We start from the raw sequence: 132,724 nt of genomic DNA on the forward strand, positions 1-132,724 counted from the left end.
AATTTTCGGTGGCCAGGAACGAAAATGAAATTTTGGCCATCGCATTGATGGTTGGCCAAAAGGCCGGCCTCAAACCAATTTATCACGAACGCAATTAACTAACATTCAACATGAGCTTTGACCGCATATTATGCGGCTTCGATTTCATTTGTGGCCCGGACAGGAAAATTAATTGTGTTACAGGAACGGTTGTTGGCCAACCGAATTCCAATAGTGCAGCTTCATTCCCATTTTAAAGCACCGACATTTGGCAGAGTAAACAAACGTCTTTTGTATTCATTTTACTTCTACTATTCAGAAAGGTATTCGAGGTATAATGCTCTCTGTTTAGCTATGCCTATCTTGTATTCTACTATTAAATTCTATCATTTAGCTTATATGTGCTATACAACTTATTATAGGTCTACTGCCTTCTTTTGGACACCAATGCATTCCCACACTTATATATATGTTTACCCATTTGCATTAGGCATTCCAAGTCAGTTTGCTTTTATGTTAACCATTTTTACGATGTTTTCCTTTGATAGATTTCACCCATCGGATTGGCACTTGAAAGGCGGCCAACATAAACACGTAGACGGTAAACGATCCTGGCCGTGTATTATATGGCCCAGCAAGGACATCCATATCATCCGCGTGTGTGTGTGTGCGTGTGTGGGTGCGTGTGCATGGCAAACAAATAAAGTGGTGGGGCAAGGAGTCCTGGGTTCAAGGACAACTGTGCAATTGTTTGGGCCTCTCTGTTCGTGTTTGCCACGTGCATAATTTGCGGTCAACACATGATGCAAAGACAAAATGGGTATGGATAGGATATCGCCAAGGATTCCTGCCAGTAAAGTGAGCTTCAAGGAGCCTGCGGCTCACAGTACAAAACCCGTAACAACTGCCATGGTCATTATTCAAGCACTGACCCAAGTGGTTAAAAGTGGGAAATTGGAGTCTACACAATGCCAACGTCACGTAGAAAGTAGAAACAAAGAATGAAACTATGGGGTTTGTCCTTTGCGGCGGACTAAGATTGCCCCACTTTCACTGATACTTTTGCATTTCCATAAATATGCTGACCTAATTCACGGAAATCGTGGCTAAACTCAAGCCATATTTCACCATTTGGGCAAAGGCAATGCCAAGCACAGAATCTGAGAACATTCAAAGTTATTAGGGAATGCGTCTTGCATGCTTAAGTAGTGGATAATATTTTAAAATCATAATCAATTTACAGCAATTTATAATTTTATTTTACAAAAGTAAACGAACATTTCAATGCCAAATTAATAAGCCAGATATGCAATTAAAGTCAATTTATTGGATACTACAAAATTGGGCTGACAGCTTTAGCCGACTACAATGTAATCGAATGCCGAACCAATTTAATAATATTATTTATTTTCGTTATTGCCATGGCTACTTCACGTCCGTCTGTGACACAAATCGCACTTTGTCTGGGCATAAGTAAGGCAATAAATCAGAGCAATACAATACATCACCTGCGAACCAACGAACCAACGAGCCACACCCACATTCTCAACCTGCCCACATTCTTGTGAGCATTTGAGAAAAGGAGCAAGAATATTCTCATAAATTATGCCAGCTTTGTGTTCGCCATAGGAATATGACATATTTTGGACTTGGACTTTGACACTGAAACTGAAACTGAAACTGACCAGGGATTTAATTTTGCGTCGAATTTATTAGCAGCGCATTTCTCTTTTGTTAGCCAAATAAATTAATTAAAGTTCAATTTGGCTTGTCAGAAAAACGAATTTGATACCATATTTTATAAGCATTCCCTTTCTAACTAACATTCTGCTTTGTGGCCCCATTTTCATAGTTGACTGGAAATCAAAAGGAAGCCAATCTACTTAGTACTAAAGTTGCTAAAAGGAATAGTGCTTCAATGGCCACAAAAAATGGTGAATAAATCAGAATGAACATGTTTTCAAGTTAATTTGTATTTAATTAAGTAATAAGAAAAAATCCTAAGTTAGGGCAAGAAATTTGCTGCAATGTTGGCAGCACCTCCAGCAAAGACTCATATCTTCCACGTCCTTTTAAGCCATAAAACTATTTTTAAGTTCAACGCAATCGCAAAACGTATGTTAAAGGACCCCTAAAAAAAATAATTCAAAATTGGGCTTTATGGTCCTCACACGCTGCACTTCTTCAAAGCTTTCAGCTACTTAAGCCGTAGGGGGGAAATTTTTATATACATTTTTAGAGCGCCTTTCCAGCGAAATAAGGATAAATAGCCACTTGAGCGGGCGTGAGGATCCTTCGGCTCGCTCTCGAGCATCCTTTGGCTACTTTCTGTATGCGAAATGATTTGCTACGCTTAAATTTCTGCTTAGAATGCAAGGGGAAAACAATAAATCCTGCATACACCCATACACACACACACACACACACATGTGAAAACTCCGCGTGTACGTGATAACCGTGAAAGTAATGCACTAAAAATGCGGCTAAACGAAGCCGGAGATGAAAAGCCGGGTGGCTGGGGGGAAAGGAGTAGAAGGGGGGGATTCCCCAGCCAAACGCTATCTCAAGCGCAAACAAAAGTTGGCGGAACAAAATGCAAACATTTTCGCTCGCTTTTCGCTTTTCTTTGGCATTTTGTTGGCGCCCGAAAGAAAATCGCGGGTGGGTGGGGATTTTGGGAAAATGGGGTTTATTTGCACTGCCCGCTGGCATTCGCTTGCGGTCTGCTTCACACATTTACCTATCGCATGTTTTTCCATTCCTTTTCCCAACAGCAAAGTTGCTGGGTTTTCATTCAAAATCGCTGCATTTTTATGACGGCAAATAAGTGAAGCGGAATGGAATTGTTTACAGGCAAAAAAACAGAACTCCAGTGATAAGAAAGTGTTGCATTAATTATGGCCATAAATATTCAGAATCTTTTACCATTTGTTTCTGTTCACATTTTTTTACGGGCCATCCTTTCATAATAGTTAGCTATTGTATATATCATTAATTATGGCCATAAAGATTGCAAGCAGTTTGCTACTGTTTTCAGTATGGTTAGATATTATAAATATTTTAAAGAATTTAATTTCATTTAATATAACTAGAATGCTTAGCAAGTTCATTTGAAATTAAATCCAAACACATGCCTCACACGCAAAAGAACTGCAATTGACCCAGCTGAAAATGAAGTTTCGGTTCTGAAATTTCAGCCAGTTGACCCAAAACAAGCGCATAGGTGAATTTACTTATCACACTTAAAACGCATTGCCTTTGAATGAGAAACGGTGCCTGGGAGTTGGGAAATTGCGAAAATTCTGGCAATTCACTTATCCACAGAGCAGGGAACACCTACCCGGCACCCGATCCTCGCCAGCATTCCCCATTCCTCATCCGGCACACATTTGGCTGTCCTGCTGTATCCAATTGCAAGCAATTTCTATTGCCCCTTCATGATTCCCCCCCTCCAGCCCTCCTTTAACTCGTCCTGCTGCGCCACGCCTCCCCACTTTCTGCGCCCCTTCTCCAGTGACCCAATTTCTCACGTTTGGCTTTCATGTTTTGTGCAACCTCCAGCCCATTACCACTGAAGGGTGTGTGCGTGTGCACTGCGAAAAATAACAGGTTGATAAGGATGTCAGTAGGTGCTTGAAATAGGAGCGTCAAATGAACAACACATTGTACAGTACAAACTTTAAGATATAATTTAATATTTTTGAGACGACTTCAAGTACTTGTAATTCCAAAAACTTGAAACTTGCTGGTCATTTGTAGTATTCAAAGTATTTTAAAATCACCTATTATATGCTATATTTTCTCTCAGTGCACCACTAGAAACCAGCTGCCTGCCCTGCCCCCTCCGCGCCCCTCCATTCAAGCCTTGCTTGTGGCCTGTGTTACATTTAACGACTTTCGAGTTCAAATTGTACAAAATTTACGACGAGCGGCTATCTTCACACTCACTCCCGAAAATTGCTTTTCCCCTTTTTCCCTGACCATTTCCCGCCGCTGTTGTTGTTTCTCCATTCGCTTTTCTCCCCTACGTTGTTGTTGCTTTTTGCTGCTGTTAATTGAGGCGCAAAGTGAACGTGGAAAAGGGGGCGTGGCGGTGGGCGGAAGGTGGCATTTTGGGGGGCAATAGGCATGAGCAATCATTGCGCGGCAGGCATTTAATTCAATTGGCAACAGCAACAGCAGGGCCATAATTAATTTCGGCTTTTGCTAAATCATATCAACGACCATCACAATAATCAGCATTATAACAATAATCAAAACGATAATGGCGGCTCTAATTATGTGAAAAGCGTTGCTGATGCTTATGTGCACTCAAAACACTTGGCGTTAATGGCATTGATGGGATAGTAATTTGGCTTTATATTGAATGAAAAACTTAGAAAACGTGCCCTTAAATTGAATATTGATTATTGATTTAAGCTTAAATTTTATATAAATAAATATATATTTATTATATGTAAATATATTTTTTTTGCAAGCTCAGAAAGCATCTGTCAATGTTTCATTTTACTAAAAAGCATATTAATGCACCCACACTTTTAATAGCCATTGCTATTTCTACACAGTTTAAAATTCAATTTGCTGTTTATTATTTGGCCCAAAAACCCGTGTCGATTGATGGCATTCCGCACTTTAATTTAAATTGTCGCCCTCACCTTTCCAGTCGACCACGTTTAGTAATAACAATCCCAGTGAACTCAAAAAACATTCAATGTCATGCAGTCTGAATGCTCCACTGCATTTGGTTGCCCGATAACAATTTGCCTCGGTTACCTGGCTTTATTTGTGATTTGTGTTTGCACTGGTAATTGCAGCACGTTGTTGCAACCAATTTGCCGGACAAAAGGCTTATGAAAAGCCGCTGTCTGAGCCGCCGTCTTCAACTTCGGCCAACAAAAGAGGCCCATAAAGTTGCCGGCTTCATTCATTTGGCGGCCTTTGGGCCCTCAAGTTCATTGCGGCCATCTGTCCATCCAGCGACTGCATATTGACCCAAAGTGCTCGAAAGTTTGAAAAAGTAATTGAAATTTAAAAAAATATGTAATTATCAATGCCAACTATTATGCCACATTCATCCAAGCAACAAGTAACAAGTTTATAAGCTTGGTAGTTTAATGCTTAAGTTTAAGAGTTATTTATATGACTTGGAATAAAAATACTTCATAGCAGCTACCTGATTCTGTAAATTCCTAATCCACTGTGCAAAGTTTAAATGAGGTCCCAGCTGAGCGTGGACTTTGCTATTTCTTTCTTTGGGTCCACTTTTCCAACAGTTTTTCCGCAACTTTATCTCTGGCTTTTAGTTTTTTCGCTTTTGCTTGCTGTTGGCATAGTTAGAAGGCGGTTGGCGTTTGGTTCGTTTGCGCAATCTGGTGTCGCTCGTCAAGGTCGTCAAAGATGCATTGGCCAAAATGGCAGAGGCCAAAAAAAAACCAAGCACCAAGCAAATCTCCACGTAAATCAAAAGCGTCACCAGCATCGGGCGACCAACCAAGTTGGGCGAGTTGGCCAAGACTCACTTGAGCTGGGCCAATTGCATAAGGCGCGCGTGCAAACACGATTTGGCGTTTGGGGCCACCTTTTTGTCTCACCAGCCGGCAAACATCTTCTTCATCTGCTTCAAGCCAACTCAAATGCACCACGTTTATGCGTTGCCAAAGTCGTGAACATTTGGAATGACTTCTTACTAGCTGAGTTACTAAGTTATTAAAAGGAATAAAAGCTCAGAGACTAGAATTCAAGACATTTTGATTTTAAATTGTAAAAAGAACTCTTCTTTCTAATGATTTTGTTTTGTTCTTAAAATCTACACCGCATAAACATTACCCATGCCCACTTTAATATTCATATCGCAGGCCAAAAACATTCGTGCGAGCATAAATCATCAACGACTATGCTTGTCGCCTGCAGATATATTTCAACCTTTTTTGTATTGAATATAAAGTGCAATGGCTCAAACAAAAGCAGAAATAAGACAATGCCTAAACTGCAAAGCAGTAACATGACTCAGCAAATGCAAAATTTAACAAAAGTTGGGAAAGGAACATTGCGAAGGACAACTTTATTCTATCAACTGAATTCGTTTACATGTGTACAAGAGTTTTTTGCCCAACTTGCTGGAAATTACGTAATGAAAAATCTTAAAAAAAAGGATATGGAACTTAATTAACTTTTCAGGTAAAACATTTTAAAAAGGACAATATGGCATTTTGAAATTCTGTCCATCCGTTATAACCGAGATTCAGGCAGAAGTTTTTGTTTGCAATTTTCAGTTAAAGGGCGCAAACAAAAGGGAAAAGGTATTTTTGCCTCTCTTTTTTAGCAAATCCAATAAGCACTTTAATCAAAGCCAAACAAAAAAGTCTCTAGTCTTTATTCCACCTTTTTGCAGCGAAACAGAGAAACCACCATGGGGCTTAGGAAAACAAAAACAGCGCAATAATAAAGCGAAAAAATGGCAATAAAAAATTGTCAACTTCTGGCCAGCTGAACACGGTCTATTCCCCCGAGGGCTTTCAACGCCACAGAATTTAATTTGAGTGCACTGCGTAGAGCTTCAGCTTTTTTTGTTTGTGTACCTGCGGCTTGGCGAGTAAAAGAATAAACCTAAATGGATTATGACTGGACACCGGGCCAAAGGCATTGAACCCGGGCAAAAATTGCATTGACAATGGGTTTTAACAAAGGTAAGTTACTTAAGCTACTGAATAATAAAAAAAGAAAATTTGGTAACTTAATCTACCGAATATTAAATAAAGGAAAACTCGGCCTAAAAGTGCAATCATATATATAGAGGAAATCTCAGCCTGTTATGTAAATTACTAGTCAGTCAAGTAATGATTAAACCCCTTTCCAAAAATGTATGCCACTTTGATGCAACTCAAGTGTCATTAGCAGCTTAGTGGGCGATACTCGCCCATCAATTAAATTGCAGTTTGCGCCATCGGTAATCAACAATTAAAATTCACTCAATGGGGCGATGCCATTGAAGTTCAAAATCAAAAGACAGAAATCGCATGATTTACCGCCATTGTGGCAACTGCGCCGATTGTAATGATAATAATGTTGTCATTATGAATTTAATGACTTACAAGCGAAAGTGTTTGGTGTCTGCTGTCTGCAGCCCAAGGCCTTTGGAAAAGGTCTCACTCGCGATTTTATCACTCTATTATTATTTTCCAGCTTTGGCATCTTTATCTGCTGACAACTCGGTTTTGCGATTTCCTGACCCATTATGCATATTTTTAATGCCAGAGTTCGCAGTGGGTTTCTTTGTTGTCATTTCTTTCAGCCAAAATGAAAGAAAACCAAAAGGGAACTAATAAATAATAACAGAGTGTCAATGCTACAAACAATATTTATTTCCATGCAAACATTGCATAATTAACACATCTAATTGAATATTTAGGCATTTCGCATTGGCAAATTTATCGCAGGAATTATTTATTTTGTGCCAGCTCATTAATACACACTAAAAGCGACTGTTAGCTCATTAGTTTGCGGCAGGCCAGAAGCCAAATGTATTGTTAAATATTTAATGTTATAAAACAATTTTCTAATACGGCTTATTCATAGATATTTGAGTATACAAAAGCAAAATGAGTTTATTAACCCACTGCAATTTGTACTTTCGAAAGGTCGTCTAACTTTGGGCCAAGTTAACCTAGCCCTAGAATAAGATTTTTTTTATATCAGTGACATGGATCCGAATAATTATGACGCAGCTTTAACCTGCCGGCTATCTTAATTTCGATCATTATTAGACTGGAGTTTCTCGAGCCCAACTTTTCCCTCGTTACCTTTTTCTTATGATTTTCTTGACCTCTGTCCGCCTTTTTTATAACATTTTCCCGCATTTTCCCTCTACGCCTCGCTAATTTCAAATTAAAATCAATAACCTCTCGGCAACGAAAGAACAGAGTGTGATTCCAATCCGAAAACATCTAAAATGCAGCAAACTGGTTGGCTTTTCTTTCGACACTTCAGAGCCAAGTTCACAGCCAGTGAGCCATTTTAATATTCGACTCCTATGGAAATGCTCGTTCTGGGCTGTGCTGTGCACTCTGCTCCTCATTCAGTATTCATTAAATATTTCCATCGACTGCATACTACGTTTTGTGCCCTCACCGAAGGCAGTTTCACTAAGAAAGCCGGTTTGACTCACCTACTTTGAAGTTCTTTCAGAAATTAATAACTAAAATACTTAGTAAAAGTAAATGTGCTCAAATTGCTTAGTTTTGTTGTGTGTTTTGTAACTAGCGCAATTTCTTACAACTTTGAGTTTGATAATATACATATATTTAATATTTATATTAGGGTATTTAAAGTAAGCCTACTGCCTCTCCACTTTGATTTCTATTTATTTTGTTGTACATTTAGTTTTTTCTTTCCATTTCCACACGCTCTCTTGTGTGTGTGTGGTGCTTGGTCATTTAGTTTGCTTATTTTATTGTCTTTTCCAACGGTGGGTACAATCAACTTTCGGGTTTCTTCTGGTTCTTCTGACCACCAGTCGATACCCATCCACGTTTTCATACCTCCAGGGGTTCTACACACACACACACACCTTGCTGAGCTGAAAATGCATATTGAATTTGAATTTGATTAGGAATGTCGGTCGACACACATTTTGGCATTGTTAATTTATGCAGTTGGCATCAGCGGTCGCCAGCTGATTGGCTTCCAGTTGGTCAGTTGGGTGGGGCTGTTGGCCAGCGAAAGGGGTACAGCTTTCAATGGAGTAATTACCGCTGAAAGGTAGCTAAGGGCATGCCTTCCCTATGCCCCAACAACGTATCTCATAGATACTCGTGCCTCATAGATACACGTACCTCATAGATACTCGTACCTCACTCGCAATTCGCACAAGAAATGGGTGAATGGCTCAAATGGCTTAAATGGGCAGTGGCCGGGAGTGAGTGGCGATTGAAGTGCGGGTGTCGCTTGTGTCTGCTTGCGTGCACTGAAAGAAAAATCATTGACTCTTATATAGATTTATTGCTGGAACATTGAAGACTAAGTAAAACTATGCAAGAAGTACAAATAAACTGCTTAGATACTTCCAAGTACATCCAACATAATATATAGATATTTCTGCGAGTGTATTGTAGACGAAACGTGTTTGGCATGAGCCAAAGCCGCGCGACCGAAGCATCGCAAGTGCCAAAGTAAGCGCACTGCCCAGTTGGCAGCCCCTCCGCACCGCCCCCCTCCAGTCACACTTACCCCTTATGAATGGAGCCCCCCATTCGCAACGCTCGAGTTAAGTCGGTCGTTAGATTACAATGCGAAACTCTTTTGCCCAGCCGGGCATATCAACAGTTGGCTCCCCCACCAACTAACTCATCAGAGAATAACTCAACCGATCCAAACCAAAAGCGACTTTATAACACCGTTTTATAACACCCTGCGTATCTACGACCAAAAACTAACTAACTTGGTAACTATGTATGTATATAACCTGGCTATTATGTTTCCATTGACAACTCAACTCGATCCAGGGATAATCACTGCATTGTACAGATTGCTTTCGCCGGCCGCTGTAAATTACTCAATTCGAATCAATTGCGCAGCCAGACGGCTGTTTATTTATAATTTTCGATTGTTTACTTAATACTGTCACTTAATACTTAATACTTTCACTGTCATCCCATTTTTAAGCATCCGTTTCGAGTTGAGTTGTAGCATTATTTTTGTTTTTTAACTGATTGGTTCAATGTCACTTTTAATTAAGCAATGTGGCGCAACAGCTGAAAGTTGTTCAACGGCGATATCCTTGTCACTCTGCGCCGGTTATCCTTTTAATGCTGTAATTTCTGCCGGCATTTATCCTTAATGGATATGGATTGTGCATGTGCAGCAGACATAATTAACTTAACCATCAGAAACTTAATAAGCAGTACAAATATTTAAGGTATACAATACTATATTAGCAACATATCTGATAGTTTATTGTTATTTGAATTCCAATGCATGTTTGATTCATATAATCTTCTAGTTCATAGAAGGAATACCTTGTAAAATGATACTATTAATTCCTAATGCTTAATTTTTCAATAAAAACTTAGTTTCCCTGGCTTGTTTAGCTCCTCATCTCAGGAATAATGGCACTTATTCCGCTTCCGCCATTGCGGCCATAAAACTCAGAAGCACTCGACCAACAATTAGTGAGTGTTTGCAAATTGCTCAACGCTGGCCAAACATCTTGAGGTGCCAAGAAGTTTGAGTTTTGCGAAAAGTCATCCATGCTGAAGCAACCATCATCTGCACTGAAAGAAATCAGTGGCAATTCCTGATTTTAAGATGCTAAATAGTTTTCATTTGTGTATGGAAGTTTGTAAATAACAAACCTTTATTATTACCCACTTTTTCAAATATCTGTAGGGTTTTTAAACTATCAACTTAATTTTTTGAGTGCATATACCTCCATCTGCCACTCCAAATGCAATGCATGAGCAGCGCTACCCGTTAATGAGCAGATGAGATGGGAGTTGGCCAAGAAGCGGATTCGAGATTGCGGATTATTAAAAATCAGCAGCAAAAACCGAATGAAAAACCAACACGAAAGTGATACATTTCCCAGCTGCATTTTCCGCTCAAACCATTTACGGAGCACACTGCAGACGCCAGCGTATATACGTTGCAATAATTAAAAGTTGGTTAAAATATAATGGCCAGGGGGGGGGGGAGAGGTTGGCTGGCTGTTGGGTACAATGCATCATCGTGTTGATGTTGCGATGCGAAACAACCGCACCTAATTGGTTTTGCATGAGTTAGTTGCTGCTGCTGTTTATGCAGCGGTGGGCGTAAGGGCGCCGGGGGCGTGGTCCGGGGGCGAGTTACCAACACACACACGCTGTTGGCATAAGTGGCATAAACCAACGAAACACACAGCATCGACCACTTCGAGCGGTGCCAATTGTTTCCAAACTGGGCATACACGCTAAACGAAATCATCAAACACGAATTAGATATGAACGAAAAGGATGCTGGAAAACGAGATGTGGAAAAGCTCTGTTTGAATACCGATGATAGATTTTCAATCTGAGTTATCGTCGGTAATCGGAAAACACAATTCAGGCAAATGCAAGTAGAGCACGGTTTTCTTAAACCAACAATGCCATATCATGTCCGCACCTCCCGCGCTAATGTTGTGACATAATTAAGGCCCGACACCTGTTTGACTTGCCTTTCCGCGTTGTGGTCACCTGGCCATCCATCACCCTGTTCACCTGTCCAGTTGTCCACCTGTCCCGCTGTTCACCTATCCACTTGTCCACCTGTGGACAGGTCACGACACCTCGTGGGCTGCTGATGGTGATGGACAATCGGGTTTGGTTGCGTATGCACATTTAAAATGCACTTTAATGCATGCAAACACTTACCGTGCATATATGGAAAATCAATCTCTAAACTGGAAATGGATAAACCCAAAATAAATACATAAATAGTTTCCACTGGCAATTTATTCTTTCAACGCGTGCCAAAGTGCTGAAAGTTTCCTTCCTGTCTGCTGCTCTATTGGTAACAGGCAGAAGGAAGCGTTTCCGACCATATAAAGTATATATATTTTTGATCAGGATCAATAGCCGAGTCGATCTGGCCATGTCCGTCTGTCCGTCCGTCTGTCCGTCTGTCCGTCTGTCCGTCTGTCCGTCTGTCCGTCCGTATGAACGTCGAGATCTCAGGAACTACAAAAGCTAGAAAGTTGAGATTAAGCATACAGACTCCAGAGACATAGAAGCAGCGCAAGTTTGTCGATTCATGTTGCCACGCCCACTCTAACGCTCACAAACCGCCCAAAACTGCCACGCCCACACTTTTGAAAAATGTTTTGAAATTTTTTCATTTTTGTATTAGTCTTGTAAATTTCTATCGATTTGCCAAAAAACTTTTTGCCACGCCCACTCTAACGCCCTCAAACCGCCCAAAGCTGCTACGCCCACACTTTTGAAAAATGTTTTGATATTTTTTCATTTTTATATTGGTCTTGTAAATTTCTACTGATTTGTCAAAAAACTTTCTGTGCTCGATTGTTTGACTTCTTCTTTATGTGATCTATTGTATTTTTTTTTTTTTTGGAATTTACGTGTCCAACCAACTTTACTCTGCCAAAATAGCACTTTCATGTTGCTGATTCTACGAAATAATCTGATTTAATATCTTCAAAAAGATTGTGTTTGAGTATTGTTTAGATAAGTGCTCAAAAGTTGCTCGCAATTGTTTCGAATTTTGTATCAAGATTTATTTAAGTGAATATTCGAAAGTTCTGTATTTTATTTGCAATTTTCATATTTTAAATTTGTTGGGTCCAGTTTCATTTGGAAGAGCATATCCTTTCTAGACTTTCTATCCATTTTATTGCACATATTTATTTTTCATTCACACGCTCGTCTATATATATACATTTTAATATTTTCCTTCGACGAGTTTCCAGGACGAGGATGTGGATGAGCCGGCAAGGCAACGGCAACGGCCATATTTCACAATTTATTGTGCTTGTCAATTGCAAGCAGGCAACACAAAAACTGCACCATGCCATATGCATACTCACTTTCGTTGCGAAATAGCAGAAGTTTAGGGGAAGTCGATGGATTTATTCTAGTGGAAATATTGCATTTTGATAGCTCGCATGCAACTAGATGCAATCATCATCATTGCAGCTGCAAGTGGCTTGCTTTGTGACTGCATTCCTTTGGCCACTGGGATGATGTTCAAAACTATGCAATTCAATGAAATTTTAGTTGAATTAACGTATTTATTTGAAATGGTGGCTTCAATTAGTGCTCTTTTCATATGCATCTAAAATAATCCATAAAAATCCATCAAGTATCGCTTAAATCATTTTTCAGTTTCAGTGAATTGCCAATGTCAATATCTATTACCAACTACTTATACATTGTTTATATTCGCAGACAAATGCTTGTAAATCCATGTGCACACTTGACATTCAACTCTGCCCTGAACTCTGAAGACACAAAAAAAGCACATTAAAATACAAGAAAAAAAATGTAAAATGTTAAGGGCAGATTGCTTTGGCTTGGCAGATGTCTCGCAAGTGGCCTTTTGACTTGGCCATTAACGCAAACTTGACACATCGATGACAACGTGGTTATTGCCAACGTTATTGTTTTCGCCATACACGTTGTCTGTCACCTAATACTTGGCCAAATCGGTGGATATATATATATATCTGTGGGTGGATGAACGTGGCGCAGCGTAACTTTAGATTTAAGATAAGTCACGATGTTGCAGAGGATGAGAAATGGTGATGGTTTCGGCAGAGAGACGAAATGTTTTATGCAATCGAAATGCATTTTGGCAGACAGTAGTTGCTCATCAGGCGGCCAATTAAGTTGTTTAATTGAATTGCAAGTGGAAAGTGCCGAGCAAACCAAAACCAAACGCCAACTGAGATGCAGAGGAGACCACAAAACCAATTGGCAAACGAGCTGCAAAAGGCAACGAATAATTGTGCTGCACTACTTCTATGCAGCAATTATCTACAAAAAATATATAGACTTTTTCTGCGAGTGTGGCACAGCTTAAATTGAGTCCTTTGCTCTGGAAATCGAACTTAAAGTGAGTTTTAGCCACAGATCTCAAGTAAATTTGGATGATTTCTACATCACAGAGCTATTGAGTAATAGAATATGGTCTAGTTTTTAAATTTTTTGTTATATTCTTAAATTGTTTATTGGTGCTACATGTGTGGGTACTGTACTTTTTCGTACTTTTGGTTCTGCTAAAGGGGCTTAAAGGAAAAACCCCTTGCACTTCACGTAATTTCAATGAACCGCATTTACGTTTGGCTCCGTTTGTCGCTCCTTCCCCAGAATTTCCGACGGCGCCAACATTGCCGTGACAATGCCGAACTCGTATACACACATATCACCCGTAGACGGGCGAGGCAAGCTGCACTGAAAGAAATTTATGCAAACTTAGGGGTTCTTAAACGAACATTTTTGAAGTATTATTACCAGCAGTGCATTGCAAAACCTTATTATTTAGCTTCTGTGGCAGATTGATTTTAGTTTCTGATACTAATGCCAACCCCTCTCTTTCTGACCCCACAATTTCGTTCAGTGTAAATAGACTTTGAGCAGGGAACTCGTGCAGAACGACCGTCATCGATGCTCGCAATTTGTGGCTTTCGCCACGCTTAATGCCAATCTCGGTAGCTTCACCCCCAACGCCCCACCACCCCGTCGGCTCCCCATCGAAAGCGCCACCCACTGGACCGCCCAGTCGAGTCACCACGCACTCCCCACCAGCCCCCCTTTAGCCATTCAGCTATCGGCCGCATTACAATTCACTGGCATAATGCAAAAATCGCAGCAAGTCAGGCGCAACTCGCTGATAGGCGTGCTCTGCAATTTCTGTCTGATTGGGAAAGGATCTGCCGCAAGGAGTGGGGCATTGTATTGTGGCATAAAAGGATGCAAGCAATTCTTCGAGTGGTAAAGTAGCTAATTAATGTTTGCGTGCATACTCCTTAAAACTATGCTTACTTTTCAGGACGAGTTTAAGTTAGTTTAAATGTAGTTCAAATTTATGACCAGTAATAGTCAAGCTTTTTATGGCTAAGAGATTTAGTGAATTTATTAGGTGTTTGCAAATTGCCGCTTAAGTCTATAACTAAGTAAATTAAATGAGCAATTTATATAAAGAGCCTCATAAATATATGAATATATTATTTGATACCACCTGGGCAGCTTCGGTGCTTTGATTTTTGTTTAAAATTTACTCCAGTCTTACCTACCTTCGAGTACCCAGTAATAGCATTAGGTTTATTGCTTTTAAGAGCTATAAAATAATTAAACCCCCTTGGGGCGAACGTATCAATTTGCGATAATCGCCTTGAACAAGCCAAATGGACAGCGAAAAGTATATAAATCTAGGAATCTTGGATTTACGCGGCGCTTTTCTGGTATCAAGGAAACACTAATAAATAGCCCCACTCCACGTTCAATCGCAGATTAGATTCAACTAAAGTTGATTAATAGGTATTTGCGAACACACTTAGTCGTACGACCGCCCTTGCAGCCAGAAGTTCAGCCAGAAATGCTGGCAAAAGTGCTAACTATTTTGGCCGTTGTGGCTACAGCAGTGGCTACTGACGACTTTGATCCTTTCATCGATATACCCTTTAAGCGGATCAAGACTTCGGTGCGTTAAAGTTAGTTAGTTGATTAGTTAGTTGGATATCTAGCTTAAATGCTCTGAAATTTAAGCGCAGTTACGTAACTTGATATTGACATAAGTCACTAACCATTTGAAGTGAAACTCGTGCAAAATGGAGAAGTGCAAGCTGAAATTTAAATCAGATTCATTCGCATACGTATCCTTAACCAATGCTCAAATGCCATTGGAGCCATTTGGAGCCCCCATTTCAAGTTTGATGTTCGTTGCAGGCGGAGCGCATTGAGGAGCACGGCTATCCGGCCGAATCGCATTTTGTGGAAACCCCGGACGGCTATGTGCTAAATGTGTTCCGCATACCCCACTCCCCGAAGCTGGGCAGTGGTAGTGGTGTCCGCCCGGTGGTGCTCATCATGCACGGGCTGTTCAGCTGCTCGGATTGCTTCCTGCTCAATGGACCGGAGGATGCGCTGCCGTACAACTACGCAGATGCAGGCTACGATGTCTGGCTGGGCAACGCCCGTGGCAACATCTATTCGAGAAACAACACGCGGCTGGATGTGAAGCATCCGTACTTCTGGAAGTTCAGCTGGCACGAGATTGGCTCCATCGATCTGCCCACCACGATTGACTACATCCTGAACCAGACGGGTCAGCAGGCGCTGCACTACGTCGGCCACTCCCAGGGCTGCACATCCTTCTTCGTAATGGGCGCCCATCGGTCGGAATATAATGCCAAGATCAAGACGGCGCACATGCTGGCACCGCCCGTCTACATGGGCAACACGACGGAGGAACTCATCGTGGGCACCGCTCCACTATTTGGTCACCATGGCATTGGCTCCACACTGCTGGAAAACCAGGTACTGCTGCCGCAGAATGCGTTCATCCAGCGAATACTGGACACCACCTGCAGCAATCGGCCACTGATGCTCAGCTACTGCAAGACCTTGGCCATCCTGTGGGGAGGTCCTGAAATTGGCAACCTTAACCAGGTGAGTGATGGAACTCCTGATATGAACATCATTTTAATGCCGTCTATTCAACCAATTCAAGACTCTATTACCGCAAATTGCCGAAACGCATCCCGCTGGCGTGTCCTCGAACCAGGCCATTCACTACATTCAGTCCTACGCCTCCAACGATTTCCGTTTGTACGACTGGGGAACCAAGCGGAACTTGGAGTACTACGGTGTGCCGGAGCCTCCGGCATATGATCTCACCAAAATCACCGCCGAGCTGTATTTGTACTACGGCTTGTCTGATGGATCGGCAAATAAGCAGGACATCTCCCGGCTGCCCGATCTACTGCCCAATTTGGCAGTGCTTCACGAGGTGCCCGATCCCACGTGGGGTCACTTGGACTTTATCTTCGCCACGGAGGTGAAAAAGGTGATCAACGACTTGGTTTTGGACTACAGTAAAGCATACGATGCGGGGGTAACTAAAAATGAGATTTGAAAACGATATCATTTATGGCCAATGATTATGAAAGATTATGATTAAAATACATGATTTGTTTCCAGCTTAGCGAATATTTCTGAGAAATGCACTGTAAGCTGGTGAACTTGTGGGCCAGAATGACAAACGTGCAGGGCTAATTACCAGCTAACAAGTGGCTGCTGGTGGCTTTTTTTCCCAGTCTGTCTGCTCCTCTTAACTTGGCCGTGGTCACGCCTCTCTGATGTACAACTTTTTTCCCTCCGGTTTGTTGACAAACATTATCGCTGGCTGGGACTGGATATCGTGGCTAGCTGGTTTCATCTTCACTTACGTAACCTTTTCCCACTCCTCCCCAGATGGCCGTAATTAGCAGTGGGGTATCCGCGAGTTGGTCTGTTTGGCGGTTTGGTTGGAGGCCACTTGCAAATATGCTTATAATGATGATTTATGTGGTTAAGGGCGACGAGGGCGTTTATCACTCGGTCGGAAAAATGCATTGAAAGGGAATAAAATGCAGCTCGAACTTGTGGCAAGGGAAGGGCAATTGTTGGGAATTTAAAACAAGTCTTATATAAGAAATAGTAAATACTTGGATAAAAAATCAGTTTGATAGCGTATACCTATGACTATTTGAACAATGGTCTAAATTTAACCTTTATTATTCGTTTAAGAGATTTTTATCAATTATTCAGCTCTAATCCCTAATCGTGTGCAACTATTTACTGATTCACATACACATTTCTTTTCAAATGGCAGGAATTTCTTATCGCAGTTGTTATCAGTTTGTTGGCTTGTTAGATCTACTTAAGTCCAAAAGCGCTTAGCTGGTGAACCACCTAGATAATTAATTGACTCTAAGTAATTCCCGTTCAGTGCTCACTCATCTTCGCACTTCGCCAGGCTTCACTTTACCCCCTCGCCCACTTCGCCCATTAACCATTACAGCCATTAAAGTCCGCTGGCAATTAAACCGCATGCCTTTATTAATCGCAGACCGCTGATGTGGAAGAGGATAATGCTGGTGACGAGGCTCAAGTGCGTCGATGGAGGCAAACAAAAAAGTGAATTCGCGAAAAAGTTTACAGCGAAAGAAAATGGCAGATCATCAAGGGCAACAGGGGAGTGAAATTAATAAAGTGTAAAAGATTTTTTTGTCGCCAGGAGGGGGTTGCGGGAAAAAGATAAAGCCAGACATCTGGGTGGGTTATAAATCTGGCGATTTGGGCCGCTTAAAACCTGACCCTATAATCCTTTATTTTCGTTTTCAATTTGTTGGAAAAGGCAAACAGAAAGTGTTAAAAGTATTTCTCATGCGGAAAATCCACAGTGACTGGCCAAGCGCTGACAAACTTTTCCCACTTTTCCCCCACTCTTCCACCCTTTTCCGCCCCTTTCCTCTCCTGTCTTTTCCTAAGTGGCAGCGACACTTCTGTATGCATAATTTAAACAAAAGTCGCCAAAAAACCAAGGGGGAGGGGTAGACCAAGAGCTGGAAAAACAAGCAGCGGCAACAGAAACTTGCAATTGCAAAAATTGAAAATTTTCCGCATAAAAATATGCCCCGACAAGGAAACAAAGCAAAAATAACAGAAAATCGCAAGAAATCTTACTCCCAGCCAAGACGTCGACAAAGTGTCGTACATGTAGTTGGCCAAATGTTTATTGTCGAAAAGTTAAGCAGAATGCAGATTGCTCCTGAAAAAGAAAAGGTCGCAGGAGAAGCAGAACCTCTTTTTTATAGTTATTAAGGCTCTAATAAACTAGGTATGTTGTGCAATTTTATAATTAATAGTGCCAAAACTTGAAGCTAAATCATACATTTTTATCACTTGATCCCTTATGCAAACAAAACACTTTTACTGGAACATACGTCTTCTTAATTTATTAGTCTAATGGAATTTCCGTTTCTCTGCCGAAAAGAGTGTCTTGTTTGTGCCAAAAAGTTTCGGGGTTGAAAGTAATTAAATACGCATTTACTTAATCAAAAACAAGGCACAAATTATGAGCAACCTTTTTTAATTTATCAAAGGCAATGCTTACAAGAATTTTAAGAGAAGGCTGTCTCCCAAAACAAGTTGGAATTATTAAAGTATGTAATAGCTTGAGAAAAATACAGTAATCGAAACTAAAACTTATTATTTAACATTATATATTTCCTTTTTCATATTGTGTTCATGAAAAGTTTGTAACGGTTTTTTCAAGTTTAACCGTGAACACCGTTCCACTTGCAGTATTTTTAACGTACTGTTAAATACTGAAAGCTTTCGGACAGCTTTTCCGCATCTAATTGATCCAGCTGTCTGGTCACACTGCTGGGCGACCGAAACGAAACGAGTAAAAAAATTCCGATAATTACAATTAATTTAAAATAAAATCGCAGAGTAATACCAGCAAACATGGAGGTGGAAAGCCCGGAACACACGCGCGACTTCGCCGAGGTGGACATCAACAACGGTGCGGCCTCGGGATCAGAGGACGAAGAGGAGGAGGTGCCAGCGCCGGGCAGCGTAACTCTGGATCGGAACGAGAGTGATCTTTTCGTGTCGGCCCTAAGTCCCAGCAGCATCGGGGATATACACGTAAGTGGGGGCAAAAAACGCTGATGCAGCCCGCATCGGTGGCCCCAGTAATTGAGCTCCTATTTCGGGGCGTCGTCAGTCGCTTTATCAGCGCTCGCTTTGTTTGGTTTAGTGGCTACGTCACGAGTGCCGCCCACCAGCAAAGCTTGTTGCTCCATAGGGACACATAGAATTTGCGTCTTATTGCACTCCCAATCCGCTTTAGCCGCTGCAGGAGGTGCTCACCGAGGATGGCGACTTCTTTATCAGCATCGTGGTCTCGGATCCGCAGAAAATCGGCGATGGCATGGGCTCCTACTTGGCCTACAAGTGAGTCACACAGTTCCTTATCATAGAAAACATGATGCACTAGCATGAAACTCTAATCGCCTCCACCAGGGTAACGACCAAAACGAACATTCCCAAATTCAAGCGCAGCGAGTTCAGCACCCTTCGGCGCTTCAGCGATTTCCTGGGCATCCATGATTTGCTGGTGGGCAAGTACATGCGGCTGGGCCGCATCATACCGCCGGCGCCCTCCAAGAACATCATCGGCAGCACCAAGGTGAAGATTAGCCCGCAGCAGAGCGAGCCGGGCACGCCCATGACCCAGGAGTGGGTGGAGATCCGTCGGGCGGCTCTGGAGCGATTCGTACACCGTACCGCCCAGCATCCGGTGCTGCGCGTGGATCTGGACTTTATGAACTTTCTGGAGAGCGACCAGGAGTTGCCGCGTTCTGTGAATACCTCTGCCCTCAGTGGAGCCGGCGTGATCCGCCTGTTTAACAAAGTGGGCGAGACTGTGAACAAGATTACCTACAAAATGGACGAGAACGATCCGTGGTTCGACGACAAGATCACCGAGGTGGAGAGCCTGGACGCCAATCTGCAGAAGCTGCACAATGCCATGAAATCGCTGGTCACGTCGCGTCGTGAGCTGTCGCTGCTCACTGGTTTGGTGGCCAAGTCGGCGGCCATGCTAAGCACTTGCGAGGAGCACACTGGGCTCTCCAGAGCGCTGTCCAACCTGGCGGATGTGGAGGAGAAGATAGAGCTACTGCGCTCCGAGCAGGCCAACTCGGACTTCTTCATTCTGGCCGAGTTTATCAAGGACTACTTGGGCCTGTTCGGCGCCATCAAGTGCATTTTCCATGAGCGCGTCAAAGCATTCCAGAACTGGCAGTACGCACAAATGCAGTTGTCCAAGAGGCGGGAGAACCGTGGACGCTTCGAGCTCGCCAACAGGGCGGATAAGCTTGACCAGGCCCAGCAAGAAGTGGACGAGGTGAGTGTGGCAAGGTCTTTATATTTTCCCAATGAATCATTGTTTGAATTTTACAGTGGCAGGGCAAGGTGCAGCGCTGTCAGCAACAGTTCGACGACATTTCCGCGGAAATTAAGCGCGAGATGGAGCGTTTCGAATTGACCAGAGTTAAAGACTTTAAAGTAAACATTATCAAGTATATAGAAGACCAAATGGCGCATCAGCAACAGGTAGATATCCAAATTTCTTCACCGAGAACACGCTGTTTGTTAACGATTCTCTTTGCTTTGCAGATCGTCAGCTATTGGGAGGCCTTTGCTCCGTTTGCCCGTGAAATCGTTTAACTTTTATTCCGATGATCGTTGCATTTCCAGAAACTTTTTACATAACCAACAGCAGTGCGCGCTATGAACTTATTCTGCGGGACCAAATTCGATCTTAATCTTGCGATTTGGAGCTACAATTTCGCCTTCAGCACTTATCTAGCAATTTGCCGCCGAAGCTCGTATTTTTTGGGAAACTGCTTTCGATTCCTCTCAAGCATGGAAAGGTTCAACCTTCTCTTTGCATTCACAAAGCCTCTATCTCTTTATTCGAACACAGTAATTATTATCAGAAAGCTGAAAGTTTGCTGCAGAGCCAAGACTCTGCGTATTCTCATTCAAAACATGTATTCGGTATTATCTAAAAAACAGCCATGGATCTATAGTTAGTTAGTTGAAAGTGAAGAAGACTCATTGGCGATTTCCAAATTGAAGTTTATACCATTATTATTGGGAAATGGGTTTCCCTGTTTACTGTTGGTATACTTATGTATTTATATATATATATTCCAATTAAACATTTTGTATCATGACAAACAGAGCATTTCAACAATAAATTTGTAAATATGTATAGATGTAAATATTTTCGTGTTGTGTTGTATATATATGAATATTAGAATTTTTACTTTTTCATTTTGCATATTTTTGAAATATTTTCAAAGAGGCAAAATTCTGAGTAAATTTCAATATCAATCTGTAACTTCTGTGCAGGCAAAAATGCGGTGAAGCTAAACTAAATTTTCAACGTAAATGTTATGATTTTTTAATTTGTTGATATTCATTAATATATATGCATTTTACAGGTACATAATAGCATTGAAATTGCTTTTGTTTTTGCTAAAAACTGAATATTTTAAATGAATTATTTGTTTATTGCCAGCGACGGTGTTCTGGTATTTTTCAAATACTGCACTTTCTGTGGGGCGTATTCTTCATAACTGACTCAACGGTCACACTGAACACAACAAAAAAATAAGTGTTTAGTCATTTACAAACCCATTTGTTTCTCGAAGTTTTCCAAATAACAGCCATATATAGGATCTGCCCCAACACATCTGCTTAGTGTAAAGGAAAACAGTAACCGGAGAAGTACAATCATGGAATTTCCACACCTAGGACAGCACTGCAGCGAGGCAACCTGCAACAGATTGGGTAAGATCAGATACCATACGCCAACCAGGAAGCAGAAGCTAATTGAATTAAGTTTTATCCACGTCCAGATTTTCTGCCCGTTAAGTGCGACTCCTGCGACAAGGTCTTCTGCGCCTCACACTACAGCTACGACCGTCACAGCTGTCCAGGAGCCTACAAGAAGAACGTGCAGGTGCCCGTCTGCCCACTGTGTCGGGAGCCCGTGCCCACGCCACCTGGAGTGGAGCCCGATGTCACTGTCGGCCAGCACATTGACCAGCAGTGCAAGTCGGAGAGCAAGAAGATCTACACCAACCGCTGCAATGCCAAGGGCTGCAAGCGCAAGGAGCTCATCCCAGTGACCTGTTCGCAGTGCCGCCTGAACTTTTGCCTGCGTCATCGCCACACCAGCGACCACGACTGCAAGCCAATGCCAGCACCTTCGACATCGTCGGGCAGTGGGGGATGGCAGTCCATATTCAAGACCTCCTCAGACTCCCGATCCATGGCTGCCCAGGCGGCCGAGAGACGCAGGCAGAGCAAGCCCACCAGCAGCAGCACCAGACCTCGACCTGTGCAGGCCACACAAGTACAAAACATTCAGGGCAATATGGTGAGTTGGCAAGCTGGTCTTAGCTTGATGGGAAGAGTAGCTGAATGATTCATAAGTCTATTAATAGAAGCATGTTAAACATATCTAGACCGTTCTAGACTTTTATTAAACTTTACTCTACATGATTTAAATACTTGCAGAGCGAGGACGAGGCGCTGGCACGAGCCCTAGCCTTATCAATCATGGAGCAGGATGACGCGGCGGAAGGCAACCGCCAACCTCCGGCAACAAACAACGCCCAGCAGGTGACTGTGGGCGGGGGTAACAATCAGCAGGGAAATGCCAAGGACAAGTGCCTGCTGTCCTAGTTCTCCGAAGGCAGCGCAGCCAGCTCTCAACATATCCATCACTTGACCAGCAGCTAGAAATCTGCCCAACTACTAGATGTTAATGAAACTCCGTTATCGTAATTATATGTTGGTAATTTACTTCGACTTCGTCACATTCTTCGTGCTTTAGCAAAAATAAATCAATGTTAATTCTAAATTTGGAAAGCATAGATAGTTATTAACACGGATCGTTAAAGGGAAATAAGGGAATCGACCCTATTGCGAACAGATCTTACTCAGATAAATATGATACAAGGCTTAGCTACATAAATAGATACACGTTTATAGTTATACAGATACATTGCAAATTATTCGGTGCTGGCCTGCGTTTGCGTTTCCGCCACTTGCTCCTCCACGATCTTGGCCGGTGCCGTAACTTCCGCGGGAGCCACTTCTTTTTGACCAGCCGCTTCTTCAACCTTCGGCTCCTCCACCAGCTCAGATTTATTGGACAGCGTGCTTAACTTTCTGCCCACCGTGGAACCTTCCACCGATGACGACGTGCTGATTTTGCGCGCTGCTGCTGCAAAACTGGCGACACCCTCGGCGGCCAAAATACTGGCACTGGATAAGAGTATGGACACTTGCTCCGCCGACGGACAACTCGTGATGATCATATCATCTGTGGAGTAACCATTAGTGGTCAGCAGTTGTTCTAGCTTCACAAACGATTGAATGATGTTGTTCTGCATGGAAATATAGAGATGGATTAATCATACTTCGTGAGCAAACGCAATAAAACCTTACTCGGATCGGTCTAAAGATGATGAACTCTGTATCACGATTGCTTAGGTAGAGCTGCATGGAACGCTGCAGCACCGCCAACTTGGCCTTGATCAGGCGCTGAGTCTCCTGGATTATACTGCTGATCTGCTGCGGACTGGCCCACGGACTTTGCCTTAGAACGTAACTGGCTTTCGTCGACTCCGGCGATTGAGGCGTGGCTGGATTGGATTGCGCCAACAGAGCCTGCGCTTTCTCCAGGAATGTGACGAGAGGGCCCACCAGCATGTGAACCGCATCCTTGATGTACTTCTCGCACACTGACTTTAGCTGACGGTCCACTTCCTTGCGAGAGTCGAGCAAATGCTCCTTGATCTGGGGCGTGCCCTCCAGAAGGAATTCCAACAGAGCATTATTGCTGCCCATCGAAAAGAGCTGTTTGCGCTTCTGCAGCAGACCAAAGGCAGCCGTCTTCACCTTGCTGAAGTCCAACGACGTTTCCTTCACCGTAAAGTCCACACGAAACGGTGCAATCTGTTCCCGCAGAATAAGGAGATGCTTGATTTCGAAGAGTTCGCCGTCAATCGGCGTCTTGTTGCCTGAAATCTTGCCCGCCGCATGAGAAACACTCTGGATGCACAGCTTGAGCGCTTCCTGAGAGAGTCCTTGGAAAATGGGTCGATCCACGCAGCGGTAAAGCCTTGAGAGGCACACCAGTGTCCGGCGCACGGTGGGATACCACATGCCATGCAGATCAGCCGGGGAATCTATATACATAGTTAAAAAGTTTATTTTCCTTCTGACTGAAAGGCTTCATCATCTTACTCATTTGCTTCACCGTGTAGGCAGTGGCCACGCTTTCCGTCTCCACAGCACTCGAGACACTGGATATCATGGAGTTGCGAGAATCGGAGCGACGCAAAGGGGCGGGTTCTTGCAGGGACAAGGCAATACTCTGAAATAAATACTTGATTTTAGTTTTCAATCAGTTTAAATCTCCCCAAGCCACTCACCTCCATCATTTCCAACTTTTCCGGATAGGCCAAATCTCCGGATGAGGGATTAAAGTTCTGAATGTCCGACTGCAGGTATAGATGCGCTCGAAAGACCAAACGCTCCTGCACATCCTGCAGCAATTGGTGAGCGATGGTGGCAAAGGCCTCCAGTGCAACAGCTGATAGATACAGGCACAATAAAATGAGGTTTGATTACTACCGGATTAGGTACACTTACGGTTCTGCTGGACATGCTCCTCCAGCATTTCAATCCGTAGAATGGAGCAAATCTCCGCCAGCGTTTCCAAGTGATTAATGTGTATAATAAAGGGTCGCATGGTATCGTACAGAATGGTGCACAAGCCTTCCAGATAAACCCTGCGTTGAAAAGTGAGATCAATCCTAGTTTGCATGTACGCATATGTCTTACGTCAGGTGTGGCGCTCCTGTGCTGAAGAACTGGTAGAACAAACGCTGTTCGTCTTGGCAAACGTGCACTAAAAAGGCGCAGGCGCTTCTGGTGAGAGAGCAGTGATCCCCTTTGTGGGCCACCTTAACGTTTTGTATGGACTGATTCACCGCCGGCGACATAACGCTGGCCCGCTGAGACAAGTAGTGCTGCTGTAGGTCCGCCATCAACTGGGCGTAGTCCTGGCTGTGCTCCGACCGAGCCTCAATCAATTGGGCAACCCGCTTCACCCTCGCCGCGGCCGTTTGATATTTCCCGTAGTAGAGAGCAAACGCGGCATCTGGTGCCTTGAGGGCAGTGGAGGCATCCGGCACATTGTTCTTGGGATGGAGCGTGGCCTCGGTGGCCTGGTTTATCACGCTCGTTACGTAGTTGCGCACCAGACCCGAGGCTTTGGCCAGGCACTGCCTGTACTTCACATTGTAGGCGGCCGCGTCCTTGAATTTGGGCTATCAATAAAGGCAATTAGTACACGGATGACCGAAGACTAACAACAAAGCTCACATTCTCCTCGATGTAGTTTAGGCATTCGTCGATCTTGTTGAGGCACTCACGGAACGCTTCGCTAGCCACCGAAAGCGTGGGGCTCTGAAGTCGCTGGTTAAGCAACTCCACTTGGCTGAAGTAGTGCAGACGGCGTTGAATCTCGTGACTCAGCTCCTGCAGCCTCTCCTGCTCCTCGATCAACTGCTCGCTGGCCGTGTTCAGAGCGCTTGTCTTCTGCGACACAAAGTCGTACTCGTCGCACAGGGCGCCCAGGCGCTCCATGGCCCCAGCGATCTGGTCCAGCATGTGGGAGCACTCCGCCTTGCGCTGCTCCAGCTGCTGCAGGTATTTGTGGTAATCGGCATCGCCACGTTGCTCGATCTCCGCGCTGACGTCCGCGAACCAGAGCAGAAACTCATTGGTGTTCTGGAGTCCCTCCTCAGGTAGCTTAATGTCATCGCCACTTTGCAAGGGTGTGACTGCCGGTAAATCGCTGGAACCCGCCGGGGTGGGCGTAGTCGTTACCGGTGCCTACAAAAGAATCGGTTAGCAAATCTCTGATTGCCACTCGAGGAGGATATCCACTCACCGAAGGTCCGCTGTCGCGCCACAGATTGGTCAGGACGTCCAGGTGCTCCTCTTGCTGGATACTCAGCGCAGCCAGCGGGTCCGTTTTGGACTCCCATTGCATCAGGCGGTTGCGAATCTTCCGCAAATTCTCATTCTCGCTCTGAATTCGTTCGACGTCATCCATTTTTCTGCGGCGGATTTGGAAACAATCAATCAGCTGTTCAGAGATGGCAGCTCTGCGCCTTCCAGCGATGCTCAGCTGTGCAGGAAGACCTAGCTAGAACTATGAGTATAGCTAAATGTAAGTGGGATTCATTAATATAATTCAGGTTGCCTATGTATGAATGGTATCATTTAAAATCCCTTATTTCATATGCTATGTTATACTTTACTTTGGATTCAATATTTAAGCTCGCCCGTTTCTTACTCATAATTATTTCATTAATTGCTGTCCGTTAGGCTTGGCCACAATTTAGCCCAGCTTTCACCACTGACTAAACGTTTTCCAACACTGTTCTCTTAATAAATAAAGTTCTGTTCTTCACTGTTTTTATTGAATTTTAATCAGTTTTTCCGGGTAATACAGCATACGATGGCGCCGCAGCCGGTGGTAACGGGGCTATCTCCGAAGGAGGGTCCTCCTGGCACCCGCGTCATCATACGCGGCGAGTTTCTGGGCACCCGAGTGCAAGATCTGATTGGTAGGCGTAGTCTGGCCCAAATATGTAGCTTCTGTTTTCTGATGACTTTCCTTTTACCACGAAAATGTAAGGTCTGAAAATCTGCGGTTCCGATTGCCTGCTGTCGGCGGAGTGGAAGTCGCCCAATAAAATCATTGCACGCACTGGTCCGGCGAAGGGAAAGGGCGACATCATAGTAACCACTTTGAGCGGCGGAGTGGGCACGTCCACGGTTCAGTTCCGTGCCTACCACGAGACCATTGGTCCGCTCAAGGAGTCCGCCGTGTGGATCGAGGAATCGCCCTCGCAGAATTTCGCATGGGGTCGACGCACCCTGGCCCAATCCGGACTGACGCAGGAGGATCCTCTTGGGCTGTCCATCGAGGGTAACGAGCAGAAGATTCCCGAGGACTTGCGCGATCTGTTTCCCGAAGCCTGCGGGGATCTGTCGCAGGAGCACTTCTCACCGGCCTGGTTCCTGCTGGAGAATCACCTGGCCACATCCTTTGAGGATCTCAAGGCGGGTCTGTCCTACTTGAAGCGCAAAGTGGAGAGCCAGAAGGAAGGTCAGCTGTCCTTTCTCAAGTCCAACGCAGGCTCGGTAATTGATCAGCTCGATACGCTGATGAACATCCGGGACAAGCTGCAGGAGGATGTCAAGCTGCATGGCAATGAGACCCTTAATATCTTGGAAACATCCATAGAAAGTGAGTTGTGTTTTATAAATAGCGAAATCCAATTCTAAAGTTTCTCTGCTTGCAGACTCCATTAGCGAGTCGCAAAAGATATTCACGGATGTGCTGGTGCGCAAGGAGAAGGCGGATTCCACGCGCTCCGTTCTGTTCGCCCTGTCGCGGCACAAGTTCCTCTTCTGTCTGCCCAATTCGGTGGACCGACGTGCCAAGGCGGGTGAATACGACATTGTGGTTAATGACTACTCGCGCGCCAAGAATCTCTTTGGCAAGACGGAGATTCCCATCTTCCGCAAGGTGCTCGAGGAGGTCGACCAAAGGATTCTCTCCATAAGGAAGCAGCTGCACGAGAAGGTGGTCAAGATGCCACAGAGCGTGGAGCAGCAGAAGAAGCTTATCAAGGCCCTGATCAGTTTGGAACTGCAGCAGAGCGGTACGCCCATTGGCGATAAACTGCGCAACATCGATCCCGCTTGGGATGCCATCGAGGCGAGAGCCAAGTATCTGGAGTGGACATTTCGCCAGACCTTTGACCAGCACACCAGCAAGGATTCGGGTCCGCAGGAAAAGGCTAAGAACAGGGATTCCAGCCAAGCGCCCAGTCGGGTTAACTTCTGCGAGGAACTGTGCGACATTGCCGCATCCCAGCTGCCGGACTTGTGGCGTCTCGGCCAGCTATACTTCACCGGCGAGCTACGTGGCCCTCATGATCCCAAGCCAGGGGACTTTAAGCGAATGGTTTTGAACGCCATCGAGAAGTTCTGTGTCTACTTGCGATTGGCCATCCTCATTGCCACCGACCAACGTGCGCTGCGTCAGTCCAGCGGCTTGGCTTGGCCCATCGGCTCCGCATCGGCAACGCATCAGTTTCTTCCCTGGATTCCGCAGTGTCTGCGCTTCACAAGGATAGCCTATGCCACGCTCATAAGCTTGGATTTGCCCTCGGAAGCGCTGGACATCATACAGAAACTGATCGATGAGGTGCGCCTTTTCTGCTTCTCAATTATCTTTAAACGCGCCACGGATCGATGCAAAAAGCTGGGCAGCCAGGAGACCTGGGAGCTGGGCGTGGAGGAGTATCCGGGGGCCACATTGTTACCCGCTGCACTGGAAACACTGCTCATCGAAACGCTGGACGAGGTGCAGTCTGTGTGCATGCAAAGGGAGACGCGGGAGGGCAATCTCCTCGAGCCGCAGTCGGATGGACAGAGAGAGGTGACACAGCGACTGCAAGAATTCCTATCCGCGTTCAGCGCGGTGATCGAGGAGCTGGCCTTTCACTCCCACGACGAGGAGACGCCCACCCACAATGTGTCGCAGCTACTTGGATTCCCCAACGCCCAGCAGCCAGACTCGGTGGCTGGAAGCGGCGGAGCAGCGGCTGTGACCTGGGAGCAGCGCATGCTCTGTTGCTTGGCCAACTATGCGTACTGCAACAAGATCTTCTTCCCGCGCATTGGTGACATCTTCGTTCGCTACGGTTACCCGCTGCCCACACTGGCAATCGAAACGGCGCGCTACACGGTTAACCAGCTCTTTACCAACCTTCTGGAGGAGTACGTCGAGCATAAGGGCGATCCGCTGGTCGGCACCATTGAGCCATCTATGTACCTAGGACGTTTCCAGTGGGATCACGAGATGGAGATCGGCCAGTTGCGACCATACGCTCACGAGTGCTGCGATAACTTGGTGGGCGTCTACTCGGAGATCTACAGCATCTCACCAGCACTGCTGCGTCCCATCCTGGAGTCCATTGTGCAAACCATATCCGAAGAGCTGGCCCGTCTGATGAGCTGTGTGCAGCGGTTTAGCTTCACGGGTGCGATTCAGGCACACGTGGATATCCGTCTGTTGAGGGACTCCCTGGAAGGTTACGTCAATGAGACTGCCAAGTGAGTGATCTACATCAAATGTTTATGCATTTTAAAAGATAGAAACTAATCCCTTTGCTCTGCATTAGAAACTACTTCATGGAAGCGCTGGAGGCCATCAACCCTCCGCTGAGTGGCGAGCAGAAGCGAAAGGCGGACGAGATTCTGGAGCGGGTCAAGCGGAACATGCGTCTGCAGCTGCTCTGCTTCAGTGTCAAGGACCCTTAGGCACATTCCACTGCAAGGCGCAGCCGATGTAGATAGCGTATACTTTAACTAGCTTGTGATTACCCATGTTCCAGGGATAAATCTTTATTCGATTGCAAAACTCTCTTACTTACTACACACACTCATATGCCCAACAGCTTTGGGTCGAAGTTAAAGTTGTTCTGAGCCATGGTCTTGATGACCTGCTCCACATCGATGGTGTTGAACTTCTCCTGCACGCGCTGCTTGATGGGGTTCTCGATGGCGTCCATGATCTGGTAGCGCAGTAGGTTGGGTATGACGTTCACGGCAAACTCCATCACATAGTCGAGGGTTCCCGCTCCATCGCATCGCACCTGTATGTTGCCCATGTCAAACTGGAGATCGGTGATCTGCACCCGCTTGCGTGTGTCCAGTGATTGGCTGAGGGCCACGGTGGCCCGTATGTGCTGAACCGTGAATTGTACGTGACCAACGCGGGTCATCATGCCCACACCCACCTCCCACTGGCCAGCACCCGTCACCTGCTGGGTGCCTATCTGCAGGACGACCGACACCGTTTTGTTGGCCATGCCAGCGGTTATGTTGCCCACCCGATAGAAGCTAGAGATGCCATTGATCCAGGTGTGTGCCAACTGGACACTGAACACGCCCATGGTGCGATTAACATCGGGCAAGTGGTACGGATCGTAGCCCTTGTCGCGCACCATCTTGCGTGCCATGGCTATGGCGCTATCCAGCGGCGTTATGGAATTGGGCAGCCGGCGATCGCCCAACGTGTTCTGGATCATGACGTTGATCTCGCTGCGCAGCTTTTTGTCCGCCTCCTGGAGCATGAACGGCTTCATGGCGTCGAATACCAAATTGGGCGCACCGTTCACCACGCTCTGGAAGACGCTGCCCACCAAGCCGAGGTTCTGGAAGTCCATTGTCATGTCCGAGAAGGTGATGTCGATCTTGATGCGGTCCGTGGCCAGCTGGCCATCTCGTTCGACGGCCAAAAAGGCGGTCGCTTCCGCATAGACATTTTTCAGAATGACGGTAAAGGGTCCATTGGCTTTCGAGAAGAATGAGCTGAGCGTATACTGGCCCTTGACCAGCATCTGGTCCAGCTGGAGGCCACCGTTGAACTGAAGAACGAAGGATTGGAAACTTCAAGCTAAGGCAAATTCAACTTGTAAACTCACCTTCATTTCCTTCAAGTCTAGATTCATTTTATCAATGCGGAACTTGGACAATCCGTGAGCCTTAACCTGCTTCATGTCCAGATTGGCCATGCCCATGCTCTTCTTCACATTGGGCACCTCCAACGGATCGGGCACGGGCACGCCGGGCAGGCCCTGCGGATCCTCCTGCTGGAAGTGCACGAGCATGGCCTCCACCTGGGCGGCTATTTTGGCCTGACTCTCCTTGATCTTAAGTGCGTCATCCGACTCGCTGGCTTCCTGCTCCACAGCTGCTCAAAGGTCATTAGTGAGTGACTTAGTTCCGGTAGGGCTGGGGCTGAAATTGGGCTTACCCTCACCAGGCTCTTGGGAGCGGACAATGTGGCAGCCACTTGCCAGCAGGCCCACGAGCACGAACACTATCAACGGCTTCATCTTTCGGGGATTAGCTCGAGCTTCTGCTTATCAGTTGGGAAAGTGGAGGAAAACGCGCCAGCCTCCGTTCTCTACTCGGAGCAAACACGCACTGCCGCCGACTGCCGACTGGCGCGTTAATCAAAAGATAATGATGAGCCGCAGGCGGCGATCCGCTTATCTAAGGGCGACTCTGCTCGCGGAGCTGCTGATTAAACTCGGAATTGAGAATGAGTGACTCAAGTGAGCGGAAATGTGCTGGCCACATTGGAGACTCTGTGGGCACTCATTGGACTCACTCCACGCGCAAGAACGATGTTCTAGAAATCAGGAACCAGCTTGCATAATGAAAAAAGAGTTATACCAGTGAAAATCGGGAATTTTTCAGAGTAGCAATGCTCATATTTATTTAAATATTTATTAGTTATATTTTGCATATATAATATGGGTATATATGGCTTACTTGAATTGTTGTTCTTAATCCTAGGTTCACGTGCTCAAAAAAATTCATGCTCAAAAAAAGTCTTAGCCTATTCAAAAAAATGTCTTAGATTACACAAAAAAAAAGGGTTTTCCGGCTCACAGCATCCGCAATTCGCTGTTCGTTAAACGAAAATATTCTTTAGTTTTGACTATTGCTTTGCTCTTAAAAAGATATTTTTTGCGGCAGCTGCAGAATTGCTTCACATAGTTACACATACGACTTTTGGCTTAATACGTATTAAAAAAAATTGAGTTTTGGAAACGTTTGCTGGTTGATTACAGAAAGGGAAGTGGGAAATCTTCAGGATGTAGAATGCTCCTAAAAGATATTTGGGAGTTCATTTGAGTGGAAGTTGCTTGAGTAGAGGGATATATAACGCACGAAAACAATAACTTAAGAGTAAGAGGATCAATGACGATGCCACGTTATGGATGCAATTCAGTGTTGAATTTAGCCATCCATAACGTACGACAAATATATCCTGTAAAGGATCTGGACATCACTAAGCACACACACACACAAAAAAAAAAGACAAGACAACATCTAGGGATGAGTTTTGGATGAGCTTACAAGTCATCCGAGCCCGACATGATCTCCTCGAACAGTGAGTGGGCATTGTCAGTGGCCGATGATCTGTCGCCAGCGGCAGAATTGCTCCTGGATCCGCCACTGACAAGCTCATCCACCGTGTCGAGGCCCGAGAAGTTGGCCCTTCCTCGACGTGTTCTACTGGTTCTGAACTTTTTCGCCGGTGGCTCAATGACTTCCCTGTCCGGAGCAGGAGGAGGCGGTGGCGAAAGTGATGGAGCTGATAGATTCGGCACCGTGATCGGTGGCATCATGTAAGCATACTGGGGAACGGAACCGCTGCCATCGCTGTGCTGCAGCTGGACGCGCATGAAGCCAACGGTGGCCGGATCAACGGGCTTGTTGCCCTGGAAGATATTGAAGCCTGCAAATCGTACAGCGTTAGAGAAGATCCGACACATCTGTGAGGAAACTTACCCTGGTAGTCGCCAAGCTCGTTCTGAACCAGCACCAAAGGATGCTGGGAGTGCTGCAAATTGTTCAGCGGCACTAGGCTTATGCCGTCGCCCGAAGAATCTGGCGGCGCGCAGTCGCGACTGTTCTCCTCCTGCCTGGCATCAGCGGGTAGTTCCTCCGATTGAGTCATCGGCTCTGGAACTTCCTTCAGCATTTCGAAATCCTGAAAATCATCATCCTCATCACTTTCCACGTAGTCCTCCTTGTGGGGATTCTTGCAGCACACGCAATGACAGCCGGCACAGCTATTGTAACTCTTGTAGCAGGGACATCGTGAGTTCCGGCAGGTGGTTAGGGTATTGCTCGAGCCGGAGATACCGCAGCGGCACTTGGGCTTCGGAGGCTTCACCTTCTCCTCCTTCTCCTTGCCGCGAATCCTGCGAAAAGCTCCCTTTCCAAACTGCATTTTCGCCTTGACATCAGACGGCGCAGGCTCAATTTTGGCAGCTTGTGACGCTTTTAGACTACGGGTTCTCTTTCGCTTGAGCGTTGGCTCTTCACTGTCATCCTTCTGCAGCTCCGCACTGTTGGGATGCTGCTCCTTTTCCTTTGCCTCTTCAGCTGCTGCCTTTGCAACCTCACAGTCTTTCTGCAACGGCTCCTCATCCTGCCATTCCGGTTGCAGCTGGCTAAATTCCGTTTTTGTGGCAACATGCTCCTCCACGGACTCCTCAACTTCTGCCAGTACAGGTGACTGTGAGGTGTGCATCTCCATGTGATGATCATCCTCCTTGTGCTCAGCTACCTCTGACTGAATTGAGGTCTCTTCGTTCTCTTCGGCCTCTTCAACAATGACCGTAGCCTCGACAGTTTCCGTGCCTTCCAGCTCAGTCAGTTGACTAGAGATTTCGTTGTGTTCCTCAGCGGAGGACACCACTGCCAGCTGGGTGGATGTTTCAACCGTCTCCTCAACAGTTTCCTCAACGGTCTCCTCAACGCTGGTGGAGAGCACGGTCAACTGAGTAGATGTTTCCACAGTCTCCTCAACGGCAGCTAGCACAGCCAACTGTGTGGAGTCCGCCATTTGCACCACCTGTCCGATGTGCAGTTCCTGTGGATCGAATGTCGTGGTCGCAGAGGTGGGCATCACGTAGGACACGGCAAAGTTGCTGCCACTATTGGGGTAATTGGACACCGAAACCGCGCCGGAGAGGTCCACCTGATCCGTCCACGCTTGCTCCATGAAGCCCGACTCCGAGCTCTCGGTGGCAATGACTATTTGCCCGGCGTGGGAGAGCAGACCCATGCGAGATCCTGTGGGCAGCAGTGGTAGCGGCGAGAAGTGACCCTGCTCCGCTGTGGCCGCCGCCTCCGCCTCAATGTCACTGATGTTAAGGTGATGATCGTAGGGCAGTTCCGGAGTAGTGGCCGCCGTGGTGGGCGGCGTCTCGGCGGGCAGTGACGTGGGCATGTCTTTGAGGAACGGCAGATCCGGCTGGGGAAGGAAGGTGTCGAACGTGTCGGAGATGTTTGAGCCCTCGCGAATAAACTCCTGTGTGGTTTTGGGCGGCAGCTTGATGCGCGGCACCAGCTCCCTGCCCACCTGGGGCCGCATCCCGGCCAGCTGGCCAAATATCGCCGAGTGCAGCAGGTGGACGCACAGCGTCTTGTAGCACAGTAGCTGTGTGCCCATCATGCGGTTCTCCTCGTAGGTCCTGAAGTCGGAGCACCCCTCGCACTGCGTGCAGCTGGGAAACAGATGCTTCTTGCCGCGCAGGCACAGACGGCAAACGTTGTGCTGGCAACGCTTGCCCTTGGGCGAGTACGGATCCACCAGCAGTTGGCAGCAGACGACGCAGGACAGCAGCTGGCGCAGCTCGCCGATGCCAGAGTTCAGCTCCTCCACCCGCCGCTTGGAGAGATTCGAGGCGGAGCGCAGCGAGAGGCGCGTCACCTTCAGGTAGGCCGTCTGGGCCAGCATGGTGGCTATATTCTAATGCCCGGGACTGTACGCACGCCGGTCTTTTGTTTTGTTTACGTTTAGCTGCCCGCAAGTGAGACTCCGCTGGCCAAGTTCCTCGCTGGCCCGCGCCACGCCGCCTGCTGCGCTACCTGGTGCCGCCTGGGCTAGTTACCTGCTATTACCCGTCTCCCGGTGATCAGTTACACATGCTTAGACCGCGTTAATCCTCGATTTCATCATTTAATGGACAATTCACTGCAACGCTCTGGCCGTTTTCACTTTTTCACGTTGCTGTATATCCTTATCACTATGTTTCACGTGCAAAAAAAAAAAAAAAAATATTTGGTTTATGTTTGAGTGGTCTCAAGTCATTGTTAAGAGTTGTGCTGCACAGCGTACAGCTTTAGAAACAATAAATTAACAACTAAAAAAAAAATTACCCAAGCAAAAATTTGCTGAGCGCAGCCAGTGTGACCGCAGTGTGACAGTGCAAACATGCCAGCTGCGGTGCCTCACCGGTGTGACCATATGCTCGAACAGCTGTTTCCAGTGCGCTGAGGATTTTTAGCAGAAACAATCGGCGGTCCTACAACAAATTTTTACACTAAGTTTTTCACGTAAATATGGGTTTTTGAGTATTTTCCGTCAAAGGAAAGAGCGAAACCTTTGAAATTATAAGCTAACAGCTATTCCGCATACTCCAGGTGGTAGGAAAGCCAGAAAATGCCGGAGCCACGCAGTCCGATGGCCAGTTTCGCCGAGTCGGTGCTGAATGTCATCGATGGACCCATCACTTGGTTCCGTGGTACGTAGTCCATAGGAATACCCATCCAGTGTGATCCTTGGAGTGTCCTGATGCGACTTGGATCCGTTTCCTTTGGCTGATGATCCGTAAAACCGGACAAATTCCAGACAATTACATAATGACATAACCTCAACTCGCAGGTCATTTGTTTTTGTTTACACTGTTTTGCTAAAATGCTAAAATGTTTATAATCTGCTGTTTTTAGCAATCACTAGTTAGCACGAACTAAATCAGTAATAATATTAGTCGGCAGCCTTTAAAAGCGGTCCGTTTATTTATAACCAATTTAGTCAAAGACCGTATGAAACCATTAACTTTATGTTTTTCAATGCAAGTGCATTCAAATTTTAAGTAAGACATGATAATAATGCGCCTTTTGTTCATCCCACAGAGAGCATTGTGGAGCCGAACCAGCAGAAGCAGAATTGGTACCACCAGCGCTTCCGCCGCGTTCCGACGATCGACCAGTGCTACACGGACGATGCCGTCTGCCGTTTTGAGGCCGACCAGCAGTTCCGCCGGGATCGCATGGTGGACAACGAGATTGTCAACATTCTGCGCCAGCGCTTCGAGGACTGCACCCTCTATGAGGCGCCCGACCACATGGTCAAGTGCAAGCCGCTGCTCGATCAGTACGAGAAGGCCACCGAAAACTGGTTCATCAAGTGTGAGTGAAATCCCTGACCCATCTTTGATGTTTTATGTGTTATAACACGAGATGTGACCTATTTTAGATGGCGATTTGGGAGGCTACGCCAGTGCCAAGACCGCGTACATGAAGCAGAAGCATCGTCTGATCTGGGAGCGCCGTCATGGACCAGTGGGCAGTGGCATGAAGGAGGAGGCCGCCCATTAAACTCCGCTTTTATGTGCCCAACGTGCCGATCTGAGCTGATGTTTTCTAGTTTCATTATCCGTTACAACTAAATATACACGCCGTAAAACGATATTCCCGCTACGAATTATTTAGGACTCCAGGAGATGAAATTAATTTGTCTATTAGTTGAATTTATTTCGAGTAATTTTTTCTTTTAAATTAAATATTAATATTTGCGCTTTGTCAAGAGATAAGCTAGCTTAAAACTATTAGTTCTCTAGACTGAGAGCCATGGTTAAGTTGTTCCAGTAAATTCATAATATAGTTTTTGTCGACGTACTGCAGTAAGTTCACAAAATATAGTGATAAATCTTAAAACTAGCAACTAAATAATACTTCAGACTTTTTAGAAAATGTGGACAATTTCAAAAAGCATTAGCATTATATTCTACTTCTTTTTTAAAAAGGAATGCATAGTCCAAAAATCATTTTGCTATTCGTTAAAAAAAGGATAGAATTAGAATAAGATACCAATTAGGCAGCTGTGAAATTTGTTTAGGGCTTTCTACAATTCAACTAGGGCTTATTTAAGTTCAGCTTATCGAGACTAGCGGCTTGTTTATGAGACTCTTTTTGAGCTTAGCTAGAGCGCTATTTGCGGCCTTGTCTGCCGGCTTCTTGTCTTTATTTTTGGGACCCAATGGTATCATGGTTGTGTCCATTAGCTTGCGCCGGAATCCTTTGTAGAACTGCAGCACCTGTGGATTGGCCCACACTTGTTTGGCGTCAAAGTCCAGAATGCGAATAGATTGAAGGGATTTCGCACGGGACAAGGCCACATAGGCCTGTCCAGCCTCAAATACTTTGGACAGGGACATCTCCACGCAGTCGAGCGTTAATCCCTGACTCTTGTGTATGGAAAATGCCCAGGCTAACTTCAATGGAACTTGACGTCGTGTTATGTGGCTGCCTGAGGCAGTTTTAATTATCCATTTCTCGTGCTTGCAAATGTATTCCTGGTTGTTTTTGAACCTGACCACTGGCAGATCCTTTTCCATTCTTACAACGACGCCTCGAGCTCCATTCACCAGCCCATTGGATATGTTTATATTCTTGAGCAGCATCACTTGGGCATTAACCTTTAGGTATAGCTGCGATGGAGCCTGAATCTGTTGATCCAGTGTCTTGGTCATGCTGGCATCGGAATCATCAGCCTTGAATAAAATCTTGTCACCTCCGAGATTTTCCAGCTTGGACTCGTTAATGGAATTCGCATCGTTTGTGTGGGAGCACAGTTGAGTGGCCAGGATGCCGTTCCCCTCAATTTTCTGCTTCGATGTAGCTGCCAGTCGAGTGGTTATGGAATCGTTCACATGGCCAATTCGCAGGTGGTTAAGGATCTTTACAAACTCCGGATCTGATTGCCGATGCACTTGCTTCAGTTCGTAGACACACTGTATGCAGGTCTCCCATGAGGAGGACTGGAAGCAGAATCGCTGCTGTGGCGCAGCAGTGGGCGCTGCTCCGAAATCTCCCTTTATAACTGGAGGAAGTTGCAAGAAATCGCCGCACAGGATGAGCTGTATGCCGCCAAAAGGACGATCATTGCGACGAATGTGACGAGCGACGGCTTCAATTTTCTACAACAAACAGAACAGAGCAAAATGTGAATATGTTTCAAAGCGCAATGTGATGCACAAGTACCTCAAAGAACTGTCCGTCCACCATGGAGATCTCGTCAATAATCAGCCGCTTGCACTTCCTCCAGGTCTGCGCACTCGCGGGTCGGGAAGCCAGCTCCAGACACCGCTGCATGGTGGCGTCCCCACCTCCTATGCCAGCGAAGGCATGCAAAGTAGTCCCACCGATCAGACAGGCTGCCACACCTGTGGAGGCCGTGGCCACCGTTCCATCTGGCGGCAGGGCCGAGATAATCCTGCGGAGCAAAAAACTCTTGCCAGTACCCGCGGAGCCGGTGAAGAATACACTTTTGCCCGAGGTGCACGCCCGCAGGACTTCCATTTGCTCCTCACTGAGTCTCAGCGACTCGTCGGTGGTCGACTGATATAGTTTCTTGGCCGCGGGCATGGTGCCCCGTTCCTTCTCCTCCTTGAGATCCTCGAAGCGACGCTTTTTGGCGCCCTGGGGCGACGGCGTGGTCACTGACCCCTTGGACAACAAACCCGCCTTTTTGCGCGCCAAAATCATCTCAGCCGTGGTGACTGGAGAAACGTCTTCAAAGCTGCTTGGTTTGCCGGACATCAGGTGCTCGCGAAGTTTCTTCTGTAAGGACGCATCGTCCGGCTGAGATCCTCCCTCGTTTCCGTTCATTTTAATGAAGATCGTGCGCAGGAAGAACATTAAAGTGCCCGGCGGAGCATTCGATAGATACAGGGTACAGTTTTCCGCCTTGAAGTTGAAGGTGGCCTTGCCCTCGGACATGAACTTCTTGTGCACCATCAGATCCTTCAGCTTAAACTTCAGGGGCTTTAGTTTCTCCGGCGTCACCTCCACAAACAATTCCCGAAGATCGTTCCGCACCAGGCGCAAAGTGGCCGTCTTGTAGGCCAGTTTGCGACCCGTGATGCCCACCGCATTGGTCCACTGCATGTTCACCGCACAGGTGAGCACTGCGTCATTGAGATCCATCGCGAAATTAACTTAGCTTCAGTCAGCTTTGGTTTAAATAAAATTAAATTAAATACAAAATCAAAATTTTTCCATGCGCTTGGTCGCCGATTGGCTTTTCGATATCAGCGTAAAAGTTATCGATATTAGAGCGGTTGATGTGAACGCATCTTGATCGTTCACAAATATGATATGGATAGCTAAGTTCCACTCCCGGATCAGCAGTGACTTAAACCGGATCCTGGATTCTATTTCCTGTTTAAATTTTAAATTGCTATATTTAAAGATTGCAGAACAGTAGGCTAGGAAATGTCTATAACTTCAAATTGCACACTAATTAATAGATATGAACGTGGATCAAAGATTAATTGTGCGCCTTTTGCTGGCAATTCTTTTGACTTCCTTGATAACTACAATTTTATTGGGCAAGCAGATTCACAGAAGAATTGTGGAGTCCATGGTAAATAAAATTGGCCAAAAGGATAGTTTCTTTGAAGCAGAGCTTTCAAAGACGGCGGTGCCAGCAAGACAGCTTCTAAAAAGAGAGATCAGTGCAAAGAACGCGATTTCTCCACCGATACTGACCTTAAATCAAACTGAACTGGATATCCTAAAGACCCAGCGCCACAAGAGTTTCCTGCTGCCCAAGCAAGAAGCTGTTAGGGAGTGGCAGGATGCGCTCTCCTGTCAAAAGGAAAACAGCCGCACCGGATTGGGTGAGCTATCACACACGAAGGAAAACAAAGAGCACCATGGCTTCTATGACCAGCTCTCCAATCGCATTTCCCTCAACAGATCCTTGCCGGATACAAGACCTATAGGGTGAGTTCTTATAAAGTAAAAATTAGTTTTAAATAAAAAGCTAGCTAACTCAGCTGCCGGAAACGCCAGTATCTGGAGAATCTTCCCAATGTGACAGTAATAATGGCCTTTCACGACGAACAACTCAGCGTGTTGCTAAGATCCATGACGAGCATTATTAATCGCTCTCCTGTGGAGTTACTCAAGCAGATTGTCCTCGTGGATGACGATAGCAATTTGCCGGAATTTGAACAACAACTGGATGACTTTGTGGCCCAAAACTTTCCCAGCATCATCCAGATTATACGGCTTTCAGAACGACGTGGCTTGATCAATGCGAGAATGGAGGCCATTAAGGTGTCCAGCGGCCAAGTTTTGGTCTTTCTAGACTCCCACATCGAAGTCAACGCCAATTGGGTATTACTTAACAATAATTCAATTTAGCCGGCTGCTTAACCTGGTTTAATTTCCAATTTATAGTTGCCTCCCCTGCTGGAACCTATAGCTATGAACCAACATATAGTCACCGGTCCCATTATGGATGTCATCTCACACAAGACATTTGCGTATACGAAACAAGATCCGTTGACCCGTTCAGGTTTCAATTGGTGGCTTGAGATTGAGAGGTTACCCCTTCTTCCCGAGGATAAAAGTCCTGATTCCACACCCTACCGCACACCGGTTTTATCAGGAGCTCTGGCGATTGACAGGAACTACTTCTTGAGTCTGGGAGGATTCGATGAGCAGCTGGACACCTGGGACGCTGGGAAGATCGAGATGAGCTTCAAGGTCTGGATGTGTGGTGGCATGATGCTGTATGTTCCCTGCTCCCGAGTGGGTCACATAAGCAGAGCAGCCATGCCATCGATGAACAGTTCAAGAAAATTCCATTTTCTAGCCAGGGTAAGTGTTATTAATATTATACCATTGCAATGAAAGGATCAAACTAACTTCTCTCCCTAGAACTACAAGCGAGTAGCTGAAGTTTGGATGGATAATTATAAGAAGTATGTGTTCGACAAGAGGCCGAGTCTCTACAAGATGACGAGTACTGGACCGCTTTCCCATAGGAAGACCTTAAGAAAGGCTCTGAAGTGCAAGACCTTCCATTGGTACTTGACAAAGGTGGCTCCGGATTTTCTAAAGCGGTATCTAGCATTGGATTCTCCGACGGGTTTCTCCGGCGTCATTGAAAGTGTGGCTTTCCCGGGATTTTGTGTGGACTCCCAGGATCGTAGACACACGAAACCGGTGGTTTTAGCCCGGTGCACTGGGTACAAGTCAAAGCCCGGGGAGCACCAGAATTGGTCCTTAACGCAGGATCATGAGATTCGTCTGACGAATAGTAAAGATGATTGCCTGGAGGCGCAGGGCCGTAGGTCAAAATCCGTGTGGGTCTTTCACTGCCACAAAAACGGTGGAAATCAGTACTGGTTGTACAACCGCCGGCACCGGTGGCTCCAGCAGGGACAAATGTGGGTGTGGTGCCTGGAAGCCCACTTGCCCAGTGGTCGCAAGGTTGGCAAGGTTCTGGCCAATAAAATCTGCAATAGGAATCAACTGGAACAGCAGTGGAAAGTTGGGCAAAATGCCCCCTATGATCCACAAAGGGAGCCCAACTAAAATAAATAAATATTAAAATAAATATAAAAACAGAATGTTAATTACTTATATTTAACTTACAAAAACTTTGCCCTTAGATACAGATGGCGCCAGCTTTTCTAACTCTATTGCCCACCCCAGTTCCGATAATGCCCGTGCAGATGGCGCCACCATGACGCGCGCTCCGCTAATTTGAATTCGCATGCAGAGATCTTTCGTTTATTATTGTTCTTTTCGGCCGACTTTTTCTCAGGTGAGTGCAGAATCTGGGTCTGGTCTTACACGTCACCGGGCAGCCGCCTCGTCTGCCACTGATTGATAGTGGAGAAGCGTGTTTTTTGGCCAACTGAAAATCTGAATGCTCCGCCGCCGCCTTATCACTGAATTGCGGCTTTTCAATTACACTAATGGCTGTGCTATTTGCCAGGTGTCACCAGGTGGCTGCTCCTCTGCTGCAACGGCATGCCAGCAGTCAGTATTTTGGACTTCCGCCGCCAAGACGTCCACATGGCCATGAAAAAGAGATATGTGAAGCGCCTGGTGCGCAAGGTGGTCCTGTTATTGGTGGTCATCGTCACCGTGTCCCTGGTCACCACTTTGGTGGTCGAACAGCGTATGAAAAAGGCCGCTGAGCTGACGGAACATCTCGATCCCAATGGAGATCCCATAACGCCCGTTTTTCGAGCTGCCAATATAATTCCAACGCGGAGGGCTCCACGCCCACCATTTCAGGATCGCAACTCCGTGGTTGAACTCCCAAAGAGTGAGAAGCCTCAGGGATTCCGACTGCCGGAAGCGAAGGGAGAGCGCAAAGATTGGCACGACTACGCGGCCATGGAGGCGGATAGAAAGCGATCCGGTTTTGGTGAGCACGGCGTAGCCGCGAAGATCGAAAATCCCGCTGAGAAGGAATTGGAAAAGGAGCACTCCTGGATGAACGGCTTCAATGGCCTCATATCGGATCGCATCTCCCTCAATCGATCTGTGCCAGATATCAGACTTGAGGCGTAAGTGTGTCCCTCTTGTGGTGTTATCAATAGTTAAAATGCTCTTATCTTCGCAGTTGCAAAACCCGGAAGTATCTGGCCAAGTTGCCCAATATCAGTGTGGTTTTCATCTTCTTCAACGAGCACTTTAACACCCTGTTGAGATCGATATATAGTGTGATAAATCGCACTCCACCCGAATTACTCAGGCAAATTGTGCTCGTGGACGATGGCAGCGAGTGGGATAGTCTGAAGCAGCCGCTGGACAACTACGTGGCGCAGCACTTTCCACATCTGGTGACCGTAGTGCACAGTCCGGAGAGACAGGGTCTCATTGGTGCCAGATTAGCGGGTGCCAAGGTGGCAGTGGGAGAAGTGATGGTCTTTTTCGATTCCCACATAGAAGTCAACTACAATTGGGTAGGATTTTTTAGTGTTCCATATGTTTGGATACACTAAAACACACTATGTTTTTATACTTGCAGCTGCCTCCATTGATCGAACCCATTGCCATCAATTCCAAGATCGCCACCTGCCCCATGGTGGATACCATTGCGCATGAAGATTTTTCCTACTTCAGCGGTAATAAAGACGGAGCACGCGGTGGATTCGATTGGAAAATGCTGTACAAACAGCTGCCGGTGCTGCCCGAGGATGCGCTGGACAAGTCCATGCCATATCGGAGTCCCGTGATGATGGGCGGCCTGTTTGCCATCAACACGGACTTCTTCTGGGATCTGGGCGGCTACGACGATCAGTTGGACATCTGGGGCGGTGAGCAGTACGAGTTGAGCTTCAAGATCTGGATGTGCGGCGGCCTGTTGCTGGATGTTCCCTGCTCGAGGGTGGGACACATATTCCGGGGACCCATGAAGCCAAGGGGCAATCCTAGGGGACACAACTTTGTGGCCAAGGTAGCACTCAAACCTCTCTAACATTTAAAGATTTCTAATTTCATATATTTGGTATGGTATCACTTGTAGAATCACAAACGCGTGGCAGAGGTTTGGATGGATGAGTACAAGGAATATGTGTACAAACGCGATCCCGCGACCTATGATAACGTGGATGCCGGCGATCTCACCCGTCAGCGTGGAGTTCGAGAGCGGCTGAAGTGCAAGGGCTTCCACTGGTACATGACGGAGGTGGCGCCCGATTTCCTCATCAAGTTCCCGCCGGTGGAACCACCAAGCTACGCCGCCGGCGTCATTCAGAACGTGGCCAATCCGGTCTATTGCCTGGATAGCATGGGCAAGAACGCCGAGGAGGCGGTGGGTATGTTCAGCTGTGCCGACAACAAGACCCATCCGCAACCGAATCAGTTTTGGGAGCTCTCCATATTCCGAGATCTGCGGATGAAGCGCTTCGACTCAGTGTGCCTGGATGTGCACGAGGGACCGCCGAATGCCACCGTTTGGATGTGGCACTGTCACAGCCAAGGTGGCAATCAGTTCTGGTACTATGACCGGTCAACCCAGAGGTTGATTCACGGCGAGCAGAACAAGCGCTGCCTGGAGGGATTCGTGGAGAACGGCATTGCCAGGGTGGTGGCCAATGCCTGCGAGGAGGGCAATGATCGCCAGCGCTGGGAGTTCGGCTTCGTGAACCACACCATGTTGGACACTTTCCACGAGGGATTACACTAGACTTTCATCTACAAGTCAAGCCACTACCAATTCGAGTACCAATGAGTAGCAACCAGAGGCCAGATGTCGATCGGTTCAGGTCGGGGACCTCGATCGTCACGGGTTTAGTTCATTGATCGTTGTGAAGGTTTCTGACAACAACACAAAAAAAAACAGAAAAAACAAAAAAGTTCGCTAAGTAAATTCCATTTTTCCATTAATTCTTGCCCCATGCATTATTGATATATGGCAGCGGAAAGTGAAAGATCTGGACAGGCAGATCGCAATCGTAGCGAGGATTCACTTCGATCGCAGGCCACAAACTCTGATCTTTATTTGCGCCTCGCACACTATCTTTAGGTATTAACGTTTCGAGGATAACCACGTTTACTTTTAAAGTTTAGAGATGGTAACTATATGAAATTAATCAGTAATAAATCAATTACAAATAAACAAGGCTATTGCAGCATCAATAACTTTTAATAAGATGTTGTAAGGTGCATCTGTACTCACTTTCTCCCGATTTGAATTTTGGACTGTCGCAAAACCTTATCAGCGGGGCTGCTGAACTTTCTACAAAAGGCGATGGCGAAGTCGGGAAGAGGTAGCAGACACCAGATAGACTAGAGAAGTTCCAGTTCCAACCCTCCGCCATCTGAGTTTCCCTCGAAAACCAGACATATGTATTGTTAAGCTGATGTAATTTGAGACGCAGTTGCGCGTTTGTCCCGGGAGAGGACGAAGATCGAAGATTCCTTGGGATGCAATGACTTAGCGTCAAGCTGTCTCGATCTGGGTTGGCATTATCCTTATCTCTATGCAGCCCATTATCTGCCACACGAAAGCACATGCTAATTTATGGACAACGTGATGTTGTTTTGTTTATTTCCTCTGCTTTTTTTCCCTCGACGCTTTTCATATTTTGTGCATAAACAAAGTCAAATGATTTGACTTTTTTTTTGGCCAACGCGATGTCGTTGGCGCTTCTCATTCGGAATCAACGAATGTGGGTCATCGACGTCAGCGTAGATGGGGTCTTCTTTGCCTCTGAAGATTCCCTTTGCCAAGACATTGTACTTGTTGAGGGAGCTCAACAACCATAGATAACAATAATGCCGAAAAGTACTTATAATATTGCTTGTTTACCTTATTCAATAGTGTATATTTGCGAGTTTTCTTGGTAACTCATTACCACTGAATAACACAAATCTGATTTCCACCTTCAGTTGGATATAGTGAACTTTATGGCTTTACTCATACCTCATACTCTATAAATAAGCAACATAATTTGTAGAAAACTCCGTATAATAATCTCAAATATATTTCCATTATGTTTATTGATTTAATTACCATGTGTAAATTCGAAGAGCATCCAAATATCATTGGCCTTTTGCTGACTACGTTTCCCATGGCATTCGCTCTAGCCAAAAAAATAAAAACAAGTTGATGTCGTCTAGCCCATTCACAAACATCTCAGACTCGTTTGAGAGAAGAACCCGCCGATGGCTTGTTTCCCGCAATCCGATGGTGCAATTTCATCAGCCACCCCGAAAAAGATTTCATCCGAATCTCACAATATACATATGTGCTACCTGTCCCCCGGCGTATGGGAAAAACACCCCTCGCCGCTTAGAGAAGCGGCTAGGAAAATCTCAAGACGCATTTTCACTTGGCTGCAACGCAATAGGAAAACTTTCTTCGTGGACATAGGCCTCTTTCTCTCTCTCTGCGCAGGTACTTTGTACAACTGATGAAACCGAAAGCGAAATCCGAACTGGTTTCTTCGAGGGTTGATAAGCCCTAATGGAAGCGCTCTCGCACCCAAAAAAATAAAATATATACATATAAACATAACACCCGGCACGTAGGGCGGTTTCTATGCTGTGGACTACGTGCCAGATGACATGGCATAATTGTCCGTGTTTTCTAGGTGCTGGCTCCCTTGTTTACCGTTCACCACTTTGGGGGTCAGTGGGCGCACCTAGCCAACTCCCACCCCCATTCTAATGTAATTGATGGATGTGGGTCATGCTCACCCCATGCTCTTCGCATGCCTCCCATGCTGGAAATCTTTCAAGGTCTGAAAAGCTTTCCCCGTTGAGCCATCATAAATATGAGCACGCTTAAGTGGCGACCTTGTGCAGATTTCTAGGTGTGGGCGCCACATCCCCTGTTCCACATCGTGATCGCCATAGATCAACACACGTGGCCACCTTTCTTCAACCCCATGTCCCTGGGAATGGCCCGTGGCCAATATCCGAATTACGTCGAATCGTGGGCGCCAACGTAGGCAACAGTTCCTTTAGCACTATTTACATGCGTCCAACGATTAACGATCGTCAACATCGCCCCCGCATGGCGTTAACCGCTCGTGCCGCAGCTTGGAGCCACCCTGTATTGGCAGCGATCAGTGGGGCGTATCAGTTTTATTCAAAGTATAATAATCCACCTCAAAGAACTTGGGAACTAAAAGGAGTCCAGTCCCCAAATTTGGTATGTGGGTTTCTTTAGATATCTTAGATCTAAAAAGAAGCGTAATAAATATATATGTTTCACAACTTTCAAGTTAAGCGTACTTGTGAATTGTGCAATTGTAATAACTCTTTATATAGTCTTGTTTGTTTTTGCTAATATGCTAAGTAAGTAAATAAAGTAAGTAAGTTATGCAAGACGTGTATCTTTATGTGATAATTATTGCAAAACGCCTCGTGCCAGATAATAATGAATACTTCCGCCTGTTAAGCGCAAATACTGGGTATCTTTAAGTCCAAAAAAACCTCCTTCGAAATATCGCTCCTCAAATTGCTATGCTCCCCTAGTTCGCACATGCATAGAAGGCACTGAGTGCCTACGTCACGTTTGCCGGCGACGTGTCTTTATGCTAATTAATGGTATTTCGCGAAAAGCGAGTGCAAAACAATGGCCCCATGGAGAACGAGCAGTACTTCCCGAAATTCTGCGGAACACCTCATCACATCCAGCCAACCACCAGACACCCATTGATAAGATGCCCGTTGCACCTGAGTCATCATCATTTCCCTAGCAAGATCGATAATAGATTAGGTTTTTAGAAAAGAATGCGATTGCTGGCTAACTTGTTTACCAATAATATTGCCGTGTACTAAACAATAACAAATGGCCCAAAGATAAACAAGAGAGCTCAAGGCGAGAAGCCCCTCAAGACAACCACGCCCCCTTCACCACTGCCCCTTATCTGCTAGAACGTACGAGTTGTGCAGCTTGCAACAAAAATAAAAACAATACCACGGTATATTAGAATATGGCAATAACAACAAGAATCGCCCGGTTTGTCATAAACTACGCAGAAAATACACCCAGATAAAAACAAAAAAACATCAGCCGACCCAAGCAGAATAATCAGACAGAGAGGGGAGAGCGAGAGAGAGAGAGAGAGGGAGAGAGCGCATAGCTGCGCGTGAGCGTAAGAATCGGAATCGAAATCGGGGGGTATAAATAGAGCCCGACTTCGTAACACCGCCAGCAATCGCCTAGCGAACAGCGAACGGTCGACATATAGCAGCCACATAGCTCTATAGCTGATAAAAGCACTGAGGAATACAAACAACGCAGTTTGTGTAAACAATCAAATTGTCGCAGCCATATCGAGTGTGCTTACAAGTCCAGCGGAAAGTTTTCTGAAAACCCACCGGGAATCAATACAATCATAAAATCAGCTAAGATGTCCGCTTCACCCACTGCCCGTCAAGCCATCAGCCAGGCACTGCCCATGATCACCAGGAAGGTCATCATCTCGGATCCCATCCAGATGCCCGAGGTGTACTCGTCGACGCCCGGCGGAACCCTCTACTCCACCACTCCTGGAGGTAAGTTTCGGCAAGTGGACACTGGGATTACATAGCACAGCTTTTTAGAATCGATGGGATTACATGGCACATCACCTCAAATTCAATGGGATAACATAGCACACCATTCCAAATTCGATAAATATTAAGTTTCTTCCGAAAACTCAAGTGATTTTCTTATCATCAGATTATGATATCCAGATGAAAACATAAACCAGTTCAAATGCCATCTTTGCTGAAACAAAAACAAGCTTTGTTTGAACTCTGATAAACCATAATTATTCAAGAATTATATTTATAAAACTCACTCACCATTTTTGGCTGATGAAACTGGGCCATCTCCTCGAATCAGTCAGTTGGAAGATAATTCCGAGCACATGTCCCAAAGTTCGTGACTCAGAAATTTACGCAGCTGTCTTATCAGTGGAGAACTTTGAATACCTATCTGATGCAACGCAGACAGCCTGACTAATCAGTATTTCCGCTTTCCTTAACTTTCAGGCACTAAACTGATCTACGAGCGGGCCTTCATGAAGAATCTCCGTGGCTCCCCACTGAGCCAAACGCCGCCGTCCAACGTGCCCAGTTGCTTGCTGCGGGGTACACCGCGTACTCCATTCCGCAAATGCGTGCCCGTGCCAACGGAACTGGTCAAGCAGACCAAGTCGCTGAAGATCGAGGACCAGGAGCAGTTCCAACTGGATCTGTAGGGGGTCTCGGTTGGATGACGCCAACAGCAGCAACTGCCAAAACCAACTAGTTCTTAGATGCACCCACTAAACCCGATCTTATAAGCTTAGTGTACCCATTAACTAGATGCTAAGTTCTTAGTTCTTCCACCTTGTTTGTTCTGTCGGTCATATTGACCCCGTCGTACCTTGTAAAATCGTAGATCTTAAGTTAAATGCAATAAACAAACTACACATTATTTAAAAGAGAACCACACCTTTCTCTGGCTTCAGTGGCAATTGTAAATTTTAATTGGTGTTTGAGCAATACAATGCCAAATTACTTTCTTTATCGGCGAATCAACCTTGGAAAGGCCACGCGTTTGTGATAGAACACTTTCCACTTCACCTTGAGTCAGTTTCGCTTGAGGATTATTTTCGGCAGTTTGTTGAACTGTTTGAAGAGAAATTCAGGCTCTTTTGGGGGAGGCACACATGCTAGACAGCTGGAAATACCGGCCGGCTTTTTAGTTAGCCAGTCAGTGGCCCCAGCAGCGCGTGTCCCACTTACTGCAAAGCTATACATTTGTATATTAGAAGCCAGAGATCAACAACGCGCTTGTGTGTATCCAAAAAACCGGCAAACAAGCCCCACACAAAAAATATAGATCTTTAGGAACTGCGCAGTTGGGAAACGACCTCGTCCCTCGCCCCTTACCACTTTTCTTATATATATACAAAGGTAGCGTGTGGAGCACATGTTCAGATAGACCGATCCCTAGAAGTCCAACAACTACGACAACATCCACTTGGCTAATCCCGGCACGTTCCAGACCCATTTGAATATTGCGCATGAATAATTACCTAATCGCAAACAGGCAAACAGGCGCTGGCAAAAAGTGTTTGCTCAGCAAAGATTTAGCATCGCAGTGCAAAAATTCGACCGCACGAGATAGTGCAAATAGTGGAGCCCAGATGTTTACAGAGTTATAAATAAAAGGCAAATCAATTTAATTAAATTAGTAAACAACGCCAGACAGTCGAGCAAATTGTTCAAACTATCTAACTTGGAAATTGAGTTGAAAACAAAACAATGGCTATTGGAGGAATATAAAATAAGTGGCCTTATCAAAAATAAGCAAATGTTTGTAACTCAGTATTTTTGTATGAAAAGATTTGTTAATAAAATAATTATTCAGATGAGATTTGAAACTGCGCGCTACTTTTCTTAGTATTTTGTATTACTCATGCGATCATCGTAAAGTTTTCCAAATTATAGTCTACTTTTAGGCGCAATTGATAGTTCCACAAATGCCCGTTTTTATGGCATTTCATTATGGAGCCACTGTGAACCTCATGATTTATAAGGAAATTGGGAATTAATTCCAATTCAAATTCCACATTTTTTAACCATATTTATATTTATTGGATCAAGTTTCGATGTTTCGCATAGGACAAATGTACAAGAATCTCAAATAGTTTAGGCAAGCTTACGGTCTACACAAACAGTGGTTTAAACTTGTTTAATTACATATTTACAATAAAATATACATAATTTTCATAGATGTAGGTGCGGATGTGTGCGCGATTAAGGATTGTAGCCTCTCTACTTGAACCTCAGCAGATTGTCGACTCCGCCCAGAGGACCATGCCCAAAGTGCAGGGCATCCGACGTGGACTCCGATCGAGTGCGTGCCTCCAGTACGGAGGCCACCCGCTGCTGACCACTGATGTAGCCCAGGGATCCGGAGCCGAGGTACACATTCCCATTGGGCAATCGCACAAAGCCCAGGCCACCCGATCCCAGGGCAATGGCATCTCCGCCCAGTGCTCCACCCTGAGATCTCGGCTGGATGGCGAGCTGCTGCTGCTCCAGCAGCAGGGAATTGGCCCGGGAGTCCAGCTGGATTCCATTGGCCGACGGAGCACCCACATGTGCGCCATAGCGATCGAAGAAACTCGTACTGGACAGGAATGGACCCGGTGTTTCGTCTATGTCGTTGTCGATAATCTCGATGACGGCATACTGCTTCAGCTGCCTGCCATTGGCCACGTACGATTCTCCGGGGGAAATCAGCGCCTGCTTGCCGAAGGGAATGCGCAGATTTCCACCTGCGGTCAATGGAGCCGGTCCAGTGGGCGGCACCACGATGGGCGTGGCAAGAGAAGTTCGTGCCGGTGGTGGAGGTCCATAGCTAGGCTTGAAAGTGGGCGTTCCGTGGAAACTTATGGATGCGATGGGGGCAGCAGCTGGCGGTGGAATGTATGTGGAGACCACTGGCTTCGGTGGCAGATAATGACTAACGATGCTGGCAGCCGGAGCTGTGGGACGACTCCTGGGTAGCGGAACCCTGGCCGTGGGCAGTGGTGGAAGTGCCGGAATCGGAGGCAGTGGATGTATGGTGGGCAGCGCACTGAACTGGTGACCCGTATACACCGATCCTGCGCCCGATGGCGCCGAAGGAGCTGTGGGTCTCGTCGGTCTATTGTAGTGGTAACCCACATCCGCGTTGGTCAAGACCAGAGATAGAATCAACAGACCCAAAATACTCAGTCGGTGGCAAGGCATCTGTAATGAGGTAACAAGAGGGGATTTCTTCAGGAAGGCGATCAAATGTGTAATTAAATGGGGAGACACAAAGTTGGTGGGGGGATTTAGTCTTGGCACACATGTAATTGCTTATGTGACATCACATAACCGCTCAATCAATTAGATAAATGTTTAATGAGCTGCCGTAAACATAATTGATCCGAAATCACTCAACTGCAGCGGTTGCCGCTGTCTATGAAGTGGATACCCTGTACATTGAAGGGGTATATTTGTACTACCATGCTTTGGTTTAATGGAGGAAGTAGTAATATTTGAGTAGTAATATTTTTATGTTAATTGTGACCACTTTTGTGTGTATATATTACTTTATGTATTTATTGCTTTTTAAATGAGTAACCAGCCTTCGTGCTGCTTTCAATCTCTTTAACTTCACTCTTTTGATAAAATTGATTTAACTTTGCGGTGGGGCGAAGCTAAAACTAACTGGTTGTGGCCGGCCGGTAGATCGGCGGATCGGTGAATCGCTAAGTTGCTGGATCGAGGTAACCGCTACTGTAATTGGCGTGATTTTTCATGCGGAGATCATTGCCCAAGGCGGCGATCGTAATGGAAGGCGGTGGTCAGGGGAGAGCGCCACAAGCTAATTAGCAAATCGGATCGCAAACATCTCGTAGTCACCGGGGGTCTTGCCTCCATTCACTCCCCACCCAAGAGATCCCCTTTAAGAAATCGCCAGCCAATTAAATCGATTGGCTGCACTTAATTGGATATTTATATTCATTCGTCCCATTAACACTTCCCACACAAATAGCCCTCCTTGGTGCCGCATTATCAATCTTCTTGGGCGCACTAAACAAAGGCAAACGGCGAGGCGGGCGGTTTAATGATATTTATCAACTGGCAGTCGCCACTACTGCACAAATACACTGAGCAAAAAATTTTTATTTTTGACTTGCAAATTGTATTATATAATGTTATGCAATGATGTTATCATTCTTATGTAGATATTACAAAGATTTCTAAGTCACTTCTTTAGTTTTAAATATTTGACCTACTTCAATATTTGTTTTTCTGGATTTGTTTAAAGATATATAACAGAAGTTCTTTTCTTGAATTTAATGTTTTTCAATAAATCCTTTTGAGTAGATATTGGCAGCGCAATCTTTTTCTCTCTGTGTAGATGCAAAAACAAACAGCCGCTGCAACTGGCAGCAGGTTCAAATTCAGGGGCCATGGCTAGAAGGCGACAGGGGGCGGAAAGGGGGCGTGGGAAGTGTGCAGCGCAGTGGCGTGTGGTCATTGTTGTTGCCCCTTTTGCCACTCCACTCCACTTGTTGCTGTTGTGGTTGCTGCTGCGTGGGCGTTTCTGGGTGTCAGTGGCGGGTTCAGATCATGCATCGAGTGGCAGTTGTTGCCAGCTCACTTGCTGTTGTTTACATAAAAGGCGTTTAATTAAGTCATTAACAGGGGGAGATAATAATGCATGTAACTATGTATCCCACTAAATTGATTGCAAAGGAGTTTTTATTGAGCACTTTGCTGAAATTACTTAAGCTTATAGATTATTATCCTAAAATTCATTGAACTGTATGCTGTTAAGTCATGTTAAACCGTGCTGTTCTATATTGTCTTTCTTTTCTACTTTTTTGTTTGTTTCAATGAATCGATTGTAACGGATTTTTATTAAGCATTTTGCTAAAGTAATTCAGTTCATAGATTGTTATCCTATAATAATTAAACATTGCATGCTATTAAGTCGTATTTAACGATGCTGTTCTAAATGGTTTTTCTTTTCAACTTCTTTTGTTTGTTTCATTAATCAAGTTTGTTGCCTAAGTCTTTCGTTTTCCTACCTTCCTTGATAAATAAATCTTCTGACACGCACAAAAAACCCCCAATACTAAAACCTCATATCGCTGGCCCAACTCTAATAGATTTGTAATAAATTATGCGCTCTATATGCACTGTAATAAATCAATAAATTGCAGACATACGCAACTTTTTTGCCGATCATCGATTCATGCCGTTTTTCCTATCTTTTTTTGCGTGTGCTGCTTTTTTGTTTGCATACTACGAAAACGCATTTTTTCTGAGCTGCCAGCGTGTGCCAAGCATCGAAAACTGGAAAAACACACGTCATCAAAAAAAGTGAGGGTGACAGTTCGGGCAGGGAATGTTATGATATGAAATCTAAAGCACATATCAACTGAAGAGTAACTAGAAGAATCTAAAGCACATGTCATCTGAAGAGTAACTTGAAAACTGATATAACAAAACAAACCACCCCCCCTGCAACAACGCCTCTGTACTTGAAAGGCACTTGGCCAGCAGGCAAAACGTCAACTTGCGTGTTGTTGGCCACTTCAGGCTCAATGAATGAATTGCATTGATTGAACGGCTCACGCACCTCGCTTTGGGCCAGGCTTTTTCTGCTCCGGTCCAAACGCACATTGCTCTATAAATTGTGTGTGGATTTTCCGCCAGCAGGAAAAAAAAAGGGGCGGGGGGAGTGGGCGGTGGAAAGCGGGCGGTGGAAAGTGTGTCAATGCGGCTTGGACTCGCTTTGATTTGTTGATAAGTTTTGCGTGGCACATTTCGGATGATATTGCATCATAGATATTGTAGCGGATTTTGTTCAATGTACAACGCCAACGGAAATGAGATTTTTAGCCAATCGGTTAATTAAAATCCTTTAGTCGCGCCAAAGTAAAACTGCGTTTTTCCCACTCACTTTTGGCCAAGAGCCAAAGGCTAAGAAGTTGCGGCCATAAAACGTAATCAATGCGTTGCATATTAAGTTGCAGCGATCCAGTAGTCAGGATGTCACGTTATGGCCACCTCCTCTCCAGGAGAGTTGTGCAATGTGCTTCAAGACCCAATCTTTTCATACGTTTTTTGGGTATTTCGGATTAGCCGAGGGGCGTTTTGTTTGGGTTTTCGCATTGCGTTTAAACTGGTTTGATAAACTGGTATCAATTGGCATCGCTACTTAAAAATCGCCAGATGAGGGAGCAGGGCCGGTATGCGAATTGATTATTTTTTTTAGAGAGGGGGTAGCTAACAAAGTTGCCAGCATATTAATCACTCAGCTGTACATCCTTGCACCGGCGACTTATACGCCGAAAATGAGCATGTCCAGACCGAGTGGACATATCATGACAAATGTTGCGTATGCGCCGCGTTGACCGACTAAGAAACGTGAAAGGAATCGTGTTGAAGTTTCTTGAAGGTGGAATACTCTTACAATGACATTTTTTACATTCTAAATAGTTAAGGAAGTTGCAAAGTTTCAAAATTCCAATAAAGTTAAGCGAATGAGCTAATGATAATAGTTAAGTTTTTAACTGTTTTGTCACTAAAGATATTGTCCACTTTTAATACTCAAAAATATAGTTAGGCAATAAAACGTATGTTTTAAAAATTGCATTGCATTAAGCTAACCATCAATTCCTAATCCCATAAAAGCCATTAGCTATAGTAAGGCCATAAAACCCCAGCTCGATGTCTCCTTGCCCCAATCGTTTAAGGGTACTCAGAAAAAAGTTATCAAATCGAACGACAAGTTTTTAATTACCAGCACAGCACAGCACTTTCAAATGCGTAAACTAGTTGTCTGCCAGACAGTCAGACCATTGCAGATTTCAATTAAAAAGTTTGAAAACCCCAGATCCAGACATCGCAGCCAGCAGCAGCACACATACTCGCACACGTAGTGTCTCGAATTAGGGTGTGTCGTTGAGTATCTCCCTCTGATGAGGCGGCTTTTAGTGGCTTGGACATTCGGGCCTTAGGGGAGATCACAGATCGAGGATCTGGGCAACTTCGGTGGACTACGGTGGACTGTGCAGGGGACGGAGGACTGGCAAAATTTGCGTAAGTTGCCGGCGCGTAACTCGAGCACTGCCTTTCCAAATGGCTTCCAATCTGGCCACGCAATCTTGACCAGGTCCGAGCTGCAAGTTCGGGCCTCCTTGCTGCCCAGTGCACAGGAAAAAAAATTTAAGACCTGTTACGAATGTAAAAAGTACATGCTAATCTATTGCCAATCCGAGCCGAATTGTTATAAATATAATTATTTGATAAGCATGACCATATAATTGATGAGCTTTGAAAGAGATAAAAATATTTTCTGTGTACTCCACACAGCAGGAAAATTGATTGACTTGAGGCGTTTTTCGACGCATTTTCCTCTTGCGCTTTTCAGCTTTTTTCACGCCAAATGTGGAACGCACTTAAAACGCCGCTAATTGATGTCGTTCGCAGGCAGCAGGTTGCTTGTTGCAAGTTGCTGGGTGTCGCAGCCAGTTGCAACATCCATCTGAAATCAAATGATCCTATCTGTGTGGGTCTATCGCGTTCTGGCCAACGCTAATTTACTTAATCACTCATGGTGGCGGCTTAAATTCTATTCGGCAATTAAAGCGGGTGTTCAAGCGAGACTAATTGCATCAAATACTTTTCGCAGCCTGCTAACTAAATAATGTTCTTAGTTTACAAAAAAAAAAATTCGAAAGGTCTTAAAATACTTTGTAACATTTTTAAGATACAAAGACAAAGACCATTGTTGGCATTGAAAATGCTTTAATTACAATACAACAAGCCGGATTTGTAACAGTTGGAAAGTTAATCAGTGAAGACATGAGTTGGCTGGAAACTGTTGTTATCTATAATTAGTTGAAGAATTGGGTCAGACGTGGTAAAGAAAAATTACTGCAAATCACTGGGAAATTCAATGAAATAGGAACAAATTTAATTGTTTTCTGAAGAATGTTTAAAGACTGCGTGAATTATACTTTAAAAGGATTTTATTGGGTGAAACCACTTCCCCACCTCAAAGCACAGTTCAAGGCAAACACATAGTGCTCACACATTTTTCAGCAAAATTCTAATCAAAAGCTACGCCTTAGTGACCAGGCCACGCCCACATGTGCGTTAGCTTAGGCCAAACTGAATGCAAAACGCAATTTGTAGTTGAACAAGCTTGGCGAGGAGGGGTAGGAACATTGCCTAATAACTTGCATCAAATGACAGCCGAGTTGACCTGGATACAAGAGCGAAAAATAAGCATAAACAAGAAGTAACATGTGTACGATATATAATGCTATATAAATGCCAATAAAAATGTTTCAATACGCTGGGACAGGTGCCAACAGCTATGCAAATGCAACAGCACCAAGAGCAACACATCACTGCAAAATCGAAGGCAACACAAATTGAGATCCCGAGATTATAGATCAACAGTGAGTTTAAACTATTACTGGGGCGAGTTGACAGCCAAGCAAACAAAAGGCAGATTCAACCCGTTTTCAGATCAAGTTCGTTGCCTCAGTCATTCGTTTTTTGGCTAGCGGGCTTTGGCATTTTGATAGAGCAATTAAAACGGAATTAAACCGAACCCAAAGCAAAGCTCAACCGAAATTCATCACAAATGCCAGCGACATTGGACGATTTATTCGAAAGGTTCTGCTAATTGCGAAGTTCCAGCAAAAGTGTCAACCACCGAGTACCAAAAAGGGGCGTTGTGACCTCCAACACATTCTAACGCCCCCTGACATATCACGAACTTTGTTCGGGAAATGCAAATTGAATTTGGGCTCAGGTAGCTCCGCGGATCGATTTGCATAGCACTTATACTCAAAACTTGAATTGAGAAATCGCTAAAAAGAGATTCGGATTCAAACGAAATCGAAAGGGGCATGTGCGTGACTGCCGGACTGACTTGAGTAACTCAACCCAACTTGAACTCGGCCCACAATCAATATTTTTGACAATTTGAACTTTTGGCTAACCAACAATAATCGTCGCCTCGGGGGAAAATGTGAGTAACAGGAGGCAGAGCAACAATGGATTGGATCAACTCGGTTTCTTCTTAGAAATGTCTTCAATCCTCAATTGGATAGTTGCAAAATACCGGTGGGAGTTTGTAGTAAAAGCAATATTCGTTTGGAAAATGGAAGGATTTGTAAAAGCTCAGTCATCTTATCTTGCTTAATTCTGGAGAAATATATGTACTCGTTTGAAAGATATTCAATCAACTGCTTAATTACCCAGAGGTCAGTGGGTGGAAACCCTTTCGACAGCTTGAAGATTTTTCCAGTCTTTTAAACCAATCTCCCGCTGGGCTCAATCAATTTTGGGTTCAATCACTGAGTGGCTGCCCTTCTTCTTTAGCTGTGGCTTCGATTCCATTTAATTTTTCTGATTGTTAGCCGATATTAAATGCTAGCGAGTTTTGTAAATACTTTCAATTAATTCGTCGGCCTGCCCTTGTTATAGTTTGTTATTCGTTTCGACTCGCATTTCGATATTGAATTCGCCTGCAAGGGATTTCACAACGATTGTTGGTTTTCCCGCTGCTGCTGCTGTTGTAATTGAACTCTGCACCGAATTGTTTGCTTTGGTTAATTTGTAAATTGAACATTTAGCCCGCGAAGATACAAGAGTTACCTAATCCAACTGGCCCAAGTGGCCCAACTGGGCGCCGCCCACCCTTAATGAACCCAAAGTTCAGAACGCCGCCGCTCCACCTTCCCCGTCAGAAAGTAATTAATGTAAGTCTCGAAGGGGGAACTCAATTAGTAAGTGTCTGTCTCAGGGCCCGTCTTGTGTTTCTGTCGCTGTTTGTGGCTCCGATTTTGACTCGGAGGCTGGAGTGTCTTGTAAGGTTGTCGGGCGAAATGTCAACGGACTTGTACGCATTTCTGGGTGCAGCCAAGACTTTGGCTTGTGCCTCACCCATGGTTCTATTTGTGGTCTGGCATGGCCTGGCCGGGTCTGGTTTGCTATTTTATTTATTAAGTTTTCTGCCATAAATTAAGCTCACTTGAATTTCAAATCCATGTTCACCTGCTCCATTTACCCCCGAGGGAAGTGACAGAGTTCTGACTTGATTATGACACATATCTTGTGGGGATATCGAATTGAATTCAAATAAAAGTCATTTAACTTTGCTTCATTAATTTGCCTTACTTAACGACTTTGCTAATTGTGTTAATTAAAATGACCCAAAGATGTGCCAGGCCATAGTAGATCATAAAAAGAAATAGTCGTTTTAAGTAAAGCGAAGATTGTATACTCTAGCAGCAACCATTAGAAAAGATTTATGGGGTTAAAAGTATAACTGATGAATTATTCGCAAGTGCCTAGAGACAGCCAGCTATCTTACATAAATAAAGCTTTTAGCTCAAAGATGATGGTCAAAAATTAAAATGTATATCTATGAAATTTACTGGCTTGCTAGTAAGTACTACATATGAAATTTAAACGAGAGAGAGGCCTTAAATCATTCAAGTTGTAAGCAAGTTAAAAGCTGCAAAATCTTTTTTGGTGAATGGAACGTTTCCTAGAAAAACTTAAGCGAAAGATAATAAAAATGTTTCTACCGATTAAAACGTAGGGTACATCCTAAATTTGTTATATCATCGTGATAGTGAAATGAAAGTAATGCAATTCACTAGCTCGAACTTTTTCAAGAAGATGAATCATAAAAACCCAATAAATTCTTGCTCATAAAGCATATACTTAAGAAGCTCCAAAACAGACTTGATAGGCAATAAATATCTGGGGATAGCATCACGCACTTGACCTTGGCTTTGTCAGCTTGAAAGACAAACAACTATCGAGAATTATATCACTTGGCTACTTCCAGGTCTTCTATCAGCAGTTCCACTCGATGTCCAGTTTTAGTTTCTGTTTTCATCGCAATTAAAAGTCGTGGGAATGAAATTTGCATATGCAAATTCGATGATGGAATATAGTGCGAGATTTGCGATTTTTTTATGTGTCTGCTTTGCATAGGTTTCGCCAAGTTTTTCAGCAATGACATTGAATGGTTAGTGTGTAACAATTTGCAAAGCTTGTCACTCGCCAGTCGGAAGCTTGAAAAGGTGGGGTTTTATGACTCCGAGGAACAAGAGAAATGAGAGGGGGATGATGCTGCCATAAATTTGTCGACTTTTAGTCAATCAATCAAAAGACTTAGGCAACGAACTTGCTTTCCGTTTTGGGTACGAAAGAGCACTTTTCAGCTTTTTCATGCTGTAACCACATTTGTTTCGGCAATCTGTAGCTCCTGCATTGTATTTAAATTTATTCTGTGTCGGATTTTACTGGACCCACCACGTTGCCAGGGCAGCTGCATTGCCAATGGCTCTATTTCAGTTCAGTTTCCATTTCCATTTGATTTTCGGTCTCGGGGCTGACATTTTCCACTTCAATTCGAATGAACTTTATCGATGGATGTCTCCTGCCGGTCGCTGTTCACTCAATTAAAATTAATATGCAAATTAGTCTGTCTGCCACCGTGTGACGTCTGTCAGACTGATTAAAGCGCAATTCAATGGCCAATTCCAATTCAAATTGAACCTAATCAAAATAATCCGTAATGAAAACACAACTTGTAATTGTCAGTCAACAATAAAGTCTATTTTTTTCTATATCTTTACTGCCAATATACGTGATCCCCCTGAAAGCCGAAGTCTGTTCTATTATAACTTAGCACAATTTGTATTCATTATGGCTAGCATATTTCCGCAATACAAGAGCTTAACCAAAAACTAGGCAAACTGGTATGGATATTAATAAATTTGAGCCGCTGAAAGATTTCTATGTATCTTGGTATAGATCCTCTTAAAAAGTCAATAATTTGTATGATTGCCATGTTTATGCAACCCGTGACATTTGGCCTATAGAAAGTTTTGTATAAAAATCGCAAAACATAACCATTAGCAAAAAATGTTAATAAATAAATAGTTCTGAATCAAGTTCTAATACTTTCGATGCAAACGAAAATGAATTTTTAATTGAAAAATATGTTTTTATCAGGTGAAGAATAATTTATTGAAAAACATATTGAAAGGAATGTCGATTCTCGTTTAATTGGTTATTAATGCAATCTGTGACATTTCAAATTGAAAAGCTTTCAACAAAAAAATGTAAGGAATATAATAGGAGCTTATAATTTATGGACTTATGTGAACGCATGAATTACTCTAATCCAAAAAAAAACACAGTTTTAATAAGAATTTAAGCAAAATAATGAAATTCCTTTTTTATTTCATTTTTATGCTGAGAATTTAAACCGGATTTTAATTTTTGTTATCAAAAACATTTTCTATATTAGTCAATAAAGTGTTTAAACGTCAGAAACATAACTGAATATAAACAGTACAGCGAAACAAAAAATTGCATCATAAATAACATTTTTTTTGTTGCTCGGAACTTTCGTCGAAAGCTTATTAATAAAATGACGATTTCAGAAATTTATGCCAAGAACTGGCTCACTCTTACCTTCACTTTTGTTTAGAACTCAACTATTTGATGTATCCAAAAGAAGTGTATATTCCGATTGCTGCAAGTAAACCTATGTGTTTATTTACTTAAACCAAACAAACACAGGGGAGTATTACACTCGCTCCTTATAAAGGATATAGAATCCTGATCCTTGGATGCACTACACTTCCGCGCGATTCAGAGTCTCCGATTGAATAGAGGCATTCGCGACGCTTTCGGTTTGAAGGCGTTTGCTCCACTGAACCACTTTTTATGCAACAGCAAGTAGAAGTAGCCGCCGACTCCGAAAGTCCGGCACTCCGAAAGAAACCGACTGCCCGAAGAAACCGAAGCAGGCTCTTCGGCTTGGGTTCAAGTCTTCGCTGACGAGGCTACCGCAGTGATGGGGATCCCATTCGGTCTTATAAAAGACACATCTCAACCCTAGAAGCGTATGCAAATCAGCGGGAGATGGTCATCTTGGAGCACCTGATGGCTGACCACTCGGCTGGCGATAATTAAATTTCGGATCGCGTTCAATTAGAGGCACAGCCGAAAGGCCACACCCTGGTGGCCGCCTAATCTTGGTTATTATTTATGGGCGTTTGGATAAATCATGATCAAATTGAACTATAAATCGGAGAGCTGAAAATTGACGCCGGTGGCAAAGGCAAAATTGGTTCAACATTTCATATTTCAAATGCTCGATCAAACAAATCGTAAATTGAATTTGGTCTCTGCTGCAGCAGCAGGCTGCAACAACACAGGCTTATGACTTTATTTGGACAATGGGTTTGCACGCGGATCGATGCGAGGGTTTATCAAGTCATAAACTATATAGAGTGTCAGCCGTGCTCATGTAGAGTTTCATAATCGCGGGAGTCTACATACATATATAAGTGGAGTGTCTGGTCATGTCCGAGCTGTCGATTCTGCGATTCTGCGGGGTTGCAAGTTGCAAGTTGCAACGTTGTGTTGCTAATGTTGCTGGTGTATCTGGTCTCTCTCTGGTGTTCCCACCTATAAACCGTCAAACCCGAAAGTGAGTGTGAATTATTGCACTTTGTCTTGACACGACTTTTCGAGCTGCTGCTGCTGCTGCTCTCCTGGCCCTCCTTTAAATGCCCAAAAATGCCCCAAAATTCCAGAGCCTCAAGAGCCTATCCAAATTTTTGCGAGAGACCTGGCCAAATGTTATCTAAATGTCTCACACTTCCCCATTACATCAGACTGGCTGTTAGTTTCCATTTCACATGCCTTTGCCAAAATAATATTCGATTGTTCCCTTGCAAAAGATCAAAGTCATTATTGAATGCGCATTGAGGATGGCCATTTGCTTTGAAAGAAGTTGGTTAGTAACTTTCGGGGTATAACGATTTTGATGGGTAGTTTGTCTGCCTGCCTTTAAGCAGATGTGTTATTAGGAAAGAAAATTATTTAAATATAACTTATATTTAGATGTAATAAATGATAAAAGTAAAAACTAAAAGAAATATTTGTACTTCAAAAGAAAAACTTATACTAGCTGAACTCATTTACCATTAAATAAATCAAATAGTTATTATCTCCAAAGCAACAAAATAAACATCAACTTCGATTAGAGTATAAAACCACCCAAAAACCACAAAAAAAGAGTTTCTTGCCGCTCCATCGTTCCCGTTGACAACTATTGGTGTATGTGGGATAATAGCTTATTGTGGTAAATAAATTATAGCAACCTGTTGTCGCTGCCGCTGCCATTGCCATTTCTGAACTTGAACTCAACTTTCAAATGAGCAAGTTTCGCGATCGACTAGCTCATTGTGCTATTTAAGCTGGCCGGAGTCTTTGAAAATCGCTTCTTTTGTGGGGAGTGCTACTCTTCACTTTCAAATCGCAGCCGCCGCGATTTCCGGTTCGATTTGCATTTGGACCCGGCCTCTTTGGCCATTTAGCACCCAGTCTAAATCGCATCATAACCAAATAGCGACCACCCCGATTAATGGCTTTTCTCACTTCTGGTGCTGACAACTCAATTGACGAGTGACGAAGGCGGCACAGTCCGTCAAAGGAGCTTAATGTGCCTTAGACACGCAATCGTTTTGTTCTCGAATAAAAGTCATCGGATAATTCCCACCGAAACCAAACTAAACACCTGGAAACCCACACTGGCCGCATATTAAGCTCCACAAGGCCAAATCTTGGCAAGAACCTGATACAAGGGCGGCACGGTTTACGTAAGGCAAAAAAAAAAAAAAAAAAAAAAAAAAAAAATAAAAATTCAAAAGTGTGCGTGCAGTGGTCGTGAGCAGATTCGACACTGCCGCTATGTATCTATGCTAATAATTAGCTGCTTGTCTTGGTAATTGCACTGCCGGCTGCATTTTGGCCAGAAGTTGCGGGCCAAGTTTGCAGGCGAAGACATAAGCCAACCCGTCACCAGTGCACCACAATGGGAAACACAGGCGATGCCACGAATGGGTGATTTTGGAGTCATAGGTGCTCGTGGCTCAAATTAGAAATGATAAAGGAAATTAAAAAATTGAATGCCTTTTACATGGAACATATATCATATGTTCAATATATTTTAGGCTGTGAAAATCTATCAATTGTCAAAATCAAATTTTATTGTTGTGGTTAGATATATTTTCTGCCCCTACAAAAGAGTTCATTAAATTACGAAACAAATTTGGTTTAACTACAAATAAACATAGTATAAATCATGATCATTCATTATGCCTTAAGTATATTATTAAGCTCCAATGTTGTCCGTGAATAAATTAAATAATATGCGCATTTTGGCCAGCAATAAAACGAGGAAATAAACGTAGCCAAAACGGAACTTTTATTAAGCCATTTCCGAAGTGGTCTGCAACCACAGTGAATCACTTACCACCCAAAAGCCACTCGCCATTCTAGCCAAGTGAAGTCGAGTCAAGAACTCGTGGCCATCGAGAGTTGGCCGAGCGGGGACTGTCGTCTTGGCCATGTTGCAATTAACTAGCCAACTAAGCAGCAATTGGCCACAATTATTATTATTATTTCTTGTACGAGTAGTATGCTTATGCTACGATGGCCGATTGTTGTGCCCGCCGCATTTTGGTAATTGTTTTAGCCATGTTTTGCCATTTATGTATGGGCCAGACCAAGTCCCCATATGTGACTGGAACCAAGTCGCCTAAGTTTTATTTAATACACTGTGACTATAAGTATTTGTCAGCTAACTTGATTAATTATAAATCATTAGACTGTGGTGTTTGCAGAAATGGAATTTACTAGTTTGAAATGAAGAGCATAACTTTAGATTGCGAGTCATATAATAGAAATGTTTTCTTCTTTTTCTAGTAATATTTGTTCAGTGCACTTTTTTCAATATTTCTTTGTCGCAGTTGTTTTTTTATGTTTTTTCTCAGTTCTATCGACTACCGTGCGTGGAGTCTCCCCAGATTGGTTCCTCCCCCGATCCACTGACCCCCTGACCCACGGATTGGCCAGATGACCTTAATTCGCGGTGCCCACCGCTCGTTTATTATGCGGCTCCGCCAATTTGCTGCACATTATTCACATTTGGATTTGCACCCAGTCAGAGACGGAGATTTGTGGCTTTTGGCTACAGGGAAAGCTTTATTACTGCTAAGCATAACTTATGACTAAGGATATACATACAGATGGATTTTGGACACCGGCCGCTCTTCTTTCTTAATCGTGTAAATAGATTTATCTGTGTATATTTGCACTATTTCAACCAGGAACTGCCCATTTACATGTGTGTGTTTGTGTGTGTGTGTATGTGGTAAGTATACCGAATACGATTGGAAACTAAGGTTAACTTAAACATTAAGTATCTAATGGGCTAGGTTAGGCATACAGTCTGCAGAGCCTCACACTCATTACACCAAATAATGCACTTTTCTTTACTTTCTGCTTCGACTTTTTTTGTTAAACGCGTAATTTACGTTATGCAAAGCTAATTAATCAGGTAAACTTTTGCATTTAGAGGTCATAAAATGTACAATCCTTGTGCCGGGGGGTTATGATTACAATTAAAATGTTACTTGATTTGATTGATTAAGGTACAGTACAGTAATTTCCAGCTGGTGGGCCTCACTCAAAACTCGGATATCCGATCGAATTGGGATTGGGATTGGATATGGATCCTCAGTGATAGTGGGGCACCCGGAACTCGGTTCGCTCGAGTCGATCGTCCTCATCGCTCACATACATTCTGGTCAGGTCCGAGGCCAAAGAGACATTGTCGCTGCTGCAATGATCGTGAGCCAAAAGACGAAACATGAGCACAGCACACACAAAAGATTACTCGCCTAACAAAAACCACAAACAAACAAAAAATAAAAAAATCAAAAAAAATGGCCAAGAACAATTTGGTGGCCAAAAAAGAGGCATTGAAATCGCATACAAACTAGGAAAATGTTTGCCAGCCGCAAATGGCTGAAATTGAATAATTGCTTGCCATAAATTTATGTGAGACACTGTTCAGCAATGCCCGGCATTCTCCAGCTTTCCACCTCTTTTTGGCCGACATATTGACAGAATGACAGAATGACGGGCTGCCATTTGCGCAATCTGTCTAATTGTCAATTAGCCAGGTCGATATCTTGGCTGGGGATTGACTACAGCCTCGCCTCGCCTCCATCGGTTTCGATTTTCTTTTTATCTCTTCCATTGATAGCCAATGTATATCTGTTTGCCAGTTTCTGAGTAAACGCAATGGGAAAATCACTTTAGGGGTTTTCGGGTCACAAAATAAGCGAATGAAATGCTTTGGTGGCACATTTAACCATCCTTAATGTATAACAATTATTTATCTTAACATATGCTTGAAGACCCTGTGCCAATTGGCTTTCAGAAGTAAGTTGAACAATTATTGAGGTTTATAATAAGTATTTGGTAAAGGGGAGACATGTTTCAGGGAAAATTGCTATACAAGAAATCTGTTCAAACAATATTTTCAGTGTACTATAGTGTATAGCATCTAAACTATTGAAAATATTTTAGAAAAAGGCTATATAAGGCGAGTAAGAAAATATTGCATTGAAGAATTCTGTCAAACTAAAGGGAGGCATATTAAAATTAAATCTTTAAAAATATTTTCCTTGAAACAAATAAAAGTGCGATTCGTTAAATAGTCATCCTTTGAGCTGGAATTCCAGGACTCAATCGCACTCACTTTAGTTCCTTCTCCCTCTCGTACACAGATGCCACCATGGCACTGTACTCCTGGTCCAGGTTGTTGGCCCGCGAGAAGTGCGATCCGTTGCCCTCCAGCCGCTCGAACGAGGTCTTCATGGTGGCATCCGCATCCATGTCCAGTCCGGAGGTGACAACACCACCGCCACCACCACCACCGCCACCGCCTCCGCCCGTCGCGCCAGTGCTCATCAGAGCCACCATGGACAGGGAGGACACGGTGCCACCGCAGCCGGAACTGCTGCTGTTCTCGTTTTGGCTGCCCATGAAGGTGTTCAGCATGTTCAGGCTCAAAGTTGTGGTGGGATTCACCGTGCTCATGGAGGTGCTCGCCGCCTGCGAAGTGGCTGCACTGATGGACTTGCCCAATCCCTCATCCTCCACGGTTGTCGACGAGGAGCCCACGCTGTAACAGAAGATGGAATCAAACAATGAGGTTAGTATAATGAATGGGTGGACTGAGGTACAGTAAGTGTTGATTATCAAGCTATTAATGAAATGCATCAAATTGGCAATCTCCCAATTTGTACCTTTTTGTTACCTATACCTTTCCTTTCAAAAAAACCTTACAGATCGCTGCTCAATTAACCCTTTGCTACCCAAGCCCATATATTCTCACACTTGATGGTTGTAGCAGCAGTTTCTGCATACAATGACTCAACAGACTCCACGGCTGCAGTAGTTCTTTATTCCCGCAACTTGTTTATTTAATAATTAAAATGATTTATGGGCCTGATTGATGTGGTGGCAACGCCAGTCCACCGGCGAGCAATAGGTGTCCATGTTTTGGCTGCATGTTGCGCTTATTGCTCTGCAGCAGCAACAAAGTGCATTGCCAATAATAATGCAAAATGTTAACAAAATGTGGAAGCAAAGAGGAAAGAAAAATATTAAAACCCAGGCCAAACCCAACATGAATTCGAAATCCAAGAAGGTCGCCAATTGAAGCTGGGAAATCAAACGAGTATATATATATATATGGTTAGTAGTCTTCTGCCCGATGTTGCTGCTGTTCACTTGGTGTTGCTGTTGTTCCTGACAGATTGTAAAGTTGAAAAAAACACAGCCCACGGGCCACTTGAAAAGTGCAACTCAAGCTGCAACTCGAGCTCTTGACTTGGGCTTCCTAGTGGGCTGGCCAATCCTAGTGGGCTAAACCACTGACTTCGGGCAAATAGCAGCAAAAAAATGAGAAAAATGTCAAATTCAATTTTCGCCAGGCGTCAGAGTAAATTACTTTGGAAAATTGCCTTTTGTCAACGCCCACGGGCAACAAAAAAAACACACAATAAAAGCGGCCAAAAAGCGTGTCTGCATCTAGTGTTAATTTGGCTAAGCTCTTACACAGTTATGCAATCACTTAAAGTATCTGTAAGATACTTAAACGCTTCTGCTAGCAACAACAGTTTTTTAAACAGTATTTTAGCTTGGAAACACAGTAGATAACTTTATCCTTAATGAGACTACTACTGAGTCAGCAACCTAGCTAGCTTTTTATATATAGTTTATTATAGTGTCCAGACTGAAAAAAGAACTTGTTTGGTTGCACTCTGGCACTCACGCACTGCCTTTTCAGTTGGGGGGGGATGCCCCAGGGGGCCAAAGATCGCGTAACATTTGACTTTTACTTTCCACGCAAAAGGCAAATACATCGAAAAACAGTAACGTACTGTAACGAAAAAAAAACTCGTTTGACAAAGGCAGAGGAACCACCGCGTTTGTGCAGCAAACAATAAATAAAATATCAGCAAGGTATAAATAAAAATATCACATGCCTTCAAAGAGCAAAACGCAGATAGCGGACAAAAAATATGCAAATTTCGGTCCAAAAACTGGTTCAGTTTCACTGAAAGGTTCTCATGGGGTCGACGACAGTTTCTTTTAAGGATGCAACGCCAGTTGTTGGATGATTGTAAGACCTGGCTAAATGTCAAGATCTCGCGGTGTGATTAATGGTGGTCTCCATAGTCTCGAAGTTCGAAGCTCTGATTTCTAATTACCCAGAACAATGGCCAATTATTCAGGCGGCTTATTAAAGTTAATTCGGTGTAAACGCTTTGATTTCGCCCTATAAGCCTAATGAATTGATTGACTTCAAGCAGCTGCCGCGATTATCTGGTTTATTTATGCGACACAGACGCAAAGTCAATTTATGCAGGCAGGGTGCGAGTGTAGCCACTGTCCTCCACTCTACGTGTATCTATCAGATACAACTGCCCCGACATTCATAGGCTCTGTGTCAGCTGCGCGTGCTAATCGCGATGACTTCATTTCGTGTTGCTCTTGATGTTGCTGCTGCTGCTGTTGCTGCTGCAGTTGTTGCTGCTGCAGTTGTTGCTGCTGCTGCTGTTGCTGCTGCTGCTGTTGCTGCTGCTGCTGCTCATGTTGCTGCTGGGTTTTTGCTGCTGCTGGGTTCGCTGACAGAGGTCAGGCCCATGTATTTCACGGATAGCATTGATCGCCGGATAGCTGTGTGTTCGCTGGTGGCGAAGGTGTAAATGATTCTTAAGAAAAAACTCAAGGTGTGGAAAGTTTGGGTATCAAACAACAAATACTATGTTTAAAAAATTCTACAAATCTGGAATCTTACATGTTTGTTTACTTGAACCTTTTCAAACTGAAAACAAACAATCAATTTGAATCTTGCTCAGCACCAACAATTTTTTTTTCTTCCAATATTCAATTAATAATTAAGCTTATGAAGTTATGTAAATATAATCTTGATCAGATTTCGGAAATTTGATATTCTACAAAATAAATGCTTTTAAAAACATCAAAGCGCGTAAAACCTCGGCTCACTCATGAATTCAATATATTATTACTGTTTAATTTGGAACTCGCAGTTTTTAATTGCCAGATATCAATCAAACAAAATCGTTCGAACGCCCAAATTAAACGCAGCCCCACCCTTTTGCGAACTCATTCCCAAGCGTGTTTGTATACGGCAGACCCAATATGCTTTGCGTTATCCTGTAATCGGCCAGCCCGCCTATTTATCGCGAATCTAAGAGTTTCGGTGTAACAACAAAATGGCATACAAAAAGTCATAAACCCAAATGCAAAACGCTGTTCAACATGAGCAGCAGCCGTCGCAATCGGAATCGGAAAATCGCAGGAGCAGCTAGCTCCACCAGCGGGTGAGCTCCATCTGATCGTGTGGGGTCTTGAAGGAGACGGAGATGGAGACGGAGATGGAGACGGAGATGGAGTCGGAGTTGGAGCTGGAGTCGGTCCAAAAGTACGAGTAATACGGACACACATGGCCAAAGCGGATGAGAAACACACTCTAAATGCATCTAGATAGATTGTCGAGCGGTGGTCCAAGCTGCACTGAGAAAAACATGTCTGCTACTTCATACTAAATTGCTATATCTACATAAGTCTTGCCTTTAAATTCTAGACTAAGTTAGCCAGAAATCTCTACTAATACATTCCAAAAGAGATGCCCATTGAAAGAACTACCTTCTTACTTACTGCAACCTTTAAGTCACCTGGATAAATGAGCTTAAAATGCTAATTTTAATTCTTTTTGTAAACCTATAGTTTACGAAATCTACACTAAAACTCCAGTGCAGTCAGTTCTAAGTGGAAGGCAGGGAGACTGGCCGACAGACACAATGGCCAAAACGGAGCTGACATTTAGTGCGCAACTGGCTACAACGACTGTCAACACAGGAAAGTAAATGCACCAGGGGCCGCAAAGTTCATAAATCGCGGCCCAAAGCTCCAAGTTGGCTGATTTCAGTTGGCCAAGAGAGAGAGAGAGAGAGAGAGAGAGCTCAGCGTCGTGTTAACAATATGTTCGCTGTTTGGAGAGCCTTAACGGCTGCCGTGTGCCATAAATCTGAAGATTTTCGGCATTGTCTTCGCTCAGGTTGGGCTAGGTCGCACCACTTGGCTCTGCATATGGATGTGAATATGAATGTGGATGTGAATATGAATATGAATGTGGATATGGGTATGCATGTGGACAAAGTGCACTTACCAATCGCTGGGATCACCCGCCGGACCTGTGCGCTGATTGCATTTGCTGCGCATGACCAACTGCAGCCAGTTGGGCACTGGAGGCGTGGGATCGGGTGTATACCTGTGGAACAGCGATGAGATAAGTGGAAATTAGCAATGGGAAGGTCAGGAGAAAGAACCTATCAGAAGTATTCAATGCCCACCTGATGATCGAGTTGCAGTGCTTCGTCTTGGGCACCGCGAAGATCTCGCTGGGCGATGGCGTGGATGCCATGGCATGGGCCCTCTCCACGGCCGCGTCCACCTCGGGTATGAGGGCCAGCTCCTCGGGCTCGCCGAGATCCACGTCCAGGCTGCTCACCGAGCTGAGGGAGTTGCGTGGTCCGGTGTGATGGTAACGCGACGGACTCGTCGTCGTCGCATCCTCCAGCTCGCTGGCATCGAACTTGAGGTTGACTATAAGAGCCCAGAAGGAGGAGAAGGAGAGAGGCACACAGCATATCGAGATACACCGACGGACACACAATGAGAATGGGAATGGATGGAAGCACGGCACGGATTTGGATTTGGATTCGGTTACGGGCGAGATTCCCATGATCAAAATTTCACACACAGAGAGAGAGTAAAAATTGTTGATAACGGTATATACATCACCTTAGTGACATGACAAATGGGTTGTTGTTCAGTGTGGTTGACTTTAACTCACGTTTGTCCAGCGGTCCCAGCTTCTTGGCCAACCCATACATGGTCTCCGGCGTCCAGTAGTCCGGAATTCTGGCAAAGATCGAGCCCGCATCCGCCGGCAGCTGGATGCCCAACTTGTGGAGTAGCAATACAAACGGCTGATACAGCATCGTGGTGGATTGCTCGTTGTTCCACTGCACCACCGGAATGGACTTCTGTTTGCAGATGCAGTGGTAGGCCACCGGCTCCATGATGTGCTCGCCCTCCGACGCCTTGAGACCACTACGCAGGTTCAGCTTGACGAAGCAGCACTCGATGAGGATCCTCTGCAGCCACAGCAGGTGCTGCGCTTTGTTCTCCTTGATGATCAGGTCAAGCAGGATCTGTAAAATTGGGAAATTTTTATTTAAACTCTGGTAATCATATCAAGCAACACCCACCTGCACATCATCTGAGGGTTTGCCGTAGGCGCACTCCTTAATCTCGATTCCAGACTCTGTGGTGCCGGAAGTGGGAGTGGTCAGCAAGGTTCTCTGATACTCCGCATCCTCGAACTTCATCAGATCATCGTACTCCAACAGGGTTATAATATCCTACGAGGAAAAGGCAAACAATTAAGGGAATTCACTTGGAACATCTTCACTATATCCTCACCTGTTGCAAAAGTTGTTGGATAATGGAAATCCGGGTTTTCAGCTTGTTGCCGTTATTGGTAAAGAGCTTCACTATCTTGCCCACAACATCATTGTTCTTCTTGCTCTGCACATAATACCAATACAGGGTGTCCATTTCCTCCTGAGACCAAGAGCTATAGAATATTTTTATGATTAATAATATGGACAAATTTAATAACTAAATGCGTATTATTCGTTAGCCTTTTAAAACTTTCAATTGAACCTTATATAGTAGTGGTCAGTAAGCACTTTCGTAGGAAAAGCTTTTTAAGAATCTCATAAATACTTGGTTCCCTAAAAATTTATAAATGACACTTTAATAATCACTGGTAAGACAATCAAAGATAAAATTATGATTAAGACAACTAAATATGACTAAAAGAAAACGCTAGACACCTTGCTCTAATGGTACACAAGTTTTTAAAATGTTATGTTTATTGCTTAGGCTAGTTGTATCTTAGATCCTAGATTTCTCTTTAATATTTCAACATATTGCTTATTCCCTTATTAAATATGTTGCTTAAGGGGAAACTTCTGAAATCCTTACCAAACGGTATGCTCCTGGTTGTGTGTTTTCGTCATTTCCGTCAAGGAAGTTGTGGGAATGGTGAGTGGCGACTTCGGAGGAGTATTCATGAACTTGTGAATCACATACTCGATGAGATCAGACCAGTCCTGTAAAAATATGTTGTTTCATGAAAGCAGAATAGTGCATCTGTATAACAACTTACATCGCACAGTTCATAGTCCGCTTCCCAAATTCTTGAATACGTTTTCAAAATAATTGGTTGAAAGAGTACCCCAATCTGGCCCAGATCGCCACCTATGTGATGCATCATGGTGAAGATGCAGTCATTGACAAACTCTCCGTTGTTGTTAAAGTCCTCCAACAGGATGCCATAGTAGTGCATCACCTCCAGTGTGGCAAACCTGTAACATGAATGCATTAATACATTTCGAAAAGAATAAGTTATAAAGATATATCATACTGGGTAATGTGCTCCGACAGGCGAATGGATTGACCGCCACCAAGTTTGGCGGAGCTGTCCAGAATGAGCAGGAGAATGTGATTGGTGACCACCAGATCCTGCAGATACTGCTTGGAATGGATGCTGGGATTGAAGCGCCTCAGCAGCAGCACAAAAAGGCACCGCAGATCGGACATTTCGCTAATCTGCAGCTGCAGCTGCCTCAAATGGGCTTTGTCGTCCTCGTTCAAGTGGGTCACTTTGCTGTACGTGTCGATGGCCTGGAGGAACTCCCTGATGGCCGTCACCACCAGGTGCATCCGCCTCAGATAGGGCTTCAGATCACTGCCCTCCTGTCGGGCATTCAGTTCCAGTTGCTCACAGAGGGACACGCCCTCATAGGTCAAGTAGCTCAAGACATCGTAGGTGAGTATGGTGTCAATGTGCTCCATGTCCAGCTCCAGTTGGGCGGCAAACTTCAGGAAGTAGGTGACCAGCCAGAAGAAGTGCGACGTATCAATGGGCACCTTCTGTGGGGAAATCAGAAAAATGCTCTTTAGTCTTGGGATAATGTATAATAGCAAAAATAAAGTAATAATAGGAAGGTGTACTAATCTACTTTAAGCTTGATAAACTCATCAAACATTAATATTGCACAAGCAGCTTATTGTTTGAAAATAAGGATCTAAAAGTTTCTTATGAATTTCACCTTGTTCTGTCTCAAGTTAAAGTGTGTTTACATTTGTTATTAGGAAAATCGAAATAAGACAATTGTAGTATTTATAACATTTTCTGTAGCAATCTATAAACGTACCGCATTGGAAAGCAGTTGCATGTGCAGCTCCTCCACCAGATAGCTGTAGCCCTTGAGTAGAAAGTCCACGGTGAACTCCTTCAGGAGATTGGATATGTCATCATCGGTGGGCGTGTGCTGCACCAGACCCTTCATGTTGATGCTGTAGAATAAGCATATCATAAATACAGTTTTAAACCACTTTTAAAGATGTAACTTACAGGCTGCTTTTGCTGCGCTTGACCAATTTTTTGCGTCGCAGCTCCTTTTTGTCCATTGGCGACATAATCGTACGTGGTTTATTCCGTGGTTTCGTGTTGCACGGCGGCTTTTGGTGCTGCGGCTTGCCCTGCGGCCCATCGTCATCGTTGCTGGAGGTGGAAATGGATTCCTGATTTTCCACCTGGGTGCCATAGCCGCAATCCGATAGCTCCGACTGCGAGGAGGGGCACTCCCGTTTCTGGGGACAGCACTTGCCCTTGGTCAGCTGCAGTTGGCCGGCATGGGGCGACTTTTGGCCCAACTTAACCGCAGTCACGTGGGACGCGTAGGACGAGTCGTTGAACTCCTGCATTTGGGCCTGTGCCGAGGTGGAGGCTCTGACTGGCAGAGGAGGTGGCGGCTTGAAGGGCTCATTTCCCAGGCAGCCCTGCGGTGGACTGGACGTGGGGGTGGTAGTGTTGGTGACCTTGTCAGCTGGTTGTTGGGTTAAGTTTAGTGGCTCCGACGGTGGGGCCAATTGTAGGTACTCCTCTTCCTCCACTTCATCCTGAAAGTGTCGAATATTTGTATATTTCAATGGCTCTGGTCTTTATTCAAAGTACCCACCTCATCTTTATCCCTTTCTCCGTTCTCGTTTAGCTGGCTGCGCCTCTGGTCCTCGTAATCGCCATCATCCATGGACTCGCCGGTGGGCTGCGATTGCTCCGGAGATCCTGGCTGTTCGCTGTCGTTCCCCGTCACATCGCTGGCCTCCTCGGAGCCATCGGCCTTATCGGCTGGCACTCTGGCCATGGCGTTCTGGTACTCCTGACCCTTGCGGCTCACCTCCTGCAATGTGGCCGCCGTTCCCTCCCGCATGCCACCGCCCATGCCGCGGCCATTGCTGCCATTGTCCGAGGAATCGGAGGTGGGATCGGAGGTGAGCATGGGACTGGAGTCGCCACTGCCCTGCTTGGGTGGCGAGGTATTACTCTCGTTATCCTCAGAGCTCTCCGACAGAGAGGCTTCGAACCAGAGGCTAAGCAGCTTTTGCAAAGTGCTCACATGCTGATCCTTGTAGATCAGAGCAATCAGTTGCACCATGGTCACTCCCCAAAAGGCTCTCTGCGGACAGGTCATCAGATACAGGAGTAATTTGTCGATGCTCTGGATGAACAGGTTCCACAGAATTGTGTTCTGCATGGAGATGCCATGCGGCATCGACTGCATCATGGGCATTACGCATTGGGCATGCGTCTCCGGAATGTGCAGGATATTACGCAGCAGCAGGAGACAGTTGTTGATTTGATCGCATTTGTGCGGCGACAGCTTTGGATCGGATTCCAGGATGTGTTTCATGTACTCCACCACGCTCTTGGTGCTCTTGGCCTCCGTGAATGCTTCCTTGCTGGTGTACAGCAGCTTGTTCAGCTCGAAGATGGTGTGGCGACCCACATCCGTGCGGTACATCACGTCCACGGAGAACAGACACTCCACCGGCACCGTCAGGTTGACCAGTATCCGGATGACCGACTCCAGGACCGCATCATCCTTGGCATTCTCCAGCAGCGGTATCAGATCCGATCTCACATTCTGACCAAAACCAATGGCCCGACGAAAGGTGCGCAGCGTCTGGTCCTCATAGGTGAGCTTGTAGTTGATCTCCTCCAGAATGGCTGTGGTTTGCACAACAAGAATGCATTACATTTATGAAGATCTAAATGATGATGAAGCTTATGTTGATAACATACCCAATGCATTCGGGTTGACCACATAGGTATCCCCTTCCAAGCAGCCCAAAGAGGAGAACGCGCTGTGCAACTGCGGAGTTGCTAGTAACCAGTCCATAACCGATTTCACTTGATAAAGTTCTGATTATTCCAGATGTGTTTGTGGAGCTGCCTAACTCTGCTCATTGTCGATAGCGAACATTGAGGTACTCCTGTAAGTAAATGCAAATGTTTATTTAAATTTTATAATAAAATAATAAAATTGTAATATTTATTACGTATGAATAATTCATTATTCACTACGAGTGACTTATGATACACATGTAAATTGCATAGTCACATGGTAATTTAAAATGGTTTTAAGAATTTTGAAGTTAAAAATAGGTTTTAAATATGCTGAAATATTATAATTAGCATGCTATAAGCTGAAAACTAAAGATAAGTGAAGGTCAGTGGCCCATCGCCTCCCAGTGCATTACGCAACCCCAAGTGGTTCCCATAAATATTTGCATTCGCAAACAAAATCGCTGCCCATGTGACCATCAAGGGCGCAGTCAATACAATGTGCTGCAACTGCAGCAACTCGGGGATGAAACCCGAATCAACTCCCATTAAATCCGGACACATCACCTCACACACACGTGTCCGCACAGCATGTCGCCCATTTGCCCCGCCCGTTGTGAGTCAAATCAAGGAAACTGCCTACCAGACGAGCCCCGAAAGTTCCAAAAAGCCACACTTTTTGCAGGCCAGAGTGAACAAAAAGTGGGTTTGGATGGGCGCCCGCACGCCCACAAGGGGGAGGCCAACCTTCAGCCATCACGTAACCAGGCAAATCCTCAACAGGCGACTGCGGCACCCGGTGGCCGCATGTGACTCACTTGCAGACATCCGGGCTGATTGTGTAAACCACACAGTTGGAGGACAAAGCCACTGGGTGCGGACTACGGACTGCGGACTACGGACTCCGGACTACGGACTTCGGAGGAGTGGCCACCACCCGTGGCGATATTTATAGGACATGAATCGGGATGCAGGATCTGGTATTCGCTTTGGGCTCTGGCTTTTGTGCGGCTTCCAGCCTGCTGACTTTGAATGTTTGGCGCTATATTTGGCCACAAAGGCGACTGCAGTTGAGCTGCATTGTTTTTCGTTGCCCTCTTTTAGGCGAACACGTTAAATGGCACGCTAAATGGCCAAGACCGGAAAATAAACGGCAAAAATAGTTGAGATAATTTTAGAATGCACAGCCAATTATTGCCTAGTTAAGCTACTGTTATTTAAAGTGGTAAATTGTGTCAAAATGTAATGATAATCAAATTAAAATTATTTTTTAAGGAGACGGAGACTAAGCCCTCTTCAGGTGAAGTAAATTGTATGCTCCTAAAGAAAATATTACAAAGTAAGCGTATTAAAAGTTTAATTATTAATTCAAACAGAAGAAACAGAAAAATTTTAAAAAATAATATTTATTAGATATTTTTTTTAGATATTTCCAAAGAAACTAATACAACATTTTTTTGGTCGAGCATAATTTTTGCAGCATCTGCAATCATAGCTCATCTTAGCATCTTTGTATCTGTGCAACGTTCCTAGCAACCCCAATACCATTTCCGCTGACTGGTTATGAAATCAAAGACCCAACTTACATAAAACGCAAGGCGAGAACTACAAAATGATATGCGCATTGAAATTTCGAGCTGAGTATCTACTTTTCGTGGCGAGTGAAAACCATTTTCATTCTTTCGCAAAGGGAAAATTCATTGAGACGAAGGCGAATTTGCATTTGAAACGGAAAGCAAAGATAGATCACGAATAGAGATTTCAGAATTCAATTTGCAATGCCAATAAATCTGAGGGTCGTAAAAATTCTGTGCCAGGATGAAATCTGTCAGTTTCAGGAAGATTCCTTGATATCCCCTGAGGATATCCTGTTTCTGACATTATGTACGTGGAAGGCCAAGCCTCCTTTTTTGACAGTTGACTGAGTGCAGTTTACATAAGAATTCTAAGAAAGTTGATGTACTGCATAAATTGCCCATTTAAGTTATTGTCTTTTTCCCAGTATTATGCGATTTCGTTTTCATGTGAAAATGGGTTTTCTTTCGGTGCAAGTAAGCTTTAATTGCTTGAATTTGTCGCCGCTTAAAGTGCTTTTTAAAAAGCTTTGGTAAAGTGTAATTCTCTCAGGGGTCAATTGAAAACGAACTGTGTTAGGTCAGGTCTAAACTTTGTTAAGTTTAATAAATAATTCGTTTATATTCCTTACCAATTTCCAATTTTTCTCGGTCGTTGAAAATTTTTCTGTTTTTGTTTTAGCTGTTTTTATTGCAATCAACAATTAAGGCTGATTGTTTATTTTTCTAAGCAATTGAGCTTTTTTGAGCACTTGTTGGGTTTCTTTGTAGAATAGATCGTTTTTAGTTTCAGTGATTTTATATACACTAACAAAAATATTTTTGGCTTATATCTGAAAGTAGTTTTAAGAATATTTATTTTAGTAAATTCCGCTTTTTGGCAAAAAATTAAGCACTTAAGAAAAATTTGTTGTTTTATTTAACACTTTGTGCACTTTGCGCTGATAACACTGCACAGAAAAAAATCTTTATACAGTTGAAGCTCGTATTCGGCTTACGTAAAATGCAACTTCAATAACAATTAATTTGCACTTTTTTCGATTGCAATCTAGGCTAGACACTGAGAGAAAGACCCGTAAGTCATTCAACCACTTTCTTAGACATTATAAATACTTGAATTTATAAATATGTTTGCTTGATAACACCAAAGTATCTTTATTCCGGTTTATTTATTTTAGAGATGTTTATTTTCGGGACTTCTATTTTGTAGATAAACTTCAAACCGCGCAACGAACCGCTTACTTGGAACGCACAATGCTGAATGCGATCTAAGTTACGGCTAGCTCACCGAAGTCAGATACAAAATGCATCTCACAGATACACACACTGAACGAAACCCCCACTCACACAGCGCCAACGTGCCCGCTGCCGGCGTTTGTGCGAGCGAGAGAGACGAACCAAAAGCTCTAGCCGCATTGCTCCGTCTCGCTCGCACCCACAGCCGGTCGGCCGGGGAACTCGGCTCACGTGTAATCACAACGTGCCGCACGTTTATTTGCCAACCGCCACTGGCGATGTTCGATAACATGAATAACCAGCGCCGGAAAATACGGAGAACACTCTGGGAACAACAGCAATAGTCAGAACGCTTGGGTGCACTCAAAAAAATTGTAGCTTACTTTAAAAACTTGATTTGAAAATATCCTTTCAATAAATGCATGTATTCAGTTTGCAATATCATTTGAAAAAATGTTTTCAAACTCGGTTTTTAGATTAGATAACACTTATTTAATGACACATTTTGTTTATAAACTGATACTTTGGATTATAAAATATTAATTTTATTTTATTTTAGGCTTCTAAAACCATTTATACCAAAACGAATATTTTTTTTCCAGTGTAGAGTTAAACGTTTTTACGAATCGGTCGTAGGCTTCGTCAGGGTGACATTGTTCGGCTCTGAGTGCCTCAGATGATCCGTTGAATAATCCTTTTGGGAATGGAATCAACAGTTGGTTGCAGGCGCGGGCACACGCGGCGTATACGCATCGCGCTCATTGAATGCGTATACTATAGCTAGCGTATATATTTACTTCTCTCGGTTTTCTCGGTGGCGCGAGTTCCAGCACGTCGACATCGAATCGCGGTGGCAAATCGACTGGAAACGGAGGTTTGGGAAAATACTTTTGCTCGGCCTGAGGCGCTAGAAATAAATAACTGGCACTCTCAGTTCACAAAATCACTCACTCACCGTGGCGATTTGACGTCAAAATGTTATTCAACATAATTCTGAAATGACAGGCAGGTAGATCGATTTCTTATAATTCAATAAGAGGAATAATGAATAATTTCATTAATTAGATGGTAAGGCTTTTGTGTGGGTTTTAGTCTAATTATATTTTTAGTTTCTAAGCGAAGATACATTGAATACATTTAATTATGAATTAATTCCTTAATTCTTAAAAAAAAAAATGTAATATATAAATATAAGTAAATGTAGAAAAACCGAAAGTGACAGAGCCGAAAAAAATTTCAGAACATCACACTGATTAGACCACTTCAGTCGATTCGCCCAAAGTTTCCACTCAAAGCTACGTAAGTTGTGCGATCGCATTGCCAATGCCAAGGCTATGAAAGTACATACATCTAAATTGTGCAACGCCTAATGTTAATTTCTGTAAGCTAATTTATCACTAAGCAAACACAACAATGGAGGAGCCGTTCAACGGAAAAGTATGCCACGCCAACCAATTGTTCACGATGCACACAAACTTCTCCCTACGTATACGTAATGCAAGTAATTGCGTATACGCCGCATGTAACACATGAACGGGGCTCAGCACACAATGACAGCTGGCTGATAAGCCTCCCAATGCAAAGAGCAAAACAATTAGATGCGATGCTCACACCCGCCCAAGAGGCCAAGGACTCGTGCAGCCTGGCACATCCGCTTAACGTGGCCAAGTAGACTCATTTCGAACAACGCGACATGCGCCGGCGAAGTGTGCGATATCCTGGAGGGTCGCGTGTTTGAAAAGTGGGCTGCGTGCCGGCAACGTGTGCGAATCCTTCTATCCAAGCAGCGCATTATGAAATGGTTCAAGCGGATTGGTTGGCATCATTTGATAATTTTTTATTGCGGGCTTTCGAAATACATATACTTGTAGTGCAAACAGTCGCATAAGGAGAAATGTGTTTCCAAGCTAAGTTTTTTCTGCAGGATATACACTAGTCTAAACACCACTGTGCTCCTTGATCCAATCCCGTGCGAAACTAACTCTTGAGTAGACACCCGGATAATCGGGCTTTGCGCAACCGTAGCCCCAACTGACCACGCCCACCAGCTCGCCCGATTCGGTGACCATCGGACCGCCGGAATCGCCCTGGCACGCATCCTTGCCGCCTTCAAGAAATCCAGCACAGATCATACGCTCGGTGACGCCGCCATACTGCTTGTACTTCTCACTGCACAGCTCCTGATTAACCAGAGGCACTTCCACCTGACGCAGCCACTCGCGGGACTCCAGCAGGTTCTGGGTGTTGCCCCAACCGCTCACAAAGCACGCTTCCCCGTCCATGAATTTCATCTGAGACTCGGGCAGCTTGACAGCCCGCTTGGTCTCGTCAAACTTGATGGGATGTGCCAGCTGCAGCAGGGAGAAATCGTAATCGACATTGGTGTAGTTGAACTGCGCGTGCTGGACAATCTTCTGCACCCGCAGCAGTTCACCACTGCGAGCGAATTCACTGGTGCCCAGGCGTATTTTCAGGCGATCTGCCGTTTTACCACTTTGAAATGAGGAAGCATTTTTGAAATATTCTACAGAGGAGATTCCCTGAGTGGTTAACTTACTATGTGCAATGGGCGGCAGTCAATATCCACTCCTCCGATATGATGGAACCTCCGCAAATGTGGGACGAAGTCTGCAGCGAAACCTGATGTGGTGCGTCGGTGATGTTAATGCGGTGGCCGCCCACAATGCGGCCATCCAGGCGGGGTGTTAGCTTCCAGGGACTCTTCACTATATCCTCGAGCGAGCGCTGCCTTTTAACAGGCTGCGGTATTAAACAAACGCCTGCCAGAACCAACAGGCTGCACTGCAGCAGTAAAAACAAGCGGAGAGCCAACATGGTTGTTCAACATAAACCGAAGGTATTCAATGGCCCAAGGCAGAGCAAAGCCTTATATAGGAATGCTTGTCTTGGATTAGTGATAGCCGCCCAGTGGGTAGAAGACCCGCTGTGCAGCTTATCCGCCAACTGACACACAAAGTGCTCCGAACATTGGGGTGGCATTGTAGACACTCCCATTTAAAAAGTCACTTTGCCTTTTCGATGTTTCAGAATCAAGTCAGAATCGTTATCTTTCAGTTAGCACTCAATTGCTTAAATGGGTCACTTGTAATGCCCCCTGATGAAATAGTCGCTAAAAAAGGTTTCAAGTTCAGTTGGCCCTACATAAGTTAACTTATATGGTTCAGCAGCTAACTTAGGAATTTATTTGATACTATTATCTATCGTAAGTTAAATTGGGCACAAGCATCTCACAGTACATTTTAATAACCATGGATTTGTTTTACAACATTTCAATTTCATTCTATGAATAAATTAGTTGGGCTTGTGATGCAGTTCGACTTAATCCACCACATAGATCAGATTCCTGCCCACTTCGGTCAGTTTTCCAGCCTGCTCCACGCTCACTTTCTTGTTCTCCACATCCAGAACGAAGTTTCCATCGCCGAGTACAGTCTTTCCCGTTTTGTAATCCTCAAAGTTGGGAATTTTTCTGGGTCCCAGAACGGGATCCTCGTACCGCCAGATCTTAAGGGTAGACGCATCCGTTTTAAGTCCAATGATCTTGGAGAGCTTTTCTCGCAGAGATTGCACCGTGTCTCCCTCGGAAATGACAGTGTTCACCTGGAAAAGCGATGACCGCTCGATAGGGTTCGTCAGCTCAACGCTCACATTTGGTGCCACTGAAAAACTAATGAAGGGAGAACCGGGACGAACTTCCTCACGCGTTTTCTCTGGAGCCGATGGATCATCGGTATACTTAACTTCCAAGACATCAAGCTGAAAGTGAAGCAACGTTGATTGAAGAGCAACTCAAAAAGCAATGGAAAATACTTACATCTAGTGTGTTCTTCAGGTACTCCAAGTTGCTGATCAACACCTGACGCTCATCGAACTCCAAAGTGACGGCCAATGCAGCCACACCCTTGCCGGACTCCACCTTTTCGCGAATCATCTGGGCAAAGGGCATCACTCGTTTCATGAACTTCTTTAACTCAGCCTTCTGCTGCAGTGTAGCGGCAATGACTTTGTTGTCCGGAAGAGCCTGCGATTTGTTGAACAACTCCTTCATGGTATCGAGGACACAGCACTGCCAGGGAGGATAGGTCTTAGCTACCCAAACGAGGCCTCGATTCGGTTTCGCTGTCTGCACATTCACAGACTTATCTTTTCCGGCCTTGCCCTTCACTTGCAGCATGTTTTTGAGGTTCAGACGGAACGAGTGAGCGGCTTCCATGAGGTACTCCGAGCACAGGATATCGATTTCGTTGATGGCTCCCACTTCCGGCCACCGAGCATGAACAATGGACTCCTTGTTACCGAGCAGTCCCCAGACATGCTCCGCCATATGAGGGCAGATGGGGGATACCAAAAGAGCTTGTCTGCTAATGAACTCCAGTACCAGATCTTCATGCATTCCCTGTGCGCCACACAGCTCCCTGTACTTGTCCCTGGCCAACTGCAGTTCGTAAAAGCCACTCCTCAGTGCCTCCTTGAACAACATCTTTCGGTAATTCTCATCGGTTTGCTGCGTTTTCAAGTTGAGTTCACTCAGGAAAACCTGATCATTGAAGGTCTTATCTGTGCCCTTTCTTAGGCTGCTCCTGGTGTCCAACATGTCTTTAACCCACTCAATAAAAGTGTATAGACGCAGGATACCTGCATCCGCTGTGCTCTCCACGAAATTGGCATCCTCTACACTATCGCCAGCATCAGCCAAACAAAGGCGCATGCCATCGGCAGAGAATTTGTCCACAGCTTCGGTCAGAGTAAGGAAGTTACCGTCCGACTTGGACATCTTGGCAGAATTCAGCAGCAGGTGACCATTAACACGCATTCCCTTGGGCCACTTGTTTTCATCATTGGGCCAAATGGCAGCGTGATTGTACAGGCAGAATGTCAAGTGGTTCTGGATGAGATCTTTGCCAGAGACACGGAGATCCATAGGGTACCAGTACTCGAACTCGCGACGCAGAACTGCCAGATGTTCCTGTTTAATGGCTGTCTTTTTGGGCAGTGGAGTTTCCTTGAAGAAGATATAGTCCCAGATTTCGTCGGTCATGTCGGTCGGTTTGATGCCTGTGAAAGGGTAAATGTAAATATCCTAAACATTAGTGAAGCAATTTAACATACCAAAAGGTCCTGGTTTCTCGCCGCGGAAAGTGCCACCCTGCAGCAGGTGCACCACGGTATAAAAGGCCATGTATATGGTGGAGTCCGAGAGGGATTCAATCAACCACTTATCGTCCCAAGGCAATTTGGTTCCTAGACCGTAAGTTCTGGAGCAGGCGTACTCGTGCAGCCAGTTTAGACAGGCTTCGAAATTGTTGCGCGCCTCCTCGTGGAAGGTTTCCATGTCCTGCAAGATCTTGATGGCCTGGGCCTGCCATACTGGCTCGCCGTAGTTGAGGTACCACTGGTTACATAGAGCTACCACGCACTCGTCAGCTGAACGAGACATAATGGTCTTCTCCGGCTCGTAATATACATCCGCTTCGTTGGCATCCACCAAACGTTTCTGCAGATCCTTCTTCACATCCTGAATCTTGCGTCCGGCAAATTCACCAACCAACATTACGCCGTCATAGAAACTCTTCAGATAGCACATTTCCTTAGCTTCAGCCAACTTTTCCTTGTCGTTCTGTGACTGAATCTTAAGGGTTTCATAGGCATGGACGGCACTCAGTTTTCCCAGCGTAGGCACTTCGATAATGGGAATGGGTTCGTAAGGCAGCACCATTTCATCTGTCAGTCCATATTTCTGGCGGAATGCCTCCTTCTTCTGAAGATCGACCAAAGCAGCGTAATCGTCAGGGGAATCGGAGGGGACTGACGTGACCACACCAGTTCCCTTATCCTCCTTGATACTCAGCATGGGCAAGGTGTAGACTATCTTGTGCGGGGTCAGAGGAGCCGAAAGGGGAACTCCAAGCAGATCTTGTCCAGTTAACTCAGCCAGCACCTTAACATCACCTTCGACGGCAGTGAATCCCTGGTAAGTCATATTTCTGGCAGCCCTACGCGTGCTAATCCACACTTCGTTGTTTTTGCTAGACTGCCAGGCGATGTACTTGATGTCGGGATGCAGCCAGCAGTTGGTCTGCCCGTACATGGTCTCCGGACGCAGAGTGGCGGCCACCATGAAAATTGGCTGCTTGATGGAGCTATGATAAAATCAGCAATTAAAAATTAATAATTTAAAACCGAAAGAAATCGCAATTATACCTCAAAGCTTTGGGCGCCTCCAGAACCTTCATCTTGATGAGAGTGTACTCCTGGGGACCCACTCCCTCGCCCGAGGAGCGATCGTGGTCCATGCACGGCTGCCCATCCTTGGGCGAGTATATGGTATACCGTTTGCCGTACATGATCTTGCCGCGCTCCTTCAGATGGTTGAACTGCCAGCGCACGAACGAGTCAAAATAGGGATTGGCATCCGTTGTGATGAATGTACGTCTCCAGTCGACGTGCACGCCGATGCGCCTGAGATCCTGCACCGCCAGCGGTGGGAAGTAGTTAAGCCAGTGCTCGGCATTGGCAAAGTCCTTGATTTCCTCGTCCTTCAGTCCGAGGCTCTTCATGATTTGCCATTGGTATTTGGCAGCGCCGGTTTTGGCTACCGCTTTGCTCTTCTTTCCCTTGGACTTGTCCTTGGGCACCTCGGATGCGGCTTCAACGACAGCAGGAACCACCTCCTCGGTCTCGGGGAACTGTGGCGGAAAGCCGAACTGCTCCAGCTCGCGGGTTAGCTTATCCGCACACGCCTTGATGGGCATGCCGGTGCAGTGGAATCCGAAGGGCCAGAGGACGCGCCGTCCCTTCAGCCGATGGTACCGCACCGAGTACTCCGCCTTCGACAGGGAGAAGGTGTGACCCAGGTGGAGGCGTCCGTTCATGTACGGAAACGGGAAGGTCACGAAGAACTTCTCCGCCTGCCGCTTCTTTGGCGCCGTCGGTGCGTCCGACTCGTGCACCCGCTCCGTCTCCCATCGCTGCTGCACCTCCCGCTCGATCTTCTGCAGGTACTCCACCTTAAAGGTGCCCTTCCGTTCGGTTGTGGCCTGTTCAGGTGGAAAACAAACTTATTAGCATCGTGTGCGCCTTTCAAATGCAGTCATTCCGCGGTCAATTGCATCAGCCGGCTCCTCCGCGTGGCAGTTGCAGTGACTCATCCATAGACTTGGGGTTGCCTTCTGCGGCAAGTGCTCACCATGGTTTAGTTCTTAACGATATTTGTAATTGTTTAGAACAATTTCTTTATTCAAATCGTGGCACTAGCAAAAAACTAAATATGTTTCGAGCAATGCAACGTGTTGTGACCAGTGTAGCCGCAAATTAGTTAATACAAAATACTGACTAATAACACGTTATTTTAATAACATTCATAACTTTACACTTATGGTGCATTATATTTATAAATGTTATTAGTTTATATTTATAAATATTATTAATTTTTAGTTAATTAATGCAATCGGGGAACATTTTGTAAGCGTTTGTTATTTTGCGAATACTGAATTCCATTTAAACTAAAACTCACTAGCGCGTTTTATTTTACAAACTGCACGCGACTGTCACACTAATCATTTAACCTAGTTTTTTTTTCTTAATTAGTGTGAAAAGTTTTAGGACATTTAGATAAATTATAACTTAAGTGAACCGACTAGATTGGCCTACGTATTAACCCCCCAAGATGCGACCAGTATTCGCCCTCCTGCTCCTGGCGCTCCTCTGCTTCGCCAGCACCAAGTCCGAGAGCGACTTTGAGGAAGACGACAGCGATGATTTTGCCGAATTTGACGACGGCAACTTTTACGCGGAGCCCGCCGCGAAGAATGCAGATTCGTTCTCCGGAGGAGCAGGATCCAGTCACGGCGAGTCCCGGGATGAGCCGCCTGCCAAGGAGGCTCGGAAGCAAGCACAAAACGTGGAGAGCGACGAAGAGGATGGCCTGGTCGAGGATGACGATGAGTTCGAACACTTCCAGGTAAACACCGAGAAGGGGTTAAGTGTGGGGTTAAGAACTTTGGTCAAGAACGTGTCCAGTGAAATGTAACTAGGCTTCCACTGAGTTGGCCTTGTGTTCGTATTCTTCACAAGAATCTTGGTCATAAGGGTGGTAATTATGGTTCCAATGAAACATTTTAAGGGTTACTGATAATATAAGAACTTTCACCATGATGACAGTTGATTTTAGCTTACCTTAATATAGATCTCCTCTAGACAAAGACTTCTTTCAAGTCTGTAAAAGATATCTATCATGTTAGATAGCCACTGAATTATGTAACGTAGTTACCAGTTGAAGTTTTTAAAGTTTGACTAAACCCACATGATTTATTCATAACCTGAACTTCGAACTCAGGGAACCACGTTTTATCCAAAAGATCAAAGGTGTAATTGGAAATTAAGTATAGCAACGTCAACAGAAATGAAATATTCACGAACCACTTGAACTTATTTCCAGGACGAGGAAGAGTTCGAGGGCTACGATGGCGGAGACTCCAAGGATCCGCCCATCGACCAAAAAGTTGAGCCCAAACTGAACATACCAAACATCCCACTGCACTTCCGCACCCACTGGGACTCCTACTGGATGGAGATGCTCATGGTGGCAGGGTTGTTGGCTTATTTCGCCAACTTCTTTGCGGGAAAGGCCAAGAACGCGCGTTTAGCGCAGCTTTGGTTCAGTACCCACAGAGCCCTGCTGGATGAGAACTTCGCCCTGGTCGGAGACGATGGCAAGGCGGAGAACGAGAATCCAGGACTGATCAAGGAGAGCGAGAGTCTTTATACTCTCTGGTGCTCCGGCAGGACCTGCTGCGAGGGCATGCTCGTCGAGCTGAAGATGATCAAGCGACAGGATCTGGTCTCCTTGGTGGCTGGACTTATGCGCCCACAGCTCGACCAGGCCCACATCAAAATTGAACTCACACGCGGTGTAATGGATGCATTTGTATTTGCAGTTGGTAGCAAAAAGACCATTACCAAAGTCTTCAAAGAGTATACGGATCTGGTAAGTGGATTAAATACAAGTAACCATGCCTTAATTTAACATTACAAACTTTTTTGCAAACAGAGCAAGTTCTGTAGTCTAGTCGGCAAGCCGGAGGATCGCTACAATGTGCCCACCGGCTTTGGCGTGCTCTCCGAAATCCCGGAGGCCACGTCCGCCATACTCGAGTCACGTATTATCACTGCACTTAACAAGTACCAAAGCTATATCGATTACCTGCACATCTCGGACCAGTTCAGTGGGCCCATCCAGCAGGAAGAGGGTGGCACCCTTAAGCAGCCCGAAACCAAGGCCGTGCTTCTCGCCGGCTTCAATTTGCCGAAGCACGCCGAAATGGAGACCATTAAGCCGTTGTTATTGTTGATCTTTTATTTGATGGAGCGTCTAAAGACCTATCGCATGTCCAAGGAGGTAATCATACACATATTTTAATTAGTTGCGACATATGTTTAATGTGTTGTAAAAATTCCAGGGCAAAGCCAAGTCGGACAAGAACCGTCAGCGCGTGGAGGAGGAGTTCTTGAAGAGCACCCATGCCGCCCGCGCCGAGGCTGCTGCTCAGAGACGCGAGGATAAGCGTAAGCAGGAGAAGGAGCGCATCCTGGCTGACGAGGATCCGGAGAAGCAGCGCCGTTGGGAGGCCAAGGAGCAGAAGCGCCAGGCGAAGAGGAATGCGCCCAAGATGAAGAGACTGGCCGTCAAATCCCTATAGATTTGTTTCAAATGTGCCATTTGCCGCAAGGAGCGCACCTCATTAACGTACACAAACCGACCATTTGTAGATGTTCCTCTCAAATGCCAGAATAAAGCAATATCTATTTGTTTCCTATGGAGCGCCAAAACAGAAACCTCAGTTGTGCTAACTTAATCTGGATCTTACAAAGCTCTAGATTGTTGAAATGCAGATAAGCAGCTTATCTCTTTGCTAAGCACGATAAGTGTAAAATGAATTAGGTTAACTCAGTTACAAAAATATTTAGTATTTGCCGAAAGAAAATTTTTATTTTTATTGGAATATTTACGATTTGAGTAACAAGTAGATTTAAATGACAAGCTATGTGAATGGTTTTTGAACGCATGCTACATTTCTTATCACAGACACGCCTAATGCAAAATATGCTTTGTGAATTCGAAATGGTTCCGGATATTTCTCCATTTAGCACTTTACGGGGAAGCAGTTTTCGTTGGACACGTATGCGATGTGATTGCGCAGCGTTTTGATCTGCTTCTGGGCGGCATCGAAGCTGTAGGAGAGTGTGTTCAGCTGGCCCTGCATCTCGCGGATGACGGCCTCCCGATCGTTGACCGACAGCGAGGCAGTTGCTCGGCACTGGGCCAACTCCTTTTCCAGCCGATTGATCTGCTCCTGCTGCTGTGACTTGATCAACTCGGCTCGTTCCTTGGTGCCGGCAATAATCTTGGCGGACTCCGTTCGCAGTGTATCCAGATCGTCTTGGGTGGACTTGAGCTGTTCGCAGAAGAGATCTCGCTGTCGGAGCAGCTCCTCCAGTTCATTCCTGGCCTGGGTCAGTTCCATTTGGCACTGGGCCAGCTGAGGTCGCACATCGACGTTGGGCTGCTGCTCCATTTGCGTCTTGCAGGCCTTCAGCTCCTTGCAGACCACCACCAGTTTCGTCTGCATCTCGTCCTTCTCCTTGCAAACCTGGGCCAACTTCAGCTGCTCGTTCTCCAGGAGCTTGGGGAAGTGCAGCAGCTCGTTCAGTTTCTCCTGAAACTTGGCTCGAATCTCCTTCACCTCCGTGTTGATTTGCTGTTCGATGCGTTTGTTGTTCATGTTCAGCTTCTCCAGGGAGACGCACTGCTCCTCGACCTTCTGCTGGGCCAGCAGGTACTTGTTGCGGTAGTCCTCCAACTGCTGCGACTGCTCCTTCATGATGCACTTGAACTCCAGCTGCTCCTCCTTGAGCTCGTTGACCCGGGCTCGAAGTAGATTCAGCTCGGCGGCATCGGCATCCCCGTCGCCCCCCTTCGATGGACAGGGTCCACAGATGCCCTTCATGCGCTTCTGCATCTCCTTCATCTGGCAGTCCTTGCGCTGGAACTCTGTTAGCAGCCTGGTGTAGTTCTCCTTCATCTTCTCGTACTTGTCGGCCTTGGTGTTGCGCTTTCCGCCGCAGATGACCAGTGGATCGGGATCCTCGGGACACGGTGGCCTGGGGGGACATGGCCGGGCGCATGGGTCCTCCTCTCCCTCATCGTCATCGTCGTCGACGTCACAGGGTTCGGACGCATCCCGATTGGTTACCTCCTGGAGTAGCTTCTTCACCGATGTCTGCATGGATTGGATGCGCCGCTTCAGTTTCTCCAAGGACTCGCACTTGGCTGCTGGCTGTGGCTGGGCAGGGCAGGGAGCCTTCTGCGCCTTCCGTTTGGATGGACAGGGAGGAGGACACGGGGCAATGCTGCTGCTGCTGCTCTCCGGGCACGGACCTTGGCAAGGACCTGGGCAAGGACCTGGACAGGGTGGTGGCGGACAGGGCTTTGGGCAGGGACCCGGCACACAGACCGGCTGCTTTTTGCAGCTCATGATGGCGCAGGCGATCTCCTCGATCATCTTCTTGTCCTCCGGACAGGCGCCCTTCATCTTCTGCATGGCCTTTTGCAGGGCGCAGATCAGTTTGTCGTCCTGACCGGCCATATCCCGTTGACCTCCACCTCCGCCGCCACCACAAACACTGGCACACGAGCTGGGCTCATCGCTGCAGGGATCCGTGGCGCTGCCAGCTGGAGCACAAGGTCCAATGCCACACATATACGGCGACAGGTTGTCCTCGTCCACGGTGGTGGTCATGGGCAGCTCCTTGTAGTGGCGATGGGAGCCGAAGTTCTGCAACTGCACCGCCCTGTTCATCATGGTGTGCAGCTTGATGTTCTCCTGCTCCATGCAGATCCTCAAGCGCTTGATCTCCCTCAGTTCGTTGCGGGTCTTGCAGGGCTTGGCGCACATGTCCATGATGTTGCCCTTGATGTCCTGGATGATCTTGTTCTGGCAGTCGATCTCCTTGATCAGCGCCAGATACTCCATGTACATGCGCTTCTGCTCGGGATCGTCGGAGGACTCGCCCAGCTTGGAGAAGAGGTCCTCGTCGGGGCCCTCCTCCATCATGTCCTGCTCGCCAAGGTACTGGTTCTCATCGTCCTCGTACTCGCCGCCCTCATCGGTGTATTCCGTGTTCTCTGCCATCGCGATTTAGATCCACTTACCGATTCGACCAAAAATTTTATAAATACAAATTTCTTTTTTTTTTTTATATTAGGCTAGAATTACTAACGATTTTCGGCTACTTATGTTCTGCGAAAATGTTAACACATACTCTGAAAAATTTCGAAACAAGTTTTCGGACGAATCAGTTGTTTTCTTCGTGATCGAATAAAATGAACTGAAAGTTCAACGGACACTCGGCCTGGACAGTTGGCAACAGATTTGAAATGGCCTGCTCCGACTTGGGAGAGGTGAACGAAGGATCCCGGAGCACTGGGTTGGGCACAAGGAGTTGCTTTGTCGACGTGGAGTGGCGACACCCTAGCTCCCAGGATGGTCAAGAGAGTGTCCTTAGGGAGGAGTGTGTGTCGAGGTACTTATTCGGCGAAACGAACAACTATATCTACTACTGCCGCTACTTGAATTGGTTCAAAATCAAAACACAGTGCAACTTAAGGGAGATGGTATATCTTAATAAATAATTAATAATTTTAAATAAAAAAAAATGTTGAAAAAAAACTGGAATTCTTTGTTAAGTACCTAATGTAATAGTATGCAATGGGAAATGAAAAAAATAATCAATAGGAATATTTTAAATATATATTTATTACTTTTCATGGCAATGTAAGTCAATGTGTTTCTTTAATATTTAAAAAAAATTTTTTTTTTTAAATTAATTGGAGTAACAGCGATGACAGTTGCCATATGAGTAGGCGTAATATCCAATTTTCTATCAAATTACTTTCGTCACGTCCTACGTAAAATTAATATTTTTGGGAACTGAATGTGTCATAAGGTTTTTAAAAAAAAATTCTCTGTTCGCCAAAAACAGTGCAAAAAATTACACAAGTGCAACATTAACCAAATAGGCTAAATTTTCGTAGATGCTAAAGCCATCCAGGCGACCATTAGCCACCAGACAACGATCACTTGGATTCCGACCACGAAATCGCCAAGGAATATCATCTAGTAACACCTCGATGGGACTGGACTTCGCGTTGGATGGGAAGAACGAAGATCAGGCCGAGGAAAAGAGCAGCTATGCCAGCCTCTCCAGGCAGAGTTCCAAAGTGAAGGATACAGGAAGTGCCAGCAGTTTGGACTTCGGCGAGCACTGTAGTCCCAGCATAGCGAAGTTGCCCAAGAACAGCAGGGAGAGCAAGGAGGTCAATTTGATCATGAGTGATGGAGAACCGGAAGATTACCGAAAGGCTCAGGTCTCGAAGAGGAAGTTGCAGAACTCGGAAGCCATTGGCAGCAAGCTGAAGGAGGAACTCAGCAAGTACAAGCAGGAGCTCAAGGACTACAACGAAAGCACCAAAGATCTGGAGGAGAAGTACATGAAAATCAACCACGAGCTGTGCGAAATGCAGCAGAAGCACAAACAGTTCGTGTCCAGCCGGAAGCAAGCCTCGCAAATGGATTTGGAAAGTGAGGCCGATCCAGATGCTTTCTATAGCTCTGCCAGTAGTGTCACCTCGCAAATGACCATCCGACGCAAGAGTCCCCAAATCCTGCGCAGCAATACCAGTTTCATGACCGTTCTATCTGTTCACAGTTCCTGTGAGGAAATCGATACAAAGAAATATGCATCCGAAAGGAAGCACCATCAACACAAAGGCGATCTTCCATCACAGGTGAGCAGCGTTTTTGACAGTCGTATTGTGGAAACACTGGCGAACCGGCACGCGAAGCGCAGGAAAAGATCTTTGGAGCAGGATGATCGCGAGAGGGAGCCCGCTTCCTTCAAGGACGTCTACAATGTGCTGAAGGACGTGATCAACACCACACAGGTAGGATGCATCAGTAATAGTTACCTGAAACCAGTAATAGTTACCTCTTTGCTTTGCCTTCTTTCTCAATCAGGATCACAAGTACAAGCAGGAAAGGAATCGGGGTAGGGAAAGGGACAGGGAATCTGGAGACCTAGGCCAGCTGCTGACCACCATCAAGGGCCTGAAGAGCGAGCAAGTCCAGTTTCGGACGCTCATTCGGCAGCAGCAGGAGAGGATTGCCGACTACCACACGCGGTGTGTGAAGGCCCAGGACATCATGAGCACCCAAAAGCAGGAGATCGAGAAGCTGCACGTGAATAACAAGCAGTTGGAGTCAAGTATTTACCATGACATAGACAGTCTGCGATCGAAGATAGACACCAAACTGAAGAGTGTCTCCCATTTGCCGAAAATGATGCGGGACGAGCACTCCAAGTACGAGACGGTAATGCGGGAAAATTGTCTGCTGGCGGATAAACTTCATGCCCTCCAACAGGAAGCCATGCAGCTGAAGGTGAAGATAGATGAACTGGGCCGGCGAAAGCTGGTCACCATCAACAGGCTGAAGGCGGCCGAACGGGATCTGAAGATCTTCAAGAACTACAATTCGGCCCTGAAGACGGAGAAGCGCAAACTGACCCAGGAGCTGTCCTCTATGAAGGATCAGCTGGAGCAGCTCCAGACGAGCAGCAAGAGACAACTTTGCCGCCATCGCGAGCAGAGCGAAAAGCAGCGCAGGGATCTGCAGAAGAAGATCTACGATCTCGAACTGAAGCTGAGCAGGAGCCAAAACTCCACGTCCAGTTTGATTCAGGAACGGGACAGTCTGATAGCTGAGCTCCAGACGCAACTCCACACCCTGGTCCACAACTTTGAGGTCTCGCAGAAGCACATTAGAGTTCTACGCCGGCACATCTACTCCATGACGAATCAGGGTGCTACGGGCATCGGTTGCAGTGGCAGTGGGTCGGCTGGCATCGCCCACTTGACATCAGGTGGCTCCCATCGACCCAGTCTGATCAGGATCAATCAGCTGTCCCAGGGCTCCGGCAACGGTCGATTTGGTGCTCCCCGAACGCTGAAGGCCACGATCTAAGCAGGGATCTGGTCTCTACAGCCCTCGGCACTAGATTGGGCTCATCAGCTGTCCAGGCAACTTGAAGGTACTGTTCCCAGCACTTGGACTGTGCCATCAAGTTGCCTGGACATTATCAGCCCTTAAGAAGACACCAATTATTTCACTCCAATGATTATGTAAACTCGTCAACATTTGTAAACGTCATTTTAATGATTGGGTTAAATGTATGGGCGAAGTTAAGTTATTTTGGTGCGACAGCCACCTTACTGTCACTGCTCCAAAGATTCCAAAGCCTCCAGAAGGCGCTCTCATTATACGGAGCTATAAACAGATCAGTTTGACAGGTCATGATATAATTTAGGCAACAATTGCCGTTCACCAGACACGATTCCTGGCATCCACAGCCTTCGTTGAGGTACCTTCCTGGAACAGCCACTTGGCCACAACGACCAGTGCAGTCCGCCATTTGGTAGCCCAGTGAATCTTCTCCGATATCCGATTCTCTGGCTGGTTCTTCTGGTGATTCTGTGGCGATGGTCAGCACACTATCAGGACATTCCGCAATATTCATCAGCTTCACGTCGTCGATGGCAATGTCTCCGTATTGGGACCTCGCATCCGTGGCGGTGAATACCACTTGGAAGTCCTCATCCATCTTATCGATGGCGATCGTGTGTTCCAGCCACCTGGCGCCTTGCGATCCAGTCTTCTCGAATTTAATGAAGCTATTGGGACAAGGAAATCATGTTGCTGTATAGATCAGAGCTATATAATGAGCAATTGGTTAGCAACATACTTGTTCGTATTAAACATGCTTTCCATGGTCACCGAACCGGGTTTGATGGACACCAACAGACTACCCACTCCACTGCCGAACATGAAGTAGTGGAACTGAAAGCAGGCGGTAGAGAAACTTAGCTCCTTGGGATAAAATGGCGACAGGAAGTGGTAGCTCCCAAAGGCATCGCTCTCCGTCTCCATGCGCACGTAGTGTCCGTCGGAGTGGCTTTGGAATGTGTGATCCATTTGGGGACCCGTGCTTTCCGAGTGAAAATCGGCCACGGCACTGACCCGTTTCCAGGTTCCCCAGAAGCTCTGCTCCGCCGTCCAACCGCACATATCCTCGCTCTCAAAATCACAGGAGACATTCCATGTCTGGCTTCTCAACCCACAGGTTCCCAACTGGGTGCTCCACTTCTTGCCATCGCAGTAGGCAATGCGATTTCCAACCAACCCATAGCCATCCAAACATGTGATTTTGGCTTTCATAGGGGAACTCAAAACAAATCCGTTCTCAATTTGCTCGTATTCCTGGCAACCGTTCTCTAAAAGTTAATAAGTTAGGTAGATTTTACTTACTTTTAGAAACTTCTAGCATTTTATTACAAATAATATTCACCTACTAGCACAAAATGGTTTTTTCCCTCGAGGAATACCGCGATCGCAGGTGAACACCTTCGATCCTTGTAGGAAATATCCTTGATCGCAATGAAAAACAATGGATCCATTAACTATTTCCATCGAACCATGTTCCAGGTGAATGGATTCTAGACATCGAGCATTTGTTCGGCTCACACTCGATATAAGCAGGAGGAGCGCCCAGAACAATTTCATAGCTCAAAAAATTAATATTCTATACACTGATTGTCGTGATTCAAAGAAATTACTCCGCCAAAATTATACTCATGTTTTTAAAAGCTCCGAAGAAACACAACGACTGAGTGGAGCTGAGCTGTGTTCCATTTCTATTGCTTAAATGTAGATGGTGAGCGTAAGCAAGATGAGTTCATATGTTCCTTATCAGCACAAATACAATCTTTAAATTTTATTATTTTTATCTTGAATAATGACATTACGAAGGAAATTTACCAACAATTAGATCGTGAGTAACGTAGCTCTACAGGGTTTTTAAGTTTAAAGTTCTATGTAATTAAAAGAGTTTGTGAGTTTTGAAAAAACTGATAAAATCAGTCCTTTTACTTCTTAAAATTATAAATATAAAAAAAGAAGCTATAGTCGACTATTGATACCGTTACTCAGCTAGTGGAAGGGAGAAGGAGAGTCTTGAACACAGTTTTTGCCGGTTTGTAGGCGTTATAGTGGGCGTGGCAGAAAGTTTTTTGGCAAATCGATAGAAGTTTACAAGACCAATACAAAAATGAAAAAATATCAAAACATTTTTCAAAAGTGTGGGCGTGACAGCTTTGGGCGGTTTGTGGGCGTTAGAGTGGGCGTGGCAAAAAGTTTGTTGGCAAATCGATAGAAATTTACAAGACCAATACAAAAATGAAAAAATATCAAAACATTTTTCAAAAGTGTGGGCGTGACAGCTTTGGGCGGTTTGTGGGCGTTAGAGTGGGCGTGGCAAAAAGTTTTTTTGCAAATCGATAGAAATTTACAAGGCCAATACAAAAATGAAAAAATATTAAAACATTTTTCAAAAATGTGGGCGTGGCAGTTTTGGGCGGTTTGTGGGCGTTAGAGTGGGCGTGGCAACCTGAATCGACAAACTTGCGCTGCGTCTATGTCCCTGGAGTCTGTATATTAACTTTCTAGCTTTTGTAGTTCTGAATTCGACGTTATACGACAGACGACAGACGGACAGACAGACGGACAGACGACATGCCAGATCGGCTACTGATCCTGATCAAGAATATATATTTATATGTGGAAACGCTTCCTTCTGCCTGTTACATACTTTTCAACGAATCTAGTATACCCTTTTACTCTACGAGTAACGGGTATAAATAGCCATAGAATTTGATTTACTGTTTTTTAATGGCTATAAGTATTAAATAGTTGTGTTGTCGTTGGTGACGTTTCCTCTTATTTTATACAACATTTGTGGCTAATTTGGAATTTTGTGATCTCATTCCAGGCCAAAGTACGCAGCCAACAATTGCCAATTAAAATACAAATGTAAACAATTCGCTTCTGAGAAACTCACTTGCCTATAATTTTCCCATCGATCGTGTGTTGTATAGAAGGATAAATACGTAAACATATTTCCCACCCATTTTGGAGTGTGATTCTGTGCGAAAAGTGTTTGGAATCGGCTGGTTTTTTGGGGATGCCTGTGGACTTGAGGGGGCGGGAGAATTGGGGCCGATGACAGCTGAAGAAAAAAAAAAAAAGAAAGAAATGTGCACTGCGCAGAGAATAGGAAGCATTCTTCTGCGGAGAAACTGAGAGCAGAGAACGGTCTAAATATAAACAAAGATTCTCTCAGAAATCATTTTTAATATTAAAACAGCTTGATCCAGTTGGCGAACAAATGGTACCTGTTATGTCATTAAAAATATCATACAAAAATATATACAAATATAAATATACGCTATATTCTACATAAAGGTAAACTAAATTCTAAGAACGTAATGTAGTTAACAATTCTACTAAATCTATTTCTAAAAGCATACTACATTTACCTAATCTTTTGATATGCTTTCCTGAATCAAACAAACTCTGCCAAAAGCTGAAAGAACTCAGCATACCTCGCCATTTCTGAGCAGAGGGTAGCAAATGTTCGGAGATGGCCAGCGGGGAGCATTATATTGAAATGAAGCCAAAGGTGTTTCGGCTTTTCATTTTGAATTTTCCAATGTGAGGGTCGCTCGGCGATTTGTACTAGCCGCAGTTTGATTTTCGCACACAAGGCGGGCGGACACGGATGAGCTTGATAGTTTAGCAGCGGATACCCGGCGACACGCTCCGATGGGCAGGTCGCATTTTTCGGTGACGATGACGCAGTGCGTCTTCCTCGTTGTCGTCGTATCGCTGATTTTGTCACACGTGCGGGCAGCTGGCGATGCGATGTCTTCCGCGAACGAATCAATATCGTTGCCCACGGCTTGCGTCATTCGGGCAACGCTCTATATGACAGCTGCGTCGGAAAGGAGTCACAACGATTTTGGGCTGCCTCTGGCCATAGATTGCAGTGAAAACGGCACCATGGAGACGAACTACTTCGATTTGGGCGCCCAAAGAGTGGCCGGCAAGCGGCATGTAACGCTGGATGGCTCTCAAACACCACCACTGGGAATCTCGAGCTATGGCTTGGAGTACCTGGACAATTGTGTGGATCTGGAAAGTCTCGAGATCCAACGCTTTGTGGGATGTGCCACACTGAAACTGAGTTGTGGAGGAGCTCTGATCCCCAACCTTACTGCAGTAGCTTTCAGAGACAACGAATTGGGCACATTCAGTGGAAATACTTTCCAGAACTTGCCGCATCTGAAGCAACTCCACTTGCAGCATAACTCCCTGAAGTACATTGAATACTTTGAAAGCGGTGCCGACTTGGAGGAACTTATTATACAGGACGAACAAGACTTGGGCCTGTACGAAGTTCAAATTCTAGAGCAGCTGCCATTGCTGAAAAGGCTTAGTTTGTTAAATATAAAAAAAATTACGGATGGATTCCTAAGGACCTTGCCAGAGAATTTAACGGATCTGGTCATCGAGGATACGCCCATTGAACCAGGAGCTTTGCACCTGACTGAAGGCATAGCGAAACTGGTGAACGTAACCATCACGAATTGCCAGCTGAAGGAATTTGCTTTGCAACCAGCACACAATTTGGATATTATTTATCTAAACCTAAGTGGCAATGCCTTATCTTCGTTTAGCATAAGTTTCGAAAATGGACCCAGCACCCTGCAGACATTGGATTTGAGCCGAAATAAATTGGAGCACCTGAACTTCACCTGGTTTTATAGGACCATCAGTCTTCGTAGTCTTCACTTGCGGGAAAACCTCTTTCATTCATTGTCCCTCTACCAATTGGGCTTGATTTCACCAGCAACCATTCACCATATAGACCTGAGATCCAATGAATTGATGAGCTTCCAGGATACTGAAAATGCTGATCTGCCGTTCTGGAATCCACAGCTTCGCATTTCCATCGATGGCAATCCTTGGAGCTGCCAGTGGATGCTGAATTTCTCGCACATGCAACCTCAACTCTTCCGACTATTCCAGTACTCCAAGTATATATCCCACATCAATATAAATGGCCTGAGCTGTATACCTCAAGAACCGCCTTCGGATGAACCGCCCAAGGTGCGGAGGATCATGCACGTAAGGATCAATGGTAAAGACTCTGCGGTTCCCGTGCCACATCCACCCGGAAATGTTTCCAGTTTTACTGTCCTCTACGGTAACCCCGTGGAACTGCACCGCAGTCAGCGATCCTTAGCGTTGATAATAGTGTTTATGCTGCCTCTGGGTATCGCATTCCTCTTCCTGTTGCTGTATCTATACCTCCATTGCGAGAGACTCTTCCACTTGTCCTATTACTCCTCGGGATTGCCCTGCTTTGGTGGCGAAAAATCATCCAGTGGCCCGAGGTTTGTGGATCACGTGGACATAGTGCGCTATCCCATTGCTAATGGCGGCTCATGTACACCGGTGGATTTGGAAACCGATTTGCCAGATGGATACGAGACGCCAGTGAGTGGAGGTACCTCGATTTGCAATTGCACTGGTCACAGGGAATCCACCTGCTCCCGCACCCATCATGTCACCTACGAGTCCCTACCAGCTGAGCTGCCCTATCAACTTTACGCAGAAATCAAGGAGCAGGCGGATGAGAACGGGGATACGGGTGATGGGCCGACGTCAACTTCCTGCCCTACGGCTCCCATCTACGATCATCTGTCGTTTGTGGAGGAGGTGCCAAAACCTGATGAACTGAGAGATGCTTCCTAGGTAGAATCCATCTTTGATATAGTCACTTCAATTATCATTTCTAAATTTTAGGACTTTCAGTTGCCTTTGGCTTTGGAATTCGTGGGTTAACAAGAAAGATGGTTTTCCCAAGAAAATATGGAAAATCTGGATATACTCTTATAGTTTAGGGTCGCACAACGGCAGTACCTTTCCAGTAAGTGTCATACGGAACTCGGACCAGGAAAAGAATTCCGTATGACACTTCTTATAAAGTTGCCTGCTGGTTTCATCTAATGTAGTTTATATAAGAAGCTCGACTGTATAAATAAACTGTTGATTTGTTTTTATTGCTAAGTTTCTTTTAGTTCATAGTCTCATAATTGTAATGCTCTAATGCTGATTTGCTGTGCCCTGCGTTGTAATTAATTGTTAAGTTTTTTCTAAGTCTAATTGCGATTTTAAATTTTCATTCGGAATCATGCAATCATTTCATAATTGGTTTACGGGAGCTTACAACAATACGCCGAATGATGTTTGGTTTCTTAATTGTGGGCTTTACGTCCTTGTTGTCTTCAATTCCATTTGGCTTGTCATTTTCCTTGGTGGTCTCCCCATCTAGACATCTCTCGAGTGGGCTCAAATTGTGGACAATTGGATCGTTTGCGCTAAACTTCACCGCCTTTTGCGAATCTTCGCCGAAGACTTGTCGTTTTTTGCTGAGGATGGAACGCACATTAGCGTTGGTCGAGTCTTTAATGACGGGAATCCTCACAGGAGTTCCTTTGCGCTGAGGTTTTTGTGGCGTGGAACTGTCCAGGATTTCAACGCTCAGAGTTCCATCTGGCTTGATGGGAGATTCTTTGGACGCCTCATCGCCACTGTCTTCCGTTTCCATTTCCAGCTTTATGAGCTTCACAGGAGTGCCCTTGCGCTGCGGCTTTGCAGGCGTTACCATGCCAGGCATCCTTGCTTCCAGCAACTCTTCGTTGGACTTTACTTTTATTCCTCCCAGTCGTTGCTTAACTGGGGTACCCTTCATCAAAGGTTTGACCGGGGTTTCTTCAGATTTCAAATCCGTTTCTTCGTTTTCATCTTGGTGGTTATTCACTTGAGGTGTAACTTCATCATTTCTGGCTTCGACTGGAGTGCCTTTCGCCTGCGGTTGGGGAACTAGTTCTGGAGTTTCCAACTCCTCTTTGTTATCAACCGCGTCTTTCTTTTCCAAGTTTAAATCGATTTCCCGTTTTATTTTAACACCCATAACTGTTTTAATGGGTGGTTTATTTATGCAAGCCTTGCTTTCGGATTCTTCTAGTTCCGGTTTGACTTCTACGGATGTGTCTTTTAGTGCTGGTTTTAATTCCTCCACAAACTCCTCTTTAATGACAGGTTTCAAGGGCGTGTCAAGAAGAATAATTTCAGTTGCAGTTGGTAGAGACTTGGTTGTGGTTTCTGCAGCCGTTTTTAAAGATGTTTTTGGAGATTGTGCGGCTACACTGACAATGCGAGGCAACGCAGACTTAAGTTCCGCTTCCTTGATGTTAAACTCCATGGCCTGCATGGGCTTAAAACCGATCTTATGCTCAGTCAGCAGATTTTCGCGATCAATGAGCACACAGCGGGATTTCAGGGACTCAAACCTCCAGCTAGAAATATAAATAAATTAGTTTTGGAAAAGCAAATAAGGACGGAGTGTATACCGTGCCATTTCCTGCTGGACGGATCGCATTCGCTCCTCCAGTCCGGCCTTCTGGATGCGCATGCTGTGCAACTGCACCTTCAGCTCGTCCGTTTCGCGTCTAAATGGGGATGAGGATTAGGTATTAGGGGTGTGGAGGCTACCTAACTGGTCAGCAAGAACAGGCCGTAGCTGGTGAGGCTCAGCAACTTATTGCCGAGCGATGACAGCGCGGTGTCGACCAATAGGGGCAACTCATACTTGCAGAAATCCAACATCGAGTCCAGCCAGGTGACCGACTTCTCGCTGGCCATCTGGCGCAGTCGCTCCTGGGAGAGATTTAGCTGCCGTTCCAGACTGTCGTTGGCAGACATCAGTTGCCGTATGCGCTCATTCAGCTTATCTGTGGAAAATGGGAAAAATTAATCTTGTTTACAGACCAATGGATATCGGTTACTCACTTTGATAAGTCTTGTCCGCACTGCAAAATATTGTGCTGCACGCCTGCAGCTCCGTGTGCATGGCCACGTTTTCCCGCTTGAGACGTCTGATCTCAAACTGGCTGTCCGTGAAGGTCTTCTTCATTTCCAGATAGCTCTTCTTCTGGGCCGCCAAGATCTGCTTCATCGCTTGCCTTTGGTCGTCCACCTCGGCGAACAGAGAGTTGCCCTTGCGGTCTTTAAAAATAGTACAATAAACACTTTTAAGAACTAGTTTTAAGGCGCTATGTTGTTCCTAACTACCATTGTTTTCAGGGGCGGAAGTAAGCAGTGCTATCTTGGCATTGGCTTCCACCAGCTGCTCCTGGCAGCTCTCCAGCAATTGCAGCTTCTCCTCCAGTTCATCCCGCTTGCAGTTCAGATTCTGTTCCATGCAGCTCACTCGATCTTGCAGACACTCGATGGTTTTCTGGAAATTCAGGGTATTATTAAAATGGTTAGATACTTTTGATGGATATTTCTACCTCTTTTTCAGCCACCGCCAGGGTGTTTGTGACGCGCAAATCCTCGTATTCCGCCAGCTTTTGCATCAGCTCAGAGTTTTCAAGCTCCAAGGCATTCAAACGGGCCGAACAGTCCTCGTGGAGATCATTTGACCTGGAGGCGGACTTATCCGCCACTTCCTTTTCAGCGGCAGCCAGCTTATCCTTCAGCGTGTTGGTCTCCTCCACCTTGGCGTCGTAGTCTTGCTGCAGTACATCCTGTTCCTCTTTTAGAGCCTTAAACTTTCGACGCAGTTCCTCCAGTTCCTGGCAATTCCCTCCAGAGTTGCTGGCCACCGGCTGGCTACTCAGTTGCTCCAGTTCCTGGGTCAAATACGATTCGGCGGCCAGGGCGGTGTCCAGATTCCTTTTCAGCTCATAAATCCTTTGCGCATCCTTTTCGCTTTGATCTTTAAGCTGCTGGTGGCGATCGTGCAGCAGCTTGTACTCCTCCACGATGTCATCCACGGTTAGCGTGTTTAGGTCCAAGTTTTTGTACATTTCGTTTGCTTAAAAAGACGCCAAGTTTTTATATTTTCAAACCGACAATCGTAGTATCGATATTTCACTGTGTAAGTTATCGCTATTGATTGCTCCCAGTGTTGATCGATGACATTTAACAGAATGATTTGTGCTGGTAAGCGCACATTAACAGTGTTGTTACATAATCAGGTGGCGCCATCTGCCGGAAAGAAGGTGCATTTTTAAAAATTGGCATTAAAATGTCTCACTAATTTAAGAAAATTAAATTTAACTATAAATTTTGCTTCATTTTAAGTTAAATATTACTTCTATTACCGCTATAAGCGCAGCAGCAAAATAAGTTGGTTGAAGCGCATGCTAACGAGTTGAAGGTGCCGCCCTCTTTCGGTAACTCAACGCATATTTGAATATTGTGCGCTTTAATAATTAAACTTTATTATAAAAAATTATAAGAAAAATTTAAAGGTAACAAAATAAGTCACCTTTAAAAAACTGTTTTTAAATATATATAAATTAAAAAGTTACGATCTAGGACGCATGCGCTCTGTGTGTTTACCCACATATCGTTACCTTGGCGACTATTTTGTTTTTCCCAACAGCTGGTTCACACTTAACACTGTTTTATTTAAAAATACAAAAATAAGAGCTTTAAAATGCAGCAAGATGACGGACAGGAGAAATCCCAGCAGCTGCAAAACTTTCAGTCCGATGACTTACTGGAAAAGTTAAAGTTACTCAACTACGAAAAGCATTTGCTTAAGGAATTTAAACTGAAACCGCTGTCGCGTTTCTATTTCGTAAAGGCCACAAATCCCGGAGAGCAATTCTATATGTTTACGTTAATATGCTGGTGGCTATGCAAGAAACTCGGAAAGGATATGGAGCGGCCACAGGAGTACGATGATCCCAACACTGTGGCCGCCAATATCATTAAAATGCTTGGGGAGATTGTGAGTATTCAATCCAAAGTTGGATTTTTACATGCCTTTCTTACATACTATCATTCCTTTTATAGGATGTGCCAGTGGATTTCCAGCCCAATAAGCTGATACGTGGAGCTGGACCCATCTGTCTGTCTGTCCTGGATGTGCTCTCCACGCAAGCCTGCAAGGTGGCCCAGGTGGGCTACCAGAAGCTGCACATCGCCCAGGAGGAGGAGTTCCTGGGCGATTACCTGGAGGACAATGCGGAGATCATATTGGAGAAACTGGAGGATGAGCAGAATGCAGCCGCCCTAAGTGATGATAGTGACATGGAGTTGGAGGCGCATAATTTCCGGCAGCTCAATTGGTTGAATCGTCCCCAGAAGAAATCCATTGGAGATGTCAACCTGGATGAGCGGAATACGGAGTTGGATGCCCGCATGAGCGATCATCAGGAGTGGCATCTGGAGCTGGAACGAGTGCTGCCACAATTGAAGGTATTCGTCAAAGCAGACGCCCGGGATTGGCGGACCCACATTAGTCAGATGGAGACCTTACAAGCGAACATCTTGGAAATCTCCGACACCGCCGAGGCTCAACTAAAGAAACTCCACAGCGAGTTTACTTTTGACTTGGAAAAAATCGAAAGTCGCGAAAAACATTTGAATAATGAACTCAAGCCCCTGATTCAGCAGTTCAAGGAGCTATCCATTGAGCTGTCCACCATTCAGTCGGCGCAGAATCAGTTGCAGGAGGACATGGAGAAGCAGACCACAGAGCTCAACGAGGTCATGATGGAGCAGGAGCTCAAGAAGGAGGAAATGGAGCGACGTGGACAGGCCATGTCGGATGGGAGTGAGTATAAGGGGTTGGGGAGGGAATCTTCATCAAAATTAAACAGAAACAGTAGACAAATTTTAAATAATATTCACATGAATATGTTTTCATTTTTTATAGAATTTTTAAAAAGTGATAATAGGGTAGCAATTCTCACAATGGAATTGTTATAGATTATAAAGAGCAGAGCATTAGCATTCCCTTCAAAAGCAAATATAACAATAGTTCAGATTGGGGGCCTCATACCTTTAACACCGACACCTTTCACACTCTATTTGCCCTGCAATGATAGGACGTCGTCTGTTTGCCATCGTAGATCCCTGATTCTGGTCAACAGAAAATCACAGATCCCAATACCTTTGGAAACCACCCACAATGCTATGTAGTGCTAATCCCATTGGCTCTCCCATTTTTCTCCGATTTCTTATCAGGTTCGGTGCAGCAGATCAGGAAAGCGATCGCCAAGCTGAAGGAGGACATTGCGCAACTGAATCTGGAGGTGGCTCTGCTGGTGCATGCCCACGACCAGGACATTATGGTGCGGCAGTTGCAGCAGAACCAAACCACCGACCTGGCAAACAACCCATAAAACGTATACCCCGCTGATAAGCACTACTTAGCATGCTAAATGGTACATACATATATCTGTATATATATCCCTACCAGCCAGCCCGATCTTTTCACACCTCGCGAATGGGTGTGCGGTTGCTCTCGTTTGCACTGGTTCTGCAGGAGATAGCTGCACTGCGAGAAAATACGCTGATAAGGAAGGTTTATTTTTATTAAAGATGTTTGAATTTATGCCATCGTTTTACTGGGATGACGTTATATGCTTAATAATTTAAATTATAATTCAGTTTCTTCGGGAGCATATAATTCTTTTTCAAGAGTAAGAACATTCAGTGTGTGACTTTTTTCTGAGTGCAAAGAGGGGATCTTCAGTTGGACCACCGGCGTTGACCCCGCCCGCTTTGACGATCGTTTGATTCGATTGCCGGTGCCGCTGATAAGTTTCGTAATTGGTTGCCAAGCCAATTGGGCGGTCAATTATCACCTCCTTGTTATCTGCTCCTTGGACAAACACACACACACAGTCAAACTCACACAACGAGGGTGTAGTTGCACCAACAAGCGCGTGCGATCCTTATCCTTCGACGATCGCCGATCGATCGGAGATAACGGTACGGAGGTCCGTGGCGCACGTACTTGACCAAAGAAGCCGCCGACGACGCCGCAACTACCACAGAACTACCTCTTACATCGTCGTGCACTGCGAGAAAGCAGTGCAAGAAGTTCTATTACCCAAAGTAATGAAGGTCTTTTTACAAGTTTTGAGCTTGGCTAGTCAGCCTTTGAACTAAAAGCAATGGATCTTAAATTAGCATGTAAAACCAATACTAAATCAACAAGTTTTTTTGCAGTGCAACCGCACTCAGAGCCTAAGCAAACCAATTTGAACCTGGAAAACCCTCGAAACGCTGTAAAGAGGTGTTGTCCCCTGCATCCCACTTTGCACATCTGAAATACCATATCCCATATTCTAAACCATGTCCCGCGCGATTCCTTGTTTGCCCACTTTTTGGCCCGGTAACTGATAAGCCAAAACGGAGTTCCTGCCGTTGCATGTGTTTTGGCCAAATGTGTGCGCGGATTGGCCCGCAACTTGTTGTGATTTGCGCTGCGGCCTGACGAAGGTGCTAAAAGGTTTTTCCCCCAGAGCCAGCCACTCGAAATATATGGAAAATAAGCTGGGAATTTTCCAACTATGGAAATTCGGCATAAGTACAACAACTGGAAAGCAGACCACTCGAAGAACTGCTGGGAATGCGAAAGTAAATATGTGAAAAACCAAAATTATGGAAATATAAGAAATTACTACTTGAAGGGATATTTTTAAGTTCATTTTTAGAACTTCAAATTATGTTTTTGGTAATTTTAAGGAATGTTAGTGATTTTCACCTTTCTCTTCATCTCCATCTGCGCCTCTCTCTCTTTTTCTTTCACTTGGCATCTTTCTGCACTGCTTCCACTTGGCATAAATTGCATTATTATTAGGCTTATTTGAAATGCGCCGACAACAAAAACAAAAACAAAGCGCTGCAGAGAAATTGCAAAAGCTCACTCAACCAAGAAAACAACAGTAACAAAAGCGTAGTGCAAGGGGGAGAAGCGGCGGAGGGGGCAGTGGGAGGAGAAAGAGCAGGAGGAAGAAGGAACGTCGGTAAACTGGCTGCTACCCATTGCTGTTGTTGTTGTTTGTGTTGCGCACACTGCTCTTATTGCCGTTGTTGTTGGTGGTGCAAAAAGCCCAAAGACGACTACTGTTCATTTCCCACGGTGGGGCTCCTTCAACTCTATCCCCCTCTCGCTCTCGCTCTCACTGGATGCCATTCCAGTGAGACAGAAAGAAAAGAGCGCATGAGAATGAGATGGAGACCGAGTGACTGGCAGCCGCAACAACAAAAGGGTAGCCTCTCTCTCTGCAGCTCTCACTCTTGTCGCTTGTCTCACTTGTTGTTGTTGTTCTTCGTGTTGCTGCTTGATTGGAGCCTTCGGCTTTCTCGGGCTTCGTTTTTTCGCTTCGGCTGCTTTTCGCTTTGTGGGAGGCAGCTGCCTCTCTTGCTCTTATTGTGGATATCGCTGTTGTTGTTGTTGTTGTGCAAGTACTCGGATGAGTTTCATTTTCTCATTGTTTACTTTACAGGTGAACTTAGCTACAATGAACAACAAGGCAAATTCGTCTGTAAATAAAGTAAAACTTGAATATCAACAGAGACTGAAAACCATGGCTTTTTTTACTTGGACGAATAATTGTAATGTCTAGAAAGTGTGGGAAGTTTCACTGTACAGCAGAATACAACGAGAAAAGTAAACCTGTTGCCCGTCTTTGAATGGAAAAATGAGTTCTTTTATTTTACGTTTTTTTTAAGCCTCGGGCTAAAAAGCATTTCAGAGCATAAATCGTGAGGGATCTCTCCGAAGGGTCCACCATTTCGTGCTCTGATGCCTCTCCGAATCCTAAGAATCCTAATCCCTAAGCAAGGCGCCACCTACCCCAGAGATTCCTTTTGTCCTCCCGAAAACCTCGCCTTTGTAATTCCCCCAATAAAAGCTGGGGAACCAATAAATTTTGGCCAGCTAGCGGGGCAAAGTGGGGGCTCGAAACCCAGCGGGGTGGGTGTTTTGTCATATATGCAAGGTTCCATAATTTATGATCTAATATACAAAAGAAAAAAGTTTCCAGATTGAAGGATGAAAACTTCGGCGCTTCCCATTCAAAAGATAGAATGTTGGAGGGGAATGGAGGGAGAAACAAATTCATTGAAAACTTTCAAGATTTTTTTGGGTTGGGTTTCGAGCCGATCGCCGTGTGGGATATCAGGGATCATTGTCAACATTTTGACCGCTCGCTGTGCCCGTAATCATCGGTCTATCCCCCCGCGTAAGCCCCACAGGGCCCCCACTGTATCCAAAATCGGAAAGAGTGACGCCGCCGCCAACATCGATTTAAATGCAAATCAATGTAATAAAACATTTTTTGGTCTTTTCACTTTGGTGGGACTGGGTTTACAGACAAAAAAAATAGTAGCAACCAAAATGTATCTTACATAAAGATACATAAAGTAAGGTAAAGTACTTTATGTATCTTTACCTTAACACATTAGTTTCTAAATGGAAATTTTGTTTTACTACGATTTTGTTTTCTGTGCACCTAACAGTAAGTGTAGCAAAGGGTACCCTGTCCTATTAATTTCGAATTGAAATCGAGACACCCACGCAGGCGACACCTTTCAGATACTATATATGTATAACCCCCACTTTGGGAACGGAAGTTCATGTGGCGCTAAGGAAAAAGAACTGAAACGATCGTAAATCACTTAGAATCCAGGTGAAAATGCTGGAATAGATGTGGGCTGGTGGTTTGTATATTATAGAATGGGTATTGTGTTCCTAGAAAAATCACGCAATTTACAAGTTTTTAAGCACAAAGCGGTGAGGGAGGTGAGGAATTCCTATTTGAAAACCAAAGAGACATGGGTTGACACCTTTTCCGATCAATTGGTCAGCGATAAGTGTTATGAGAGCCGAGTTACAATGGTCCACTTCAGGGTGGGGATGCCTTTATGGGCTTGGGGTCAAGTGGCGGAGTGCTTATATGGTAAGAAACCTCTATGGAAATCATTTTACCCATTGAGCATTGGAATCGAATCAAATAAATAAAGCGTATGTGTTCGGGGATTAAAACCAAATGAGTTCATCTTCAGACGAAGATCCTAAGTAAGCTATCAAGTTCGAAATTGATTTTAAAAACTTAACGAACAAACATTCATTTGAACAATGAATTTCCGCCTGTCTGCCCACTTTAAAAGCTTTTGCCACACACTTTGCCTACTTCTTTATGGCAAATTAATGACCGAAAAAACGAACAAGAATTCCCAATAAACCATAAATTTTATTAATTTCTATGGCGGCTGCCTCACAATATAGAGAGCTCCTCGTGCGATTGTGCGACTGTTTTTTTTTTCTTTTTTTTTTATAACTGAACAATAGGATCGACTCATGGAGTTCTGCAGAAATACTACCGAACCACTGTGAACCGCACCCAATTATAATAAAAAAACAATGCGTATCGGACGGCGGGCGAGTGGAAAAACCTCGCCTGCTCCCACAGAAGTGACAACAAAATTAAAATTTACGAAATAAAAATTAAAATTAAATAAAACACCGCTCGGCAAACAGCCAAAAAATGAACAATGGACGCGATCTGAAACCGAAAACCGAACGACACGAGAATTAGCATACAAACTGTAGATCAAAGCTGCATATCAAATGAGGATCCGATCAAGTTTTGTTTTGGGGCCCAATTCATTCAGCTGCGGATTCATTGATAGATCGTTCGCAGTTCGCCGTTCGCCGTTCGGTTTCCGTCCCCCGACTAACTGTTAAAATAGACACATCACCCAGCGACTTTACGAGCCAGCGGACCATAATTCAGATTTATGTGAAAACACACCAGTCTGGGCCAAAAAAATAAATCAAGTCACGACTTTGGTGGGGCGAGGGTACACTCGGAAAAAATGCGCACAAGGTGCACTTAATTTCCATGAGTCATGAGCATCCTTGTTCCTACGAAAAGCAGAAGTTAGAAAGATGTTGTACCTCAGCATTTTGTATTATACTTAATAACATTAAATCTTGTATGCTGTATTATCACTTTTCCCGCAGTGAGGTGATACCCCCAGTTTCTCAGCACTCACACACCTTGGCAGAGAACCAGAGTCTTGAAGCTAAATGACAACCCGGCCAACTACCGTGTGCCAAATGAAGAAGTGAAGAGATGAAGATGGAGCCAACTCGAGGCCTCGTCATCACCGGAATCATCAGCATCATCAGCTTCATCGTCGCCAACTGTTGACAACGCCTTGCTGCGGTGGCTGCGGTCCAGTTTCATTATTATTAACCAAAAAGTATAAAAACTGAATCCGAAAAAACCCCAACGGATCCCATTCAACGCCCACGTCTTCGACATTTGCCTGCTTCCACAGATTCATCCGTGTATCTTCGCGTATATATATTTATTATAATTTTTTGCATCTGCCTTTTCTTAGCTGTGGTCTTTGTTGCCTCCTCCGAAATTTATGTGACCGCACCGCTGCCGTATGAATTTTTAATTTTTCACCAATCTTCATTTTTTTTTGCTGTGCGATTTTGTTTGCCTTTTTAATATTGGCAATTAATGAAATTTAATACTTTTGTGTGCACTGTCTGGGGCACAAGTTTTGGGTCGCTGGAATTTCTGCTGGCCTTAACTTTATTTGTTTGTTAGATTGAGAAAGTTGCGAGGTATTTGTCAAAATGTTGGGCTCTTTTAAGTGACAGATTGTCTGAATATGATAAATGAGTAAAGGATGCTATTCATATTAAAATAAGTCATAATAGTTTCCATGATACATATATAAATTTGTTTATGATAATACCTAAAATATTCTTAGTAAACATTTCTTTTAAACATCTGTACATATAAGAGTTTAAAGTTGGGCTTTAGGCCAAACCAAATTTCATGTTCTTATATAGCAATAATCTTTCCACATCGAGTGAAATATTGCATCACATTCCTGGCCTCTGAAAACAAAGTCTTCAAAATTGCCAAGTAAGCCAAGTCATTTGTCAGTCTCTTCTTTGGAGGGTTCATAATTAGTTTCTCCTTCAAAAGGAAGCTCCTCGCAATTGTCGATACGTCTCCTTTTCGAGTTTGCTGATTGGCCATTTAAAATATGCAAATTTGATCCGAAAAACAATAAGACAGATGGAAGCGGAGGGAAACAAAAGCGAGGCGGACAAAAATGAAGCCATCAAAGTGGAGTTACCAACGGATTGCACTTAAAAATGCCCAAAAGCAGTCGAAAATAATTTGTTAAACTTTATGGGCAGGCGAAAACTTAATTAAAAACAATCCTTTTCTGGCGCACCTAATTAAAAACACTGGGTGTTAAGTTAATGAAGTTTCTTGCTGAATGAAAGACACAGTTTTTCAGATTTCATTGAGAAATCGTAAAAGATAAACAGATATGGCGAGGCAGAAAAGATAAACAGACCATCAATATGGTCTTTTTTGTAGTATTATTTTTCGGGTCTAAAGAGGCCACACAAGCAGAAGAGCGACAACAAAGGCGGAGGCGGCAAAGCCAAAGGAAATGCGAGAAAAAAGTTTCCCAGGCCCTGAAAACAAAATGGAGCTCCACAGAAAAAAAAAGAAGATAAATACACTAAAAATTGAGCACTGCGTAATACGGTTGCTCTGCTCTGCCACTGGTTTTTATATTTGGCCTCTCGCTCGCTCGCAAAACGGGTTAAGAAGCAGTTAAAAAGAGGGTGAGCGAGCGAGAGGGCGCAAAAGAGTGGGACAGACAGAGCGCCGCCCAAAGCCACGCCCACATCTATAAAAATATGCACAGGTATAAGTGAAAGAAAGTTACCTTTTTAACCAAACAGCAGCTAGAAAGACAGAGAGGAAGTCATCGAAAATCCAAAGAAATCGCAGGCTTATTACAGCCCGCATTATCCAGCACACCTTTCACTCATTAGTCGCCTAAACTTAATTGAAATGTTGGCTTACTTAAGCTTAATTAACAGTCAACTCAGGTAACGCCTTCGAAACCACTCAACTCAGGTAGCCCTCTCTCGCTCGCTCACTCTCCAGTTTTCTCAGCTCGCTCTTTAGCTCATTTTCCTCCGACCAATCAGCTGAAACACTCAAAACTCGTTCGCCGCGACCCAAGCCGTGGGTGGGAAAGGGACAGCCAACCGAGAGAGGGCTGTAAAAAAGAGGGTAACGATAAAAAAAGGAAAACAGAAAAAGTTCAACCCATCAAGCTGAAGTTTTCGATCGTAACTTTGCAGTTGACTCTCGCGCACAGAAGCGTTCGGAAGTGAAATATATTTTATTAATAATATTACCCAACACAGTGCTACCAAACAGAAATCGCATATTATTTGTGCCTTGCCAAATAGCAAACGGAATTTCGTGCTTTCGCAATAGGTAAGTGACGCCATTTTGTGGCTTTTGTGCTTGGCTTCCGTTAGAAGAGACGCCATTTTGTGGCTTCCGTTTGCCAGCTACTGTGCTTACGCATAAGAACTTAGGGCGAGCGAAAGGGATGGCTAGCGAGCGCTGCGCATGAGCAGTAGCTTCGGCTACCGGTCTTCGTTTTGCTTCGTTTCTCTTCGGATGACTCACACACACTTACACACACTCACACAGTGCCACCGAATTGAGTAACAGACAGGGACAGAGCGATGATCTCGCTTCCTCAACTTGCCAGCAGCGACGCCGGCAGCGACGCCGACAGAGGACGGCAGCAGAGGCGACTACTATTTCTTTCAGTTATTAGTAGCATTCATTCATTCAACTTTGTGCCGCTCGAGCGTGCGTATATAGTTCCCTCTCATCAGTAACAGTATCAGTAACAACATCAGTAACATTTCCTTCGCGAGTACCTTCAACAAAGATACAAATCGATCTATCCATTCTACGGACATACGAAAATCGCCCGACACTGAAAGTCAGCTAAAGCAATCGGTTAGTCTCAACTCGAGTCCGAAGAACGCGTAACTCCAGTGCATCCCATTGGGTAAGTCTTTCTTCAGCTCCTCTCTTCAATGGCGTTCTTCGTGTTCTTCTGCTCGTCGTTCTTCCCCCTTCCACACTTGTTTCGCTACCAGTTTTACGCCGCTTTCATTGGACAACTGAAAACTGAGCAAAGAAAAGAAGAAGAAAACCCCACACGTAACACGGGTGCGTGTATCGCCCTCTCTTTCTGCCCGGGCCTCTCACTTCGGCACTTTAGTGCGCCAGAGGGAGAGAGGGCGATGCGTCTAATATGGCGTGCGTGTGGCCTACGGAGCTTTTCGGCCTCTGTGTGCGTGAGAAAGTGTCGCCATTTGCCAAAATGGCGGATGCCAAGTCCGAACATTTCCCTATTGGATTGTAAAAAGTTTATACCCACAAATCTTGACACGAATTCCTCAAAGTCGGTGATCTACTTTAAAATACATCCAAGTTTATTGATCTCTCACTATATAGTACAAATATATAACGCATTTTCGAAATGAATAAATTCTTAACATAGAATTTTATCATTTTTCCAAAATAACAATCATTTTGTATTATAAAACACCTGTGTATGTTTATGATTTTTTTAATACAAATAATATTTATTGTTGTATCCTTTCAACCTGTTCTAATTTTCTTCAATTCAATGGCTTTTCTTTAAAATTGTCCGAGAAAAGAAGAACAAGTCCTGGAAACTTTCAAAGCCGTCGGCATTTGTTCATATCGAAAGAATGGAAGTTGAGAAGTTTGATGAGTCAGCATTGAGAAACTTCTTTTGATTGGACAAAAGCCTAGTTTGTCGAAGGTTGATCGCGAACGCACAAAACGCGGCAAATCACCTCGAAGAATGTCTGGCATATCATCATCAGCCGTTTTCGTACAAGTTTTTTTACCTATGAGTCATGGAGTTGGGCTTTATTCATTCGATTATGAAATAGCACTGAGTACGGTCTCAAGCTAACAACAGATGTTCAAAAAGTTGCGTCAAACTCAGATACTTTGAAATACCTGATAGTTAACACTTGTGCGAAAATTCCAATGAATCGGGTGGGAAAACGGAGAATTCAGAACGCATATTCCAGGAGAACTTTCTAGAAGTAGGACTAACTCTTACGATATTGCGAAATTTGTTTAAATTTTATAAGTTATATAGAAGTAAGTTGTTTTGAGACGTTATGTTCGATTTCCATGCTCTACGCTTCGAATACCGTTGGAATTCTTACCGCTTTCCTCGCGACCATTTCTTTCCCGCCTGTCTGATCTTTGACCTCGTCTGGACCTCCCGCTGCGCTCCATCAATTAGAGTCTAATTAGCTAAGCGATTACGGTAAATGGGCTCAGCTGGCAGCTAATCTGCGCCGACTTTTGAGCAACTGTCATATCTTTCAGGCCGAAGGTGAGAAGCGTTCAAAATCGACTTACATCGGCCACGAAATTCCCATCCGATTTGCGATGGATCTAGGAAAGATCGCTCATACCATGCCGCATTGTATCTTTGTATCTTTGTATCTTGGTGTGTTGTGGTGTGTTTGTGTTTGGGGTTACGAAGGTATTCCTTTGTTCGCGCTGAAGTGGCAGTGCCACACATCCTAATTGTTTCCACCGACTTATTGGTTCTGTTGTGAGGACAGGACCTCGGGTGTGTGGGTGTTTTTCTTGGGAATTCTGCGCCATTAGCACAATTAGATTCGTATCAAATGGACTTCGGTGCCTTTGTCTTCGCAGCCTTATGTCCTTTTATTGTCATTTTTTCTCGCTTCGGTTTCTTCTTTTCACTTTTCGGTTGTAATTTTTAATGGCACCTTGCCAACTCACTGTCCGCCTCCTACAAAAAAAAATATAAAAGGATGACCACGATGCGAGGTGAAAGAAGTGTGGTAATCGCTTTCGACCATATCCCACGTCCTGCGACGTGTGTGTCACTGCTATGAGCCCTTTTTTTTTTTTTTGGACCCAGTTTTGAGCCTGTTATCGCCCATACCGCTACACATTTATCTCGGGGTGTTAAACTGTAACTCTCGAGGCTCGAGTTTCGTGGAAGTCCCCGACGCACTTACTTCTCTTACCAGAGCTCTGGCCATATACTCGTATAATCTCACTCTCTGTTTGCAGTTTGCCATTTTATTTCTCTTTCTCATCGCTGCAAATCTAATTTCACGCAGCATTAACGCCTTTCGCATGCCCTTCACACGGAAACCCAAAGTCCAGAGTCAGGATCATGCTGTGCAAAAGATCTCCCAGAGATCTCCAGATCTCCAGATCACCATATATTCAGATCTTCAGCTCTCAACCTTGCTGTCTAAAAACTGTGTGTGTGTGTACAACACTAATTATTTTCAGTGCGGATTAATGGGATTATCTTTGCGTTGGACAACAGTTTATTATACAATATTTGCGCAGTTTTCCCTCCGTTTCTGTGGGTGTTCGTTTTTCGCATAAGCGGATTGCAGTGTCCAGTTGCCAAATACTAACAGTTGGAGATCGCTTAAAGTCCCGCATCGGAGAAGGTGCCAAGTAATGCCCGTTTGGATTTTCCGTGACTTTGCACAGGTTTTAAGATGGATTCGGTTGATTGTTTTGCTCGGATCTTCAACGGATTAGAAAGACTTACCAAGTTGATCAAAAGATTGGGATTATAACTGCAGAAAGTAGCTGGCATCTCTTAGTATTTTGCGTTGCTTATATAATTGTACCAATATTTGTGAGACCTTGTGCCATTGGACACCTTTATTGTTGAAATGCCCCAGCCCAGTTCACTCAACCCTCCAAATTGATGGGCTCACTCAATTGTCAGCTCGAATTTCACTGTTCTCGAAGGTCTCCCACCGCCCCCTTCCCCCTTTTGCTTCATTCCCCAGACGGCAGACAATTCCATCGTCATTCGACGCATCCAGCAAATGGCCAAATAGAGTGCTTAACCCCGGAGAGCAACCCGTGGCTAATGGTGCTCCACTTAGGCCCACGCTCCCAGAGACAAGCTTCATACAAATCCACGTCCAAATGCGCCGAGTCCGAGTCCGAGTACGAGTCCAAATCCAAAGCAAAGCATGGCCAAATGCGAGACCGATCGAAGGCGGAGAGACCCGGACCCAAAGAATCCATATCGAATGGATGGCCTTATGCAGGCGCCCTGTGTCGCATGATTAACGGCGTTAAAATGCCAATGTGACGCCACATTGTGTACACAAATTAACATTGGAGGAGTCTCTCTTCTGGCCAGGCCTTTGAGCCGATCTCAGCCGAGTCCCAAGTCCCGAGTCCCAGTCCCAGTCTCCCGCCAGACATGACCAATGCGATCAGCGACCCAGGCCCGAACCCGTGCACCTCACCCACTGGGCGAAAGCGGGGTATCAAAATGGGAAATGGTATTTGAATTTTGCTAGATAAGTGACACTTATTACTTGCTTTTATTATTAGCTATCTTCTAAAAGGAACATCATAATAGCAAAGAGAGATACCTACGAGCTACATTGCACGCGGTTATTATACTTTGAAGTACAACTACAGGGTTTTTTCTCTGAGTGCAGGACTCGAGCGCGACTCAGTGTTATAATTTGAATATGTTTAGTGGGCATTAATGTTATAATGACAATAACTACGTACCGTCTGCGGCCGGTGCAGCACCCGCTGTGACGTTTGCCTTTTGTTGTCAACGTTAGCTCCCCGACCGAACCCGTTTCCATTCCCATTCCCATTCCCAATCCCAATCCCATTCCGATACCGATTCTGAATCCGAATACGAATATGAATCTGAATTCCCATTGCCAGTCGCCGCAGTCCCAAAAGGGTTCCAGCTGCGAGCTGAAAGCACCATAACATATAAATAAATATCGAAATCGGGTCTTGCCGAGACGCTTGTCGCTACCAGTCAGCGCTGGCTTTTGTTTCGCGCAGAAAAATTCCCGAATACCCCAAGCGAAACAAAAAGGCCAGTAAATCTGGGAAATATATATCCCGAAAAGAAAAGGCCAGCGAAAGAAGCCAGAGATTCAGAGATCCAGCGGCGCCGAAATGACAAAAATAAAATTACATAAAAAATAACAGTTGTTAACTACCGCATGCTGGTGGCAAAAGGAAGGGAAGGGAGCGGAATGGTTATGGGAATACGCATCGTTGGCATAAATTTCAATCGGCTACGCAAGGCGCCAATTAAAAATAAACTTGTTACAGCGCCACCTTAATGAAGTGGCCAAAAACAGGGAGAATTTGGCAACTGTACTTGGCCATAACGCGACGGGGGTGTTCGCCGAAGGCTGCGAGATGACTCACTTAATTTAGAAATGCCAACCGACCATGGGAACTTGGGCATTAATGGTCATAACTTTGCTGAAATTGGTATGGGGTGTCTTTTTCATGTAGGCATCCCTTTCAAAAGGGTTTTATAGAGGTTAAGCTCATGCTATCGCTATATAACATATCTGGGCTATAACAAAGTATCTTTGCGCTCGTTCCTTAATTTTGTAGGATGTAAAGAAAGTTGTTGTTCAAATGCCATTTCTTCGACCTTGCAAACTAAACTACTAACTCAGTGCCCAACCCACTAATGGAATAACTGTGTTTGCGGAAGTAGGTACAGTGCTCTTCCGTCAATGAACTTGGCTAAAGTTTTTAAAGAAAATGTACATATATATTAAATGTATATATACCCAGAGACAGCGGTGAACAATCGTTGGCGTCGTGGAAGACAAATCATTATAAAGCCCGCCGAAGGTTAGCAACTGTGAAAAACAGTTGTCTGGACGTCGAGGTGATTTGTAAGTGTCAACACCGCGTGCGAGGTGCGGATTCGGTTGCCTTTAATGAGTCATTGGAGTCATTGGCGATTTCATGTTGCGTGATCTTGACTTATTTGTGGATATAATATGTACGCGGTTGTGGTCAAAATAATAACTTAGTTGAAGTGTTTACCAACAGAAGCTTGATTCAATAGGTAAGCTGTGTACTTACAGCTTGATGTTCCACTGTAACTTGGGTTCCTCTCCACGAAATGTTTCGAAAATTGGTATGCGACTGTTGTACATCATACCTTGCTAACAAATAGTACTTTCAAACAATTGTTTTATTTAAATCCCGAACTTGCTTTGCTATCAAGTTGACCGCAACTGTTTAGATATAAGCTGGGACATTTACATATAAATATGCATATATATATATATTCGGCTAGAAATTTATTGACCCATAAAAGTTGTCGCAGGCGTTGCTAACTTCATTTAAACCTTGCGTCTCCCTCTGTTTTAGGTGTCTGCCTTAAAGTGCGCCATAAACTAAAAGCCAAACCTAAACGTCGGCGGAGAGGGAAAATAAATAACGCCCACCGAAACGCAACACCACCTACTGGTCATCCGTGGCAAAACGAGCAGGGGGCGGAGAGGCGAAATCACAGAGCACGAGCGCGATATACGGGCCAAAGTAGATAAAGCCGCCACCAGGCCAGGCCAGGACGTTGGACAAGACAAGGGGAAGGAAAGAGGAAGTGTGGAGGTAGCGACGTTGCCGCTCTTCACCCGACCAACCAATCAGCCACAAAAAAGGCAGCAATTAAGCGCGGTGTTATCTGAACAGATAGCGATTAGAGGCGAGAAAATAGTCCCCCAATTGAGTGGAAAAGCCCCCCATTGCCCAACGCCAAAGAGCAGCGTAGAGAGCTCCGCCAGGCGGGAGTCAGACACATACGAATCCCCACTTACCGAGAGCGGGAGCACCCAACTGGGAGAGCAACAGAGCAACAGAGCAGCAGAGCGCCACACATCGAGCACCCCACTCACAAGCAGCACACTCAACCTCAACCTCAAACGCCCGGGCACCAGTACACATACCGCCTGTCAAAATGTTTGCTGTAATGCGAATCGACAACGATGACTGCCGGTCCGATTTCCGCCGCAAGATGCGTCCGAAGTGCGAGTTCATTTGCAAGTACTGCCAGCGGCGATTCACCAAGCCGTACAACCTGATGATCCACGAGCGCACCCACAAGTCCCCCGAGATCACCTATTCGTGCGAGGTGTGCGGCAAGTACTTCAAGCAGCGGGACAATCTGCGCCAGCACAGGTAAGCCACAAGCCACAAGCCACCAGCCACATCCCCTCCAGATCTCCAGTTTCCAAGTTACCAAGTTCCGATGTTCCCATCGATACACTCCATCCCCAGCGCACAGAAAACTTTTCGGGTTCAGCTCAATATGGTTTTAATGCAGACTAAGAGTAATTTTCAATGCCTTTTCAAGGAATTTACTTTCACTTGAATTTCAAAGAGTAGCGAACAACTTGTATATCTTCATTAAATCATCGCTTTCAGGGGTATTTTCCCATATCAAAATTTGAGTAAATACAGTGAAACACCTAACTTCTTATATACAATTACTTACATATGCGTTACATATGAGTCAATATGGGTCAAACTGATAAAATCCAATATGAATACGAATTTCCGCGTGTAAATATACATACTACATATGAAGGAATATAATGCATGGATTAAGCTAACTATATTTGTTTCAAATCAGTTATTTTTATTGGTGTTGGTTGTAGGAAATCCTTAGGTCTTTAAAGGAAAAGTAAAATTAAAAATACAGGGAACTTCCAGAACAAAGTAAAGTTTACTTAGAAAGAGTATATTATATTTGCACTTAAAAAACCCCCAATGTGAGATAAGCTTCTTACAAGATTTAATGAGTTTAACTCATAAATATAGATAAGTAGGGAAAGTTTAAGCCCCCTGGAATACATTAGTTTCGAGTTTACAATAGACAGTAGTTTATGCAAATGATTTATTCAAGTGAACTGTATTTACAGTGAATTGTTGTTTAGCGTTCCAAGGTTTTAATTATACCATTTAGGCAGATAAACTATTTCCTACCAATCAGAAGAAATAGATATCCCCGAGTTTACCAAATAAAAAGCTCGACTCGATTGATAAAAGCTCTATCACATTATCAGCACACCCGCATGAATACCTAAAACCAAATATATATATATTTTTTGGCAGTGTGAAGCGCTTTGTTAGTATTTCCATGAATAATTGTAATATACTTGCCACATCACGAATTATTCTCTATTTCTCCGTTTCTCTCTCTTCTATTTGTAGATGTAGTCAGTGTGTTTGGCGATAAGCTAAAATACCACATAAACATATATATAAATATATATAAAAACCACACACAGAGCAATATATAAAGTAAAACCGATATCTAAGCACCGCAGCACCAACAACAGCACGCAATATCACAGCTATATCTTACACACACATAATGAATGAATGGGATCTGATGAGGCAACTGCAACACACTCCGCCTACTTCTTCATGCACCACTCTCTAAATACATATATACAATATAAATACCTGCAACATCAGCAACTGCAACATTGCTTAAACCACTAGATGCAATCTACAGCCACGACAAGCGATTAAAGTGAATGGAATGCTAAGTTCAGGTGTTGGTTTTCAATCTATTCGGTTATCTGGTCTATACAATGCACTTGCCACGCCCCCAAACAACAGCAGGCAAACACGAATATGCAGATGTTGCGCAGGCGCAGCACAACAGCAGCAGTTGCAGCTTATGCAGCAGTGGCAACAATTGCAACAGCAGCCACCATATTTTCAATAATACTTCCAGAAATCTTCACATGGACACTTGTGGGCGTGGCTGCTTCGGAAAGTGATGAAGGCGGCACCCCAAGGCAGCCTGCAACTTGCAACATCTAAAAGCTGAGAACGTGCAACATCCCGAAGTGCAGTGAACAACAAAGTGCAGCTCTTAAAGGTGCCAAATCTGAAGCAAAAACAACAGCTATATGTTTTAAGCTGCAGTAATGCAAGAAACTATCACCTTTATTGAGTTGCAACCACTTTTCGAACTGTATTTATAACCGCAACCAACAACATGCAACACATAGAAGAAATCCATTCAACCCTTTAAGCATCCCAGCATCATCAACACACCACAATAAGCAGAAATCAATAGAAGTCCCAGCAGAACCCAGCAAACCAACTAACAACAACACATGCAACACAACAGCAACATGTTGCTGCTAACTTTCTCACATGTGTTGCAAGTGTCGCCAGCGAAAGTGCAATTAAGCCACAGCTTCTTGGGCTTTTAAAAGTGCAGGCAACAACAGCAACACACAGAGCAGCAAACCAGCAACATGCAGCATGCAACATGCGACACACCAGCAACATGCAGCATGCAACATGCGACAACTATCAGCTGCAATTATCTTGCCTTTAAACATATTACCGACTTACACACATACACACACTCTCGCTATATTTTATGAATAATAAAAATTAATTACAATTTAATAATAATATTTAAAACGCAAGAAATCAAAAACAAACACCCACACACTTACGTCATAAGTATTTGTATTTTAAAATCGAAAGAAAAAACACGTTGAAAATGTATTACATAAAATTAATAATAATTAATAATAATAATAATAAAAAACAATTATTAAATAAATATTTACGATATGCGATTGTTTTGTTTAAGTTTAAATTTTAAATAAATAGAATGAAAAGAAAAGCGAAATTTTGCGCAATAATCAACGAAAAATAATGAGAAAATTGTTTTTTGTTCTTGTTTCCTTCTTTTAAGTGCCCGGCAATAAGATTGTAAATGTTTTTCCGCTATTTATAATAAAAATGAATTACCCAATAATGGCAACCTGTTTCCTGGACATTTTCTGTTTTATTTCCCTCGAATAAATCAGCTAAAACGGTGTACCGCAACTTATAATTGATTGTAGAGTTAAACGGCGAAACAATAAGTAATTAAATAAACATATTTATACAATTAAAAGAAAATTCAATTCACAAAACCCAACATTCAATGTGTTTTAAATGGGGGGAATACATGAGAGAAGTGTGCTCACTTTTCATAAAAAAATGTGAAGACAATCACATTGCTTAATTATGCAGTTAGGTAGTTAAATGATGGCGCCAATTAATTCCAACTACTAAATAACAAAGAGCATTAGTTAGCTGACAGCTTACAGGGTAATTCCCATGTTGCTGTGCACTTCTGACAGTTTATAGCGTAATTACCATGTTTTTACACATCTGGTACTTTGCAAATGAAGTATCTTTTACTTGCATAAAACTGGTAGGAGGTTTTATTTATAACATTATATGAAAATGGAATATTGCTATATAAATTATATAAAGTAAATCATAAGCTATTACTTTTAAAGCTTAAGTGTATCTTAAACTTTGGTTTCGGCTTAATAATGAATATTCCTAGGTGTTCTTTATAAAATATATCCTAATTTTGTTATAATTACTGTCTTCCTATACATTCAATCAAACCCTTATCTGCAGCACGTGGGTGTACGGTGCGGTGTGTGCGGAGGAAACTTCTCACCTCCGGTGTGTGGCCGGTATCTCCCCTTTGCGAGAACCCACTGTACCTGTGAGGGATGCGATAATCAATTCATCGGTACGTTTGCCAAGCATTTAGGTTAACTATTTACCAACAATTAAGCAAACTATTAAGACCAACTGCTCCTTTGTCGGCTCGCACAATTGGTAAATACGGACGGTGAAAGGAGCGGGGCATATAATTTCACATGCGATCATAAATCATTTCTCAAGTTCGAAATTCCCAGTTACCTTCGGCCCGCTGCGTTCGTGTTAATTAAATATTGACTATGTTTTGATAAGCCGTAACATTTAGCCCCGCGAGGAGTCCTCTCACTCCGATTTCGTTTTCGATTTTCCACAAATTTAAATGTTAGCCCTACGCGGCAGGATCCCGGAAAAAAGGCAGAGAACCGATACCCAATACCCAATACCCAATACCCAGATACGGATACGGATACCAAACCCACGGCGAGTTGCACATAATGAAAGCGTTTCCAAATGCGAAACGAATGCTGCAACAGCTACTGTGGCGAGTGTGGGCCAGGACATATAGACATACTCGTATACCCATATAGATATAGGGCCTGTGGTCGGAATGCGGCCTGTGGTTATCTGGGCAGGTACAAAAGTGGCCAGAACAATAGGTAGACCATCAGAGGGGCATATCTGGCTAAAACTTTTGCTTGCACAAGGGAGTAAAGGATCTGCTAAAAACTAAAGGTGCTGAACTAATATATAGATTTTTATTTGAAGAGTTCCTTAAGCAAGTATATTTGATAACTAAGTAAACTGCTGTAAATATTTGCATATTTATGGCCCAAGAGCAAAAGAAAACGAACTGCGATTTTTCGCAACTTATGTGCACTTGGATTTGGGATTGGTCTCGCATTTCTCGGTGGCACTTCTATTATTTTGACCTCCGCTGTGGAGCGGCATGTGGTCGCCTTCCGAGGCACGTGTGGTTTTCCAGCTAACCGCTGGCTGGGCTGCTGCATCCGCCGCTTCCTGCTGCTGCTTATGGCATTAACCTAAACTGTTTCCACCTCCGCCGGCCAAAAGGACGACGGCCACGCAGTTGGACTTCGGATGGCAGCGCAAAGGAGTCAGTATCAGGAGTGGTATCGAAGTCACATTCAGAGTCAAATCCGGGCCAAAAAGGAGGCCCAAACGGAGGTGGCCCGCTGTGTGCGCCGTCACCCGCTGACTTTGTTGGCCGCACATTGGCTAGGGGCCCGAAGTCCAGCCAAAATATGAACTAAACCAAGCCAATCCAATCCAATCCGATCCCATCCGATATGAGATATATCGCAAATGCTCAATGGCGAGCCACTGCCCACCCACTTGCAGCCAACTTAAATACCTATATATATACAAAATCTTTAGTAGGAAAGATCACACATAGCTAACTGACAAAATTTACCCTCTTATATTAAATAAGCTAATCGATTTAGGTCATCGTTTTTGGCTGATTCAACTCTTTGGTAGCGCAATCACCATTTCCGCCACTCAAGTGGTGACAGCCTTGGGTTTTTTTTAAGTGCACATGCAGATTTCTTTTACGGCCTGATTCACCACTCTTCATTGCCGCTGAGTGGCTACCAGAAACACGGTTTTCTCAGCCCACTGACTCACTCAAAATTTCTATTCAAGTCTGCGGATGAATCTCACGCAGTCACATCTAAGCGAGATATTTGGCAACAGGTTCCCATCTCCCATCTCCCGTCTGCCGTACTCCGTTGCCATCAACCGATTAAAAAAGTGATCTCGAAGGTGCGACGAGTCGGCAGCAGATATATATATCTGGGCAACCTGAACAGCAACCTCAGCAGCAGATTCCAGCTCAGACCTTTCGGCACTCGGATTCGGAGTTTGGGACCCGTTAAGCGAGTGTGTCTAACTCATTAGATGTCATTTGCTGATAAACACCTGATATACTCTATATGAAGTGAGTGTAGCCAAAGGTAGACGCAACTTGACAGATACTCTCCTGGATATTAAGGTATTAGTGGTACTAACTGATTTATGTTCTATACAGTTGAAAGGGCATCTGGTCTTCGATCTGCGGTTATCCCTAATTTACACGTAATAAGTGACAGTGGGTCTGGCCACATACGTACATACGTACATACGTACTAGCGATAGGATCAGTGCGACGTATTGGAATGCTTCAGCGGGTTGTCATCACGTAGGATCGCATAATTCACCTTTTTACGGCTAACGGGCGGCCGCTCCTGTGGCGGCTGCTGTATCTGCAATTAAAAGATCCCAACTACCATAAAGTGCTGGTGCTGGGAGCAAGGCACTCTATATGAACAATCTACACCCTCAGAGGCAGTATATATATGTACATATATATAACCGAACGGATTCCAAAGCGGCACGTACAAAAAGTCGCGGCTATTTGTCTGCTGACTTGTCTGCCTGCTTCTTAACTTATTTCCCTTTTTTATATTTATTTATTTTTGTTCCGCATTTTTTTGTTTGTTGCTTTTTGGTTTGTCTTTACTTGGCATTGTGATTGTGGCGTTGCCGCAAAGATTTGTAGCCGGCCAAGACTTCAGATCCCGGTCCTGGACCAGGACCAGATCTCCAGCCAATCTCCCGATCCATGTTCACTTCCCATTCCCATTTCCGTGCCCCATTCCCCCATTTGCAGTCCCAGTTCCAACTGGCTGCCTGTCGCTTTTAATCTAGCAAAGCAATCGTTGAATGCCACTAAACTTTTCACCACAACTTATATCAATTGTCGTCCAATGTACGACGTCAGCGCGCCCCTGATATATTGGATCTAAAAGTGATCGTAATCGCAAAGCGGAGCACACACGCCCAAAAGACGCAGTCCCAGACCGAGTGTCTCACTGGAGTTGGACCTGGAGTTGGAGTTGGAGTTGCAGTTCCAGCTGGAGCTGTGCCCAGTTGGCTCTGTTTCGTTTTGGCCAAGTCCAAGGCACCCAAGGCACCAATTTGTCTGCACAAATTTGAGGCCAATTGCAGGGGCTACGAAAGATGGCTGTAGCTGCCCAGCCAAGGAATAGAACAAAAACCTTGATATCTATGTCCTACTCACAACAAAGAAGATACACATCAAATTTTATGTGGGTCAAAGGAATATTTGAAGTTTAAGTCCAGTCAAAGGAATATGTGAAGTTTAAGTCTAGTCAAAGGAATATGTGAAGTTTAAGTCCAGTCAAAGGAATATGTGAAGTTTAATTCCAGTTTAGAAGACCTCTCTTAGTTAAACTAAAAAGTTAGCTTTGCAATTCAAGCTTGTCTTGTATATCAATTGATATTTATTTGATTCAGATAGAAAGTTGTAGGGATGCGATATTTTTCTTTGTGCACTTCTGTTTTGGCATCCTGGCCATGGAAAATAATTTAAAAGCCCACTGACTGGTCTCCGGTGTCCGCTGGCTACCTCCTCGGTTAGCATTAATTTATGAAGTGATGATGACAAGTGGGATAACGGGGTCATTTCGCGCTTAATGTCGCCAACACGTAAAATGATTTGCATCGCAAAGCCAGAACCTAAAACCCAATGCCGCGTAACTTTAGAGTCTGTGTCAAGGCTGCCAGATTGCGATTGCGCGACTTCAACTTGGAGGCTGGACTTGGATCGGCTCCAGCTCCAGCTTCAGCTTCATTGCCATCTGAAGGCGAACTTATCGCCGCCGCCCGATCATAACAACACATTTTAAAGGGCTTAAAGGCGGGCGATTCGAGTCGGCTTGCAAAATCTGAGCGACTGCAGCCGGTTGCAGCTGAAGCTGACATAAGCGGACCGCAAACGTGACAGCTCACTTCAGTTCGGTTGACAATCTAAGGGCGATCCCCAGATGCTAAGATTCCCAGATGCCAAGTTGCCAAGATCGCAGGAGAACTGAATGCCCGGCAATTGTGCATCAATATTGCTCCTAATTTGGCACTTAAATTCAATGAGACCCTGGCATTCACCCCTGGCTCCTTTGCTCCTCCAGCTGAGGGATTCTTGCGGCGGAGTGGCGGAGACCCATGCGTTGACATAAATCAACGCGACTTCCAACTTTTATCACGATCTCCTAAATAAGGCGACGCGGCCTGCAGAAATCCGCTTCGTACATTACACACACGCGGAGTCGCGGTCACTAAGTAAGCTATCATCAGACTCGGGCTCAGTCTCATTCTCATTTTCATTCTCATTCTCAGTCGCAGTCGCAGTCTCAGGATCAGAATCGGAATCGGAATTGGAATCGGGCTTCTCAGCTGCAGAAGAAGGCACTGGATGCACTGAGAAAGTATACGGGTCTGAAACTTAAAGTACATTGCTATTCCAAATTAAAGCAGATCAGCAATCGTTAGATATCTTGATAGTACAAGTCTGGCGTAAATCTTTCAGATATTCAAAATTCTTTGTTGTAGGTATAATTTTCTTCAGTGTACGCCTTGTCACAGTGGGTCTGAAAATACACCTGGGTGAGCCTGAAAAAAGAAGCGGGGAAAAGGGGAAATCGGGATTGAGATCTTGCGGATTGCCGCTGACTCGTAAAATGCGTGTGCGAGTCGCGCGTTTTCGCGATTCTCTATTTTAATGACAGTCGTAGACTGGAAGTTGCAGTTCCTATAGAGGATATTATGTCTATGAAACTGGGTAGTGCAGACCATAGACTGACTCTGAATGAATCAATAGATCAAGTTACCTGTATGTGACAATTTAGATGGCATTGTTGAAATAAAATGGCTTAAGTGCTCATAGTTAATTCACACAAATTACTTTATTTATTTACTTTTTAAAGACTATACATTAAAGTTTAAACTAACTAACTAAGCCTGGCTAACTAACTAAGCCTTCGTCTGGAGTTTAGAGTATTTAAATGTGCTACCATTTTGTGGGCTCTTTATTCTGATTCCCCCTCAAAGCTGAATTGCTCACTGAGTTTCTGCAAATGCGATTAAAATGTCACAGGCGGCGAAAGGGAGAGACTTTTGACTTGAGAGGACGGCGACGTGTGAAGTAAATGTGGCGCAAACGTTGTTGGCCGTCTGTCAAGTGTGGCAATGGCAAGGGGCCTAGAAAAGGTGGCAGAAACCCCTCCTTCCCCTCGGTGTGGTCCGTGTAATTGTAAATGGCTTTGCCAAAGCGGCGGTCTTCAGAAAGAAGGAGCCAAAGCGGAGGCTCCATGGAGACTGCCTCTTATGCATAATGATGACATTCCGCCGCGTATTTGATTAAGAATTTTGACAGGCGACATAGTGTCGCTTTGACGGCCACCCAGGCCACAAATATCCGATGTCCCATACCCATACCCATACCGATTCCGATCCCGATTCCGATCCCGATCCCTAACCCATCTGAAATCGAGAATTAAAAGGCAACTCGGGATCCCGTCGTTTTAATCAACAGCGCTGATCAATAACAATCAACATGTTTGCTGATAATTTCGCCAGTCTCTTTTGGGGGGAATGCCTTCTTACAGAGAGAAAAATACAATACCATTTCCACTGGTTAAATGTAGTAAGTGCTCAACCAATGACGTATATTTAAATCATAAGAGTATCAGATTGACCCATATTTTATGGCAGTGTAAACACCCCAATTCCGAACCCAATCTGTTTTTGCATTTTTCGGGGACCCTCCTTTGTCAGCCAACGGATTTTAGTAGGTGGCGTTGACTTGACTCATTTTGCGGTGCATTCTTTTTAATGGTTTGATTGATGGCTGGCAGTTTTGCGGCCGTCGCTGCCTTGAATTTGTCAGCAAATTTGTCAGGCCTTAACCCAGAAGAGGGGATCTTATGCGGATAAGCGGCCGTAATGCTTAATACATCGCGGAACTGGTTTGCGAAGGTTTCTGTTTTATGGTCAACTGAATCATTAGTCAATGGCATTTCATAAGAATGCTGTGGGGAAAGTGAGCCGAAGACAGGTAATTGCGAAAGTAATCGTGATTATGTCCAAAGTTGCATGTGTCATGTTCGCCAATAATTCGGTGGGCAAGTAACTTAATGGTTTGATTCAGTGACTCAAAGGTTTATTGGCTTCTCTAGCTAACAATAATAGGACTAATGAAATTCTATAAAATGATTTAAAACAAAGTAAATTTCCCAGGATTTGAAGAATTTGCCAAGAACCCTGAGAATCACAGAGATCACTGACTTGAGCATTTACTGTAAAACTCCCCCACTATTTATTTAATGATATGTTGCTGCCCGCTCGGCTTCCCTTTCGACCACACATCAAAGTGGCTCAAATTGCGGCTTAAATCGATCCAACTAACTGCAAATGGCCGTACGAACGGCCCACAGATCCGATCACGTCCCATATAGCCATATAGCCATATAGCCAAACTTAGACAAGGCCAAAAATAATTTGCAACAATTTGCAGCGTCCCCAAATCAAATGGAGCCAAAAACGAAAACAAAAACAAAACCAAGCCCAAGCCCAGACGCCAAAAAGGCAACGGAAAAAAATGTTGTTTAATAATTTAATTTGCCACAATTTAGCAGCGTTTATCAAAATCAAAAGCCATAGACGGAATCATTCAGTCAGTCGGTCTATTGGCTCAAAAGTTCGCAAAACCCATGCTTAAACCAGGCCCAAAAACAGACAACTGAGAAAGTCTAACGCCGACGCTTTTGGATGATGCAGCAAGATCTGTGTGTACACCGAAAGAAATAAAGTTCAATTTATAGTCAATCCTTGTCAAAGCCAAAGTTCTTGAATATGATATTCATGCATTGTAAAGATACATCTGGTGTTAGTCTTTTTAAATATAATAATCTAAACATGAAGTAATTTTTTTTGAGTGCTAATATTGGGATTTGGAACTCGGATTACACGCAGATATAAACGGCTACCTAAGTGAACGGCGTGCAGGAACGTGATCAGCCCAATTTTAACGCCCATCGAAAACGAAAGGGAGCTACCATGCCATATACTATATGTAGGTAGGATTCCCGGGTTCCAGGGGACGGGGGCAGATGGCTGCTGGACCAGAGAGACCAGAGAGGTCGCCACGGATTTCTACGAAATGTGGTGGGCGCACACACATCGCAGTGACCACAATCCGTGGACGTGGATGTGGATATGGATGTGGATGTGGACCGGGCCACATTGTAGTCCGTCATTTGGTCAGCGAGTACAACTCAGCAAAGACCTATTATTAAATTGTCAAAAGGTCGAGAAATATATGTAGCGGGGGAAGAGAGAGTGAAGCACTGCGCTCGTCTTCGCATGAATTCGAGATGGTCGCGTGAGGGGTCAATAAAAAATCTGGAAAAAGTAATGCTCAGGAAAAAAGTAGTATCCAAGTTAAAAATCTTAGTAATTATAAATTATCATATACATAATGATATAATATAGTATAATAACAGTTTTTTACAGTTTATATACCTGTTGAACTTTTTAATCATAAAATTTCCCGAATAATTTCCTAGAGATTTATTGCCTAAAGAATCAATGTTATATATGTATATGGAATATATGTACAATAGAACCTTGGTATGATTACGAAATTTCAATGTGTAATCTCCACGATTTTTACCATCTCTAGGCTGAACCCTTTTGGCCCAGGGTCAGGAGATGATTTCGACGTTTTGGGCGCGCGTATCAGAAGCAGATCGGACTAATTGGGGCAACGGCTGGGCGTTGGTGCACTGGGGTCGGGGGTTACGGCTGAGGGGTTGGGGACTGCGGACTGCGGACTGCGGGTTACCAGCCAACACAGCCAACACAGGCAACACGAAGGGGGCGGCAACAGGGCACGGCGCATTAAGACAATATGGCTCGGGATGTTTGGGCCCTGGAATCCGGGATGCCGAGGGTCAGAAAGCCCGAGAGGCTGATCCTGACTGCCGTTGCGTTGCTGCTGAACACTTTGTGTTTATTTTGTGTTTAGGCCCGTGTGAATTTTCAAAGGCTTCAGGGCTAAGAAACTGTCGAAAATTCCAAGATGTCTGTCTGCTGGCTTCCCGCGCCGCAATTCCCCTTAACTTAACCCTCGTTCTCGATTAGCGCGGCTGCTGCTTCTGCCTTAACCCATGAGCAAATGGTGGGCGGATCGCGGCATTTATTACAGCCAATGTTACAATTTGTGGCTTTCAGATTTATGCGTTTATTCAGCGTGGCCCCGACACAAACCCAAAATGAAAAAAAAAAAAAACAGACAAAACTTATGACTGACTGCCCATGGGTTTTCATTTTTTGGAGCTGGAGACAGACCGTTGGCTATGCTACCGAAAGCCTCCAGTCGCTGTCTGATTGATTTCTGGGAATTTTGCTTGGGAGCCAACAGTGCCACACGGTGTGCACAACAAAGTTATGATTGAGATTAAATGTGTCTGCGTCTGGCCGGGCTTCCCACTTAAATCATGTGCCCTCTCACCGATCCGGAATCTGGCTTAGGAGTTACTTTGCGCGGTGGCAAGTGTTATATCTGTGGGTTGCTCTATTATTAATTAGATCAAACTTAAGGTTGAAACCGCTGTGGGAACTTGCCTTTTCCAGAGTGAACTATTTATGAACTATGCATAACTTTTCTTAGCTACTCCCTAGATCCCTACTCCCTAATTTTGAGTTACGCCAGCGATGAGCAAAGATAACATAATATAGACCGATGATCCCAGGCTGATAAGAAACCGGCAGCTAATGCGACCCATTTAGGCCTATTAGTCATGCTGGTCGACACGAATTTACATATTTAAGTCGGGAGGCAAACAAATCAATGGCTAATTAAGCAGAACCAGTCCAACTTAAATCAGTAGCCAAGCGGGTGGGATTATGGATGGCGTTTTGATTTGGGATTAATAAGCGGGAAAAGACCGCAATTAAAATTCGATCAGCTGGCGACGACTCCAGACGACTGACTAAATGAATAAAACCCATGGCATTAGCATAAAACCAATCAATTTTACGATTCCCATTGACACACATTTCACCACGCCCCTTGGGGGGATCAACTATTGGCAACCTAATCGATTATAAATGCGCCTAGCTATGTGCGATTAAAATAAATTGCAAGCGGCAGCGACTCCGCTTAAGTTTCATAATTAATTCAAGCTCACTAGAGGGGCAACCGCAAAGTTGGGCAGAGTATAGTGATTCACCAACCGGACCCTATGGAGAGCCACTAAACCACTGAGCCCCTGATCTCTTGATTACAGTGATTGTTCTATCTAGGAACTACTATTTAAAAAAAAACTAATATTTTTGTAGTATTTTTAAGAGCTTATTCTAAAACATCGTAGCATAAAAGATCATGAGAGAAGTTTCAAGGATGAGAAGTTTTTGGATTTACTTCAAGTTAGCTATAGTTTGCGTTAGGCAAGTAGGACTGTAGCTGATGCCGTGTCCAGTTGCCGGATCGCCAGTTCCCTGTCAACTTACGGCCCATATAAAACGGGCGACGACTGTGGCTCGTTTCATAAACTCTTGTCAAGCTATCGCTGGATCGTTGGATTGTTGGATACTTCGCTCGCTGGATGGCTGTATGGTTGGATGGTTGGATGGTTGGATGGCTGGATGGTTGGAGAGTCCGTCTACGCAGTCGTAAAATCACAGCCAACACCTAGACTGCCGGACTGCTTATGAGTGTATTTTGCTGGCGAGGTGTCAGGAAACAACTTGTCGGAATGCATCTAACAAGGAATTCGATTTTGCCGGCCGTTCAGTTGGGTTTTCGGTTGGCTTCCCCTTCGCAACCTTAAGTTCCTTCAGTTCCTTCAGTTCCTCGGTGTTTGTGCCCCATCGCCCAGGCTAATGGCACGTTGCATGTTTTACCACGCTTGATGACATGAATGGGCGCGGACTCCAGACGAAGTGGAGCGAAAGAGACGGGCGTACGCCACGCGAAAGAGACGGACGCAAATGAAGGCAGTTGGGCTCACTTCCCTGTCCAGTTTATGTCCATTGGTCCGATCGAGCTTGATCGGGTTTACTTTATCCTTTTAGCTTTATTTCACCACTGCCACTCTTCTTCTGCCCTACAACAGCGATATTATCAGCAAAATTCTTGGAGGTTTTGTACTATTGAAAACACACTTCAGTCACCTTTTTTAAAATAAAACTCACAAAATAGATTTGCATACTTAACATAAATATGTAAAATATGCTGATGACTCCTTATCAATGGCTCTAAAAGTATTCTACTTCTAAGGCCACTGTAGCTCATCATTAATTCTACCAAGCCGTATATATTTTGCAATGCTGAAACACAAGCAAGGAGATAGTAGTATATTGTTGATATCATCCAAGGAAGGATTGAATCAACCCAACACACTCAAAGGATCTCGAAATGCGAAGGAGGAGTTTCCTCGCAGACTGGCAAACATTTTTGGAATTTTTGCTAATTTGTAGGACGACATTTGGCTGCCCCTGTTAAATGGCAAAAATATACCCTTTTTCAAATAAGGTTAGCATGATTTCCGAGGCGATTTGAAGTATATTTAATATATATTTTTTAGTATCCTTATTTCTTATTAAGTATAACTAACTTGGATTAGTAAAAAATGAGGCTTTGCCCCATTGAGTCCATCTACCCAATGATCCCCTTCACTTACAGCACTCATTCATTCATTACTTTGTATCACATTTTGGCTTTTTTTGCTGATGTTGGCGATCGAGGAGCTTGTCACCACTTTCCTAAAGCAATTTGTACGCGTTTTCAACTCTGGGGGCTTCGAAAACTTGTGTATCAGCCAGCGAAGAATTCTCGTAGGTGTTTATAATGTTCACTCACTTCGCTCGATCGATACGTTGGTGTTTTTTGTTTTGTTTTGTATTTCACATTTTTTTGCCCAGCTGAAAAGCGAACGATTTTTAAGTTGTTCCTGTTGGTGTTGGTGTTGGTGTATTTTCGCAGTTTACTTTTTGGACATTAAAACATCCGTTTACATACTATTCCCATTAGCACGACTCTGTCGTCGTCTTGTTGTCGCTGGAGATTCGATCCCGATCCGCAGCGATCCACTTCCCTTCCAGCTCGGAATATTGGCGACTTGGCAATGCCTGTCGTCGTCTTGTCTTGGACACGCGACAATCTTTGCTTTTCCCCTCTTTTCTTGCTTTTTTTTTTTGTGTTTTTCTGGTGTTTTTGGTTCCGCTGGGCGATTTCTTGTAGCCTCGTTTTCATGTCATTGTTGTTCTTTGGCTGGTGGTGGAAACAAAAGCAAAATTAAATTGTTATGAACACAAGTTTTCGATATAAGGCATACTTAACACATATTTATGGCGCGTGCAGCGGTAGCGGAGATTCTTGAGATACTTTTTTCCACCGATTCCGATTCGTGGCCCTTTGGTGATATGGGCTTATAAATTAGTCGGTTTTACGGCTGATCTGAGTCATTGGAGCTGGAATGTGGAAAGGGGGCCTATTGGGCATAATAAAATTAAAAGTTTTGGCTTTGTTTCAGTTTCGGATCCGAGCATTTACGATTGATTTGGATGACCGGCATAGCCTTACAAACATTTTTGTGCTAGGGTGGCTCAAAGGAAACTTTGAAAAATTTCCAAAAATTTATAACTAAATTTGGTCAGCTTAAAATGCATCTCTTGGATGAATATTAGTTTAGGCTTCTTAATAAATACTCATATTATGCAGCTTTAAATTGAGCCACCCTGATGGACTTTGGTATGCAAGTCAGCTATAGCATTTAGGTGACCTCCCCCTCCCAAGCCGACTGTTCTGGACTCCTGGTCGACCAGACTTAATTAAATATCAGTGACATTTATCGGGTCTCGTGTAGCTTTGGCACGCCACTTTAACGATAAGTAAAAGAGGGGGGAATAAAAGGGGCAGAGAGCCCGAAGCCCCCAAAGCCCCAAACCCGCCCTGTCATGTATAAATCACCTGAAAAAGAGCTTGCGCCAAAGCCACCTCAACCTCGCAAGCTCTCCCCAAAATGGATCCTCTGTGGACGGCGGAGGGGGTGGGCGGGTATGTGGGCGGCTCAGGTGTGGAGTGGGAGGGGCTGGGGTTTGGGGCTGGAAGGGAAGGCCGCGACTCCAGAGCAGCCAATAAAAAGAGCGACGACTGTGCAGGAATGTTTAATGATGTATAAAGCATGTTAGAGTTTATCTTTATGGTGGCGTTCCTTTTGCCAAAAAAAGAAAAATCGAAGAGAAGAAAGACAGAGGGTCCGAAAACTGCGGAACAAGTCGAATATTTAATGATCTAATAATGTTTATATGTGCTGCAAGATATCATTTTATGCAAGCTGAATCCACTACATGTAACATCTTCATGTAGGCTACATACCTTAAAAGTAATAATGTTGGCTAACATCTGACAGATTTAATTTTTTGTAAACCGTTCCCATCATAAATAAATCTTTCTAAATATTAGGGATCCTTCTCGTTCGTTAGGGTATTCCGCCTAAATAAAAGCTGTCACAAGTATTTCGGAAATTTGTCTCCAAATTTATGGCGCTCGATGCTATCAAATGTATAAAAGTTAACGCTGACTCTCTGAGGAATCAACCTGAGCAAT

At 44.6% G+C, this 132,724-nt stretch overlaps 24 protein-coding genes across 35 annotated transcripts; 13 read left to right on the plus strand and 11 right to left on the minus strand.

Moving 5' to 3' along the window:
• Positions 1 to 15,010: 15,010 nt before the first annotated feature.
• On the plus strand, positions 15,011 to 16,650 carry LOC120449856 (lipase 3). The gene is made up of 3 exons (XM_039632519.1): positions 15,011 to 15,147; positions 15,393 to 16,115; positions 16,177 to 16,650. The coding sequence occupies exons 1-3, from the start codon at positions 15,043 to 15,045 to the stop codon at positions 16,579 to 16,581; spliced, it is 1,233 nt and encodes a 410-aa protein (XP_039488453.1). The 5' UTR covers positions 15,011 to 15,042; the 3' UTR covers positions 16,582 to 16,650.
• Positions 16,651 to 18,858: 2,208 nt separating this feature from the next.
• On the plus strand, positions 18,859 to 21,291 carry LOC120458288 (sorting nexin-2). The gene is made up of 5 exons (XM_039645886.2): positions 18,859 to 19,142; positions 19,348 to 19,451; positions 19,521 to 20,406; positions 20,463 to 20,615; positions 20,679 to 21,291. Exons 1-5 carry the CDS (start codon positions 18,960 to 18,962, stop codon positions 20,727 to 20,729), a joined length of 1,377 nt encoding a protein of 458 aa, XP_039501820.1. The 5' UTR covers positions 18,859 to 18,959; the 3' UTR covers positions 20,730 to 21,291.
• Positions 21,292 to 21,642: 351 nt separating this feature from the next.
• LOC120454261 (AN1-type zinc finger protein 2A) lies at positions 21,643 to 22,938 on the plus strand. The gene is made up of 3 exons (XM_039639407.2): positions 21,643 to 21,860; positions 21,929 to 22,452; positions 22,593 to 22,938. The coding sequence occupies exons 1-3, from the start codon at positions 21,806 to 21,808 to the stop codon at positions 22,758 to 22,760; spliced, it is 747 nt and encodes a 248-aa protein (XP_039495341.2). The 5' UTR covers positions 21,643 to 21,805; the 3' UTR covers positions 22,761 to 22,938.
• LOC120454257 (conserved oligomeric Golgi complex subunit 3) lies at positions 22,863 to 26,251 on the minus strand. Its single transcript, XM_039639392.2, has 8 exons — positions 26,044 to 26,251; positions 25,473 to 25,985; positions 24,930 to 25,417; positions 24,738 to 24,877; positions 24,518 to 24,678; positions 24,330 to 24,459; positions 23,529 to 24,271; positions 22,863 to 23,467 (listed from the first exon to the last, which is right to left on the minus strand). Exons 1-8 carry the CDS (start codon positions 26,206 to 26,208, stop codon positions 23,090 to 23,092), a joined length of 2,718 nt encoding a protein of 905 aa, XP_039495326.1. The 5' UTR covers positions 26,209 to 26,251; the 3' UTR covers positions 22,863 to 23,089.
• Positions 26,252 to 26,521: 270 nt separating this feature from the next.
• Positions 26,522 to 29,595, plus strand: LOC120443849 (exocyst complex component 2). The gene is made up of 4 exons (XM_039623210.2): positions 26,522 to 26,725; positions 26,797 to 27,411; positions 27,467 to 29,288; positions 29,357 to 29,595. The coding sequence occupies exons 1-4, from the start codon at positions 26,617 to 26,619 to the stop codon at positions 29,493 to 29,495; spliced, it is 2,685 nt and encodes an 894-aa protein (XP_039479144.1). The 5' UTR covers positions 26,522 to 26,616; the 3' UTR covers positions 29,496 to 29,595.
• LOC120443853 lies at positions 29,545 to 31,181 on the minus strand. 2 transcript variants are annotated; one of them, XM_039623216.2, is made up of 3 exons: positions 31,000 to 31,181; positions 30,662 to 30,930; positions 29,545 to 30,604 (listed from the first exon to the last, which is right to left on the minus strand). In XM_039623216.2, exons 1-3 carry the CDS (start codon positions 31,073 to 31,075, stop codon positions 29,618 to 29,620), a joined length of 1,332 nt encoding a protein of 443 aa, XP_039479150.1. In that variant the 5' UTR covers positions 31,076 to 31,181; the 3' UTR covers positions 29,545 to 29,617. The 2 variants fall into 2 exon arrangements, with proteins under 2 accessions (XP_039479150.1, XP_039479149.1); XM_039623215.2 differs by having other exon boundaries at positions 30,994 to 31,180.
• A 226-nt stretch (positions 31,182 to 31,407) lies between these two features.
• LOC120443850 (E3 ubiquitin-protein ligase msl-2) lies at positions 31,408 to 35,030 on the minus strand. Of its 2 annotated transcripts, XM_044005717.1 has the most exons (3): positions 34,926 to 35,030; positions 32,544 to 34,792; positions 31,408 to 32,490 (listed from the first exon to the last, which is right to left on the minus strand). In XM_044005717.1, exons 2-3 carry the CDS (start codon positions 34,501 to 34,503, stop codon positions 32,105 to 32,107), a joined length of 2,346 nt encoding a protein of 781 aa, XP_043861652.1. In that variant the 5' UTR covers positions 34,504 to 34,792; positions 34,926 to 35,030; the 3' UTR covers positions 31,408 to 32,104. The 2 variants fall into 2 exon arrangements, with proteins under 2 accessions (XP_043861652.1, XP_039479145.1); XM_039623211.2 differs by lacking the exon at positions 34,926 to 35,030 and having other exon boundaries at positions 32,544 to 34,920.
• On the plus strand, positions 34,979 to 36,239 carry LOC120443855 (NADH dehydrogenase [ubiquinone] 1 beta subcomplex subunit 10). Its single transcript, XM_039623217.1, has 4 exons — positions 34,979 to 35,102; positions 35,190 to 35,290; positions 35,682 to 35,957; positions 36,025 to 36,239. Exons 2-4 carry the CDS (start codon positions 35,209 to 35,211, stop codon positions 36,144 to 36,146), a joined length of 480 nt encoding a protein of 159 aa, XP_039479151.1. The 5' UTR covers positions 34,979 to 35,102; positions 35,190 to 35,208; the 3' UTR covers positions 36,147 to 36,239.
• LOC120443851 (ATP-dependent DNA helicase PIF1) lies at positions 36,059 to 38,872 on the minus strand. The gene is made up of 2 exons (XM_039623213.2): positions 37,812 to 38,872; positions 36,059 to 37,747 (listed from the first exon to the last, which is right to left on the minus strand). Exons 1-2 carry the CDS (start codon positions 38,754 to 38,756, stop codon positions 36,701 to 36,703), a joined length of 1,992 nt encoding a protein of 663 aa, XP_039479147.1. The 5' UTR covers positions 38,757 to 38,872; the 3' UTR covers positions 36,059 to 36,700.
• A 145-nt stretch (positions 38,873 to 39,017) lies between these two features.
• LOC120443852 (putative polypeptide N-acetylgalactosaminyltransferase 10) lies at positions 39,018 to 41,181 on the plus strand. Its single transcript, XM_039623214.2, has 4 exons — positions 39,018 to 39,557; positions 39,611 to 39,953; positions 40,017 to 40,439; positions 40,500 to 41,181. Exons 1-4 carry the CDS (start codon positions 39,082 to 39,084, stop codon positions 41,157 to 41,159), a joined length of 1,902 nt encoding a protein of 633 aa, XP_039479148.2. The 5' UTR covers positions 39,018 to 39,081; the 3' UTR covers positions 41,160 to 41,181.
• A 186-nt stretch (positions 41,182 to 41,367) lies between these two features.
• LOC120458359 (N-acetylgalactosaminyltransferase 4) lies at positions 41,368 to 44,202 on the plus strand. The gene is made up of 5 exons (XM_039645973.2): positions 41,368 to 41,391; positions 41,566 to 42,145; positions 42,202 to 42,544; positions 42,610 to 43,038; positions 43,108 to 44,202. The coding sequence occupies exons 2-5, from the start codon at positions 41,601 to 41,603 to the stop codon at positions 43,768 to 43,770; spliced, it is 1,980 nt and encodes a 659-aa protein (XP_039501907.1). The 5' UTR covers positions 41,368 to 41,391; positions 41,566 to 41,600; the 3' UTR covers positions 43,771 to 44,202.
• A 3,037-nt stretch (positions 44,203 to 47,239) lies between these two features.
• On the plus strand, positions 47,240 to 48,513 carry LOC120458648 (eukaryotic translation initiation factor 4E-binding protein). The gene is made up of 2 exons (XM_039646377.2): positions 47,240 to 47,594; positions 48,075 to 48,513. The coding sequence occupies exons 1-2, from the start codon at positions 47,450 to 47,452 to the stop codon at positions 48,281 to 48,283; spliced, it is 354 nt and encodes a 117-aa protein (XP_039502311.1). The 5' UTR covers positions 47,240 to 47,449; the 3' UTR covers positions 48,284 to 48,513.
• A 1,142-nt stretch (positions 48,514 to 49,655) lies between these two features.
• Positions 49,656 to 60,306, minus strand: LOC120450407 (protein transport protein sec31). Of its 2 annotated transcripts, XM_039633417.1 has the most exons (3): positions 60,200 to 60,306; positions 60,081 to 60,141; positions 49,656 to 50,810 (listed from the first exon to the last, which is right to left on the minus strand). In XM_039633417.1, the coding sequence occupies exon 3, from the start codon at positions 50,808 to 50,810 to the stop codon at positions 49,848 to 49,850; it is 963 nt and encodes a 320-aa protein (XP_039489351.1). In that variant the 5' UTR covers positions 60,081 to 60,141; positions 60,200 to 60,306; the 3' UTR covers positions 49,656 to 49,847. The 2 variants fall into 2 exon arrangements, with proteins under 2 accessions (XP_039489351.1, XP_039489340.1); XM_039633406.1 differs by having other exon boundaries at positions 60,081 to 60,306.
• Positions 60,307 to 63,645: 3,339 nt separating this feature from the next.
• On the minus strand, positions 63,646 to 78,000 carry LOC120449314 (protein timeless). Of its 2 annotated transcripts, none has more exons than XM_039631711.2 (17): positions 77,718 to 78,000; positions 76,535 to 76,735; positions 74,287 to 74,477; positions 73,163 to 74,211; positions 72,556 to 73,103; positions 72,356 to 72,497; positions 72,251 to 72,256; positions 71,563 to 72,071; positions 71,305 to 71,503; positions 71,121 to 71,248; positions 70,554 to 70,707; positions 70,340 to 70,492; positions 69,922 to 70,282; positions 69,419 to 69,671; positions 69,235 to 69,336; positions 65,230 to 65,655; positions 63,646 to 64,302 (listed from the first exon to the last, which is right to left on the minus strand). In XM_039631711.2, exons 3-17 carry the CDS (start codon positions 74,381 to 74,383, stop codon positions 64,200 to 64,202), a joined length of 4,230 nt encoding a protein of 1,409 aa, XP_039487645.1. In that variant the 5' UTR covers positions 74,384 to 74,477; positions 76,535 to 76,735; positions 77,718 to 78,000; the 3' UTR covers positions 63,646 to 64,199. The 2 variants fall into 2 exon arrangements, with proteins under 2 accessions (XP_039487645.1, XP_043861961.1); XM_044006026.1 differs by having other exon boundaries at positions 77,936 to 77,995.
• A 405-nt stretch (positions 78,001 to 78,405) lies between these two features.
• Positions 78,406 to 80,182, minus strand: LOC120449015 (trypsin-1). Its single transcript, XM_039631296.1, has 2 exons — positions 79,696 to 80,182; positions 78,406 to 79,631 (listed from the first exon to the last, which is right to left on the minus strand). The coding sequence occupies exons 1-2, from the start codon at positions 79,971 to 79,973 to the stop codon at positions 79,076 to 79,078; spliced, it is 834 nt and encodes a 277-aa protein (XP_039487230.1). The 5' UTR covers positions 79,974 to 80,182; the 3' UTR covers positions 78,406 to 79,075.
• A 184-nt stretch (positions 80,183 to 80,366) lies between these two features.
• Positions 80,367 to 84,473, minus strand: LOC120449001 (leucine--tRNA ligase, cytoplasmic). 2 transcript variants are annotated; one of them, XM_039631284.1, is made up of 6 exons: positions 84,346 to 84,473; positions 83,361 to 84,196; positions 82,269 to 83,299; positions 80,974 to 82,214; positions 80,461 to 80,915; positions 80,367 to 80,423 (listed from the first exon to the last, which is right to left on the minus strand). In XM_039631284.1, exons 1-5 carry the CDS (start codon positions 84,346 to 84,348, stop codon positions 80,478 to 80,480), a joined length of 3,549 nt encoding a protein of 1,182 aa, XP_039487218.1. In that variant the 5' UTR covers positions 84,349 to 84,473; the 3' UTR covers positions 80,367 to 80,423; positions 80,461 to 80,477. The 2 variants fall into 2 exon arrangements, with proteins under 2 accessions (XP_039487218.1, XP_039487210.1); XM_039631276.2 differs by having other exon boundaries at positions 80,367 to 80,915.
• Positions 84,474 to 84,703: 230 nt separating this feature from the next.
• LOC120446318 (PAT complex subunit CCDC47) lies at positions 84,704 to 86,993 on the plus strand. Its single transcript, XM_039627237.2, has 4 exons — positions 84,704 to 85,119; positions 85,597 to 86,145; positions 86,209 to 86,556; positions 86,618 to 86,993. The coding sequence occupies exons 1-4, from the start codon at positions 84,826 to 84,828 to the stop codon at positions 86,855 to 86,857; spliced, it is 1,431 nt and encodes a 476-aa protein (XP_039483171.1). The 5' UTR covers positions 84,704 to 84,825; the 3' UTR covers positions 86,858 to 86,993.
• Positions 86,994 to 87,124: 131 nt separating this feature from the next.
• On the minus strand, positions 87,125 to 89,564 carry LOC120446297. Its single transcript, XM_039627205.2, has one exon. It carries the CDS (start codon positions 89,348 to 89,350, stop codon positions 87,302 to 87,304), a length of 2,049 nt encoding a protein of 682 aa, XP_039483139.1. The 5' UTR covers positions 89,351 to 89,564; the 3' UTR covers positions 87,125 to 87,301.
• Positions 89,565 to 90,093: 529 nt separating this feature from the next.
• LOC120446304 (myosin-11) lies at positions 90,094 to 92,431 on the plus strand. Of its 2 annotated transcripts, XM_039627225.2 has the most exons (3): positions 90,094 to 91,161; positions 91,235 to 91,588; positions 91,640 to 92,431. In XM_039627225.2, the coding sequence occupies exons 1-3, from the start codon at positions 90,253 to 90,255 to the stop codon at positions 92,237 to 92,239; spliced, it is 1,863 nt and encodes a 620-aa protein (XP_039483159.1). In that variant the 5' UTR covers positions 90,094 to 90,252; the 3' UTR covers positions 92,240 to 92,431. The 2 variants fall into 2 exon arrangements, with proteins under 2 accessions (XP_039483159.1, XP_039483151.1); XM_039627217.2 differs by having other exon boundaries at positions 90,096 to 91,161; positions 91,235 to 92,431.
• A 26-nt stretch (positions 92,432 to 92,457) lies between these two features.
• Positions 92,458 to 93,933, minus strand: LOC120446328 (neuropilin-1a). Of its 2 annotated transcripts, none has more exons than XM_039627245.2 (3): positions 93,625 to 93,933; positions 93,018 to 93,546; positions 92,458 to 92,946 (listed from the first exon to the last, which is right to left on the minus strand). In XM_039627245.2, the coding sequence occupies exons 1-3, from the start codon at positions 93,833 to 93,835 to the stop codon at positions 92,463 to 92,465; spliced, it is 1,224 nt and encodes a 407-aa protein (XP_039483179.2). In that variant the 5' UTR covers positions 93,836 to 93,933; the 3' UTR covers positions 92,458 to 92,462. The 2 variants fall into 2 exon arrangements, with proteins under 2 accessions (XP_039483179.2, XP_043861924.1); XM_044005989.1 differs by having other exon boundaries at positions 93,621 to 93,867.
• Positions 93,934 to 95,773: 1,840 nt separating this feature from the next.
• LOC120455618 lies at positions 95,774 to 98,242 on the plus strand. 2 transcript variants are annotated; one of them, XM_039642012.2, is made up of 2 exons: positions 95,774 to 97,927; positions 97,988 to 98,242. In XM_039642012.2, the coding sequence occupies exon 1, from the start codon at positions 95,933 to 95,935 to the stop codon at positions 97,925 to 97,927; it is 1,995 nt and encodes a 664-aa protein (XP_039497946.1). In that variant the 5' UTR covers positions 95,774 to 95,932; the 3' UTR covers positions 97,988 to 98,242. The 2 variants fall into 2 exon arrangements, with proteins under 2 accessions (XP_039497946.1, XP_039497937.1); XM_039642003.2 differs by having other exon boundaries at positions 95,775 to 97,927; positions 97,979 to 98,242.
• On the minus strand, positions 98,215 to 101,132 carry LOC120455608 (protein Spindly). The gene is made up of 6 exons (XM_039641992.2): positions 100,531 to 101,132; positions 100,310 to 100,475; positions 100,028 to 100,243; positions 99,828 to 99,969; positions 99,589 to 99,687; positions 98,215 to 99,534 (listed from the first exon to the last, which is right to left on the minus strand). The coding sequence occupies exons 1-6, from the start codon at positions 101,047 to 101,049 to the stop codon at positions 98,373 to 98,375; spliced, it is 2,304 nt and encodes a 767-aa protein (XP_039497926.1). The 5' UTR covers positions 101,050 to 101,132; the 3' UTR covers positions 98,215 to 98,372.
• A 523-nt stretch (positions 101,133 to 101,655) lies between these two features.
• Positions 101,656 to 103,558, plus strand: LOC120455870 (intraflagellar transport protein 57 homolog). Of its 2 annotated transcripts, XM_039642354.2 has the most exons (4): positions 101,656 to 101,981; positions 102,047 to 102,809; positions 103,223 to 103,383; positions 103,458 to 103,558. In XM_039642354.2, exons 1-3 carry the CDS (start codon positions 101,685 to 101,687, stop codon positions 103,378 to 103,380), a joined length of 1,218 nt encoding a protein of 405 aa, XP_039498288.1. In that variant the 5' UTR covers positions 101,656 to 101,684; the 3' UTR covers positions 103,381 to 103,383; positions 103,458 to 103,558. The 2 variants fall into 2 exon arrangements, with proteins under 2 accessions (XP_039498288.1, XP_039498280.1); XM_039642346.2 differs by having other exon boundaries at positions 103,223 to 103,549.
• Positions 103,559 to 110,196: 6,638 nt separating this feature from the next.
• LOC120458073 (protein drumstick) lies at positions 110,197 to 119,247 on the plus strand. Of its 3 annotated transcripts, none has more exons than XM_039645586.1 (3): positions 110,197 to 110,331; positions 116,143 to 116,952; positions 118,520 to 119,247. In XM_039645586.1, exons 2-3 carry the CDS (start codon positions 116,732 to 116,734, stop codon positions 118,563 to 118,565), a joined length of 267 nt encoding a protein of 88 aa, XP_039501520.1. In that variant the 5' UTR covers positions 110,197 to 110,331; positions 116,143 to 116,731; the 3' UTR covers positions 118,566 to 119,247. The 3 variants fall into 3 exon arrangements, with proteins under 3 accessions (XP_039501520.1, XP_039501521.1, XP_039501519.1); XM_039645587.2 differs by lacking the exon at positions 110,197 to 110,331 and adding an exon at positions 110,689 to 110,923 and having other exon boundaries at positions 117,988 to 119,247; XM_039645585.1 differs by lacking the exon at positions 110,197 to 110,331 and adding an exon at positions 110,689 to 110,923.
• The last annotated feature ends 13,477 nt before the right edge of the window (positions 119,248 to 132,724 follow it).

This window comes from Drosophila santomea, chromosome 2L (genome assembly GCF_016746245.2).
Source record: "Drosophila santomea strain STO CAGO 1482 chromosome 2L, Prin_Dsan_1.1, whole genome shotgun sequence".
Lineage (NCBI taxonomy): Eukaryota > Metazoa > Arthropoda > Insecta > Diptera > Drosophilidae > Drosophila > Drosophila santomea.

Bases quoted from the DNA above. Each gene is read 5' to 3' on its own strand.
- LOC120455608 (XM_039641992.2), bottom strand. From the start codon at position 101,049: ATGTACAAAAACTTGGACCTAAACACGCTAACCGTGGATGACATCGTG. The intron at 99,970-100,027 runs GTGAGTAACCGA...CATTTTCCACAG, and splicing joins TGCGGACAAGACTTATCAAA to ATAAGCTGAATGAGCGCATA. The intron at 99,688-99,827 runs GTATGAGTTGCC...ATCCCCATTTAG, and splicing joins TCGATGTTGGATTTCTGCAA to ACGCGAAACGGACGAGCTGA.
- LOC120449001 (XM_039631284.1), bottom strand. The intron at 83,300-83,360 runs GTATAATTGCGA...ATTTTATCATAG, and splicing joins GAGGCGCCCAAAGCTTTGAG to CTCCATCAAGCAGCCAATTT. The intron at 80,916-80,973 runs GTAAGTATTTTC...CTTCACTTTCAG, and splicing joins ACCTGAAGAACACACTAGAT to CTTGATGTCTTGGAAGTTAA.
- LOC120446318 (XM_039627237.2), top strand. From the start codon at position 84,826: ATGCGACCAGTATTCGCCCTCCTGCTCCTGGCGCTCCTCTGCTTCGCC. The intron at 86,146-86,208 runs GTAAGTGGATTA...TTTTGCAAACAG, and splicing joins TCAAAGAGTATACGGATCTG to AGCAAGTTCTGTAGTCTAGT. The intron at 86,557-86,617 runs GTAATCATACAC...TAAAAATTCCAG, and splicing joins CCTATCGCATGTCCAAGGAG to GGCAAAGCCAAGTCGGACAA.
- LOC120455618 (XM_039642012.2), top strand. From the start codon at position 95,933: ATGGGCAGGTCGCATTTTTCGGTGACGATGACGCAGTGCGTCTTCCTC.
- LOC120458288 (XM_039645886.2), top strand. From the start codon at position 18,960: ATGGAGGTGGAAAGCCCGGAACACACGCGCGACTTCGCCGAGGTGGAC. The intron at 19,452-19,520 runs GTGAGTCACACA...CGCCTCCACCAG, and splicing joins GGCTCCTACTTGGCCTACAA to GGTAACGACCAAAACGAACA. The intron at 20,407-20,462 runs GTGAGTGTGGCA...TGAATTTTACAG, and splicing joins CCCAGCAAGAAGTGGACGAG to TGGCAGGGCAAGGTGCAGCG.
- LOC120454257 (XM_039639392.2), bottom strand. From the start codon at position 26,208: ATGGATGACGTCGAACGAATTCAGAGCGAGAATGAGAATTTGCGGAAG. The intron at 24,272-24,329 runs GTAAGATGATGA...CTATGTATATAG, and splicing joins CTACACGGTGAAGCAAATGA to ATTCCCCGGCTGATCTGCAT. The intron at 23,468-23,528 runs GTAAGGTTTTAT...ATTTCCATGCAG, and splicing joins TCATCTTTAGACCGATCCGA to AACAACATCATTCAATCGTT.
- LOC120446297 (XM_039627205.2), bottom strand. From the start codon at position 89,350: ATGGCAGAGAACACGGAATACACCGATGAGGGCGGCGAGTACGAGGAC.
- LOC120446304 (XM_039627217.2), top strand. From the start codon at position 90,253: ATGCTAAAGCCATCCAGGCGACCATTAGCCACCAGACAACGATCACTT. The intron at 91,162-91,234 runs GTAGGATGCATC...TTTCTCAATCAG, and splicing joins ACGTGATCAACACCACACAG to GATCACAAGTACAAGCAGGA.
- LOC120450407 (XM_039633417.1), bottom strand. From the start codon at position 50,810: ATGCCTTGCCACCGACTGAGTATTTTGGGTCTGTTGATTCTATCTCTG.
- LOC120449015 (XM_039631296.1), bottom strand. From the start codon at position 79,973: ATGTTGGCTCTCCGCTTGTTTTTACTGCTGCAGTGCAGCCTGTTGGTT. The intron at 79,632-79,695 runs GTAAGTTAACCA...CTCATTTCAAAG, and splicing joins ACTGCCGCCCATTGCACATA to TGGTAAAACGGCAGATCGCC.
- LOC120443851 (XM_039623213.2), bottom strand. From the start codon at position 38,756: ATGGATCTCAATGACGCAGTGCTCACCTGTGCGGTGAACATGCAGTGG. The intron at 37,748-37,811 runs GTACTTGTGCAT...TGTTTGTTGTAG, and splicing joins TGGACGGACAGTTCTTTGAG to AAAATTGAAGCCGTCGCTCG.
- LOC120458073 (XM_039645586.1), top strand. From the start codon at position 116,732: ATGTTTGCTGTAATGCGAATCGACAACGATGACTGCCGGTCCGATTTC. The intron at 116,953-118,519 runs GTAAGCCACAAG...TAATACTTCCAG, and splicing joins GACAATCTGCGCCAGCACAG to AAATCTTCACATGGACACTT.
- LOC120446328 (XM_039627245.2), bottom strand. From the start codon at position 93,835: ATGAAATTGTTCTGGGCGCTCCTCCTGCTTATATCGAGTGTGAGCCGA. The intron at 93,547-93,624 runs GTAGGTGAATAT...ATTAACTTTTAG, and splicing joins GAAAAAACCATTTTGTGCTA to AGAACGGTTGCCAGGAATAC. The intron at 92,947-93,017 runs GTATGTTGCTAA...TTGTCCCAATAG, and splicing joins AGCATGTTTAATACGAACAA to CTTCATTAAATTCGAGAAGA.
- LOC120449856 (XM_039632519.1), top strand. From the start codon at position 15,043: ATGCTGGCAAAAGTGCTAACTATTTTGGCCGTTGTGGCTACAGCAGTG. The intron at 15,148-15,392 runs GTGCGTTAAAGT...TGTTCGTTGCAG, and splicing joins TTAAGCGGATCAAGACTTCG to GCGGAGCGCATTGAGGAGCA. The intron at 16,116-16,176 runs GTGAGTGATGGA...AACCAATTCAAG, and splicing joins AAATTGGCAACCTTAACCAG to ACTCTATTACCGCAAATTGC.
- LOC120455870 (XM_039642354.2), top strand. From the start codon at position 101,685: ATGCAGCAAGATGACGGACAGGAGAAATCCCAGCAGCTGCAAAACTTT. The intron at 101,982-102,046 runs GTGAGTATTCAA...TTCCTTTTATAG, and splicing joins TTAAAATGCTTGGGGAGATT to GATGTGCCAGTGGATTTCCA. The intron at 102,810-103,222 runs GTGAGTATAAGG...ATTTCTTATCAG, and splicing joins ACAGGCCATGTCGGATGGGA to GTTCGGTGCAGCAGATCAGG.
- LOC120443849 (XM_039623210.2), top strand. From the start codon at position 26,617: ATGGCGCCGCAGCCGGTGGTAACGGGGCTATCTCCGAAGGAGGGTCCT. The intron at 26,726-26,796 runs GTAGGCGTAGTC...CGAAAATGTAAG, and splicing joins CCGAGTGCAAGATCTGATTG to GTCTGAAAATCTGCGGTTCC. The intron at 27,412-27,466 runs GTGAGTTGTGTT...CTCTGCTTGCAG, and splicing joins CTTGGAAACATCCATAGAAA to ACTCCATTAGCGAGTCGCAA.
- LOC120443850 (XM_044005717.1), bottom strand. From the start codon at position 34,503: ATGCTGGCCCAGACGGCCTACCTGAAGGTGACGCGCCTCTCGCTGCGC. The intron at 32,491-32,543 runs GTAAGTTTCCTC...TACGATTTGCAG, and splicing joins CGAGCTTGGCGACTACCAGG to GCTTCAATATCTTCCAGGGC.
- LOC120443853 (XM_039623215.2), bottom strand. From the start codon at position 31,075: ATGAAGCCGTTGATAGTGTTCGTGCTCGTGGGCCTGCTGGCAAGTGGC. The intron at 30,931-30,993 runs GTAAGCCCAATT...ACCTTTGAGCAG, and splicing joins CTCCCAAGAGCCTGGTGAGG to CTGTGGAGCAGGAAGCCAGC. The intron at 30,605-30,661 runs GTGAGTTTACAA...TTCGTTCTTCAG, and splicing joins TAGACTTGAAGGAAATGAAG to TTCAACGGTGGCCTCCAGCT.
- LOC120443852 (XM_039623214.2), top strand. From the start codon at position 39,082: ATGAACGTGGATCAAAGATTAATTGTGCGCCTTTTGCTGGCAATTCTT. The intron at 39,954-40,016 runs GTATTACTTAAC...TCCAATTTATAG, and splicing joins TCGAAGTCAACGCCAATTGG to TTGCCTCCCCTGCTGGAACC. The intron at 40,440-40,499 runs GTAAGTGTTATT...TTCTCTCCCTAG, and splicing joins AATTCCATTTTCTAGCCAGG to AACTACAAGCGAGTAGCTGA.
- LOC120454261 (XM_039639407.2), top strand. From the start codon at position 21,806: ATGGAATTTCCACACCTAGGACAGCACTGCAGCGAGGCAACCTGCAAC. The intron at 21,861-21,928 runs GTAAGATCAGAT...ATCCACGTCCAG, and splicing joins GGCAACCTGCAACAGATTGG to ATTTTCTGCCCGTTAAGTGC. The intron at 22,453-22,592 runs GTGAGTTGGCAA...AAATACTTGCAG, and splicing joins AAAACATTCAGGGCAATATG to AGCGAGGACGAGGCGCTGGC.
- LOC120443855 (XM_039623217.1), top strand. From the start codon at position 35,209: ATGCCGGAGCCACGCAGTCCGATGGCCAGTTTCGCCGAGTCGGTGCTG. The intron at 35,291-35,681 runs GTACGTAGTCCA...TTCATCCCACAG, and splicing joins ACCCATCACTTGGTTCCGTG to AGAGCATTGTGGAGCCGAAC. The intron at 35,958-36,024 runs GTGAGTGAAATC...GACCTATTTTAG, and splicing joins CGAAAACTGGTTCATCAAGT to ATGGCGATTTGGGAGGCTAC.
- LOC120458359 (XM_039645973.2), top strand. From the start codon at position 41,601: ATGCCAGCAGTCAGTATTTTGGACTTCCGCCGCCAAGACGTCCACATG. The intron at 42,545-42,609 runs GTAGGATTTTTT...TTATACTTGCAG, and splicing joins TAGAAGTCAACTACAATTGG to CTGCCTCCATTGATCGAACC. The intron at 43,039-43,107 runs GTAGCACTCAAA...TATCACTTGTAG, and splicing joins GACACAACTTTGTGGCCAAG to AATCACAAACGCGTGGCAGA.
- LOC120449314 (XM_039631711.2), bottom strand. From the start codon at position 74,383: ATGGACTGGTTACTAGCAACTCCGCAGTTGCACAGCGCGTTCTCCTCT. The intron at 72,498-72,555 runs GTAAGTTACATC...CTTATTCTACAG, and splicing joins AAGCGCAGCAAAAGCAGCCT to CATCAACATGAAGGGTCTGG. The intron at 70,283-70,339 runs GTGGGTGTTGCT...CCAATTTTACAG, and splicing joins AACCCTCAGATGATGTGCAG to ATCCTGCTTGACCTGATCAT.
- LOC120458648 (XM_039646377.2), top strand. From the start codon at position 47,450: ATGTCCGCTTCACCCACTGCCCGTCAAGCCATCAGCCAGGCACTGCCC. The intron at 47,595-48,074 runs GTAAGTTTCGGC...CTTAACTTTCAG, and splicing joins CTACTCCACCACTCCTGGAG to GCACTAAACTGATCTACGAG.